Raw genomic sequence first — 127,053 nt, 5'->3', positions numbered from 1 at the left:
TGTGCGCACACGCACGTATGTGTGTGATTTTTAAATCTTATTTCCTTAGAATTTACTACTACATATAGAAGTTCTATTACACTGCTGGGAGAACAGCAGCAAGAAGCTGGCTAGCATCCTGGGCCTGGTTCCTGCCAACTCTGTTGTTAACTATACCAGGATGCCTGCATAATTTGAAAAAAAAAAAAAAAAAAGTTCTACCAGTAATCTTGTCTAATTGTTCATAACTGGTTTCTGGTAATTGATTCCTTTATTTGATTAATACATTAGAGCTTTATGAAAAAAATAGAAATATGCATGCCAACATTTTGCATACAATTTCTGAACCATCTAGAGCAGCCGTGGGCAAACTACTCCCGTTTGAAATGAATAAAACTAAAAAAAAAAAAAAAAAAGACCGTACCCTTTTATGTAATGATGTTTACTTTGAATTTATATTAGTTCACACAAACACTCCATCCATGCTTTTGTTCTGGCCCTCCGGTCCAGTTTAAGAACCCATTGTGTTGCCAAACCGGTTTGGCTCAGTGGATAGAGCGTCAGCCTGCGGACTGAAAGGTCCCAGGTTCGATTCCGGTCAAGGGCATGTACCTTGGTTGCGGGCACATCCCCAGTGGGAGGTGTGCAGGAGGCAGCTGGTCGATGTTTCTCTCTCATCGATGTTTCTAACTCTCTATCCCTCTCCCTCCCTGTAAAAAATCAATAAAATATATATATATATTTTTTTTTTAAAAAAAAGAACCCATTGTGGCCCTCGAGTCAAAAAGTTTGCCCACCCCTGATCTAGAGTCTGAAGTTCATCAATGACCAGCTACATGCCTGTTCCCTCACAAACTCTTTCATCTACATACATACAGGTTTCCCCATAAACACAGGTTCAGTCCAATAAAAAAATTGAGAAACTCAGAAAAGATAGGTTACTTCCTAAGGTCATGCTGCTGATTATTAATTACAGAACCTGTTTTATAATCTAGGTTTTGTCATATTTGGTAAGTACCATCTGCTTGCACAGAGCTTCTTGGTCAGCCAGAGGTGAGAGCTTGGGTCCTTCTCAAGTCTTTCCTAAGGATGTGTACTGTGTGCATGCCCTTCTAGGTGCTCAGGAATTTGTCAGAGCTTTCAAAGCCCCTATGAACATATTTCCTTTTAAGCTTTTTGATTAGCCCAACAGTTATCCACCATTTCAGGCAGCCACAAAATTACACAATTGCCTATAATTATCTGGACAGCCACTGGAAAAGGCCTCAGCCTAAGAGAGATGTGACTTTTCAGATAGGACTGCATTTCCAGTCGTGTAAACCAAATTCTTTCTAGAATCTGACTAAACCTGTCTAATAAAGACTGATTTGCACTTGGGGGTATTCTAGAAAACAACCAGATAAGTTAAATAATGACAATTCTCTGGAAATGGAAGTTTGGAGGAGCTCCCAGCCCTATGTGGCTCCCTCCAATGACTGCCAGGCTGCTTTTCAGGACTATCATGGAGCTGGAGATGGAATGGGGATTGGGCGAATTAAAACATCACGAAATACACACACTGCTCTGAGATTCAGCCATTTTAATTGCACAAACATGCCTCAGATTGCTACATGCCTTTGGTTAATTTTAGGAATTCTGAAAAAGTTGTTTTTGATAATTTTTGCTTGTTTCCCCATAGCTTAATGGAGAGAATTTTCAGAGGTGCTTCTGCATTGATGAAATGGTCCACATTGCAGTGACATATTTTTCTTTTTAGCACAAGAATTTAGTAACCAATTTTAATGGAATTTTAAAATTAGAAACTAACTGATTATATATTTATTTTGAAGTACTACTTTCTGAGTGACATCAAGATACAATAAATTCTAGGATCCTTCAAATAAGACTTATTTTTGCACAAAATCATCATCATTCCAGGGCTCCCAAATATTGACTTTATCCTTCAGGTTTTGATTTTTGTTTTTGTTTTTTTTTAACGTGGAAGAGTTTTGGATATACGCTTTAAGAAAGGTATGGTTCTGTAGGTGCAATTAGTGGCTGGGCCCTCCTGACAGGCTGGTCAGTGCAGCCTGAACATCTATGATGCAAAACAGTCTTGACTACTGCACAGCAGAGTTGGCTGTACCCTTCTAGGGCAATGTATTGTTTTAGTATCATATTGCCCCTGCTTTGGGGAGAGGATTTCAAAGAAGCATGTGTTTAAGCTCTGTCCTCTCAAGGTTCTGATGTGAAAAACCACAATTCCAATATCAAGGCCAGATGTCACTGTTTTCACTAGGTGACATCTAGTGACTTTTAAGATAGGACTGCATTTCTAGAATCTGATATGCCAGTCATATCCAAAATGTGAATAGAATGCATATTAACTGGAAATATATCATTTTCATTTTATGTAGGATTTTAAAAGTTATTAACATGTCTCAATGATTCTGTGTACCAAGGTACCTCAAAACTCATTGGTTTTAACAATAATCATTACTTTTCCTCATGAGTATAACTTGGCTGGAGTTTAAACTGGACTTAGCTTATATGGTTCCAAGCCTGTTATTAAAATGTATAATTTACAGGAAGAAGAGAAGATAGAGGGACTATTAAAAGATACCTTGGTAATGCAGTGGGCATAATGCAGCAAGTAAAAATGCTATAGAACAGACTACCCAACTCCAACAAAGAAAGGCAAGATGGAGAATCTGGAGATTTGATTTGGGGTGATGAATATACAGATTATGTATTACAGAAGTGTACACTTTATATAATTTTATTAGCCAATGTAACCCAATAAATTTAATTTTTAAAAATCTAAAAAAAAGGGGACATGCCAATCAAGCAATTAATCAAAGATGTAGACCTTATTTGGGTCCTTATTCAAACAAACTCAAAATGTCATAACATGAGAAAATTGGAAATGGGACCTGGTTTAATTTTTAATATATTAATAGTATTAATACAAAAATTATATATAAAATGTTTTTTTTAAACATATTTTATTGATTTTACAGAGAGGAAGGGAGAGGGATAGAGAGTTAGAAACATCGATGAGAGAGAAACATCGATCAGCTGCCTCCTGCACACTCCCCACTGGGATGTGCCCACAACCAAGGTACATGCCCTTGACCGGAATCGAACCTGGGACCCTTCAGTCCACAGGCTGACGCTCTATCCACTGAGCCAAACCGGTTTCGGCATAAAATGTTTTTTAAATGTGATATGGTTATGTGTCATATAGATATGAACAGAATATACAGAAGAATGGATGTCTTCAAATTTATATAGGAGCAAAGAAGTGGGTGGAAATTTAGATGAAATAAGATTTGCCATGAGTTGAATAAAAATTTATGGGGGTGAGTTTTCATAATACTTTTGTCTATTTAAACAGCATTATTGAGTTATAGTTGCCATATAATAAACTGCATACTTAAAGTATACAACTTATCTGTTTTATACACTGAATGGCCAGATTATCATGACCACCTGATGTTTGTAGGCAAATTAGCCGCACACTGCATCATATGGAATATGGAAGCCAAAGGCCTGTTCGAACACCTTTGCTGTCTGCAGTTACCAAGATAAAACGTCTCCAATTCACACAGGAACACAAGGATTGGACAGTCAAGCATTGGAAAAAAGTCATGTGGCCCGATGAATCACGTCCAGTTGCATCATGCAGATGGCAGAGTGAGAATTTGGCAGAAACAGCATGAAAGCATGCACCCCATATGCATGAGTACAACCCTTCAAGCTGGTGGGGGCAGTGGTATGGTTTGGGGCATGTTTTCCTGGCATGATTTGGGCCCTTTAATTCGTGTGGAACAACATCTGAATAGCACAACATACCTAAGTATCATTGCTGATCAAGTTCATCCTATCATGTTGATGGCGTATCCCAATGGAGATGGCTTCTTCCAACAAGACAATGCGCCATGCCATGGTGCTCGTATTGTGCAGGAGTGGTTTCAAGAACATGAGGGAGACTTTACCCTGCTTAGGTGGCCCCAAAATCACCAGATCTCAATCCAATTGAGCATTTGTGGGACGAAGTTAAAAGAGTCATCAGGCAGCTGGTTCCACAACCATCAAATCTCACAGAACTGGACAGTGCTATTATTCATCAGGCCTGGTCTCAGATTCCTTGCATCACCTTTCAACATCTCTTGGAGTCAATGCCAAGAAGAATTGCCGCAGTATTGAAGGCAAAAGGTGGCCCAATGAAGTACTGATGGGGTGGTCATAATAATCTGGCCACTCAGTGTATATTCACTAGAGGCCTGGCACACGAAATTCGTGTGCAGGTATGGTCCCTAGTCCTGGCCTGCAATCAGGGCCATCTTCCCCAGCTGCCTGCAGCGGGCCCTGCCCCCCCCCCCCCATCCCAGGTTCCCCATTCTCCATCAGGCGATTGGAGCCTGATGGCCAGGGGGAGAGGGGCCAAGAGGTCAGTCGTTCTGCCTGCTCCCTGGCCCCGTCCCCTGCCGCCACTCACCCCAGTTCCCCATTTGCCATTGGGTGATTGGAGCCTGCTGGCCAGGGAGAGGGACCGAGAGGTGATCAGTGCGCCTCATTGTGACTGTTCCAGGGCTCATTCTGGTTGTTCTGCCATTAGGGTCAAGTTGCATATTACCCTTTTGTTATATAGGATAGAGGCCCAGTGCATGGGTGGGGGCTGGCCAGCTTGCCCTGATGGGAGCCCCGGATCAGGGTGGGGGTCCCCACTGGGGGGTGGGACCAGCCGTGGTCGTTCTCGTCTCTGGTCGTTCTGGTTGTTCCGTCATTTCAGTCACTGGGCTTTTATTATATAGGATATTTTCCTATAATAAAAGTTTAAAGACAAAAATTCTATATAATTAATCAATCTCTCTTTACTAAAAGGGTAGACTTCTATCCCTTTAGAAAATAAGAAAATAAAGATGATCATCATATACCTTTGTCCTGGGAATGTGAACGATAACTATTTGAAAGTTTGAGACTTAGAGGGCAGGTCCCATTACTTTACTAGTAACTTTCTCACATTTCTCTATGTCGTGGGCTTAAAGAGGAGATTTGAAAGCAAATTTGCATATTTTATTGGATTTATTGGGATGACATTAATAAAATTCTATAGGTTTTAGATAATTCTACAATACACATCATTTGTATATTGTGTGTTCACCACCCACTCCAAGTCAGTTCTTCCATCATCATTTATCCCCCCTTAACCCTCATCTACCTTACCTCATCCCCCTTTCCCTCTGGTAATCTTGACACTGTTGCCTGTGTCTATTTCTTCCTTTTTTTTTTGTTTAATCCCTTCACTTTTTCAGCCAAGCTCCCCCACAACCCTCTCCTCTCTGACAGCTGTCAGTCTGTTCTCTATATAAATTTGTTTCTATTTTGTTTACTAGAGGCCCGATGCACGAAATTCATTCAAGAGTAGGCCTTTTTCCCCCGGCCCGGCTTCCTTCACAGCCCTGGCTTCGCCTGGAAGGTCATCCGGTCTAATTAGCATATTAGGCTTTTATTATTATAGACTAGAGGCCCGGTGCACAAAACTTTGTGCACTTGGTGGGAGGGGAGGTCCCTCAGCCCGGCCTGTGCCCTCTCGCAGTCTGGGACCCCTCGGGAGATAACAACCTGCTGGCTTAGGCCTGCTCCCGGGTGGCAGAGGGCAGGCCCAATCCCTAGGTGCAGTCCCTGGTCGGGTTCAGAGCAGGGCCGATTGGGGAGTTGGGGCGCCGCCCCCTGTCATGCACAGAGCAGGGCGGATTGGGAGGTTGCGATGCCACCCTCAGTCACACTCAGGGTAGGAACGATTGGGGGGTTGGGGAACTGCCCCCTGTCACACTCAAGGCAGGGTCGATGGGGAGGTTGTGGCGCCACCCCCTGTCACGCACAGAGCAGGGCCAATCAGGGGGTTGGGGCGCTGCCCCGTCACTCACAGAGCAGGGGCCATCAGGGGGGTTGGGGCTCCGTACCCTGTCACGCACAGAGCAGGGCCGATCAGGGGGTTGGGGAGCTCCCCCCGTCACGCACAGAGCAGGGCCGATCAGGTGGTTGAGGAGCTCCCCCCTGTCACAGAGTAGGGCCGATAGGGGAGTTGGGGCACCGCCCCCTGTCACACACAGAGCAGGGCGGATCAGGGGGTTGGGGCACCGCCCTCTATCACCCACAGAGCAGGGCGGATCAGGGGGTTGGGGCGCCGCCACTCTCACACTCAGGGCAGGGCCGATGGGGAGGTTATGGCTCTACCCCGTCACACACAGAGCAGGGCCTGTGGGGTGGGGGTTGGAGCGCCATCCTCTATCACCCACAGAGCAGGGCCGATCAGGGGGTTGGGGTGCCGCCACTCTCACACTCAGGGCAGGGCTGATGGGGAGGTTATGGCTCTACCCCGTCACACAGAGCAGGGCCGATCAGGGGGTTGGGGCGCCGCACCCTGTCACACACAGAGCCGCAGGGTGATCAGGGGGTTGGGGAGCTCCCCCCTATCAGGCACAGAGCAGGGCTGATCAGGGGGTTGGGGCGCCTTCCCCTGTCACAAACAGAGCAGGGCAAATAGGGAGGTTGTGGCCCCGCCCCATCACACTGATCCCAGTGCCGGGAGGCCTCTTGGCTCTGCTGACCCTGGTGCTGGGAGGCATATTACCCTTTTACTATATAGGATAGAGGCCTGGTGAACGGGTAGGGGCCTGCTGGTTTGCCCTGAAAGGTGTCCTGGATCAGGGTGGGGGTCCCCACTGGGGTGCCTGGCCAGCCTGGGTGAGGGGATGATGGCTGTTTGCAGCTGGTCAGATACCCTTCAGGGTGGGGGTCCCCACTGGGGTGCCTGGCCAGTCTGGGTGAGGGGTTGAGGGCTGTTTTCAGGCTGGCGGGTGACTGAAGCTCCCAACCGCTTTTTTTTTTTTCTTTTTTTATTCTGGGCCAGCTTTAGCTCTGAGGCTTGGTTCCAGGTCTTAGGCCTCCCCTGCTGAAAGCAGGCGTCTGGCCTTTGTTTACCTTCTGTATTTGAAACAATGTTGCGATCCTGCTGGCTAAAGCCTGGCAACTAAAGCAGGTTTCTGGGGTTTTGTTTAGCTTGTATATTTGTAACATATTGCTTAGAGTTGCAGCTCAGAGGCCGGCAGCGGCAGGCGGGGAACATTGGAGTCCTCTGTCACTGAAGCAAGTAAGCCTCATGTTCGCTTCCAGCTGCCTGCCTGCCGGACGCCATCTTGGGTGGCAGTTAATTTGCATATCGCCCTGATTAGACAATGGGAACGGTAGTGGTTGTACGCTAATTACCATGTTTCTCTTTTATTAGATAGGATTTTGTTCATTAGATCCCACAGATAAGTGAAATCATATGGTACTTCTCTTTCTCTGACTTATTTCACTTAGCATAATACTCTCCAGGTCCATCCATGCTCTCACACAGGGTAAGATTTCCTTTTTACCTCTGAGTAGTATTCCATTATGATAATGTACCACAGCTTTTTTGTCCACTCTACTGATAGGCACTTGGCTGTTTCTAAATCTTGGCTGTTGTAAATAATACTGCAATGAACATAAGTGTGACTATATTCTTTTGAATTAGTGTTTCAGTTTTTTTGGATAAATTTCCAGAATTGGAATTGCTGGATCAAAAGGCAGTTCTAATTTGAATTTTTTGAAGTGTCTCCATATTGATTTCCACAGTGGCTGCACCAATCTGCACGAGGGTTCCTTTTTCTCCACATCCTCCCCAATAATTGTTATTTATTGATAGCCATTCTGACAGGTGTGAGGTGCTACTTCATTGTGGTTTTAATTTGCATTTCTCAGATGATCAGTGAAATTTAGTCTCTCTTCATTTGTCTATTGGCCATTTGTATGTCCTCTTTGGAGAAGTGTCTATTCAGGTTCTTTGCCCATTTTTTTAATTTAAGTGTTGTTTTTGGTGTTGAGTTTTATAATTTTGCCCTGGCTGGTGTGGCTCAGTTAGTTGAACGTCATCCTGTGCACTGAAAGGTCGCTGGTTCAATTCCAAGTCAGGGCACATACCCAAGTTGTGGGCTTAATACCCAGTGGGAGGCTTGCAGGAGGCAACTGATCAATGTTTCCCTCTCACATTGATGTTTCTCTCTCCTTTCTCCCTTCCTCTCTCTACAAATCAGTAAAAACATAAAGATAATAAAATGTTAGAATAATCCCAATATCAAAGTTCCATAATTTAATGTTACCTGTATGTGACACTGAAAAATAGGAGAGAAGGAAATCAACCATTTTTTTTTTTTCTTACCTTCTGGGCATCTGAACTACCCTTTTCTGGAAGTGCAAACTTTTTCTGAAACCAAGTCAAATCTTTATGAGCACGATCTCAAAAATAACTCCTAGGAAAATTAAAATAAAGAAAATTGGCATCCAGTGATTTTGAGAAGTCCAGGACTCTAGGTCCTGTAAGTTCAAAATGTATTATCTTCCAATCCACTCATCACAGCGTTTAAAATTAAAAAAATTGCTGACATTTTTAAATATGTGAAATAAATTATCATTCTGAAGTCCTCCTCATCTCATAACCACATGCAGCACTCTGCCAGAAAAAAAATTTCTAGGGCTTCTCAGTATCTTATCAAGGGCAGCAATGATTAAATAAAGTTAGGTATGTGTCAGAGTGGGTGTTTAACTGAGTTCATAGCAATTTACTTTAGCAATAATGAGATGTGTGGTGCTATAGAATTTTTACTTAAAAAATTTTTGTTGTTGTTAATCCTCTCTCGAGGATATTTTTCCATTGATTTTTTAGAGAGAGTGGAAGAGAGAGGGAAAGACAGAAACAGCGATTGCCTCCGGCACATGCCCTGACCAGGGCAGGCCTAGGGAGGAGCCTGCAACCACGGTACATGGGCTTGCCTGCAATCGAACCTGGGACCTTTTGGTTGGCAGGCCAACGCTCTATCCACTGAGCAAAACCAACTAGGGCTAAAAATTTTAAAATAATCCTCTATTAGTTTCACAAAAAGAAACACAATTCTAAGGGTAGTATAGGTGAGTTATCACTGCCCCATAATTCAAATGTAGAACAAAATTGACTGGACACACAATTTCCTATTACCACCAGGAATAGTACATTTTATGCTTTTTTTCTAAACAAGAAAATAAAAATGTAAGGTTGCCAGATTTAGAAAAAAACAAAGCTAGATGACCTAGTTTAAATTTAAGATAAATGCCAAATAATTTTTTATTATTAGTACACCTCATTGTTATGTAGGACATGACAGCTTGTCTCTAATGGGTCTGAGGATTATTTTTTAACTTTAAAGCACCTACTTTTATATTTCTTTTTACTGGATGGGTCTGTTGTTCCTCTTCAACAATCTACCATTATGCTGAAAACCAAAGTTAGATTTTACCATGGTCTCCTGGCAAATTTCCTTTTCACCCTGGCCGGTGATTCCAAGAAGTAGCTACTACTTGTGATGCGTCCTGTTGTCAGAAATAGGGTGGGGCAGAGCCAGATTTAAGTCCTGCTCACTTTTTTCCCTCAAAGTTCAGTCACAAAGTAGTGACAGTATGGACTATTAATGAAAATGTTAACACTACCTTGGATTTAGAGTACCTTCCCTTTGAAGATATAATTCTTAGTTTTCACTTATTCAAGATGAGTTGAGGAAAGAAATATTACTCTTTATAGTGTTCAGGCCTTTTGGTCACATAAGTTTGAGTGCAAGGAAGATATTTGGGGCTCTTACTGTCCCAGAGTATGAAGGACAGTAAGATCAAAGGCACATTTTAAATGTCAGAGTTTACAGTCTTTCAGTCTACCGGACCATAGCCTCCAGGAGTTACATGCTTAATTTAGGTTTAACTGTTATCTTGGGGTTTATCTTTGCAAAGAATGTCTTTGTAGAATACATGGTGGCATTCATTACTTCTAGATAAAACTTCAGCAATTCCTCTGGATTTCAGGGTAAAGTACACCTTCCTCTCTGACTGTCCACCTACATAGAATGATTTTTAAAATTTTTTTCCTATGAAATAATAATGCAACTGGCAAACAATCTCTTGCCTAAGGCAGGCATTCTCTAATTCATTTAATTAAAGGGGATTCAATGTTTTAACACTTTACTCTCTAGTTCCTTAGATTTTTCAGAGCTTACGGCACTGAACCTTTATTAGTATACCAATGAATAGCTCTTATAAAAACTGAAAAAGAACTTCTGTGTAACTCTCATGCTGATGCTTAAGTTTGCAGAGGTAAAAGGTTTCCCCTCCAGGGCTCTGTCATTCATATTTGTTACTTAATTTCCTTGCCTACTAATAAAAGTACAATTACCTAGTTTTCAGCACAAACAAAACACTTCTGTCCTTTGCACTGGAGACCTCTCATGTCAGTCTCAAGTGAGAAGAAATAAAAGTAAATGCTAATCCTGGCTGGTGTGGTTCAGCTGGAGTATTATCCTGTACACCAAAAGATGGTGAATTCAATTCCAAGTCAGGGCACATACAAAGATTGTGGGTTCAATCCCTGGTTAGAGTATGAGCAGGAGGCAACTGATCGATGTTTCTCTCATCCTCTCTCTAAAATCAATAAAAAAATTTAGGTTATTAAAAAATAAATGTTAAGCTAAATTTATTTTAAAAAATCATAGACAATAAAAAATAATGAACACCAGAGAAATCACATTACTAACTAACAGTAATAGACACTACAGGAAAACACTCAGGAAAAAAATTGAAGTTTTAAAAAATCTATATTGATTAATGTCACATTCTTTGAGCTATTTAAACATTGTGAACTAGGTTTTTATTCTTTATGTACCAGGAAAAAAGTCCCAATTATAGGCTTGTGAATAACAATATAAAATCAGGATTGCTCATAACGGTTAGAAATTCTGTGAATATCATATAGGTCACTACAAATATTTACTGAATAATGAAAGCATAAGTCATTCAATAAGTAACTAAAACCTGCTTTATAGATACAAAGGTGAGTAAAAACTATTCCCTGACTTAAAGGAGTATGTAATTTAAGTGGTATGGATTAGATATGTTAATAACCTACTGAGAAGACAAAGTGTGATTAACATCAAAGAGCAAGCTATTATGTGGGTTCCAAGGAGAGATAATTGTGTAGTCCATGTTACCGAGTACTGTGTACAGCAAGCATGTCAAACTCACTGCTGACAGGCCGCACGCCTCATTTATTTCTAAACGAGGTGTAGGGGTTTAGAGAATGGGGAAAATAAGGCTAAAATGTTGATAAGCCCTATTTTGCAGGGCCTTAAATTAAGGACTTTAACCTTAATAATCACCTTTGAACATCTCCCAAGTTTCTGAGTTGGAGATATCAAGTGGCTTACTGAAGCAAGGAGACAATGAAATAGGAAAATCAATTAGGTTTCTGCAATTATACAGATGAGATTGTTGAGGGCCTGAATTAGTGACTGAATTACTATAGTAAAATGAGTGTTGCTTTCCTGTTTTAAAGATGACACTCCTCTGCAAAATTACTTTCTCAACTGCAAAGAAATGACAAAAGTTCCACTGTAACAAAATTCAAATGTTTAATTTTTTCAAACTTAACTATATTAATAAAAATAAATTATATTTAGACTGTCTTCAACATTTGTGCATCATCTTTATAGAACTATGCTTTCAAAACACATTTTGTAAAATACATCAATTTCACAATTAAAACATGTTTTATAAATGGGGGAACATTAAAGAACATTAAGTTAGTTGAAAATATACCTCATAATGCTGAGAGTTATGCTGTTCTTTATCAAATTAACTGTATTTGTATTCAAAATAACATGGCTTTTAACTAAAGACAATTATTTCTTGTCCCTTTCAGTGATTTCCTGAATCCAAAACAAAATTTGTGTATTTATTTCTTTGAAAACATCATTCGTTGACCGTCCTTTCACTGCCATGGAATGATTTGCCTTCTCAATCCAGTGGATTTTATTAGGAGCTTGCATTTTCTGTGCGACTTTCTCCAACAAGTTCTAAAGGAAAAAAGAAGAGGATACTAGACTAATGATCTACTTGTGTCTAATAAAAATTCTCTCTTCTGCCCCACCTATACTAGCATCCATTCACTAAATATTCATTAAATACCTACTCTACGAACAACGTTTAAGGCAAAGGAATGTGCAAGGAAATGTCTACTGAAGTGGCCAGAAGTCCCCCATCTCTCAGAAACAGCAATTCTACAGAACAGATCAAGCATTTAATGTTGATGATAAAAATTAAATTATAGAGCCAAAAAAATCTCCTAAAAATATTTTCCCCAAAGAAATTATATGCTCTAGGCTAGGAAATACACTGATATTTACTAATATGTACAAGTTACTATTTTTTTCTCAAGAATCAATTTTATAAAAAATTGGAGAATCTGCTTGAAAGTTGAAATGATAAACCAAATGTAGTCTAGTAATCCCCAACTCATAAGATTCAGATTAGTCATTTCCCAAGTAAAAAGTTAATACATTTACCAATTCTCATAGGGAGATAAATTTTGTCATTATGCTTATTTTAGGTTCTCCAAAGCAACAGGGCAACTAATGCACAAAACTTGAATTAGTCAAATCAGCATCTCTTTACCAGTAAAAAGACTGGCTGCTGCAGGTAATATATTGTTCCCAACATATCTGTCTTTCTTGCTCTCTCATGCACAAAAATATCAAGTTGTAATTCACCTTTTCACACATTTCATCTGCTGAGCCTGACACAAATAGTACAGGATCTTTTATACGAAAGAGATCTTCATCTCTAAGTTTATGCTGCTGTTTAGGATGGTGCAGTGGATAAGAAATACAAACGAGACCTCGAACAAAATCATTAGCATCAGCTGGCTCAATATGACACATTACAGAAGCAGCTGCTCTTGAGCCCATTGAGCGACCTAAAAAACAATTAAAATTAAGTTGTTTGAAGTATAAACATTCACAAAGTAGTGGGGATAATGTGGCAAATTAAATTTCATTTAGTTTATCCATTGTATTTGTAAATCAACAAATTAACTCTAAAAGGTGGCAAATAGCAAGTCATAATGGAAACTTATAAACTGTGAAGAGGTAAAAATTAATCCTAAATCAATTTAAAAGAAAGGAATTATTTTTCTGAAGGATTGTGAAAATCCTCATGAAGGAATCATACGAGAGGTGAACCAGATGTATAAATAAAAGGAGAAATCTTTGGGCTATAATACATATATATGAGGTTTAAATTTGCTATAAATATATAAAGTACTTTGATGTCATACAAGTGACTTTCCAGAACAAAACAAAAAATTCCTTAAATTAGCTTCCTGTAATCTATTTTAATTCTCAATGACCTAGTCCTATATTTAAAAACAAGTATTGTAACTTACCTCCAAGGAAAACACCTGCAAGTTTGTATTCTGAGGTCTTGAGGTAACTCTAAAAAAAAAAATTTTTTTTTCAACAAAAAATTATCAATACTTCTATAAAACATTCCATTGGGAAAATCAACATATATTTCTCATCATTACTGAAATGTATGAAAATCTTTGCAAAGACAACCACAAATTCTTAAGAGATTCTTCTTGAAAGAGGTAACTAATTCTTTGCTGTTCTGGTGATGCCTTCACTGTCAAATTATGTTGAGTAATACAGGCAAATATATAAAGCAAAAAAAACCATTTCACCAGTCTAAAGAAGTCCAACATTAAAATACCTTTACAGAACAAGATATATATATAGATGGAAAGATATACACAGATATGCCAGTAAAAGCTTCCAACTAATACAAAATTTGATAATAATACTAACATCTTAATTTAAAGCTCTGAAAAACGTAGCAAGCTTAGAGTAATTTGGATTAAAAGAAATTTCAGCCCTGGCAAAGTAGCACAGTTGGTTAGAGCATCGTCCCCATACACCAAGACTGCGGGTTTGATCCCTAGTAGGAGACATTTGAGAATCAACCAATGAATACATAAATAAGTGGGACACATATCTGTCAAAACCAATAAAAAATAAAATTTCAGATTTATGTTATACAGGGATTTTATTTTATTTATTTATTTATTTATTAATACATTTTTTATTGATTTTTTACAGAGAGGAAGGGAGAGAGATAGAGAGTTAGAAACATCGATGAGAGAGAAACATCGATCAGCTGCCTCCTGCACATCTCCTACTGGGGATATGCCCGCAACCCAGGTACATGCCCTTGACCGGAATTGAACCTGGGACCTTTCAGTCCGCAGGCCGACGCTCTATCCACTGAGCCAAACCGGTTTCGGCGATACAGGGATTTTATAGTTTCCAAATAACATATGTAGAAAACCATGCTAAATGTGTACATTCATATTATAGTGGGCAAAATATAACTGTATTCTAAAGTTATATAATTCCAGTAAGAAAATTACATCATAAGTAGCTTCACTGGCAGTATCACGGAGTGATGTGAGCACTAATCTCCATGGAAACTTCAGACACTGCTGAGTTTCTAAGAAAACTCATTTAAAGATATTTAAATTAAATCAAATGACTGCTAACAAAATTTGTCTTAAATTTATTAAGAATTTTAACAGAATTTTGTTATAAGTAAATATAAAGAAAATTTCTTACCAAAACTGATTTATATGCCTTAATTCTATGTACAATATTAAGGCCTTTACAGGTAAACCTCAGGCAAAAAAAACCATGAGATGCAAGATGGGACGCCAGTGACATCAAATGAGGAAGATTCATATCTCCTGAAGCTCCGTGTGTAAGAATTATTCCATATGTTAAGCTCTTGTTAGGTACCAAACAAACAGCATCTAGTAATTTATTCCCAAAAGGTATTTTCAATTTAACCTGGAATTCAAAAGAATAAAGAGATCAGAAATTACTTCCTTGCCTATTCAGACAACTGAATAACTAAATGTTCTTCAAGATCCATGATTCATGTAACAGTCTCTGATTTAAAAGCAATGCTATTAATAATAGCTAATAGTTAAATACTTATTGTGTGTCAGGTACTATTTTTAAGTTTTTCATAGTTATTAACACATTTAACCTTCCTAATAATACTATGAGGCAAATACTATTATTATCTCAATTTTACAGATGAGGAAACTGAGGCACAGTAGCTTAAGTAACATGCCCAAGATTATATACAGACACTAGTTGGATTCAAACTTAGGCAGTCTGCTCTAAAGTCCTTATTCTTAACCATTAGTGCTATACTGTTGCTCACAATACAAGCTGAAAATAAGAAAATTACTCGGGAACCGTATGACTACCAAACAACATCAAAGAATCTTGAAGATGCAGAACATATGAAAATATGTATTACCTCTGTATGACTCATTTTCACTGTTGAATAACAAATTTAAAGTGCATTACATCTGAGGAGCAACGGACATCTCCCTGAAAAGAAGATCCTATTGTGAAAGGTGGGTTGGCAAACATGGATATGATACAAGAACTCTAAATGAACACATTCAGTAGCTGAAATAAACACATTTAAAACTACTTCTCTAAAAACTGGTATCTTTATATATGCATTAATTATTTTCAATAATTAAGTTCCTATGGGCACTCAGAATAGGTTATAGGGCCAGGTGTGGGGCTGACAGATGTCATATAATACAAAGCCAATGTGTTACCTTAACATGGAAGCCCTGAGAAAATTCTTATCAAAAGAGGATGCTGTATATTGATATATATAGATATATTCTAAGCATATTTATTTTCAACTATCTTTAACTTAATTTCACAGCATATTTCTATTAACCCATTTCCTTCACCATTGTTCTCACCTCTCCCTCTCACCATGCAAAAGTATATACCCACACCATCTGTTATGTGACTTTGCAGAACTTCCCCATAGGAAGGGTGTATATCAACCCTACTGACTTTGGGATTGGCTATGGAGCTTGCTTTAACAGAATATATATATGTAAAGGGTTCAATGTGCCATTATGAGCAGGAGAAGGGCAAATTTCCAGAAACTCTCTTAACTCTCACCCTCAGCCATGAGAAAAGCATGCTCCAGGTATTTTTGTTTTTAAGCCTGGGCCCCTGAATGAAGACACATGGAGCAGATACGAACCCAAAGCTAAAGCCTGGAGTGCGGCCTAATCCAGACCTAAGCCACTGAGTCACCATGACATGCTGGAAGCCACTGCGAGTTTGGGGTGTCGCCCAGCACTCCTACTACTGTAAAACCTTTTACCGCTCCGGACAGTATCAACGTCAGGAACTCCGTTATTCACCTTTTCTTTCCATTAACATTTTTAATTCACTGGATATATTCAAAAGATGCCAAAAATATACAGTGGGTCCCCTCATTCTACTGTTGTCTTGCCACCAAGACCTCCTCTCCAAAGGCACCACAGTATTATCCATTTCTTACATATTTTTCTAGATACTTTATATGTACACATACCCCTCCTTTTTCTTTTTATAAACTGGTGATATTTTTCTCTGACCCCCACCACACACACTTTATAACTTGGTTATTCTTTTCTTTATATAAGCATCTTTCGTTGTATGTTATGGCTGCAGAATATTCCAAGGAAGGGTTAAACATAATTTATTTCACCATCTGTTAATGAATTTTGAGACTGTTTCTAATCTCTTGCTAAAACAGTATTGCAATGAGTAGCATTGTACTTTTATTTTCACGTGTGTAAATATGTCTATAATATAAATTATGACAGAGGAACTGCTGTGTCACAGCGTATATTCATTTGTGACTAATTTTGTAAAGAACGCATTTTATTTTCAAATGGGTAATACATGCACATGTACAAACTTTTAAAAGAACAATTATGTATACAGTTGTTTCCTCACATTCTTTCCCACCAGTCACCATGTTCTTTTCTCTTCCCATAAGCAACCACTGTGTCCAACTTACTATTTTCCCTTATGTGTGTAGGTGTGTGTAGAAAAATGTTCTTATTTGAGCCTGAAGGGCATTAGTCTGACTGCAAAAGTTCTGGGATTTGAGTGGGAGAAGGGTGAAGCAGTGTCCGTTTTCATAAATGTAACCCCATCATTAACTGTGCCAGAAGTCCTGTTTTATTCTCAAGATAATGGGAGAAAGGTGTGAATGGGAAAAGAAATCCAGATCTAACTCGTTTTCAAATAGATGTTACCCAAGTCTTTACCTAAGCCCTCTACATCCATCCTCAGCACCATTACTTTCACGGCCAGTTTCTGTGCAATCTTAAGATGGTTGTGCTTTATATACAACTAGAGGCCCAATGCACAAAATTCGTGCAAGGGGCTCGGCCCTCCAGCTGTCCGGTCCAATTAGCATGTTATGCTTTCATTGTTACAGAAGATTGCTCCACAGTATTCCCGCTGCTGGTTCAGAACTAAGCTAAGATGTGCTAAGACATTTCCTTTCTAGTGCCAGTATTTGATTGCTTTGTTTCCTTTCCCCTTCTCACCATCCTTGTGGATTTGTCTTTTTTAAAAAAATATATATATTTTATTGATTTTTTACAGAGAGGAACAGAGAGTCAGAAACATCCATCAGCCGCCTCCCGCACATGCCCCACCGGGGATGTGCCCGAAACCAAGGTACATGCCCTTGACCAGAATCGAACCCAGGGCCCCTCAGGCCGCAGGCTGACGCTCCATCCACTGAGCCAAACTGTTTAGGCTGGATTTGTCTTTTTTTAAAAAAATCCCTTTACTGTAACTCTGGTGAGATTTCAGGAGGGAGGAGAGTCAGATACGTGTACTCAACCCACTATGCTAACCCAGAACGCTCCGCCATTCCTCGACAACTTGGGCTTCCGCTTTCAGGAAAACTCTACTCCCTTCCAGCAGAGGGACGGTCGGCCTGTTGTCCAGAACTGGAGCACGGGTTCTGGAGCACGGGTTCTGGAGCACGCGTCCCGGAGCCCTCGGGAAACACTGCACGGTCCCAGACGGCCCCACCACACCCCGGTCTAGGCAGGCTGGGTGATGGTGTCCGGCCCTGGGTCCCCACGGGCGGGTGGAAACCCTCGCTCAGTTTCGGCCTCTTGGGCCGCGAGCGGAGCAAACACCGCCGACCGCGCCGAGGGCGGACCATCTCCGCACGCGCTGCCTGCAGCGTCCCCACGGCGTCCGCGTTCACGAGAGACTTTTCTGACTACCGCGCAGGACGCGGGAAGGGGTCACATCTCAGGCTAAAGCATCGAACACGCCACGACCACGGTCACGTCCCGCTGGGAAAACGGGCCCCGCGGGCCTCGGCCGGCAGGTGCCGCTCAGTGGTTGAACGCGGAGCCGGGCTGCAGGCCGACTCCCTGCGGGGGGCGGGCAGGAGGCAGCCCGCAGCCGATGTCTCTCTCATCCATGTTTCTCTCCCTCTCCCTCTCCCTCTCCCTCTCCCTTCCTCTCTGAAATCAGTAAAAATAAAACACGTTAAAAAAAAAAGAGAGAAAAAACGTGTGCTATTAAGTCGACAGCAGTGCGCTCGCTGGAAGTCATGGGTCAACGGCAACGTCGGGAGTTCAAGTCTCCGGGGCGGAGTGGGGGGCGGGGCGGGGCGGGGGCCGAGAGCCGGCGGCCGGGTCCGAGCGAAGCCCGCGACGCCGGAGGCGGCACTGGACGCGGGGTCTCGGGAGCTCAGGGGTCAAAGGCGCCTGAGCAACGGCTTCTCCTCCCAACCGCCGCGCGGGCGCCGGGCTGTGCGGCGGCCGCGACGAGGACCCGGGCGACCCCCAAAGCCCCGGGGGCAGCAGCTTCAAGTTCTTGGCCGGGGACCGCGCTGCCTCCGCCTGGCTCTGCCCGCCCGCACCGTCCCCCACACTCCGGCCTCCTCACCCGCCAGGCGGATGCAGCCCGGGCGGCCGGAGCCCGCGGGCGCCGAACTTAAACCGACCGCCTCACGGAGCCGACAAATAGCCCCCGAGAGGCGACAGCCGCGAGCCGAAGCGCTTCAGGCGAGGCGCCAGGCACTCTAGCTCTCCGGGGAGAGACCGTCCCCGGCCCAGGAGCGCCCGCCGCCGCCGCACTTACCGGGGCCGGGAGCGTGGCCGGGAGCACCTAACCGCCCTTACCCGCCTCCGAGAGCAACTCTCACGCCCGCAGGGACCGGCTCGCTGCAACCGCCAGCGCGTTCCGTCGCGGCGCATGCGCGCGCAGGCCCCGCCCCCGGGCGCGCGGGAGGGCGCGCGGGGCACGCTGGGAACGGGAGTTTTTCCCGCCGCCGCCGCCCGCCGGGACCGAGCCACGTGTGCACGCGAACGCGTAGGTGGCTGATGGGCAGCCTCGGGCCACTGCCCACCGCCACCTTGTCCCACCGCCACCTTGTCTCACCCTGCACCCTTCCCCCGCCCCGCTACGCCATTAGGAGTTACGCAGGTCAAAACAGCGCGGTGGCACCTCTCACTCCCCACCATTCCTGGGTCCAGTTGGCTCTATTTGCCAATATAGACAGAATCCAACCCCTTCTCACACTTCATGCCAGACCGGTCGGAGCCCCAGCCATCGTTTTAGCCTGGGTTATTGAAACAGCCGGATGACGGCTTGTTCCCACGCTCCCCCCACCTCGTCCCTAGGTTATCAGCTCAGAGGCCAACTAGACCCGGTTGAAATGTCAGCGCCTGGGCTCAAAACCTTCCGAAGGCTTCTCACCTGGCCCGTCATCAAAGGCCTCACAGTGAGCGCCAACGTCCCCTCACCGCTTATTCTTCTGCTTCCTACTAATTTTTTTAAAATATATTGACTTTTTACAGAGAGGAAGGGAGAGGGATAGAGAGTCAGAAACATCGACCAGCTGCCTCCAGCACACCTCCTACTGGGGATGTGCCCGCAACCAAGGTACATGCCCTTGACCGGAATCGAACCTGGCACCTTTCAGTCTGCAGCCCAACGCTCTACCCACTGAGCCAAACCGGTTAGGGCAAATCAATACTTCTTGAATGAATGAATCTTCCCCAAGCCCAGTGTGGTTGGTAATTGTCCTCTTTTCTGCCACAGAACATGTAAGGAAATAAAATCCAGAAAACCACTTGTCATTGATCTCAAGCATTTTCCTCAATTACAAATCTTTTTTTTAAAGTTACCTTTATTGTTGAAAGTATTACAGATGTCCCCCCACCCCCACCCCATTAAACCCCTCTACCCTAGTCTCTTCCACTCCCTGGGCCTTCCCTGCACTATTGTGTGCCCACGACTGTGCATATATGCATGTAAGTTCATTGGTTAATCGCTTCCTGTTCACACTCCCCCCGCCCCACCCCACCCCCAACTTTTCTCTGAAATAGTCTATTGCATGCTTCAATGTTTCTGGAGCTTTTTTTGTTCATCTGTTTATTTTGTTCATTAGATTCCACATGTAAGTGAGATCATGTGATACTTGTCTTTCTCTGGTTTATTTGGCTTAGCATAACACTCTCCAGGTCCCTCCATGCTGTCTCAGAGGGTAAGAGATCCTGCATTACTTACAATAGCTAAGTTCTAGAAACAGCCCAAGTGCTCATCAGTAAATGAGTGGATTAAACAACTGTGGTACTTTTACACAGTGGAATACTATGCAGCTGTAAAAAAGGATCTGAATTACAAATCTTAACATTTCTTGACTCCTAATTTTCTAGCTATGCTTTTAAAAACAAGTTTATTTACATGCCATAAAATCCACTCTAAGAGTTCAATTCAATGATTTTCAGTAAATTTAAGACCAAATGCACTAGAGGATGCAAGATTCTTGCTAAAAGGACTAACCAAGGTTCTTGCTGAAACTGGATTTTATAAGGAAGTGCACTTATGCACCTAGAACGTTCAGGAGTCTGACTAGTTTGTCAAGAAAAGAATCTTTTTAGTAGTTACATGGGTGTTTTCTTATAATTATTATTTAAAAAAATATATTTGTTTCAGAGAGGAGAGGAGAGGGAGAGAGAGAAACATCAGTGATGAGAGAGAATCATTGATTGGCTGACTCCTGCAAGCCCCACACTGGGAATCAAGCCTGCAACCCAGGCATGTGCCCTGACCATGACCTTCTGGTTTATAAGTCGATTCTCAACCACTGAGCCACGCCAGCTGGGCTTTTTATAATTATTTTTAAGCTGCAGACACACGTTATGTTTATGTACATAAGACACAACACAATTTCTCACAGACTATTTAACTGTAAGGTGGATGGAAGGGAACTATTAGATAAAGGAATCTGTAAAATATTATATTATGGCTCAGTGTTGGATTTCAAGTTCCTTTTTCATTCTCTTAATCACATTTCTAAGTGATTTTCATTGGTCAGTCGTCATTTATTTAATATTTATTGAGCCTTTCTAGTTGGAGGTACTTTATTAAATAGAAGAGCATGGTCCCTGTGGTCAAGCTGCTTACAATCTGGTAAGGGAAAGAGACAACCAACCAGATCACTACCACGTAGCATGGTAAATGCAGGTGGAAGATTCAGAGGGCTGATTCCCGAAATGAGCACTGAAGGCTATCTAAGCCAGAGGAAGAAGAGAGGGTCATGGCATTGCCGACCAAGGGGAAAGCATACACAAGCAAGGTAAGAAGCCATTGAAAGAAGGTAAGGGATTTATTTTTCTGGGTTACAGAGTACACCATTAGGAAGTCATGAGGGATTTGATTAAAGATGCAGGCAGAGACCAGATTATGAAAGGCCTTGTAAGATGTATTTATTAGGTTGGCTGTGAGTAACTTAAATCCAAAATAATAGTGTAAACAAGATAGAGGTTTATTGCTTTGTCATGCAAACCACATTTCTGGGTTGCTGGTGGCTGCTGTGATGTTCCACACTGAGTCCAGGACCCAGACTCCCCCTCTTTTCATTGACCCAAACACAGTTAATAACTAGCATATCACAGGCCTTTAAATTAAAAGTGGTTTTATTATAAAATTCTAAAAATGTGCTTTAAAAGACAGTCATGGGAATACTGCATAATAAGAAGAAATATATCTTCATGACCCAGACAATCACATAGCATATTTTATATTGTCCATAGAATTAATATTTTTAAAAAACATTCTTCTTTTCAGTTAAGAAGAGTCTTCAGAGCACCATTATTTGAAGGGAAGGTATTCTGCATATCAGAGTTCATCTTTGGTCTGAAATGAAGAAGCAAAATATTTAGAGCCATCAAGAAGTCATACATGAGTTTGGAAGACTTATATTAGTCTATTAATTGTTTTCCCTTAAAGATGAAAGAAGGGAAAAAAAGCCAAGTTACTAATACAGACTTAGAGGGTCTAGAACTGTTTTTGGAATCACCCACAGGTAGAGTTTCATAGGACTACTGATGCAGCACCCAAACATCTAAGGGTGAGTATAACTGTAAAGGGCCTTGCGTTATGAATGGTCAGTGACAGGGTATGGTACACAATGAAGAAGAAATAAACAAAGCTGTCATTCCAGGCCCCCTAACTTCTACAAATACGTAGAATCATTTGACAGCCCTTAATACACTTAGACAAATATAAAAAAATAAAAAAGGGAGTGGAGAGAGGAAGCTGCCCAGTTTCATTTGGAGTCCACAAAGTGTTCTGACACCAAATCACTAACTTTGTGAGAGGGTACCTTTCAATTCTGGCAATTGGTTTTGTCTCTGGCTTTAACTAATTTTATGGTTTTTCAGCATTGACAAGAGTTAACATTGGTAGATGATATACCACTTTCAAGGGCTATTAGGTAGCAAATAAGTTCTCAAAACAAAACCAATACAACAAAAACTCTATTATTATGATGTTGCTTAAAAATGTCAATATATATTATATTATAATATAAATCAGAATTTTATACAATATACATTCCTTCAAACAAACAAAAAACTATAATCAAAACAACCCTCCCCTACCACACTGTCTTTAAACACAAACATGCATACAATTTGAAGATGAGAGACTAGTTTTTTGGTCCTTGCTTTCCTGTGATTCAGCTAGCTAATTCTGAACTAACTTCTTCTTTGGGATCAGTTTGGTTAATCACTAAATGAAAGCATTTACTGAATGACCTCTGAGGTCCTTTTTAGCCTGACAAGTCCCTATGTCAGCCGTGGGCAAACTATGACCCGCGGGCCGGATCCGGCCCGTTTGAAATGAATAAAACTAAAAAAAAAAAAAAGACCATACCCTTTTATGTAATGATGTTTACTTTGAATTTATATTCACACAAACACTCCATCCATGCTTTTGTTCCGGCCCTCCGGTCCAGTTTAAGAACCCATTGTGGCCCTCGAGTCAAAAAGTTTGCCCACCCCTGGCCTATGTGAATCTGCCTTTTTTTTCCTTCCTGTATAAGCAACAATAAAAAAAAAATATTTTTTTATTGATTTCAGAGAGGAAGGGAGAGGGAGAGAGAGATAGAAACATCAATGATGAGAGAGAATCACTGATAGGCTGCCTGCTGCATGCCGCCCCCTACTAGGGATCGAGCCCGCAACCCTGGCATCTGCCCTTGACTGGAATCGAACTTGGGACCTTTCAATTCTTAGGCTGACGCCCTACCACTGAGCCAAACCAGCTAGGGCTGAATCTGCCTTTTATAAACAAAACCAGTATGTGATGGTACCAACAGTGATTGCTTTTCATGAATAATTTGCTTGCATGAATAATCATGGTTATATATTTTTTTCATCTCTAAATTCAAATGCCATACAATGTGAATTCTCACATTAAAAAAAACCAAAAAACCTCGTCCACTTTGCTGGGAGCTCCTACATCTTCTCACTCAACTGTATCTCAGCACCCTTTCTTTTGCCTTGTTATTATCTATTTTATCTATCTCTCTGGTAGAATAAATTGCTGGGAGGCTGCAGGAGAAACGCAAATTATTATTGCCTGACTGCATAAAGACTTGGATCAAAGTTAGCTGTTACTCTGACATTGGCTAGTTCTGGTTACCTTTTTCCTGTGGCATGTGCAAGGAAAGAGGTCATCCTCGGTCTGTGGTTCTACCCTCTTCATGCCCTCTCGGATTTGGGGCTCACTCACTTGTAAATTGGCATATTCCTGTATAAGCAACAACACAAAAGCATTCCTTACATGATGCTTAGAGTATATTTACCAAGTTAGATGTGCTAAAACTTGCTAGAATATGGTTCCATTAAACTCACACGTGTCAAGTGACAAAATGCAGGGTCCACCATACTCCCCTTAAACATTCCACAAGAGTTTTTGAGGCAGCCGTCCTTTGGACACTGGCTGCCTATTTCTAGGGGATCTCTTCTTATTCATCTTTTATTTATATGACTTGATTTTTAACTTATTTTGTACTGCCTTTGCATTGCAGCGGGAAAAAAACCTGCGCACATAATCTTCCTTAGACTGAGAATTTGAGGACAGAGACTATTTTTGTCTTACCTACCATGGCTTATACAGAATCAGTTACCATCTTCATTCATTATGTGCTCCTTCTGTGACAGGCTCTGGACTAGGTGCTTATGCACTAGTATATGTGAGTTGAGTGAATGAACACTACTGCCCTGTAGATCTTCAGGAATTTAGATAGTAAATCCCCCACTCCTTCAGTTTACACCTTCACCCTCTCCATCCCTTCCCCACCCTCTAGAAGTAATAAAGGGGAAGAGGCCAGTGCAGACCAGAAAAAGTCTGACTTTGTCTTGTAGCAGAGCCCGAGATATGGGGCTCAATATCTGCAATTCTGTGATTTTTTTTAAAAAAGCTTAATTTATGCCCTGACCGGTTTGGCTCAGTGGATAGAGCGTCGGCCTGCGGATTGAAAGGTCCCAGGTTTGATTCCGGCCAAGGGCATGTACCTCGGTTGCGGGCACATCTCCAGTAGGAGATGTGCAGGAGGCGACTGATAGATGTTTCTCTCTCATCGATGTTTCTAACTCTCTATCCCTCTCTCTTCCTCTCTGTGAAAAATCAATAAAATATATTAAAAAAAAAAAGCTTAATTTATATCTAGTATAATTGTTAGCAAATTACTTGCTTACTACTGCTTTTTTTAAAAAAAGAACCTTTCAAATTCAGATATGCTTTAATTATGATACCTAAATGCTAAGGTCCGTGAAAATGATTTCTCAGAGAAATCATGGCTCACATGGAGTCAGCACAACAGTTCTAAACATACCTTGCACTGTGTAGACAAAGAAATGGTAAGGCAGCAAGCAGTAATATTGTACAAAGAGAAAATATGAATCCATGCATAGTAATTTTGCAGAATCAGATGCCAATTTCCTAACCAAATACCACATAATTCTAACATTATTACCTTTCCTTTAATGTTGTAGCTTTATCCAATAGCTAATCTTTGGTTTTCTTCTTTTTTCAATATTATTTAATGTTTGTCCTTGATTTTCACCCACAGAGGTACATTTATCTCCTTATATAATATACTTTCAGACATTGTTAAGTGAAATGATTTTATAAATATTATTTATATAAATATTAATATATATACATATATTATATAAGTAATACACACAATATTATTTCACTTAACTACTAATATGATCAATTACAAGTTAGATGTCATTTTCTTAGAAAATACTGACCTGGAAAAGTTTAAAGTAATAACAGAATATGTCATCACCCATGAGATTATTTCTTGCAAATTCTTGTCCTGTTTTTGCTATCTTCTTTGCCTAGGGGACCAACAACAAAAAAATCCTTTCATGAAACATTTTTTCCCCATGCAGACATAGGAAAACTGATCTTCAGAGTACATTTAAGTGGGAAAAATATCTTTGGGGTTAGTCCTTCCTGGTACAGGGAACAGTTAACAGAGTATGTTTGTTTTAATTAAAAGGAGGTTTTTAAGACTTGAGAGTTTGAGAAGTCATATTAAACCTTCTAGCATTAAGTCTCTCTTGGAGAGAAAGGGTATACATTAAATGAAATAATAATGACTTTGTAAAGTAAATGCAGGATTAAGCTTAATGCATTGCCTTATAATTTTTCAGAAATGATTTCAAAGTTTATTTCATGCAATCCCTAATTTTTTAAGCTTGATTTTATTTAAAAAAATCTTTATTGTTGAAAGTATTACATATGTCTTCTTTTTCCTCCCATTGACCCCCTCCAGCCCACACCCAACCCCCCCTTCCTGCCCCAGGCCTTCCCACCCCACTAACTGCATCCATGGGTTATGCATACAAGGTCTTTGGTTGATTACCTTCCACCCACCCACACTCCCCTTCCTTCCCTCTGAGATTCTACACTCTGTTCTATGCTTTCATGTCTCTGGATCCACTCCATTCATCAGTTTATTTTGTTAATTAGATTCCATACATGAGTGAAATCATGTGATACTTGTCTTTCTCTGACTAACTTATTTCACTTAGCATGATACTCTCCAGGTTCCTCCATGCTGTCTCAAAGGGTAAGAGATTATGCTTTTCTACCAGTGCATAGTATTCCATGGTGTAAATGTACCACAGCTTTTTTATCCACTCATCTACTAATGAGCACTTGGGCTGTTTCCAGATCTTAGCTGTTGTAAATTGTGTTGCTATGAACATAGGGGTGCATACATTCTTTATGATTTGTTGTTTCGGGTTTCTTAGGATATATTTTTAGAAGTAGGTTCACTGGGTCAAATGGCAGTTCCATATTTAATTTTTTGAGGAAACTCCATACTGTTTTCCATAATGGCTGCACCAGTCTGCATTTCCACCAGCAGTGTACTAGGGTTCCTTTTTCTCGACATCCTCCAATCCCTCATTTTAATCCATAGCACAGTTAGTTTTCCCTCTATCAGGCTAGCTTTCTTATGTTCCTAGCAGAAGTGAGGGAGTGCTAGAGGCTCAGATCAACTTGACTAAAAGAAAAAGCATAGTCAAAGCCAAGGTTTAGCTTTTTGTTTCATGTGCAGACTAGACAGTTAAACCAAGCCACAATACCTGTGTTCATCCTGAATGGAACTGGGTTACCCATGGGGCTTCCTATTTATAGGTAAAGGTCTATTCCGAGCCGACTGAGCAGACATTTAAAATGAAGCCATGAGCCCGGCCAGCATGGCTCAGTGGTTGAGCATTGACCTATGAACCAGGAGGTCACAGTTCGATTTCCAGTCAGGGCACATGCCCGGGTTGCGGGCTCGATCCCCATTGTGGGGCTTGCAGGAGGCAGCCAATCCATGATTCTCTCTCATCACTGATGTTTCTATCTCTCTCTCCCTCTCTGAAATCAATAAAAATATATTTTAAAAATAAATAAAGGAGGCTATGATATTGGGGTAAAAGGAGAACTGACCTTACCTCTTCATCGTGATCTTTTGCCCAGTTAAGTTTTTCCAAAAGATCGCTCAGGTTGCTTTTAACAGGAATGTAATGTCTCCAGGGCTGCAGCTCATTGTAAAAGTGTTCATAGTAGATGGAGTCCTGCTTCAGCACAACACTGTCGCCGACTAGAAGATATGGCAGGCGATATGCTGCGACAGTGCCATCAACGTTTATTTGATACTTGTGCTGTGAAACAGCAGTAAAATGTAAGACCCTCTATTAAATTTCTTTTTTTTCTACTATCATTATTCTCCTCCCCTTTCACACAAAGAGCCTCACTGTCTTCAGATATAAACTGGCCAGATTTTGCCCACTGCTTTCCCCATGTAGTAACTGCTATTATATAACGTGCTGATCTAGAGTTGAAGGCTTATTTTGATGCTCTCCTAAGTTTCACAGACCACAAGTCTAATGTTGGAGCAGCCAATAAAATAATAAATAACTGTTGTCCTCAGGCTACAACCTAAAGAAAGATCGATTTATGGTGACTGTAATTTCCCTATTACTTAATTAATCACATGTGAGCACCTGCTGATGGCACATTCTATACCATGTTAACCATACCTTTTAAACATTAGGTGGCCACACACAAGTCTTAAGGAAATTAACAAGCTCTGAGGCAAGTACATCTCTGAATAAAAATATTCATAGCATTGTGCTAATCAATAGTTCTTAGCTCTAGCAAATTCAATAGCTAGGAATAAAGCAAAGGCATGACAGAATACCCTGAGGATGGATGGCTGGTATTAGCTCTCTTTGGTTTTAACCATATTTCAAAAATCTCTTATGATATGCGTATGGAAACAATGACAACTCAACTTAGGGAATTCTTTAGGTCTACCTGCTGCCATGTGACCCATCAACAACAAAAAACAAACTTGACCATATACAGCATAGACAGAGCTCACTAATCACTTGCCTTACCCACCTTTCTCACCACCACATGGGACTTCAAAAACAACTCATTGGTCTAGAGAACAGGGCAGTGTCCTACTGCGTGAAAAGTGGAGTTGCTGGAAAAAGGATCACTGCCTGGGAAACATGAGCAGTACACCTTCTAGCTACAGAATTCCCACGCAGACCATTTGGATGGATTTCAAGTCATTTCCCCACCAGAGGCCTATTAAGAGACACCTGGTTTACATCTTTTTTAGTCTGTTGTCAAGCTGTGGCTCTGGGAAGAAGTATTTGTAAAACCACTTACATGTATCTATTAATAAAAAAGATTTTTGAGCTGAAATGTATTATCTTGGGGGTCAACTGGGGTGAAAAATTATAGCTCTCCCCTGGCCCCAAGCTCCCTGATACATATTTAATGTCAGGGTTGGGTACTGAGTATAGACCCAGGCTGCCAAACCAGTCCCTGGGGTCCCATGCCCTGAGAGTCACTGAGTTTAATGCTCATCTCTCCCGTCCCTGTAAGTTATAGGCCTCAATTTCTCTCCCCGAAATGAAGATACAGTATTCCCTTGAACAACATGGGGTTTAGGGACACGGACTCCCCCCCCCCCGCCCGCCCCCCTGCCCCTCCATCTCCAGCACTGTCAAAATCATGCATATAACTTCTTCTTTTTCCTTCTTCTTTTTTTCTTTCTAACTTTTGATTTCCCCCAAACAGTTGTCCCTTTGTATCCATGGAGGATTGGTTCCAGGACCCCCACAGATACCAAAATCCAAGGTGATCAAGTTCCTTATATAAAATGACAAAGATCAATGCACATAGCTGGCCATCCGCATCCATAGATTCCCACCCTCACGTAAAAATACTGTTTTTGATCTGCAGTTGACTGAATCCATGGATTCAAAAGCTGGAGAAATAGAGGGCTGACTGTATATTGAGAAAAACCAGCCTGTACATGGGTCTGTGCCGTTCAATCCCATGTTGCTCAAGGGTCAACTGTATTTGGAAAAACAAAAAAGGATTGGTCACAGATGAGGCCATACCTTGAAGAAATCAAAAAAGGAAATGTGTTTCACAATGGGACCATAGAGGCTTTCATCGTGTTTAAAGAAGAAAAAGTTGGTGAAGGCAGCATCTATGAGCTCTGGGTGTTTTCTGCTGAGTTTAACCAGCTCAAGTCTCTCTTTTCGGCTGTCTCGGCCTCTCCAGACAGCTGTGGAGTTTTTGCTTTCCCAGGGAGGACCCGTGTTAGCTTGCACAGACATCATATCCAGACTTACTCTGGAAGACAGAAAGTACAACACATTTGCCCTCCAAACCATCACATCACAAAGGTTGTTGGGAAGGAACTCACCAAGGGGGAAAAAACCAAGGCTCTGGGTCATGTGTGACCCGTCTCTCACCGGCCCATGGTTTCTAGAACAGAGTCCGTCAGGTCGTAGGTGGGCATCACGATATCCTTGGAGTCTGTGGAGCCACACCAGGAAAAGATCGGATGAATGTGTGGACTGGATTTCTTTTTTTCCAAAGGCCAATCTCCCAAATTAACAAAAAACTCCACATCAGGCATCCTCACCTAGGACAAAGAAAAGAGCTTACTAACACGTCTGGCATTGTATAATGCCTTCTATTGATCAATGTGTGTCCTTGTGAAAAGAGGTGAGGGCATACAGGGACAATGGCTTGTGAGGACAGAGACTAGAGCGATTCAGCTGCAAACCAAGGAATGCCAAGCATTGCTGGGCACCACCAGAAGTCAGGAAGAGCCGAGAAGGGATCTCCTCTGTAGGTTTCAGAGGAAGCACAGCCCTGCTGGCACCTTGATTTGGGACGTCTAGTCTCCAGAACTGTGAAAGAATAAATTTCTGTTGTTTAAAGCCACCCAGTTTGGAGTAGTTTAGTACAGCAGCCCTAGGAAATTAACACAAGCACCCCACAAGACATAAAACTTCAGAACAGTATTATAATAAGGCCCATATAGGGCACCTCTGATATAATTATTAATTTTAGTTTGAAAAATTATATTTTAAAACCTGGGCTTAATTAGAGGGCTGACTGTATATTGAGAAAAAAAAATTTATATTTTATATAAAAGAAATACTTACTTTTCTAGTCAAAGAAAGTAGTATGGCATCCATGAAAATTCTAAAACCTACATGTTCACCATGAGTCTTGATATAAACCTGAAAGGTAATTGAATGTTTATCACATTAGTCTAAAAGTATTGGCAGGCTTCACTGAGATAAAGGTTATCAGAATGACCCTCAGAATGATTTTTAGTAAAGCTAGCTGTAGCCAAATGGTCAAAATAAAAAATCACTAAGACAGACAAGCAAACCTCACGCACAAATTGTACCTTGTTATCCTTCACGGTATAGTGACACAAGCTCTGCCTTTGTCCAAATCTCTTTGGGATTTCTTCTGCAATCTTTTCTGGATCAACAGTAGGGAAATGCACCAGATCTCTCTGAATCTGAGCGATGGTTTCTGGGCAGTTCATCTCCTGTAGCCAGGCTGCACTATCTTCCAAAGGACAGTCACAATTCTCGTGGTAAACCGGCCCTAATTACACACAAGCAACAAATTATACAGTAATAATTTCACTCAGCATTTGAAACACGTAACAAATATCCATTACATGACTTCACAGATTTTGCCGAGGTTATTAGGAAGGGTATTTTGTCTTCTGTTCTGACAGCTCTTCACAGTAAGGTCGTGATATTTTCACAGTCAGGCCTGTTTCGGACGAGTTCTAAAGAAAGCCAATAGTAACTAATTTTTGCTCACAGTGGCTATTATAGTCCATTATTTTTTATGTTTTGTGTACTTAAAAATAAGCAAACATTGATAAAAATATATCAAAGGAGTATGTCTTCTTTGATGAAAGACAAAAGTGATATAAAATTAATATTTCAATGATCTCTTATAAAAACAGTTTCTTAAAGTGTCTAAGGTATTTTCCTCAATGAGTAAATCATCATCAATAACAATATAAGTAAACAAAAAACCATTACTATGTTTGTTTGTTTTAAGAATTATACAAAAACAAGAGCAATCTTCAAAACAGTTCATTCAGCCCAGCTGGTGTGGTTAAGTGGTTGAGCATCTATGAATCAGGAGGTCATAGTTTGATTCCCATTCAGGCTCAGTTGCAGGCTCAGTGCCCAGTAGGGGGCGTGCTGGAGGCAGCATATCAATGATTCTCTCTCTCCTCTCTGAGAAAAAAAAATTCATTCATATTGTAATTAATTATATTTTTATAGAAATAATACTAACAAAATATAGCAGAATCTGAATTGAGATTTTACTGTCAATCCTTTCTATAATTTTCAGATTCCCACCTGACCCAGGCAGTAGTCAACAATGGAATATTTTTTAAGGTTTATATTGTACCATGTGGTCCTGGTGGAATGTGGGAAATATTTTTAAAACATTTGCCTTTATTGGAGGTGGGGAACAAGAAAAATTTGTGTCTCTGTATATACACTGCTTTCCACTGTGTTAGGGTACTATCTCCATTCTCCCCTTTGCTTCAAGCCCTTTCTCTTCCTGAAGTGGTCAAATTTCAATAGTGCTTATCAGTTACTGTCACATACCTCCAATTAAATAAGTGTAATCTATGACCATATTGTATATAGCTTGATTATTCTTGTTAATATGTGTCTTCAGGGAACAAATTCTCTGTTAGTATGTTCTTCCCTTTTTAGTGAATTATAATTTCCATTCAAATCTTGCATTTCCTCAGGACTTTCAATGAGAAAATATCTATTTTTTTCTTTCAGTGAAAAAATATCATGCTAAATTTTTTTAAAAAATTAAAGTACAGGCATCATTGTATTCAAATTGTTGTTTTAAAGTTATGTTCCAAATTACCTTTTAAAATATATGGGGATTTGGCTACATGTTGACCTTGGAATTTAACTTCAACCTTCAGATTCTTGTAGCTTGCATACATTCTGTATCTGACTATGAAGGACCCATCCTTGCGGTCTAAAACCTGGACTCCAACTCTAGTGAATTGCTCATCTGGTGCCGAGATTTTAATCTGGAATATCTTTTCACCTGGAGAAGATGTGAACCTGTGATGGGTAGAAGAATAATATAGAGAGATTATTTTAAGGAAAAAATGCACAAAGATTATGCTGTCCAGTCTGTGAATCTTACTCTTCTCCTTCATGTTCTCCCCCTAACATACACTGTCTTCTTTGTTATACTTTGAGTATCAGAATGAATCTGATAGATCAGAGATTTTAAAAAGAAGAGGATGCCAATAGCCAAGATAACATAAAACAGTTTCATTAGAAAATTGCAAGGTAATATGTTACTAAAACTAATCTATGTAAACATAGAATGTACTTACGCATTTCTTTTTTTTTTTTTAAATATATTTTATTGATTTTTTACAGAGAGGAAGGGAGAGAGAGATAGAGAGTTAGAAACATCGATGAGAGAGAAACATCGATCAGCCGCCTCCTGCACATCTCCTACTGGGGACGTGCCCGCAACCCAGGCACATGCCCTTGACCGGAATCGAACCTGGGACCCTTCAGTCCGCAGGCCGACGCTCTATCCACTGAGCCAAACCGGTTTCGGCCTTACGCATTTCATATATAAAAATATTCTTATCAGCCTACTATTTATTTTATGTCCATCACATATGGAAATTTGTGATCAAATAGTGCCTCTAAAAATATTTTGAAAAATCTCTCTCAATGATTCTTTTAAAAATTAGTATTATAGCCCAGGTCAGTGTTTGTCAGTGGTTAGTCAACCCATGAACAGAAAGGTTGCAGGTTAAATTCCCAGTCAAGGGCACTTACCTGGGTTGCAGATTCCAGCATTCAGGGGGCTCCCTTACATCTCTCTCCCCGTCCCTCCCTTTTATTCTCTCAAAAAAAAAAAAAAATCAATGGAAAAAATATCCTCAACTGAGGATTAACAACAAAAATTATAAATCATGCCCAGCATGGGCAAAAGCCAATAGGTAATGTATCATCTAAGTGACACCATATGAAAGGTTTTTTTTGAGTGAGTGCTCTTGCTCTTAAGATTATATTTAGTTTTCCCAATTATACTATTTAATATCTTTTATTTGCTTTGGAAAACGTATTCCCAAGGTTTTTTTTCTTCCCTACAAAATATACATGGTGAGCAATTAAAAAAAGACAATCATTTCAGAAGTATGTGAATTCTAGACATAAGTTTTGAGTATAATTTCAATTGTCGAGTTCAATGGAGTGAAACAAACGTTTGTTGCGAACACATATACTTTCCCTCTAAACTCTAAGGTTTCAAATAGTGCTTGATTATTCTTTTTGAGTTCCAAAGCACGTTAACCGGCAGATGTGCACCTGGAAACGGAGGGCAGCACCAAGGAAAAATGAAACCAAGTTTCTAACAACTGGATCCAAATTCCTTATTACAGGTTATGCAAAAGTAGCTGTCTCTCCAGTTACGTGGGAATCCCTGTGAAAATAGCTAGGAGAAGAGCTCATTCGGAATTATTTCGAAAGCTCTGAGAAAGGTTGGTCGGAACGGAGAAAGACAGTTACAACCAGATGTGGATAGCACCCAAATATCCTGAAATTTAAACTGCTGTGGAGAAAGGAGTTCGTGGGCGGATAAAACGGGAAAGAAGTAGCAGCAAGCTTTATCTGCATTCCAAAAATAGTTAGGCAGCTGTTTCTCAACTTACTTATTTCCGGATGCATCCACCGCCTGGATATAGAAATAGCGCGCAGGAAGAACAACAGCTGCTTTTAGTCCTGGTCCCCATACTTCACTCTTCTCTGGGCTCAGTCGCCTCTCTCCGCCGGTCTCAGCAAATGCTGGAACTGTCCCCAGAAAGAAGTAGTAAAGCAGCAAAATGCTAAACATTTACGAGACGGACTATCAAATAATCCACGAATAAATGAGGTATCGAAGACGGACAGAACGAGCTGTGGTTTGGGTAAGGGCACTTTGGCCGATCGCAGCAGCAAAAACGGCTCCAAGAGGTGTGGCTTGCTGTGCAGGGCAAGGCGCGCGGGTCTCCACGTTCCCCAGGAAAATCACAACCGGAGCGCGGGCTTGTGCAGCTGAAGGACAGTCGTTCTGCTGAAACGGGCAAGAACCGCACTGCTCCTCTTTCTCGGGACAATGATAAACTTGCTTTGCTCCTGCAACTGGAGCATCATTGGGGGCGAATCCGTCTCAGGTTCCAGTCCAAGGTGCCCGGCGAGGGGATTGGCCGCGCTCGTCGGGCCGCTGAGTAAGGCTTTCTCTAAGTGGATGGTGGATGGACTCGCGTCCCGGCGCCGTGGCTTCCTGGGACGTGTAGTTCGCGATGGGACCAGCGGAAATCCTGCCAGGTTTTCCCATCTCTCACTCATTTATTTGTTTTGCGATTAGGGCTTCCAGGGAACAGATAAATACTACATCTCCAATAGAAGGGCACGCGGGCCTGGAGGCACAGCTAAGATTTTTTTTCTTTGAATTGTCACCATATCCTCCGCACCTGCAGAGGTCAGGTGTAAAACACGATGAAAGGAAGGTTTGTCAGTGATATCTCAGGATATCATTGATATCTGATAGTGGTCTCCGGGCACAGCCATCCAGGGCGCTGTCCCCCAGCTGCCCGATGGGACGAGAGACGCCAGCCCCAGAGTAACCCGAGGAGCGTCGCAGGCCCCGCGCGGGAATCGGTGATTGGGATCCGTAGCGACCCAACCCCACCGGCCAGGCTGAAGGTACCCGGGGCTATGGGCAGAACCAAAGTGGCTGTCCGCGGCGGTGCGCCCTGCGCGCGGGGGTCTTGTGCCAGGAACCCGGGCGCCGCGGGCTGGGCCTGGCGCGGTTCGCCTGTTCTAGGTGCCGCCAACGCCGCGGGGCGGCCAAGGGCCGTGGGCTCTCCGGACCCCGGGAGCGGCCCAAGTGGAGGTCACTGCGTCGGTACTCGTTCTCCTGGGGAAAAGTGGAGTGACGAGCGGGGCCGCAGGATGGAGGGAAGCGCCACGTGTGCTCTCGGGAACAAAGCCTGATTTGGAGCGGCTCCCGGGTATACCGGTGGCTAATGCCAGGAGCCCGTCTGTCTCCCAGCCACGCTCTGTAGGGCCGGGTCGGGAGCGCGCGGTGGCCATCCCTTCGCCCCTGTGCGGGGCCGAGGTGGTCTCCAGGAGCCTCCTCCTCGTCCTCCCTCCCGCTATTGACCTGGCCAGCTGCCCCGATAACCCACACGGGCAGGCGGCTCCGACAAAGTGGGCCTGGGCGGGGGGTTCCTTTTCTGCTTTCGTTTTGGTGTTTGTCATTAGTAATGATCTAAACTCGTGCATTCCAAAGCTCGAATCCGGGGATCTCTTCGCCCGGGTACAACTGCTCGAGTTCCACCAGCCCAAGCACCTAGAGCTCCCGGAGCGTCCTGGGGCGGGTAGGAGACTCCCCCTGGCGGTGAACTCCGGCTTCCGGCCGAGGGAGCAGCGCGGGAGGAGGGCCCCGGAGGCCTGGCCCAGAGCGCGCGGGCCCGGGAGACAGGCGGAGGGGCGCGGACAGGGGGCGCAGCCACGCTTTTTCCTCTTGGCCGGCGCCGTGTCCGCCCAAACCCGCTCAGCGCTGTGGGCATCGGGCTGCGCGAATGTCTTCTCTGACCCGGAGGCCTCCAAGCCCCACTGCGCTGCTAGCTTTGCAGAGGAGGGCGGCCGGAACACCGCTCGCCTCCCGGGGAGCCTGAACTCGACCCTGGCCAGTACGCGGAGAACCCCCGGTATCCGTCAGAGGCCGGCCCTCTGTCGGGCGAGTGGTTCAGGTCTGATGGAGGAAGAGGGGTTTGGGGTCGTGGGGAAGGATGCGAGTGGGGAGGGGGCGGCAGGGGGATGGGGGAAGGAGACCAGAAGCACGGGGGCTTAGCGTGTGTGTGTGTGTGTGTGTGTGTGTGTGTCTGGTCGGGCCCTCCAGCATTCCACCCTTTGTAAGGCATTTACCTATGCCTGTGTCTCAGTGGCCTTCCTTAGAGAATATAGATCATTATAGTTGTCATATGTGGGAAGCTTTTCTGAAGACTTAAGATGTTAAGTTCTCTAAGCAAACTTGATCCTTAAAATACTGATTTAAAATATAACTGGAAAAGAATGCAACCTAGGCAGTGAGTATTCTTAGAAATGGAACGTTTAGTTTGCAAAACAGTTCAAATCGTTATTTTAGTGGTGCATTTATGGCTGGCCATTTTATGATAACATTTTGTTTGCATACAGTTAAACAGTAACTTTTGTTGCTTGTGCCATGATCTTATGAATAAATCATAACTTGATTTAAATCATTACATACTGCAGTCATTAGTAAATCTTAATATAGCATCGTCTCGCTTAGATCAGGGAACTTCAATTTCACATGTGAGAAGTAGGGAGAAGAAGAAGAGGCCCGTTAGCTAAAACTCCAGTTCTTAATTACTAAGGCCACTCCTGGTGAGCCCTCCTGGAATCTGGGCTCTTAAGCCTGGGTTTGCAATAATGCCTGACATGAGGTAGGCATTTAAGAATAAGTATTTGGAGAAGATACTTCTATAAATGCTGGACTTGGGAATTCAATAGTCAGGAAAACCAGACTTACAAGAGGCAAACATTCATCATATAAGCACACACATGTATAAAAGTAATGTCGCACCTGGTTAAAACCTGTGAAAGAAAGGTGCCTGAGCATATAGCATATACAGGGTGACAGGGACTATTTTGATGAGCAATGAAAGCATCTACCCTGCCCCTGAAAGTGACATTTGAAGGATATCTGAAGGATAAATGGAAAGTAATTATATAAAGAGGGTGAGTGGGAGTAAACAACATTCAGAGACTGGAAATATGGTCAGTGTGGAGGGAGTGCAGAGAGAGGAAGGGGACGAGGGAGGATGAGGCGGGTCTAGATTAGGAGTGGGCTTTCCTTTCTAACAGCAGAGGGTTTTAGGCAGAGGAGTTCTATGATGCATGCTTTTCTTTCTAGTATCTATGCACAGGTCAGGTTTGAAATGTCAGCTCAGGGGGAGGAGAGGGCTAGGAGTGGGAATGGAATTGGGAATGGTCTACGAAAGCTGACACAAGGTCTGAGAAAACCGAGAGCTGTGGGCTATGGAGTGGAGGGACAAACTACCGCTGTACCTCACTACTACTGAGGCTGTAATTACAGTAGAATACAATAATTTGCCTCTATAATGTCTGTTATCAGTAATAATTTGTGCTTACTTCACTTGTAAGAAAGCCCGAGGACACAATAATACTAGCACCCTTGGTCTCTTGGAGATCTCACTGAAGTGAAGGGGAAAGGCAGGAGCAGACAGATAAGGAAAGAAAGTAATATTATAGCAGTGTTTGGGTTGTGGGATTTGGATAATTTTTACTTACTCTGTAATATCTGTTGGTATTTTGTAATATTTTTCTGTAATTTGTTTTACTTATGTGGTAAAATTTATAAATATTACAGGTTTTCAAAGAAATTTCCATAAACAGTGGTTTAATAAGAAAGTTTGCAAACTGCTTTACATTTACTCTTGGCCTTTTTTGACAATATAAAATATGCTTTTATGGTGATAATCTTTTATTTTATTTTATTTTATTTTATTTTATTTTATTTTGGTAAAAGTATAACCAAAGGCATCATTTTGATCACTGACCACTATTTAAAAACAATCAAATCCAAAACACAAACCCATAACAATGGATTCAGACTGTTAAATGCTTTATTAATCAATTGTTATGTTCTTTCTTATTTTTAGCTTCCAGAAGCTCAGCCCCTTTTCTGTGCAAATGCAGTAATTTCCCTTTGCATATGTTTTTGATCAGAACATTCTCCTATATACGGTTCCAAATCAGCAACTTTCATAAAATCCCCACACTGCTACACAGGGAACTGGTCCCGCAGGTAAAATTCCATTCAGTCTGAGAAAGAAAGCTCTGGCAAAGTGGAAGCTAAGCTTGAAATGAAGAGATAACAAAGGCAGCACCAGGAATATTTCTGTCTTCCCACCAGACTAACTTCTATACCCTTTGCTAATTGCCCTTAACCATGACCATATTCTTGCCTCATTCTACTACAACCCACCCAAACAACCCCAATGCTACAAATAATGACCTCTATCCATACTATGGGTTTTAGAGAAAGGCGAGAGGATAACAGATAAACAGTAGAAAAATGTTCCTTTAAGACATCTGCTAAAAATCAGAAAAGCAGAGTTTGGTCTGCACACACTCAGGTACTCGGCTTCTCTTGCATCTTCCTCCACTGTCACCATCATGCCAGGACATGAGGAAGAAGGAGAAAGCATAACAGATTCCTATTTAGGGATCCACTATACCTACTCCTAGGATTTCTTGGCTATAAAAACAAACAAACAAACAAACAAACAAAGAATGTTTCAAAACCATCAGAGATTCCATCTTTGTTGGTGAAGCTCCTGCCAAACAGAACCTCCTGCAAAATAACTATAAACTCTGGACAAATCACATGAAGGTTTGAATAGAGGGCATTTAAACATTCCTTAAAAATAAAGAAAATGGAATCTTTTCTAGGATATGTGGAGTCCTCCTGGTATGGAAGTCTGTTTCCTTAAATTGCACGAAGGACATTCAGTACCTTCAGTAATTTCTCCTCGCAGACTCAGGGGAATCATCTGTTATTTCTTATCGTGTTAGTCATAGGTTTTGTCATTCAGTATTTTGATGATGGATTTTATATAATCATTTTCCTGTAATTGGTGAAAGTTATTGTCATTTCTAATTTTTTAAGTAAGCAAACGGGCCGAGATATTAACAGGTAAATGTCAAAATGGCCACCCAGAGTGGGTTGAATTTAAAATGCTGCTCCATCACTAAAGCCCTGCAAAGTGCTCTGCTCTGGCACCTGCATTTGATTGCCTCCTACACCACCTGTAATGGTTTTATTCACCCAGGTCTTCCTATTTGAAGAAGAAGGAGGAGGAGGAGAAGGAGGAGAAAAAAAGGAGAAACAGAGGAACAAAGAATAAAATAGCATTAAATACTTTCCTATCAATGATCAGTTTAAATGTAAATGGCTTAAATGCTCCAATAAAAAAACACAAGGTAGCTGAATGGATAAGAAAACAAGACCTATATATATGCTTTCTACAAGAGACCCACCTCAGAATGAAAAATACAGAGAGACTAAAGGAAAGGGATGGGCAAAGATATTTCATGAAAATGGAAAGAGGGGAAAAAGCTGGGTTAGCAATACTTATATCAGACAAAATAAACTTTAAAACAAAGGCTATAGTAGAAGACAAAGAAGGACACCACATACTGATACTAAAGGGAGCAATGCTACAGGAGGGTATAACTTTGTAAACATTATGGACCCAGCATAGGAGCACCTAAATATATAAAGCAAATCTTGATGGACAGAGGGAGAGTAGTACAGTCATAGTATTAACACTCTATTGACATCAATGGATAAATCTTCCAGACAGAAAATCAACAAGGAAACAGCAGCCTTAAATGACACACTAGATCAGCTAGATTTAATCTTTAGATATCCGAAAGCAACAAAATACACATTATTTTCATGTGCACATGAAACATTTTCTAGGATAGGCCATATTAGGCCACAAAACAAGTCTCAATAAATTAAAGAAGATTTAAATCATATCAAACATCTTCTCCAAACACAATGATGCTAGAAGTCAATCACAAGAAAAACAACTGAAAAACACACAAAGACCTGGAAGCTAAATAGCATGTTAGTAAACAATGAATGGGTTACCAATGAGATCAAGGAGGAAATCAAAAGATACCTTGAAACAAATGAAAATGACAGCATGACGATCCAAATTATACAGGACACAGCAAAAGTAGTCCTAAGGGAAATTCCTAGCTTTAGAGGCCTATGAAAAAAAAACAAGAAAAATCTGCCCTGGCTGGTTTGGCTCAGTGGATAGAGTGTCGGCCTGCGGACTGAAGGGTCCCAGGTTCGATTCCGGTCAAGGGCATGTACCTTGGTTGTGGGCACATCCTCACTAGGGGGTGTGTGGGAGGCAGCTGATCGATGTTTCTCTCTCATCGATGTTTCTAACTCTCTATCCCTCTCCCTTCCTCTCTGTAAAAAACCAATAAATATATTTAAAAAAACACACAAGAAAAATCTCAAATAATTAACATTACACTTAAAGGAGCTGCAAAAAGAACAACAAACAAAATCTAAAGCAAGTATAAGAAAGGACATAATAAAAATCAGCAGAAATAAACAAAATAGTCTTAAAAAACTACCCCAAAAAATCAATGAAACCTAGAGTTGACTTTTTTGAAAAGATAAACAAGATTGACAAACCTTTAACCAGACTCGTCATGAAAAAGTGAGAAAGGACCCAAATAAATAAAATCAGAAAGAGGAGAAGGAACAACTGATACCACAGAAATACAAAGGATTGTAAGAAAATATAATGAGTAACTGTATCCGAACAAACTGGACCAATCTGGACAAAATGAATAAATTCTTAGAAACATACAATCTTTCAAAATTAAATCAGGAAGAATCAGAAAATCTGAATAGACAGTTTAAAATTAATGAAATAAAAGCAGTAATGTAAAAACTACCAACAAACCAAAATCCTGTACCAGATTGCTTCACAGGTAAATTTTACCAAACCTTCAAAGATGAACTAACACCTATCCTTCTCAGACTATTCCAAATTATTTCAGAGGAGGGAAGACTCCCAAGCTATTTATGAGGTCAGCATTATCCTGATTCTAAAGCCATATAAAGACATCACAAGAAAGAATATTATAGGCCAATATCTCTGATGAACATAGATGTTAAAATCCTCAACAAAACATTAGCAAACCAGATCCAGCAATACATTAAGAAAGATCATGCACCATGATCAAGTGGAATTTATTCTGGGGATGCAAGTTTGGTACACTATCCATCAATCGTAAATGTGATGTACCACACAAACAAAATGAAGGATAAAAATTACATGATCATATCAATAGGTGCAGAAAAAGAATTTGATAAAATCCATCACCCATCTATATATATATAAAAGCCCAGTGACCATTCTGGCACAATGACCAGAACAACTGGTGGCTATGACTCGCACTGTGGCAGCCAACCAGCCTGATTGGCCCCTCACACATCCTCGGCCCGCCTGGCCCAATCGGCTCCCAACACCCCTAAATCACTGCCTGGCTCCTGGTGCATGTACATTTAGTGAAAACACAAGAAAATAATTATCAGTCCCTCCTGTCCCCGACCAGAGTCTCCAGAGGGCTCTGCTAATACTGCAGCCAAGGTGTGGATTCTCCCTCCACAGGCTGCAGCCCTTTGCTGAGGACTGTAGAGAGGCTGGGTGGGGATTTTGTGAAATTGCAGTGCCTCGCAGATTAGATGAGCTTTCAATCTCTCTTTAAAAGGGGCAGCGAAGAGGACCCACAGGCTGCCAGGAGCAACAACAAGGGGTAGGCACATTCAAAAACAAAAACTTTTAAAGAAACAGACATGAAGATCATATTGGGAAACTGAGGGCAGAATCCCCGGGAAGAACGCAAAAATCATTAAAGGGCCATCATTTATCTTGATATATGTTTGCAAACAGCACATAAACAACTTCATCTCATGGCACGTGAAATGCAAAACAGTTCTGTTGTGGGTTTTCTTTTGGCCATCCTTAAAATATAATTAGATCCAGCTGGGAGAAAGCTAAACCTTCCAGAATCCCAAAGCTGACCCCGCTTGATGGGCCCCCATCAGGGCGGGCCGGCTGGACCACACCCATGCACGAATTTGTGCACCGAGCTTCTAGTTTATGATAAAACCTCTCAGCAAAGTGGAAATAGAAGTAACATATCTGAACGTAATAAAGGCCATATATGGCAAACCCACAGCCAACATCATAGTCAATGGGAAAAAAACTACAAGTGTTTTCCTTAAGATCAGGAACAAGACAGGGATGTCCACTTTCACCACTCTTATTCAACATGGGACTGGAAGTCATAGCCAGAGCAATCGGACAAAAAGAAGATATGAAGGGTATTCAAATTTGAAAGGAAAAAGTAAAACTCCTTTGTAGATGACATGATACTGTGTATAGAGCACCCTAAAGATTCCACCAAAAAACTACTAGAACTGATAATGAATTTAGTAAAGTAGCAGGATATAACATAATTATCCAGAAATCAGTTGCATTTTTATACACCAATAGTGAACTATGAGAAAGGGAAACAAAGAAAACAATCCCATTTACAATTGCATAAAAATTATAAGACACTAGAGAAAGAAACTGAAGAAGATAGAAATAAGTGGAAGTATACCTGGTATACCATGTTCATGGATAAGAAGAATTACATTATTAAAATGTCCAAACTACCCAAAGCAATCTATAGAATCAAAGCAATTCCTATCAAGAATCATACACTATCTGATCCTTTGTGACTGGCTTTATTTACTTAGCATAACGCTTTCAAGGTTCATGTTGTAGCATAGTTCAGTACTTTATTTAGTTTTATTGCCTAATAATATTCCATAGTATGGATGATACCACATTTTTTTATTCATTCATTAATTGATGGATGTTTGAATTGTTTCCATTTTTTGTCTATTATGAATAATGCTGCTGTGAACATTTGTGTAGACATGTTCTCACTTTTCTTGGATATATAGGAGTGAAATTGCTGGATCACATGGTAACTCTATGTAAATGTTTCAGGAACTGTTTTCCAAAGTGACTGGACCATTTTGCACTTCCATTAGCAGTGTATGAGGGTTCCAATTTCTCCACATCCTTGACAATCCTTATTATTAACTGTTTTATTATTGTCATACTGGTGGGTGTTAGGTGGTACCGCATTATGGTTTTGATTTGCATTTCTGTGCTTAATGATTGTTCTTAATTTTCATGTGTTTATTGGCCATTTCTATTTCATCTTTGGAGAAATGAGTCATATATGTTGCCCTGTTTGTCTTTTTTATTCGAATGCATTATTTCAAAATAATTTTAATAGGACAGATGGTTAATGATCATTACTCTAGGCATATAGTAGTTGCAAAATAAATACTTATTGACTTAAGGCATAGTACATTTGGTACATTTTTTAGGGCTCTTTGCAGTGTCTGGTGGATTGTTGATCTCTCTTTCTCCTCTCTCTTTTCTTAGGAGCCCATTTTGCAGCTCTCCAGTTTCTGTAGAATGCTGTAAACAGTTGTCACAGTTTTTCAAGAAACAAAAAGAGTTGCAACTTCCTCCTCCTTAAAGAACTTTTACAGTTGCATTCAATGCCTAACGATGCAGAATCAGAAAGGGCAAATGATTCTGGAAATCATGAGCACACATCTGAGAGAAAGTCTCCTGAAGAGAACCTACAAGACGCTGTACAGTCCTTCTGCACACGTGCCACGGGAGCACCCTTGGCTGCCAAAGGAGATGGCCATTATCCGTGGAGCTGTCCAGTGACCCATACTCGGGAGAAAATTTATGCCATCTGTTCGGACTACGCCTTTCTCAACCAGGCAACCTCAATCTATAAAACTCCAAATCCATCCCGCACTTCTTGCCTCCCTGATAGTACCTCTTTATCTGCTGGAAATAATTCATCAAGATACATTGGCATCCCAGCTAGTACATCAGAAATCATCTACAATGATGAAAATAGCTTGGAAAACTTATCCAATAGCCTGGGCAAGCTACCTCTCGCATGGGAAATTGATAAATCTGAATTTGATGGGGTGACCACAAATTTGAAACACAAATCAGGTAAGGAAGGAGACATGAACTTCACATGTGAAAATAATAAGACACTATCTTGTTTAATCTTTCCATTAAACATGGTTTTCCTTTTTTAAAAAAATACTGAATAGGGAACATTGCAATCATCTTGTCTATCATTGTAGTTAAAAGATAACTTTGGCCATGGGACTTTTGGTTAATCAATATGTTGCCATTGGAAACTTGCATTTTGAGAGCTCCGAAAAATCTAGGATGCTCTAGAATACAGGTATTACAGATAAGTACATGGTGACCCAGAAGTAGTTAATAAGGTGGTTAAAATAACAGACAACTATTTTGTAGTTTTGCAGGGAAACGAATTCATCTTTCCCAATTAAATATCTAGATTTTTTCTGTCATATAACACTGAGACTTTTTTGTTACGATTTGTTGAGTACCCCACAAGGTCTCCAGGTACCCTTTAGTAGGTTGTGCACTGTCCAGTTTGGGTGCCCTTCACCTAGGGAGTTCACTAGGGTGCAGTGCACAACCTTCACAATTGCATTGTGGTGGACCTCTGGCAGATACTAATGCTTTCACCTCTTTCTTTTTGAACTCACAGTAACACAGGAATTTAATGAGGTAGGTACTATTATCCCCTTTTCAGCAGTGAAGAAATTGAGCCATAGACGGGATAAATTGCCTGCCCAAATTTGAGCAGCTAGTAAGAAGTAGTAGAGCTAGGGTTTGTATTTTACTTCTAGACTTCTCTGATTATTTTGTAAAAAACCACCATGTTTACTTGTTCATTTGCAAAATCAACTAGTTTCATAGAATGTTCTGTAAATTTGTAATTTTAAGGGTGTCAGGGATTTTAATTTGTGTCTCTATGAGTGATGGGCCTATAATTTTTTTATAATGTCTTTTTCAGGTGTTGGGATTAGGGCTATGCAGGACTCCTAAGTCAAGTCGGAAAGTGTTTCCTCCTGTTTTTTTTTTTTAATTATTGTTTAAAATATTACAAATAGTAATACATATGTCTTCTTTTTCCCCCATTGACCTCCCCCCAGCCTCCCCCACCCTCTTGCACATGCCCTCACCCCCTTAGAGTCTGTGTCCATTGGTTATGCTTATACACATGCATGTAAGTCCTTTGGCTGATTTCTTACCTCCCCCCCACAGGCCTCCCCTGCCTTCCTGCTGAAGTCTGACAGTCTGTTCGTTGCTTCTTTGTTTCTGTATCTATTTTTGTTCATCAGTTTATGATGTTCTTATATTCCACAAATGAGTGAGATCATGTGATATTTATCTTTCTCTGATTGGCTTATTTTGCTTAGCATAATGCTCTCCAGTTCCATCCATGCTATTGCAAATGGTAAGAATTCCTTCCTTTTTATTTTTTATACCAGTGTAGTATTCCATTGTGTAGATGGATGTACCAGTTTTCTAATCCACTCATCTGCTGATGGGCACTTAGGCTGTTTCCAAATCTTAGCTATGGTGAATTGTGCTGCTATGAACATAGAGGTGCATATATCCTTTCTGGATTGGTATTTCTGTTTTCTTGGGATATATTCCTAGAAGTAGGATTGCTGGGTCAAATGGCAGTCCCATTTTTAATTTTTTGAGGAAACGCCATACTCTTTTCCACAGTGGCTGCACCAGTCTGCATTCCCACCAGCAGTGCAGGAGGGTTCTTTTTTCTCTGCATCCTCTGCAGCACTTGTTTGTTGATAGCCATTCTGACAGGTGTGAGATGGTACCTCATTGTTGTTTTGATTTGCATCTCTCAGATGATTAGTGACTTTCAGCATGTTTTCATATGTCTCTCAGCCTTCTGTATGTCCTCTTTCAAAAAGTGTCTATTTAGATTCATTGCCCATTTTTTGATTGGATTGTTTATCTTCCTTTTGTTAAGTTGTATGAGTTCCCTGTGAATTTTGGAGATGAAACCCTTATCGGAGATAACATTGGCAAGTTTATTCTTCCAGGCAGTGGGCTTTCTTGTTTTTTGATGGTTTCTTTTGCTGTGCAGGAGCTTTTTATTTTGATATAGTCCCATTTATTTATTCTCTCTTTAGTTTCCATTGCCCCTGGAGTTATATCGGTAAGTATATTACTAAGACAGATCTCTGCTATTTTGCTACCTATGGCTTCTTCTAAGATTCTTATGGTTTTCTGTCTTATGTTTAAGTCCTATATCCATTCTGAGTTTATTTTTGTGAATGGTGTAAGTTGGTGGTCTAGTGTCATTTTTTTGCATGTATCTGTCCAATTTTCCCAACACCATTTATTGAAGAGACTGTCTTGACTCCATTGTATGTTCTTGCCTCCTTTGTCAAATATTAATTGAGCATAATGACTTGAGTCTACTTCAGGGTTCTCTGTTTTGTTCCATTGGTCTATATGTCTGTTCTTGTGCCAGTACCAGGCAGTTTTGAGAACAGTGGCTTTGTAGTATAGTTTGATATCTGGTATTGTGATCCCTCCAACTTTGTTCTTCTTTCTCAAGGTTGCTGCAGCTATTCAGGGTCTTTTTTTTATTTCAGATAAATTTTTGAAGAGTTTGTTCTAGGTCTTTGAAGTATGCTGTTGGTATTTTAATGGGGATTGCATTGAATCTATAGATTGCTTTGGGTAGTATGGATATTTTAATGATGTTGATTCTATCAATCCATGAACGTGGTATATTCTTCCATTTGTTTATGTCTTCCTCTATCTCTTTTTTCAGCGTCCTGTAATTTTCTGAGTACAGATCCTTTACCTACTTGGTTAAACTTATTCCTAGGTATCTTAATTTTTTTGTTGCAGTGGTAAATGGGATTGTTTTTTAGTTTCTCTTTCTGTGAGTTCATTATTGGTGTATAAAAAAAGCCATAGATTTCTGGGTGTTAATTTTGTATCCTGCTACTTTGGCGAATTTATTTAGTAAGTCTAGTAGTTTTTTGATGGAGTTTTTAGTGTTTTCAATGTACAATATCATGTCATCTGCGAATAATGACAATTATATTTCTTCTTTTCCAACTTGGATGTCTTTTATTTCTTCTTCTTGTCTGATCACCATGGCTAGTACTTCTAGTATTATGTTGAATAGGAGTGGTGAGAGTGGGCATCCCTGTCTTGTTTCTGTTTTTAGGGGAAATGCTTTTAGTTTTTGCCCATTGAGTATGATGTTGACTATAGGTTTGTCATAGATGGCTTTTATGATGTTGAGGCATGATCCTTCTATTCCACCTTGCTGAGAAATGCTTTGTCAAATGCTTTTTTTGCATCTATTTATATGATTATACGGTTTTTATCTCTCAAGTTGTTTATGTGGTATATCACCTTTATTGATTTGTGGATATTGTACCATCCTTGCGTGCCCAGAATAAATCCCACTTGGTCATGGTGTATGATCTTTCTGACGTAATGCTGGATCCGATATGCTAGAATTTCGTTGAGAATTTTGGCATCCATGTTCACAAGGGATATTGGCCTGTAATTCTCTTTCTTTGTATTGTCTTTATCTGTGGTTTTGGGATTAGAGCAATGCTGGCTTCGTAGAAAGAGCTTGTAAGTATTCCTTCCTCTTGAATTTTTTGGAATAGTCTGAGGAGGATAGGTTTTAGTTCTTTGAATGTTTGATAAAACTCCCCTGTGAAGTGGTCTGGTACAGGGCTTTTGTTTGTTGGAAGTTTTTTGATTACTGCTTCAATTTCCTCCATAGTTATCGGCCTATTCAGACTTTTTGATTCTTCCTGATTGAGTTTTGAAGGTCATATTTTTCTAGGACTATGCCCATTTCTTCTAGGTTAACCAGTTTGTTGGAATAGAGTTGCTCACAGTATTTTTTTACGATTCTGTGTATATCTGTGGGGTCTGTTGTTATTTTGCCTCTTTAATTTCTGATTTTGTTTATAAAGGTCCTCTCTCTTTGCTTCTTGGTGAGCCTGGCTAGAGGTTCATCAAACTTGTTTATCCTTTCAAAGAACCAGCTCTTGGTTTCATAGATCTTTTGTATTGTTTTTTTTTTTTTTGTCTCTATGTCATTTATTTCTGCTCTGATCTTTATTATTTCCTTCCTTCTGGTCACTCTAGGCTTTTCTTGTTGCTCTCTTTCTAATTCTTCAAGTTGCAGAGTTAGATGGTTTATTACCAGTTTTTAAAAAAATATATTTTATTGATTTTTTACAGAGAGGAAGGGAGAGGGATAGAAAGTTAGAAACATCAATCAGCTGCCTCCTGCACACCCCCTACTAGAGATGTGCCTGCAACCAAGGTACATGCCCTTGACTGGAATCGAACCTGGGACACTTCAGTCCGCAGTGGACACTCTATCCACTGAGCCAAACCGGTCAGGGCTGTTCAGTAATTTTGGATTGTATACTAAATATTGGAAATGTTATCTTATGGTGACTTATGATTATGGTATATCCTCAACAGTGTTTTTTTTAAAAAAAATTAATTAATTGATTAATTTACTTAGCAGCAGTTAATTTGGTTGGGCCCAATCAACTCTGTCTCTTGAGGACATCTCAAATCTTAATTCAATTCCTTTAACCTTAGTTTTGCTGTTTGAGGTCTGCTCTGTGCATGCATAGTTCAAGGGTCAGCCTAGGATTTAGGCCAAATTTATATACTTAATTAAATCTCCACTTATCTGGCTCTCTTCTTCCTGGGGTCCGCCTACCTCACTTTTTAGTTACTGTGATTGTTCAGAACTTTCTCCTGTGGTTCTTCAAATAACGATGGTGTGCATTCTATTTTTATCCACTATCCTTATCCGCTTATCTAAAAGCCAGTGTGGTGAATAGAGGTCTGTATATATGTATATTTGGTGTTGGGCTCTATGGATGTGTTGAAGCATGGAAGAAGGAATTTGGAAATGACAAGGGGCAATGGGCAAAGGTTACTGGAGTTGATGAGATGAGGGAGACAGTATTTTCAGGTGTCACTCTTATATGCTCCCCTCTCAAACTTAGGTTCGACTTTAACAGAGCTTTCTTCCTCAGATTGAATGGAGTTTTGTTTTAGGACCAATTCTCTGTGTGGCAGTGTAAGATCATATAAAGGATGCTCATTTGGAACATATATCCATATTTATCCCTAAGGGCCTTATGGGAGTAAGCTCAAGACAGAGAAGAACAGAGAGCAGGCTTAGATAAGCGTTAGAGGACAGTGTGTGGGTACGGACCATGGTTAATGTCACAGATTACCATGCTTCATTAGCCTCTAAAATTCTAAGTGGCTGGGTAAACTTCTTAGGGAATCAAGGCATTATTGGGCAGTGAAAGCATCTCAAGAAATGGTGGAAAGTAGATTTTCCATTTTCTGGATGTCTTAAGATTTAATTATTATTAAAGGAAATTTTGTCATAATGAGATTCTTTCTCATTTTTTTCAAGCTCATGTTTGCCAATGCTTATTTAGCTCTGTGAGAAATTTTGTGTTCTCTAAAGACTTAGAAAGAATAACTAGAGGGAAAGGGGAAAACTTGTTTCTGGATATTATAGCGTTTGTTATTATGACATTTTAGAAAAATTAGAGAAATTTCCTGTATACCAATAGTTTCTAAGTTCCAGCTGCTTTTGAGTATCAGGTGATTTCATTGTACAGCATCTTAAATGAATAAAATGAACCCTTTTCCATGTTTGTTCTCTGGCATTTGTTTATATAATGTACATATCATAATTGATGAATAACTATAAAAATAAAATACTAGCTTTTATTTAATTTTTATAACAGATTTATTTCATTTAAAATATAATATGTGTGACATTATTAAAGTATTTCAGCATAGCTATCTGAAATGTTAATGGCATTTTAGTGAAATGAGGCTCAGATGTTATTAATATTTTAATTGATGTAATTTTTTTACTGAATAATACATTAGCATGGCTCAGAAATGAAAAGCATAAAAATTAAACACTTAAAGTCTAACTCATTTTTTTCTTACTTTTGTCTAGCTCCCAATTCCCCTCCCCTCATAGGTAATCACTATTATTTATCTTATGTGTCTTTTGGAGAGAGAGAAACACGTATACACACACACACACACACACACACACACTCTCATACAGAAAAGAGACTGTTTTCCACTCTAGTTCCTGGTGCTAAAGTTGCATTTTAATAACACACATGGGTGCATCATTTTTAATCCATTTCGTGGGCTCTGTAGGCCTGGAGATATTTTTAAATATCACATCATTGCATTAGTGGATCTAATGTTTTTACTTCTTAACAGAATTACATTAATGTGGTTTTATTGTTTTATAGAAAGGATTCATTTTCTGGAAAGTGCTCTAGTTAAATATTTTATAGTTGGTAATTTGATTTTCTAAATTAAAAGATTTTGTGATTGATTCATGTACTAGCTAAGTGACCATCTTAGGAATTGGAATATACTAGTATAAATCTGATAGGAAATAACATTCATGGTTGTTTAAATCTGTTTTTATTTTCTCTCTGTAAGGTAGGAGAGAATTTATGAGGATACATTTATTTATTCAATATGTTTACATATATCATTTGCAAAATGATATTTTACAAATATCATTTTTAGAACTAGTGGCAGCTACTTTTTAATTTTGTTTAACAATTAGTATCATTGTCTTGGCAGTTTACTTCATATTAAGCATTTTGCTTATTTTATACTCGTATATTCTAGGCAATGTAAAGAAACAAATTTCCAAGAAAAAAACTTCAGATAAAAAAGGAAGACATCAAAGGGAGTGGCCTCAGCATTCTCCTCTTGAAGATATTAAACAGCGGAAAGTATTAGACCTCAGACGATGGTAAGCTCAAAAAATTGATTTTTTTTCTTCCTTAACCACAGTACCAGTGTTATACCTATTAACGTTAGCAATATTTCCTTAGTATCTATTTCCTAGGCTAAATTTAGATTTCTCAGATTGCTCTGAAAATGTCTTCACACCTGGTTGTTCAATGTGGGACCCAACTATGAACCATTCTTTGTGTTAGCTTGTGGTAGCTCATATGTCTCTCTTAAACTAGAATAGACTCTACCTCATTTTAATTCTGGGAGATTGACTTATTGAAGAGACTTGGCCAGATATCTTGTAGAATGTGCTACCTTCTGGATTTGTCTGATATTTTTCATATTAATTTTTCTAAATTATTTGTATATCCTCAATATTTCCTGAAAATTAGATGTTAGATATAAAGACTTAATGAGGTCCTGCTTGAACATTTTACACAAGAATACTGCCTTGCCGAAGCCAGTTTGGCTCAGTGGATGGAGCGTCGGCCTGCGGACTGAAGGGTCCCAGGTTTGATTCCGGTCAAGGGCATGTACCTGGGTTGCGGGCACATCTCCAGTAGGAGATGTGCAGGAGGCAGCTGATTGATGTTTCTCTCTCATCGATGTTTCTGGCTCTCTATCCCTCTCCCTTCCTCTCTGTAAAAAATCAATAAAATATAATAAAAAAAAATAAAACCTTTTTTAAAAAAAAAAGAATACTGCCTAAATGATCCTGTGTCCTTCATATTATATTACATCAGGAGGTTCATAGAACTTGGTGATCTAATATTAGAGATTCTAAAAGTGATTACAGGATTTAGGAGGTGACAACCTTAGTCTACATTCTCAAGTTATTTTCCCCCTTCTGCAGCCATGAAGTAATCAGTGGGGTGACAATGGCATTAGGCTAAGAGCCTGTTCCTATCAACTTTTCATCTAATGGTCTTAGTCAAATCTATTGACGATCCTTGCCTGAATCCTTGTTGTGAAATGGTGATATCTCAAAATTCTACCTTTTTTTTCTGCCTTTATTAGCTGGCATTCTTCTAATAAGAAGAGCTTTCCTTTATCAACTAGGGGGTCTCTGGTCACCTTAAAATAAAGTTCCTGTTCTCAAGAAAAAAAGGTTTAATTCAAGATAGCTATAAAATTGCTGATCTCTGATTTGAGGTTTTTAAAATTCTTTTGTTTGAGGTTTTAGAAATATTAAATATTTTCACTTATTTAATAAATATTGGATATGGCTGAGACTACAAAGATACATAAAACATAGTCTTTGTTCTTTTAAGGTTTGAAATCTACTTGAGAAGAGAGGACTAAGCAGGAAATGTAAAATATTTCAAGCAGTTTGTCAGATGATGGGTATGAATAAAGAAAAATATGAGAGGAAGAAATGAACATCAGAAGGCTTCCCTGAAGAGTTGGGTCTAAAGAGAGGAAATCTGAGGGGATGGAGGGTTTTAGGTCTTTGAATGGATGGTGAGAAAGTGTCTGGCATGTTGGTAATGAAGGGTAAACCAGCTTGTCTGGAGTGAGACTCAGAGAAGCTAAGAAAATTGCCCAACCTCGGCCAGTTTGCTTAGTGGTGCAGCCGTGGGCAAACTACGGCCCTCGGGCCGGATCTGGCCCGTTTGAAATGAATAAAACTAAAAAAAAAAAAAGACCGTACCCTTTTATGTAATGATGTTTACTTTGAATTTATATTAGTTCACACAAACACTCCATCCATGCTTTTGTTCCGGCCCTCCGGTCCAGTTTAAGACCCATTGTGGCCCTCGAGTCAAAAAGTTTGCCCACCCCTGGGTTAGAGCGTCAGCCTGTGGACTGAGGTTGCTGTTTCAATTCTGGTCAAGGACAGGTACTTGATTACCTGCCTGTGTGTGCGTGTGTGTGTGTGTGTGTGTGTGTGTGTGTGTGTGTGTGTGAACCAATTGGTATGTCTCTCTCACATCAATGTTTCTCTCTCTCTGTCTTTCCCCCTCTCTTCCATTCTAAAAATCAATGGGAAAAAACATATCCTCAGGTGAGGATTAACAAACAAAAAAATTGCCCAACATCACATGATGAGTAAGTAGATCATATATTGGAACTGAAAAAAGCCAGACTCCAAATTCTGTTTTATTTATTTTTTGTTATTCCTCATCCGAGGATATTTTTTCCATTGATTTTTTTAGAGATAATAGCAGGGAAGAGAGAGAGAGAGAGAGAGAGAGAGAGAGAGAGAGAGAGAGAGAGAGAGAAACATTGATGTGAGAGAGACACATCGATTGGTTGCCTCCCACACATGCCTGGACTGGGGTCAGGGATTGAACCTGCAACCCAGGTATATACCCTTGACTGGAATTGAACCCTTGACCCTTCCGTGCCCAGGTGACACTCTAACCACTGAGAAACACCAGCCAGGACAACTCTGTGATTTTTAAAAAAATATATATTTTATTTGCCAAAACCGGTTTGGCTCAGTAGATGGAGCGTCGGCCTGCGGACTGAAGGGTCCTAGGTTCGATTCCGGTCAGGGGCATGTACCTGGGTTGCGGGCACATCCCCAGTAGGAGATGTGCAGGAGGCAGCTGATCGATGTTTCTCTCTCATCGATGTTTCTAACTCTCTATCTCTCTCCCTTCCTCTCTGTAAAAAATCAATAAAATATATTTAAAAAAAAAAATATATATATTATTGATTTTTTACAGAGAAGAAGGGAGAGGGAATAGAGAGTTAGAAACATCGATGAGAGAGAAACATCGATCAGCTGCCTCCTGCACACCCCCTACTGGGGATGTGCCCGCAACCAAGGTACATGCCCTTGACTGGAATCGAATCTGGGACCCTTCAGTCTGCAGGCCGATGCTCTATCCACTGAGTCTAACTGGTTAGGGCAACTCTGTGATATTTTATAACACCTTTTATGATCTATTTCTTAGATATTGGGCTAAGGATTTAGATTTTTTTTTTTCCTGGAGCATAAATAAGCCATTGGTGATTTCTTAATATAAGGATATTTACAAAGATAAATTGGTAGTAGTTAGTATGAAAAGTGTACTGGGAAAGAAACATTAGAATAAAAAACATTAATGTTAGTTTCTTTGGAGCAAATCTTTACCCATTTTTGCTTCTAATTCCTAGGACTTAAGATTTGTTTTAACAACAAATATGAATAGTCATATGAATATGAATAATTTAATAGTATAGCATGTGAGGCCATAAAGACTTGGATGGGATAGGACAGATGGGAGAAATAACCTGAAGGGAAAAATTACTAGGACAACAACATTATTTCTCACTAAGAATGTTACAGAGAATTAGGGTTGTAATGGAAAGACCCTTAGAAGATAGAAGTAAAAGTGTTAAGCTGATCATGAACAAGACCAGTAAACAAGTTTGAATAGATGACGAAATACAAAAAAAATCTTAAGGATGCCTAGGCTAATCCTAAGGCTTTGTGAAGAATTGTTTAAAATAGAAGGGAGAGATTTAAATATGATAGAATATGTGTTTTGTTTTGCTTTTTTTTACTTCACTACTTTCCTCAAACCCATGAAATTAATAACAACAAGATGGAAAATTGTCTGTGTTGAAACAAGGAAATATCAAAGTCTCCAAACCATACTTGTCCAGTTCTGTGTATTAACTGCTGGCATAAAACAATGCAGATTTCCCTAAAGTTCACATGATGGTCTTAAAACCATCCAGTGACCCTTTGGTTAGATCTAGGTGTCTGAGAAGTCGCATCAGTGCTGAAGCATTGGAGTTCTTCGTGGAAATCTAGGTCAAGGCAACAGCATTGCAGGGAGGGTCGCAGAAGGAGACATCATGCTGATCGCCACTTGATTATCTTACTCCCCAACTTCCAGCTGAAGATACTGCCTCTGGATAACTGCTGGGGAGGTGGTGATTGCAAGAGTTGAATACAGGCCACATACTTCCTGATTTCAAAACATATAACAAATATACAATAATTAAAACAGTGTGCTACTGGAGTAGACAGACATATAGACCAATGGAATAGAATAGAGATTCCAGAAATAAACCTTCATGTAAATGACTAAAAATTTTGGCAAGGGTGCCACGACCATGGAATAGAGAAAGGATAGTCTCTTTAGAAAATGGTGCTGGGGAAAGTGGATATCCACATAAAAAAGAATGAAGTTGGACCCTTATTTCACAGCATACACAAAAATTAACCCCAAATGGATTAAAGACATAAATGTATGACCTAAAATGATAAAACTCATAGAAGAAAACATAGGGGACAAGTTTTATGACCTTGGATTTAGAAGTGATTTCTGGGATATGACACTAAAACCACAGGTAACAAAAGCAAAAATAGACAAAAGGGGACTACATCAAACTTAAAAACTTATCCGGGTCAAAGAAAACAATCAACAAAGTGAAAAGGCAGCATACAAAGTGGGAGAAAATATTTGTAGATCATGTATCTGATCTACAGCTCAACTAGTAATTTGCACTGAAATTTTTGTAGTTGGTGTCTACATTTGTATACCATTATTTTCCCCCATTGGTTTAGATAACATCTACTCTAACTAGTAGTAGTCATACTTAGCTATCTTTATTAAAATGAATGATTTATTGTTTATGCATTTATGATACATTTAATAAATGTAAAAATATTTTAAGTGAATAAAGATTTTATATTGGTTTAAGTGATCAAAATTTTCACTATGTTAAAACACTTTTAGTTGCCATGAGAGCTGCATATTTATATGCCTATTTTGTATTCATTCAAGTAAAGAAAAATCTTTTGTTTTCCCAGGTACTGCATAAGCCGACCACAATATAAGACTTCTTGTGGTATCTCTTCATTAGTTTCTTGTTGGAATTTCTTATATAGCACAGTGGGAGCTGGAAAGTGAGTATGTTAATTTGTTGGGATCTAAACTCCCATGCTATTTGGTGTTGCTTTTTCTTTTTTTTTTCTTGATCTTTCTTCAAAGTCTTTTGTCGAGGGCTGACTTTCAATAGATCGCAGCGAGGGAGCTGCTCTGCTGCGTAGGAAACCCCGACCCAGAAGCAGGTCGCCTACGAATGGTTCAGCACCAGGTTCCCCACGAACGTGCCTTGCGTGAAGGGCGAGGGGGCGCCCCCTTTCCAGCCGCACCCCGTTTCCCAGGGCTTTTTCTCTAATGGAAGGTTTTTAAGGATAGGTTTTTCATAAATTGAGGAAAAACTACTTCATTTTGTTTTAAGTCTTTTAGCTAAGATACGTGTATGCATTATTTTTGATAAAATAAAAATTAAAAATATTACCAAAATTCTTTGCAAATCAGACAGACATATTAACATTAACATGAGACAGGTTATAGTTGCATATGGTTGGAACTGTAAAATGAAAGGCAGTGTTTCTTTTGTAGTCTCCCACCGATTACCCAGGAAGAAGCATTACACATTTTGGGCTTTCAACCCCCGTTTGAAGATATTAGGTTTGGCCCTTTCACTGGAAACACAACACTCATGAGGTATGAAGCCCGTGCTTGGAGACATATTTTATTTCTAGTTCTATAAAATAATACTGCTGCAGATGCATGTTGGTAGTAAACCATGTGTGCAGCTGCCAGGCCCCAACCTGCAGTAGATACACCAAACTTGGGCTCTGCCTGAATTTCTCTAGAATTGGAATAGTGCCATCTTTATTATGGAACTGTTTCTATGAACAAATCTTCTTGTTATTTTCAGATGGTTTAGACAAATTAATGACCACTTCCATGTAAAAGGATGCTCGTATGTTCTATATAAGCCTCATGGGAAGAATAAAACAGCTGGAGAAACTGGTAGGTAAACATATAGAAGATTAATACACATGTACATGCATGTGTATTCATACATGTTTTAAACCACCTCAAAGATTAGCTGTTTTGATTATGTAAACACTAAACACAGTCTGTTACTTTTATGTCTTTTTATCTGAGGGAGAAATTATAATAGTAACCTGTAGGGCACTTTTCAATATACAGTTTAATATTTTTCTTTAAAAATGTTTTATTAATTTTTAAGGAGGGAGGAGGGTGCCGGGAGCCGGTCCATCCTTGCTGTTTCAAGGGACCTGGCATATATGGCATACTGTTCTTAATATGTTTGCTCACCTTCTTGGCACTATGTGTTTTAACCAAGGTCTCTGAGAAAGGTTGTTTCCCCAGGTAGGGATTTTCCCCTAAAGTTAGGGAGGGAATAAAACCTCTTAACTAAGTGCCAGGCGGGTAATTAATCACTTTAACTACGAACAATCATGCTTAAGCTACATAATCTTTACTCCCTGGAATGGAGATAAGAAACGCCCTAACCTTTGTAATAGAGATTGATAGGATTGAATCAACTGGTATAAATACAGATGTAACAAGACAGCAAAACACAGAACTTAGAACACAGAACTTAGAACACAGAATTTAGAAGACAGAACGAAGAAGACAGAACCTACACACAGAACCTACACACAGAACCTACACAGAACCTAGAGACAGAAGAACTTCACTGGAGAGAACATGGCAAAAGATCCTGGACTGAACCTGACTACAGAAATTGGCAAGAGAACCTGACTAGAACCTGGTGACTGAACCTGGCTGGAGATCCTAGACAGAACTTGGCTGGAGAACTGGCTACAGAACCTGGCTGGAGAACCTAGCAAGAGAACATGGACACAGAACCTGGCTGGAGATCCAAAGCAGAACCTCTCTGGAGATTGAGACCAGAACTTGGCTGGAGATCCTGGCTAGGCTGCTGATCAACTGAATGCTGTCTCCGTGTCATTCCTTCTTCGCCGACTCCGTCTACGCCTTTGGGAAACCCTGGACCTGCTGGGGTTGGACCCTGGCAGGAGGGGAGAGGGAGAAAGAGAGAGAAACATTGATGTGAGAGTGAGATATCAATTGGCTGCCTTCTGCACATCCCCTACCAGGGATTGAGCCTGCAACCAGGGCCTGTGCCCTCATCAGGAGTCCAACAGGCAATGTTTTGGTGCACGGGACAACATTCAACCACCTGGCCATACGGTTAGGGCTACAGTTTAATATGTTTAGCTCTTCTCATCTTTACATGTAGAGCTTTTAGACTTGTAAAGTATGCCATAAATACTGCTTTAATACATTATATTGTTTGGGTCCAGGGGGTGTGTGAGTGAATGTATGTGTGTGTGTATTTACGCCCTCATATGTGTTGGTAAAACTCAGAAAGCATCATGGAATTTGCAGTTCCTTTTCCTAAAAAGGAATGTAAGGATTTTAGAGTATTTGATATTATACCTGCATAACAACAGGAAAATGGACTGTGAAAATGACGAAGTTCCATTATGGAATAGTCTTGTACATAACAAAGTAATGGAGTTGATTTTAAGGATTGTTTTAGGTCAGTGAAGGCGAACCTTTTGAGCTCGGCATGTCAGCATTTTGAAAAGCCCTAACTTAACTCTGGTGCCGTGTCACATATAGAAATTTTTTGATATTTGCAACCATAGTAAAGCAAAGATTTATATTTTTGATATTTATTTTATATATTTAAATGTCATTTAACAAAGAAAAATCAACCAAAAAAATGTCATAGGTTCGCCCTCACTGTTTAAGGTGCTAATTAAATTTGCATTATTTTGCCATCTCACACCTGTCAGAATGGCTATCATCAACAAATCAACAAATGACACGTGCTGGAGAGGATGCGGAGAAAAATGAACCCTCGTGCACTGCTGGTGGGAATGCAGACTGGTGCAGCCACTGTGGAGAACAGTATGGAGTTTCCTCAAAAAACTAAAAATGGAACTCCCATTTGACTCAGTGATCCCACTTCTAGGAATATATCCCAAGAAACCAGAAACACCAATCAGAAAGGATATATGCACCCCTATGTTCATAGCAGCACAATTTACAATAGCTAAGATTTGGAAACAGCCTAAGTGCCCATCAGTAGATTTTAATGCTGTATTTTCCCAGTTTTATTCCTGTCGTCATTTTCCTATTGCAATATTTGACTCCTCACTGTTTCTTTCTCTATGTCTATTTTCTGAAGGATGATTGATTTCCCTCCCCCTTCTGGGAATGTTCTTATCTTCCTCTTCAATAATCGTTGGTCTTGTGCAAGCCCTGCTTTATCTCTGAAGCTTTTCCTGCCACTTTAGAAGCCGATTCCTCTTAATTCCAATAGTAATGATTGTTTGTGTCTGTCTTGTGGCATTTGGCACATTAGCCCTTATATCATGTTGCATCTTTTTAATGAGTCTGCCCAGCTCCTAGATCACAGACTGCCCCTAGTAACCCTATGATTCCTTATGTTGCCCTGTGACCTCACACAGGTTACCCTAGAACAGTGGTTCTCAACCTGTGGGTCGCGACCCCTCTGGCGGTTGAACGACCCTTTCACAGGGGTCGCCTAAGACCATCCTACATATCAGATACTTACATTACGATTCATAACAGTAGCAACATTACAGTTAGGCAGTAGCGACGAAAATAATTTTATGGTTGGGTCACAACATGAGGAACTGTATTTTAAGGGCCAAACGGTTGAGAACCACTGCCCTAGAACTTCTGATTGTATTCAGAGGAGGAGTGGTACGTGTGTCAAGCAAAAGTCTTTTCTGTTCTCTCATTATGGAAGAAAGAGTTGCAGAATTAGGCTTTTCTTATTTGTCTCTGGGATATGCATTAGCGAAAACCATGGTCAGTTGTTGCTGCTCATTTAAAAAGTACCTTGAGCCGAAACCGGTTTGGCTCAGTGGATAGAGCGTCGGCCTGCGGACTGAAAGGTCCCAGGTTCAATTCCGGTCAGGGGCATGTACCTGGGTTGCGGACACATCCCCAGTGGGAGATGTGCAGGAGGCAGCTGATCGATGTTTCTGGCTCTCTATCTCTCTCCCTTCCTCTCTGTAAAAAATCAATAAAATATTAAAAAAAAAAGGTACCTTGAAATGTATCTCTTCTTTTTGTTTCAGTTATTTTTTAAGGGCCATTAGGCCTGGTTTCCACAGTAGACTTTATGTTTTCTGGGGGACTATGTTTCTTTGATTTTATAACACCCCCATTCTTGCTGACATGTTCATTTCCTCAGCTCACTCATGGAATAAAAGTAAAATCCAGGGATTCTGACAAAATTAACAGATCTTGCTGTTAATATGCACTGAAGTATGTTTTCCAGAGATGCAATTACTTACAATAACAGTTTGTGTTAGAAGTTGTCAACATTAGTTTCAAATTATTGGCTCCCTTCTTATTTTTTACTTATTATTACTATTATTATTATTATTATTATTATTCACTTATTATTATTCAGGCAGCTTTAAACTGTTGGTTCACTTAGCTACCAACATTTGTGCCACAGAAGTCTAGATTCATTTTTAATCAGCTAGCTTAAAAATTATACTAACGTTTGTGCATTTTTATTCTTCCAGTAGGTATTGTAACTCATTGTTTTTGCTTCACAGAGAATAGCTACCTCTGCCCAACCCCCAAATAATTCATGCATATCCTCATAGGACCACTGCTGCCAGCTTACTGCAGTGCATTAGCGCATCTCGGGTGGACTTTGCATTAAGTTTTCATATTCCTCATCCACTGATTTTCCCCAATTCATAATAGACACAGGCCAGATAAATCTTTTTAATGTGCAGTGCTAATAGATCTCTTTCTCTTTAAAGAGCTCTCCAGTGCTTGCTTAAAGCATAAATACTTTAGCATCATTCAAAGCCAATATAGGTTGGCCTTCCACTGCTGTCCTACATTTCCCAGTTGTATTTAAAATATTTTCAAGGGAATAAGAGCCTTGCAGGAAATTATGTTGGTGGATTATAAAATCTGGTTCTTGTCTTTCAAGGTGTAAAAATATATTCTAATAAGTTGTTCTAGAGTTCTTTATAGTCCTTCTATAGATGATCAAGCTCTACAGAAGAAACTCATACTAAACTCAGTGAATATCAGAATGTTGGTATATTAACTTAGAGTGATAAACGTAATATCAGAGATACCAGAATTCTCTTATTGGCTGATTAGGACATATACTGCAGGCCAGCTAACTCTAGATGTGTTTTTCGCCTTTCTTTATACCATACAAATTAGGGCTGTACATTTTGTAGTGGCTGCTTTGTTGCTTAAATTTCAGATTTTTTAGATATACTCTGGTCTGGAGTGAACATTGTTCTGAATTTAGTTTACATATGTAACACATTTATATGTCTTGTCCTAAATGGAATTATTTTATTGGATGACCATTTGAATGCATTTAATACTGTATTTACTATCATTTATTTCAAAGGATGATCTTTTTATGACTTTGCCCTGAAATTCTGGGGGTGCCTCTCTATACTGTCATACCCTGTATTTTAAACTAGACTACTTGATGTTCTCTGGTTATATCCCTCCCCTCCAGTGATTTTGGTTTTCTCCTCATGCTCTTTCTTCTGCCTGGATTGTTGAAATCCTTCCACTTCAATCATTCCATCTTGGATGCCACCCCTTCTTGATTCCATAGACCTGATGTGCACTTTCATCTTTGAATTGCAAACCTTTATTGTGGCAGTGTTTTTATTCTGCCCTATATTAAAGTTACTTGTTTTATCCTTCCTATGAGGACAGCTTCACATATTGTGTTATTATTTGTTTTTTGTTTCCTGTAGTTCCTGATATAGTTAGTAGGTGCTCATAAATTGCGTACTGAATTAAGTTAAATAAGATTTCCTCTTAACTCTAGACTGGTGGCTCTCAAAATATGGCCCCTAGACCCACATCAGCATCACCTGGTACCTTACTGGACATGCAAATTCTTGGCCCCCGTCGCAGACTGACTAGGCCAAGCACGATTGATCCGTTGTTTAACAAGCCTTGCGAGCCCAAATTTGAAAACTGCTGTAGGCTTTCTAAAAGGTGTTATCTTTATCAAGAGCTTGGAAATCTGAAATACATTCCAAGACATTAAACTAATCGCTAATCCAGTGCCTACTGCAAGTACCTACTTCACAAGACTATGTGGGTCTTCAGAATGAGACAGTGTCTGTGAAAGATACAATATGGTTGTTGTTTACTTCTGGATTGTTCTGTCCCCTAGATTTCACTTCCCCCATATCCTTCTCATCTTTCATGTTTCAGCTTAAATGCCATCACCTCCAAGGAGCCATCACTGAATATTAAAGTCTGATGCCTGAGCCTTCTTTTAAGCCAGCACCCTATTTATTTCACTTCAATCACAAATTACCATCCATAATTATTTTATTGTTGGTGTCCTCCACTGGACAGTCAGCTCCATGAGGCCAGGAACCCAGCCTGTTCCCTCTTGTCTAACAGTGCCTCACATATGGGAGGACTCAATAAATATGTGTTAAAAAAAAATAACTGCTAACCATAGTCACAATAAAGAAGTGAGCTGTTTTGTATTCCATCTGACTTAAGGAAGGTGTGAAACACAGATTTCCATTGAAAAGTTATATACAAGTCCTTTCATTACAATTTTAGTCATTTGGGAAAATTTTTTATTTGGCATTTCCACAATTTTTAAAATATCTCGAGTTTTTCCTAAACTGGTTATGTGCATAAACATTTTTTGGATTTATTGAATTTATGCATAGTCTAAATCTATGTACTTAAATTTGCTCACTATCCTAGAACCTATCTGCAAATCAAGTTCAGCTATGGAAATGAAATATTGAGTATCTTCTGAATTTTAGTTATTATTTTTCATTTAGAGCTTCCCTTGGGTGTCAAGTTTTAAATTGCCAGGAGAACCCCAAAAGAAAGATGTGTTTATCATTATAAAATAGAGATTTTAAGCAGAAAAGACTACCTTGCCATGCATGTATGTTCTGATGGTAGGCCATGAGGCAAAAATCTATGGGAAAGATGGATGAAACCTTAGAGAAGAGTTTAAGACAGAAAAGTTATTGTGTCTGTGGAACTCATAACTTGTGTGCATTGACCTGCAGTTCTTAGAGTTCTTTAGCTACTTTACTGGCTAGAAAGTCAATCAGAGAAAAACCATTATTTGCAAGCTTTCATCTACTTCAACTATTTTTAGGATTTCCAGTTTCAATAGGCTATTTGTTAATGAATAATTTAGTTTCTTCTAGGAGATGCAGGATACTGAAATCTCAGTTAATGGCTTTAAATGTTCAGTGCTGGTAAAAAGTTGTTGCTTATGGTAATTCTTTTGAAATTAGCTCACAAATAATATAGCCATGGGATGTATACAAGGAGGAACAATTATAAGAGGACGCCCTGGTACTTACTACCTGTCTGCCTCTACTGGTATTCTTATCTTGTGAAAGCTGCTCCTCCAGTCCGTATAACTTTTGGAGAAAGAATAAACTGTATGTTAGTGAGAGGAAGTTTCCATATTTAGAACTTTATCATCTGGAATCTATATTCCTATATCTCAGTGGCCATCAAACTGGGATGTACACACTGTAGAGCTGACCATTGTGGTAAGGAAAGAACATACTAGAATGTCTATATTTTAATCTAATTTAAAATTCATACTTTTTGTATATCTTTAAAAAAACACGTAATAGTACAGTAGTATATGCACAGAGTTTATAAACAAAAATGCTTGTAATGGGCATGTTTATTCAGAAATGTCTAGTGACAGATGTACTCAACCAGAAAAGTTGAGACCATTACTATATGCACTAGGTATATACGATAATTAAATTTCATAGACAAGTATGTGTGTTATTAGAAGGTTTTGGTAAGCAAGGCATATTTCAGTTCTTTAGTTTGCTATTCTGTTTTCCTGTATTTCAGTTGAAGGGTGAAGCTGAAAATAAATTCATTAATATTTTTTTGGTATCATCAGTAGCTTCTCATTTCCCCCCAGCCATGTCAGTGTGTTCCCAGTAATGTCTTCGCTGTCTTTCAGTCGTTAACGCGTCCTTTGGATAAAGCATGGATAATGAGTGCTTCATGGTCCTTCTGTCTTTGTTTTTATTGCAGCTTCAGGGGCCTTGTCGAAGTTAACTCGTGGATTAAAAGATGAATCCATGGCTTATATTTATCATTGCCAGAATCATTACTTTTGTCCGATTGGCTTTGAAGCAACCCCTGTTAAAGCCAATAAAGCATTCAGGTAAGCATTTCTGTATGTTACATGGATACCTGGCCATAAAATGTGTTGTAGGAAGCATTTAAGACATATTTAGTGCTTAGAAGTTGGAAGACTTAGTGATTTGCTTTTCCTATATGAAATAATATTATTCTGTAAACATTTGCGCTTATTCTTTTGCAGAATTGCATTTGATTGAATTCTGTTTATTTGACAAAATTATTTATTTAAAAAATTAATTTATTAAGCCGACTGAATTTTAGTACTCTTTCCCCTCCTTAGCAAGTTTTCTTCATGCTTGGTTGACGTAATGCCAGGATAGTAAAAAGCAAAGGAAGAAGAGTCCTATTTGAGAATGGTGGAAACAGAGGCCGTGGATACTTTTAGTAAAAGCATTGCTAGGCATGGTCTTCTTCACCCAGCTAAGGTTCTGTTTTTGTTCTGTTTATTTTTGGCATTCTTGAAGAGGAAGAAGAGGTAGCACTCTCCTCTCAGAGAGGCCTGAAACTCAGGCTGGGAGAATGTGGCTTGGTCATCAGGGGATAGGATGGGTTCTTTGAGACTGGGCGCCATGTGAACTTTGTATCCCACTCAAGGCATTTGGAGTTGGGCAAGAGTGGAGGGTTGTGGGGGGATCCTGAGACAGGCAGGATCCAGCTGGGAGAAGCAGGATGTTGGACATAGAATTTGTGAATGTTGGGTAAGAGAAAAACTACTTGGTTTCTCCAGATCCTGAAATGTTTTATTCATCTCTCTGGAGGTGAGGTATGTTGTTTCTTATGTGGTTTCACCCTGCAGTGTCACCTTATTCCAGACATCTATCACATGCAAAACATGAAAAACTAGGTACTTCTACTTTGTACCCTATGGAGGAGCATTGTCCACCCCTACCTGTATCTAGGAATCACCTGAGATGCTCTTCAAATTGTGAAAATCCTTGCCTGTGCTCCACTCTTTTTTATTTTTTTAATATATTTTTATTGATTTCAGAGAGGAAGGGAGAGGGAGAGAGAGATAGAAACATCAATGATGAGGGAGTTTCATTGATCGGCTGCCTCCTGCACGCCCCCTACTGGTGATCGAGCCCCCAACCTGGGCATGTGCCCTTGAGCGGAATTGAACCCGGGATGCTTCAGTCCACAGGCTGACGCTCTATCCACTGAGCCAAACCAGCTAGGGCTGTGCTCCACTCTTGACCTATCTGAATTAGAATTTCCCAGGGAAGGATTAGGGCATCAGTATGTTTAAAAGTTCCACAGGCGAATCGCTGCTTTAGGGTTTTATTTTTAGGATGCCTTTTGAGACTTTTTAAATGCCTAGTAAAAGAAGAGTAGCTGAAGAATTCTCAGAGCATGCTAGGATTTTCCCCCCTGTTTAGATGCTGAGAGGTAGTATATGTCAGCTTTTTTAGCCCTAGATTTTATAGAAGTCAAGACCAACATTTAATTTATGCTTTCTCTTTGTGTTCAGACATTTGCTCAATCCCAAACTCCAATATCTATAAGCTTTAATATGTCTTTTATTAATATATAATTGAAGCACTATTTTCAAGTGAGTAAATGACCTTTATTAAACATACTGTGAATGTATTTTAAATCTAGCAGGGGTCCCCTCTCAGCACAAGAAGTAGAATATTGGATCTTAATTGGAGAATCAAGTAGAAAACATCCTGCTATTCACTGTAAAAAGTATGTTAACTTCCTTTTTTCAATTTCTGCTGAAAAGCCTGTTGGAATTTTGATTGAAATACAATCCATAGAATCCATGGTTTAGTTTGCAGAAAATTACATCGTAACAATATGGAGTCTTCTAATTTGTGAATATAGACCAGTGATGGCGAACCTTTTGAGCTCGGTGTGTCAGCATTTTGAAAAACCCTAACTTAACTCTGGTGCCGTGTCACATATAGAAATTTTTTGATATTTGCAACCATAGTAAAACAAAGGTTTATATTTTTGATATTTATTTTATATATTTAAATGCCATTGAACAAAGAAAAATCAACCAAAAAAATGAGTTCGCGTGTCACCTATGACACGCGTGTCATAGGTTCGCCATCACTGATATAGACTATACTTCCATGCAATTAGAGCTTTAACTTCTCTCCTGCAATATTTTGTATTTTTCAATATAGACTTTATGTATATTTTGTTAAAATTTTCTCCTAAGTGTATTTTCTGATGCTATTGTAAATTGATTTCCCCCCCTTTCTGTTATTTTCTGACTGTGTACAGAAATATAATTGGTTTTTCTATATAGGCCTTAAATCTTGCATCTTTGCCAAATTCACTTATTAGTTCTATTAATAGTTTTGCAATACAAAGCAGTTTGTAATTACTTTGGATTTTCCACACAGTCATATTGTTTGTAAATAAAGGCATGTCAATTTTAAGTGTTTTGGAAATGCATTTGACTCTAATTAAGAAGGAAATGTAGACTGTTTCTACTTTAGCCTGCAGAATATTGTCTAATAGGTTGATATATATTTATTTCATAGGGAGACTAACCATTTTTAAACTGAGAACCTTGGCAATAGTTGCATATACAGAATTGTCATAAAAACAAGAGTTTATTAGAACTTGAACAATCCTGGGATAAACAACTTATTGCCACAGTAATATTGTAGAATATTGCTCATGTGAAAAGTTTCATTACAGTGGTATTTTGTTACTAAAATTGTGCTTTGTATTCTTCCTTCTTAACTATAGGTGGGCAGATATTGTTACTGATCTGAATACTCAAAATCCAGAATTTCTAGATATCCGGCACTTGGAGAGGGGACTGCAGTATCGAAAAACCAAGAAGGTAAGAACACCATTGTATGTGAAGGCATTTCCCAACTGGCCAAAATGCAATATTTTACTCTAGATTATAAATAATAGAAACCCAGTTTAGAACATTTTCGACAGAAAAGTGAAAATTATTTTAAGAACACATGGGTATGTTAAAAACAAAAGGGCAAGGAGTGTAGCCTGGATTCATAAGGGCCTGGTACCAGGTAAAAGAATGTCAACAGAGACCAAGTAGATAGTCTGTAATTCTTTTGAAAGTTATATGTTGTTGGCTTTTTGTCTGATTACTTACTTCCTGATGATGATGATCATCATCTTTATGTCTCTCTTTGAGATGTGCAGCCTATACTGAGATTGGCCTGCCTCAGGCCTAGTTCTGTAGTCTTGGTGCAGCTTGGCCCTACACATGGCCAGGGAATTGCCAAATCTGAGGTGTTCACTCCTGAGCCCTATTAACTGTGGCCTTGGGGCAGAGCCATGTATATAAACAAGACTGCTGGGGGTATTTCTCAGACAAAGGTAGATTCTATGGATTATAGCCCATTGATATAATCCTACTAACAAAGGAAGAGTGTAAGAGGAAGAGGAATGATGGTGTTTAGGCAGAAGGGGAGGCTATAGTGTATGTGAGTGGCATATGAGGGCAAGGTGTTTTGGCTCCTTTGTTTCCTGATTAACTGTCCAAGGATTCTTAATAAAGAGGCAAAGAGAAAAGACTCAAGAAACTAATCCTTTCTGTTGGTGCAAATGGGTGACTTAATGCATTGATTCAGGATATTCTTGACTTTCTTGACTTAGTATGTTACTATCAAATATTGACAAGGGTGTGGGCATTGTAATAGTTTTGTAATGACAGCTGGTCAGGGAAAATGCAGGACAATGTGATCTGATAATGTCTGAAAGAATATGTACTGTTCTGAGGCAGATGAAGGGGGAACATATAAGGGAATTCATAGGAAATTCATTTCCCATCATTTTCTTCACCCAACTTTTTTTCCTTCTCAGGTTGGGGGAAATTTGCATTGTATTATAGCATTCCAGAGACTTAGCTGGCAAAGGTTTGGCCTTTGGAACTTTCCATTTGGAACCATTAGACAAGAGTCACAACCTCTAACACATGGCCAGGGAATTGCCAAATCTGAGAGTGAAGACAATATCTCCAAGAAGCATCATGGGCGCCTGGGCCGGTCTTTCAGTGCTAGTTTCCATCAGGACTCAGCGTGGAAAAAGATGTCCAGTATCCATGAGAGAAGGAACAGTGGCTACCAGGGTTACAGTGATTATGGTGGGAATGATTGACTATGCTTGGGTACTGAAAAACTCCTCATGTTACACAGTGGTCTGTACAGGACTGTATTAAGACAGTAGAAGATTTTATTAAGTCAACTTAAAATAGGAACAGATCTGGTGGTACAAAACATAACCTTGTAGTTCTCCAGTAAATAAGCTTGTATATGATTCTAATGGGTGATTTCAGCTATATAAGCAGATAAGCACAGACTATTGACTTTTTACATTTTAAGGGTATATAAACATGCTGGACAACTTAACAAACTCCAATACAATTATGTATACACAGATACAAATTTACTTAATAACATCACAATTTGAAATAGCTAAGCTTGACAGGATTTATTATGACTTGATCCCAAGACTTTTGTTGCAGATAGTTTTATTCCTAAGGTACCATCTGCCCTTAAAAAAAATGGGGCTATTGATTTCTAGTTTTCTGTCATGGTTAAAGCTCTTTTAAAATTATTCAGTGAATCTAGTCATTCTTTCCCTTATAGCAGTATCTTGCCTGCCTCATTTGTTTCCTGGTTAACTTTCTCAGGATTTTCAATAAAGAGGCGAAAGAGAAAAAGACTCAAGAAACTAATCCTCTCTATTGGTGCAAATGGGTGACCTAATACATTGTTTCAGGATATTCTTGACTTTCTTGACTTGCTATGTTACTATCAAATATTGACAAGAACTTTAGGTCTTGAAAGACTATTGAGGTCTACAATCTGCTTTAGGCATTCAGTAAAAGAACAAGTGGCATCCGTAGTTTCTATATCCATGGTAATCTGTGAAATGAGATCTGGTATTTGATTAGTCCTTCAATATGGAGTCATATATTGATAACAGCATTAAAAATGCATTCGGAGGGCAACTATCCATATTCCACACTCTGAACTGTTTTCTTTTTTAAAACATTAATTAGTTGTTTGAAGCGAGTGTTAAATAGCTCAGAAAGTGTGGATTTCATATATTTGAGCTCCTCTGTACTTACTGTCAATTTTTCTTGTGTAATCAACCCGTGACTCACAAAGGATTAGGATCTCTTGTTCTTTCATTTCAGAGGCTGTTCCAGAGCTCAAATCAGTAACTTGATTATTACAAGATGCTGAATATGTTGGTAACCATATTGCAATACATCTCAAGGAGAAGGCTCAGATTTTTATTTTTTAAATATTTTTATTTTCTCTTTTGAATTTTATATCCATTTGTCCACTCAGACATGTGTAAGCCTACAAAAGAGGATATATATTATGAAATGGTCATTTTTCTGAAGGGAATATTTTGCTTGAAACGCAGTGGACTGAAAGAGATTTGTAGGTTGTTGATTTTGTTACTTCATACTGGAACTTTTTCGAAGTTTTCATCAAATAAAGTTTTGTTTTCTACTTTTATTCATGTGAATGTTTTAACCTTTGTTTTAGGGTGTTTTCTAATTTTGTTTGAAGTACATAATTTGTCAATTCTGTCTAGTAGTGTGTTAAAAGAAACCATCTCGTATATGACTTTTTAATTAATGGAATAATATGCATTGACTATAATTTTAGATTTCTATAAGACTTTATGATAAGAAATTAGAAACTTAATTCTTATTAGCTTGAAACAAATGAAGTTGTCAATTTTGTAGGTCAAACGTGGTTGAATATCAGCAATTTAATTTAGTTTGAGTATTTCAGAGATGAGAAAGAGCCAAGAGGAAATGAGACAAATGCAACATAAAATAATGAATACAGTGACACTAATAAGTTTGAGTTATCAAGAGCACACTGAAGTTTACAGAGACATTTCCAGAAACAATCTGTACGTTACTCCACACTTCTCTTTCAGTATTAGTAACATTCCTGTCATATTTATTTTTTTGGTCAAGTCCTCTTAGGAGTGTCCATAGAAGCATTAAGGGTTCAAATACTGGCTCTGCATTTACTACCTGTATCATCTTGGGGAAAATTAAGATTATTTTTTATGTGCTTGTTTCCTCATTGGTAAAATTGGGATAATAGTATCTATTTTATAAATGGTTTTGAATAATTAAGTTAGTACATATAAGGTGTTCAGAACAGTGCTGTATAGGTAGGAATTGCTATTTAAGTGCTTGCTATTACTCTAGAAGATGTGTATTTTGCTGTTCGGAAACTTGAGAGCCCATTAAACAGCATCTCAAGGAGCTAATGGCTTATAAAACAGATAGACACCCCTTAGTTGCTAATCCTTCAAAATAATATTTTGTATTTTAAGAAATGTGCTCTGGTTTTAAAAAACAGTGATAGTATTCACATGCCCACAATAGCTTATTCCGCGCCCCCCCCCCCCCCCCAGCTCTCAGTAAAAAAAAAAAAACATGTTCATTTACATAAAATCCTGAAACTTTCTTTTCCCAGTACTAGTCCCCATCCTTAGGCCAAGCTGGTGCAGTAGCTATGACACTTTCCAACTTGCCTTCTGGACGCTGGCCGGGCTCAGGCAAGGTGCTCTAGGATGTGATGACATTCCGTATCTCAGTTTTACCCATAGCATTGTCTCCCTTAGCCATTCACTTAACAAACTGGGCCCTATTATCCACTGGTTGTTTCATGTTAAATCGCTGACCTCGGAACAACCCCGAGAAGATGGTGGCATCTCCATTTTATTCACAGACTCTCACTGGTGAAGAAACTTGCCTAAGATTATAGCAGTGGTCGGCAAACCGACTTCTGAGCATGGGCCACAAAGTTTCAATCGCACTGTACGTGCGCGCCCGCACGTGGTATTTTGTGGAAGAGCCACACTCAAGGGGCCAAAGAGCTGCATGTGGCTCGCAGCATGGTTTGCTGACCACGGTAGCAGGGGATCTCAGTTTGCTAGGGCTGCCACAACGAAACACCACAACCTGGGTGGCTTAAACAGCAGAGATTGGTTTTCTCACAGTCCTGGAAGCTGGAAGCCCAAGATCAAGGTGTTGACAGGTTTGCTTCCCCCTGAGCCTTTCTCCTTGGCACGCAGATGGCTGCCTTCTCGGGTGTCCTCACGTGGCGTTTTCTCTGTGGACGTTCCCCTGGAGTCTCTCTGCTTCAGACGCTGGTCAGATTGGGTCAGTCTCACCCAATGGGCCTTATTTTAACTTCATCCACTTTGGAAAGTCTCTATCTCCAAATCCAGTCACATTCTGAGTTCCTGCGGGTTAGGACTTCACCTTAACTTTGGAGGGGAACACAGTTCAGCCCATTATCGCAGGCTGTTACGTAGCTCGGGTGGGATCGGGACAGTGTCTTCCTGCCTTGGGAGGAAATTCATCCCGCTGGGTGCAAGGGGCGCTGCAGAGCTTCAGGGGAAGCTGAAGAGGGTTTTTTTAAGAAAATAAGATGGAATCCCTGATAAGTGTCAGGAGTGGGGGATATAACAGTCAACAAAACAGTGCTTGGCCTCAATAAGTTCACAGTCTACTGTAGAGGGAGACAAAAATCGAATAGGCAATTATATTAATCTCTGTAAAATACAACGAAGGCTGATTTCTAGGGATTATCTGCCGTTTGATTCTGAATCTGGTTGCAACAGTTCAATTCTGAACCAGTAGGGATAAGGTATGTTTATTTTTTTAAAATATATTTTATTGATTTTTTTTTTTTTTTTTTTTTTACAGAGAGGGAGAGGGATAGAGAGTTAGAAACATTGATGAGAGAGAAACATCGATCAGCTGCCTCCTGCACACTCCCCACTAGGGATGTACCTGCAATCGAGGTACATGCCCTTGACCGGAATCGAACCCGGGACCCTTCAGTCCACAGGTCAACGCTCTATCCACTGAGCCAAACCGGCCAGGGCAAGCGATCATTTATTGAGTATCTACTAATGTAAGCACTTGGCATACAGTCAGCTCTGGCCCTGCAGGCCTGGCGTTATCCCAGCTACAGGTGAAGAAACAGAATTTCTGAACTGTTCCCGGGACTATAATGGGGTGTGTGGTAGGCTCTGAATCCTGGCCTGAGGTCTTCAGAGGCATTGACTTCCCGGGAACTCACCTAGCAATTCATTTCTCCTCATTTCTGACTTACAAGCGGCGGAACACTAAATCTTAAATGCCAGAGAAAAATAAACTATATTTCCAGGGTTAAGGCTTTCAATCTTATTACCAGTTATCTAGTGACTACAAGGTTATCCAACAAATGTTAACTTAAAAACGCCAGCAAAGCATCCACCTTTCTGTTGTTGCTTCGAGTGAAACATTCTCAGCATTAAGCATGTTCACAAGTCCCTGGCTGGGTGGTTCAGTGGGCAGGGGCGTCCAGCCTATAGTCCAAGGTTGCGGCTGCATCGCCCTCAGGGCACAGACAAGCAGCAACCAAGGAATGCACCCATCAGCGGAGCAACAAATCCACGTTCCTCTGTCTCTCCCTCTCTCTAAAGTCAATTTAAAAAAAGTTTTCCAAAGTGGCGGAGACCTGATGCCGAGAAAGCACGTAGAAAGCAGTGGTCACCTTAGCAAGTAGACACTTGGTGCATTGTCTTAAGTTACCCTGTGGGTCGTGACCCCTGAAAATACATCCCGCATATCAGATATTTACATTACGATTCATCACAGTAGTAAAATGAGTTATGAAGTAGCAACGAAAACAATTTTATGGTTGGGGGTCACCACAACATGAGGAACTGTATTAAAGGGTCCGGGCATTAGGAAGGTTGAGAACCACTTAGGATTTCACTCCGACAGGACGCCAGCGAGAAGGAAGCAAAGCGCTGACTGGACCAACCAGGTGCCAACGGAGCCCTCACTTCCGGCGCGCGGGGCGCGTCAATTTAGTGTAAGCGTGGTGGAGCGCAACTTCCGGTTCTGCGCGCGCAGCCCATCCTATGGCGTCCGAGAAGCCCCATTTCGCAGGGGTTTCCGCACCAACTGGGGAGATCGGTGGCGTCCGAGGGGCGCCTTCAGGCTGATTGTCTCGCCTGCGCAGCCCCCTCCCCCGAGTCGTGCGTTGAGAGTGCAAACATAGGAGACAGAACGCTGGGGACCCTGCCTTCGGCCGTCCTTCTCTCTTCAGGGCGGCGGAGTCAGTCGCTGCGAACCGCGGATTATTTCCCATCTTTCCTGAGTCGCAGCAGGGCCGCTCATCCTGTGCTCTGGGCGGCGAGGCCGCCGGCCGTAGAAGACTTAGAATAAAAGGTCTCCCGCGACCCCACCGCCGCGCTGCGCCCCGAGCCGTGCCGGCCTCATGGGAGTCCAGGGCCTCTGGAAGCTGCTGGAGTGCTCGGGCCGGCAGGTCAGCCCGGAGACGCTGGAAGGGAAGATCCTGGCCGTGGGTATCCTTCACGAGGCGCCGGGGCGGGTGCAGATGGGCGTCGGGGTGGTGCCCCCTCCGGGACGTCTCCCCCCGGCCCCCCAGCTTGGGGATTGCACCCCCTCTGACTGGACTTCGGGGTCATCACAGAGGCGCAATGCTTTCCGCTTCCAGTGCTCTCGTTGTCTCCCCAGGAAGGCGGGGGGCCGGTATCCGCACCGAGGGTGGGGGCGAGGAGCACAGGGGCGATTTGAATGGGGAGCTCAGCTCCGTGTCTGGCGCTGCTAATACCCGGTGTTCCCCCGGCGGGGGAGTCGCCATGGAGAACGCGAGGTGGGCTTCCTGCCCCTAGTTTTGCCTGCTGTTTTGAGCCCTCAGTTTATGTTAGACTTAGAGGAAGGATAGTGTGATCAAGTGTTTGACGTTTTATTTTTATTTTATTTTTTTAGAATAAGAAATTTATATGGTACCACACTGCTCGAAAAAATAAAAAAGATATACGGTGAATTATGTTGCTCCCAAGACTTTTTCAGGACTGTTAAAAAGTCTTGGCTGTTTTTATTGTGTGTGTGTGTGTGTGTGTGTGTGTGTCTGTCTTTCTTTGGAATGAAATATGTTTTTCTTCATTACCAAAACATGTGAACTGCTCTTTCTGAAATTGCCATTTTTTTTTTTTACTTGCTAAGCATTTTTTTTTTTTTTAAAGAGTCTTTTATGTTCTCTAGAAGCTCGTGGTAACTTACACCAGTTCCCTAAATGGGAACCTGTCATTACTAGTAATGTAATTATTATTATACTACTTTTTTGCAGTGTGAATCTCGGAATACATCTGTAATGGATTTGCGCTTACAAGTTGTTACGCAGAGCACCTTGAGGGAAAGGGAAAGTTGTGGTGGTGGGTGTGTGTGTGTGTGTGTGTGTGTGTGTGTGTGTGTAAGCATAGGTCTTACTGCTGCCCTCTAATGGTTTCTCAAATCACTGCTTCCTAAAGATTTTCTTATAGACCTACATGAGAATGAAAGCAGTTTTGTCGCAGGAGCCCTTAATACTGCAGTAAAGATTTAGGCCATTTTACATTACAGCCCATATGAAGATTTCATTATTTGTAAATTCATCGCGATGACACACGAAGTTCAACATTCCAATTTTTTAGGAAGTTGTCCAATGTAAGGAAAGGCAAAGCATTTAATTTAGATTGTCTATTCTCAGAAGTTTTAGCTCTTTTCGGACATGAAATGGTTTTCATGGGGTTTTGGAGCTTTTTGTTTTTGAAAGAATGAATCATTTAAAAGGAATGTCACAAGTTGTTCTCCAAAAGAGTTGTGCAAATTTACTACAATTCCATAGAGATTATTAGATATTTTAAAGTAGCATTTTGTTTTGAAATTGGACTTCTTAAAAGGATACATATGTCTATGTAAGGTTTTAGAATTCAGTGTGTGAACAGTAGACATAAAGTTAATTGGTTTTAGGTGGATTTCTTCAGGGCTAGCCATTTTTCAGTTTTGAATGAATTGTGATGAGTCCTTAGTTTCATCTTTTGGATGGTATCAGTGATTAGGAATTTGTAATTGGGAGATTGAGGAAAAAGATTCCAAAATGTTTTCATTAACAGTTCTTTTAGATATTAGCATTTGGTTAAACCAAGCACTTAAAGGAGTCCGAGATCGCCATGGGAACGCAATAGCAAATGCTCATCTTCTCACTTTGTTTCATCGACTCTGCAAACTCTTATTTTTTCGAATTCGTCCTATTTTTGTATTTGATGGGGATGCTCCGCTACTGAAGAAACAGACTTTGGTAAGAATCATCGATTTTATTTTTCTTTCCACATTCTTAGAAAGAAAAGTTCAGATAAAATTTTAACTTTTGCTTTAGAATTTTGGAAACCAAGACTTATTTTGACATATGTACAATTTAATTTAAATTTTCTTGAACAAATAAACACTTTTTCTTTGAAAAAAAGAGTGCATATATGGGACTATATCATGGTTGCAATGATAAAATTTAACTTTTAATAAAAAGACTGAAATTGTTAAAATTGAGACCTTATCCTTTAGAGTGTTTTCTTTTTTAAAAAAATTTTTTAAAAAATATATTTCTTTATTGATTTCAGAGAGGAAGGAAGAGGGAGAGATAGAAACATCAATGATGAGAGAGAATCATTGATCGGCTCCTCCTGCACGCCCCCTACTGGGGATTGAGCCCGCAACCCAGGCATGTGCCCTTGGCCGGAATGGAACCTGGGACCATCCAGTCGGCAGGCTGACGCTCTATCCACTGAGCCAAACAGGCTAGGGCTAGAGTGTTTTCTTAAGTGTTCTGCATTTGTTCCAGTTATGTTGCTACTGCTCAAAGCATTATAGAAAAATCTATAGGGGAAGTGGCTCCCTGAGTCTGAGATTGAGGGTCATCCATGATGGTGAGCCTTCTATTAAAGGTGAATTGAATTTTAGGAGTGAGCGATGTTATGTGTTGCCAAGTTTGACTAAATGGATATAAAAGAATGAGAATAAGTTTCTTTATTCTGAAATTAGTTTAAAAAGTGTTTGAACAATGTTGTGAACTTTGAAGTAATTGGATATATGACCTTTATATGTTGAAAATGTCAGCTCATGACCTTGTAATCGAACCAGACAGATACTAAATGAGGGCATAGGGTAAAAGCAAGGATCTGTAAATGCTTGGGGACATTTGTTGCCTCAGTAAAGGACCTAGCCTTGAATGTTGCAGTTGTTAATTATACTCTATATCAGGTAGTCTTTGGAAGGATTAGAATGAAAGAGAACTCTAGAACTTATTTACCTACTGGTTGTAAGTTTGTATGAACCCATACACAGCGAATTTCTAATTCCCCCTCCTGATAGAGTAGTTAGCTCTACCTTAGCAATCATATTGCAATATGTGAATGTATCAAACCAGCACATTGTACACCTTCAACTATGTTATATGTCATATCTCGATTTCAAAAAAGGAAAAGGATGTTTTGGTATTTCTGCCTTATATTCAACCATAAGTATGGAGACTTTCATTTTTACCTACTTGGACATTCCTTACAAGGTATTCTAATACATTTAGGATTTCTTATGATATAATCATGAGTATTAAAGGACAGAGTTACATATAAGTAATGTATTTTTTATAAAAACCAATGTCAGAAATTGGTTTTGGCATTGCAGTGGCATTTCAAAGAAGAAGTTAATACAATCCCTTTTTGGGAAGCATTTACTTAATTATATGTCATTAAGTTTTAGGCTTCTTGAGGACTGTTAAAAGAAACTGAAAGTGAATGAAAATGTATAATATCCAGTCTATTAAGTAGTAGCTAAATGGAGACTAGGCTTTCTTTACATGTGAGGAACCTGAAGATAGCCACTGAGATGGCAATTACAGGACATACTAAAATCACTAGTGTCTGAAACAGCGGTTCTCAACCTGTGGGTCGCGACCCTTTTGGGGGTCGAACGACCCTTTCACAGGGGTCACCTAAGACCATCGGAAAAAACATATATAATTACATATTGTTTTTGTGATTAATCACTATGCTTTAATGATGTTCCATTTGTAACAATGAAATTGGGGGTCACCACAACATGAGGAACTGTATTAAAGGGTCGCGGCATTAGGAAGGTTGAGAACCACGGGTCTAAAAGCTCAGAAAACCAAATTCTATGGGGGAAAAAAATCACAGAAATGTTGTTAACATACTAATACTCTGAGGTAAAATCTTGTGTGCATTCTTTTCACAGGCTAAGAGAAGGCAGAAAAAAGACTTGGCCACCAGTGACTCCAAAAAAACTACAGAGAAGCTTTTGAAAACATTTTTGAAAAGACAAGCTATCAAAACTGCCTTAAGAAGCAAAAGGCAAGAGGGAAATCACATTAATTTCAAAGATTAATTTAAGCCTTTAAAATTTTTGCATTGGATTTCTGTGTCTTCCTTTTCCTAATTTTAACTCACAGCAGGAGAGAGAGTAAAATGAGAGGAATAAGTGGGATGTCCCTTTGACCTAATAATTTGAAGTTTTGGAAATTCTCTGTTCGTGTGAATTAGCTTTGATGAGAGAGAAAAGCTGTAGTGTTGCCCTGTGTGCACGTTTTACCTTTATAAGGTTCTTTTTCGTGCCTACGCTTCATGCTGTGACCCAGGCTCTGAGGCACGGCAGTAAGTTTCCTCTTTCTCTGGGCTGCACTTATTTTTCACAGCAGTGGCCGGGGCAGCCGTTGCCCCTGTGTTTCCCCTTTCGCGGCTCCTCAGCATGGTTTTTGTGATCAGTGGGCGAGTACATTGATTCAAAGTGATATTTCCTGTCATCTCTGTTTAAGCCTGTGTGTACTTTGCAGAGATGAAGCACTACCCAGTCTTACTCAAGTTAAAAGAGAAGATGACATCTATGCTTTGCCACCTTTACAAGAGGAAGAAAAAAATAGGTAAATGTTTATTTTAAAATATTTATTATCACTGTATTCAGACAGACTTAACCCTTTATGTTTAATCTACATGTTAAGGCATGAGGAAATTAATGCATCTAAAATATGCATTCTTGACATGGTTTAGAATATTTTTCAAAACTAAATTTTTTATTGGTAACTAGTCTTTGTGTTTGGGTGGTTTATGATGGTTTCTTTTTCTTTCTGTAGAGCCTGTACTAGGACTATTGTTTTATAATCCACGAAACATGGATTTTAGTTTTTCTTACATTTTGATTATACTTGCTGTCTCTCCCGGTTTCTCAGCCTCATGTCTTCTCTCTCACATCACCATGCAAAAGACCACATACAACAACGTTCTTGCTAAGTCCAGTAGATGCTTTGCAGGTCTCAGTGTAACATGGTGCCTGCTGAGAACCTCTCTGACCACTCTTTCTCAGGCTTCATTGTGGATTCTTTCTGGCTGGCTATGAATTGTCAGCGGCTTCTGTGGTTGAAGTGCAGGTAGAGGACCAGTTTGACTATGTCCTCCACCCGTCCTCATTTCTTTCTATAGGGGCGCCTAAGAGGCCAGGTAACTTCTGAATCGGCCCAGTTCTCTTCATCTTCATCACTGCCACTGTAATCTTGTCTCTAGGTTTCTATACTGGCTTCCAAATCTCTTTCTGTCTCTAGTCTTACTCCTTTGTAGCAACCCCTCCCTGCGAAGCCCAGTCTCTGCTTTGTAGTGTAGAATAGAACCTATTAAATCCCAAATCTGATATTGTCATTTCCTTGCTTAAAACACTTCCTAGCTTCTAATTTTGTTTTTTAAGGATAAAACTTCAACCCTTTAACCACATGCTTTTCTAAACAGTATAATTGCAGAAAGCTTTCATGGCATCCCAGATTGGGGTGAGGTGACTTTTATCATACTCTGGCCAACCTGCTCTTCCCTTGTGATGGAAGTTCTTAGGTCATATTGTGATTGTCCTCACCAGACTGTGAAACAGTGACGGGACATATCTTGCCATCTTATTCACCATTGTAGCCCCTACAGGTAGCAGTACCTTGAGCTCAAGAAATATTAATCACACATTAAATATTTCATTCAATCATTACATCGCACATATTGTAAATGTATGTTTGACTTTCAGTTCAGAAGAGGAAGATGAAAAAGAATGGCAAGAAAGAATGAATCAAAAACAAGCATTACAGGTATTTAAATAATTTTCGAATTCAGAATTTATGCTGTTATTTGAAATGAATGGCTTTAAAATGAATAATTTTAATGAGGTAGTATGAATTTTGAAAAGTATCTTAAAAATAATGAAGATAAATGCCTTTTTATTGTGTATGTATGTGTATACATGTGTATAAATGTATATATAAAATACATGCATACACATATATATGGAATTATGCATAACTAGATATCCAAAATAAGCTGTTTTTCTTTTACAACCTATCAACCAATAGATAAAATAGAAATAGTTATATATGCTCATGTAAAATACAGCCACATACCACCCACAAATAACTTCTAGTAATACTTCGGCATATACTAATCCATTCCCTATCCCTCGTATGGTTGAGTGTGTGTGTATTGATTATACGTATGCATATATATGTAAATGTATGTCTTTGTATTGTATGCTCCAGTTATCTATTGCTGTGTAACTTAGTGGCATGAAAACAGTCATTTATTATCATCTTTCACTGTTCAGCGGGTTGATGAACTCAGTGGGGCAGTTCCCTCTCAGTGCAGTCAGATCTTAGCTGGGGCTGGAGTCTCCTCAAAGGCCTCCTCCCTTGCACACTTAAATTCATAAGGTTCATCCCTGCCTTAGGGCCTTTGCACTTGTTATTCTCTCTGGCTGGAATGCTCTGTCCTTAAGCAGGCTTTTTGTTATTTTTCAGACCCCTGTTCAAGGTCATTTTTTGGTGGGCTCTTCTCTATTTTTCTCTTTTACTTTTTTTTAATCTTCACCCGAGGATATGTTTTTATTGATTTTAGAGAGAGAGGAAGGGAGAGTAAAACATTGATTGGTTGTCTCTGTTACGTGCCCTGAATGGGAATCAAACCCGCAACCTGAATGTGTGTGCTGATTGGGAATTGAACCCTACTACCTTTGGTATATGGTACAACACTCCAACTAACTGAGCCAGGGCACTCTCTTTCTATTCTTCTAATCAACTCCCTTAGTAGAATAGCCTGCTTTATTTTCTCATTGTATCTTGTTTATGTATTTGTTTATTATATATCTTCCTTCACTCCTAAGAGTATGGACCTTATCTGGCATGATCTCCATAGTACTCTAGCTCCTGGAACAGTGCTTGTCACATTAGAGGTGCCTGGTAAGTAATTTTTCTTTTGAATGAATGAATGAGTGAATTAATATATTCCCTATTGTGCCATTCACTTTTATGCCTATTGCAGATTATGTACAACTGTGTTTAGCCTATTGTAGATTATGTAGAACTCTGTTTATGATATAAGCACAAGATAAGTCTGTCATGGTGAATAGCATTAAGTGTATGAAATGTTAATTTTATGGTGTTATGTTTTATTCCTTACAGGAAGAGTTCTTTCAGAATCCTCATGCAGTAGATATTGAGTCTGAAGACTTCAGCAGCCTGCCCCCTGAAATAAAGCATGAAATCTTGACTGATATGAAAGAATTTACCAAGAGAAGAAGAACATTATTTGAAGCAATGCCAGAGGTAATATATATATAATAGCACATTAATGCATAGAATTGAGAACTGCAGAAACATTTTTCATTAGAAAAAAAAAAATTGATAAGCACTGTTTATACAATGTTTCCAGTAAACAGCATTTGTGAAGCATCATATACAGGGTGTCCCCCCAAAATGTATACACTTTAACAGCTGATAGCTCAATTGATGTTTCTTTCTTTTCAGATTTAACCCAATGGAATTAATAATTATTCAAAGTGTGTATACATTTTATTTTAATTCTCAACTTTTTTATTTCATAGGTATTATATATATGTAATCCACATACATATTAGATGGACATTTTGTTTTTTATGTATAAATACTCCACCCAGGTCAAGATATAGGGCATTTTCAGAACTTCAGCGAACATGGGATAAATACTTAAACAAATGCTCATAAGCAGAAGCCTACCTCTCTAGCCTCCACTGCCTTTTTTTTTTTTCTTTTTTTTTTTTTTCATTGTCTCCCCATTCACAATACAGACCAGGCAAAGAGCCTGAGCTGAGGTGTATATGGGGTAAGTTTACTCTGCCTCCTATTTCTGTACAGTCAGTGTAAGAACACAGCCTGTCCACTGCCTTTTCTATAAACAATACACCTGAGCATAGAATTCTTCTATTTCTCTCTCTCTCTATCTCCCTCTCCCTCTCTCCCTCCCCCCCCCGCCCCCCCCCTCCCCCCTCACACACACAGAGATACACACATGCAAGACAGAGCGCGCGAGCAGGGCTTGGACCGTACCACCAAGAACTGCTGCTTTGTGAGAAAGTCCCACCAGTGAGCAGCTGGATACAGAAACCAGGAAAAGGTTTCCAGTGACCCAGGACCTTGAAATCTCACCTACGTGAGTCATTCATTGAAAATAACTGCCATGTTAACTCAATGGCTGCAGTTACAAACTCCAGTATCTTTATTTAGACACTAAATCTAAGTGATCCAGGTTCCTGCGCGCACAGTCGCACAGTCCCTTACGGAATAGGTTAAAATGGCATGGGATTTCTCTATCCATGAAGTGCTAAGTCTTACACACAATCTCTTATACACAATTTCCAAGGGCCTGGCTCTTTCAGAAGGACCAGCCTTTCTTGGGAGCGCAGAATATGCTACAATGTAGTTGTGAGAAAAAATGACTATGAGAGATCCTACTGGGAAAACACACATACACTAACAAGCTGCTTGCATATTCATGTTTTCTCAGGAAGTAATGAAGTCCAACTCACTTCCTAAATACAAGTCCAAAAGTTATTCTGCACGTTTAGTTTGCACAGTAAGGACCTTTCCAGTGGGTATTTAAATAGAAGACAATAATGTCTTGAACAGGCCAACTTCATTTTTTTTTTTGTATACCTGATTCAACACATCAACTTCCATCATGGTAATGCTTTGTATAAATTTTCTGTGAAACAAAACAGCTGCTCTTGATGGAATAAAGTCACTACCAAAAAATTTTTAGAGAAAGATGTTTTTTGAGAGGAGAGGTTGATGATAAGATCCTATTCTTTAACTTGCTCATTTTTTTTAACTTTCAAACCCTGTATTTATAAGTTTGAATTTGCAGATACTTACTCAAAGAAAGGTTTCTTGATTTTCCACCCAAGATCAGATCTTGTCTCCTGTTTGTATTTTCATAGTATCCTGTAATTTCCTTTCATATTTTTTAGCACCCAGATATGCCTATCTTGCTCACTTCTGTATTTTCAACACCTAGCTTAGTATCTTTCACATAGTCAATGCCCATTATATGCTTAGTGGTTCATTTCTTAGGTTAGATCATAAAAGTTATTTTAACCCATAATATTCATTGTAGAATACGAATAGTAATATAGAACCTAATCACATTGGAAAGTTTGTTCTAACTGGAAATTCCACATACTTCTTCCTCTGTTACAAGGCTGGAAATGCAGTTGTATCTCCATGTTCCCTCTTCTTCTTTCAGAACATTGGTAATAGGGAATTTAGTGGTAAATTCGTTAAATTAAAGCATTTGATAGTGGCTCCACAGCCACAGAAACCCCCAGCAGGGTGGTGTATGGAGTTGGGTTTTATTGAGCATATCTCCTGATAATGCTACAACGTTAATTCTTACTATCTTTAGTTGTTGAGTTTTCTTTTCTTTTCTACTGCTACCACCTATTATTTCTAACATTGTTCTCCTTTAATTCACTGTAGGTCAGAATGTAAATTTTTGTAGCACTATTATTCCTAATGAATGGATTTGGTATTCTTTTTTCTGCAAACTTTTGACCATTTTTTAAATTGATAATAAAATATGAAAAAGGCAGGAGAGACTTCTTTTCCCTCACTCCTTTCTTTTTTTCCATGAAGAATGTGAACACAGGAAATAGCTAAGGTATACAGAAGTGGTATGCAAAGCACAGAAGTAAATTTATTTTTATTTCAGGGGAAAAATCCAGGCTCAGTCTACCAATCAAGCATTTTGTTTCTTGAGTGTGAAAGGATCTTTGAGGAAATAGAATTTGGGTTATGTAAACAACAATGGGAAAGGGAGAAAGAGACAGTCACTAATGACTTGCTCCACTTGCTTTTCTTTGCCACCACACAGCCTCTGGGATCTGTAGACTAGGGTCGTACAGTGCAACAGCTCATTGGATGTGTAATTCTCACAGCTAAGGGAAGTTGTAAGTGATCCAGGTTGGGTCGTTGTGTCATCTCTACAGTGGGCAAATACAATTCGTGCACCAGGCCTCTAGTATAGTATAAGGGTTAACCAAAAGATCTGCTTTTGATCCCAGATCTATCACTTACTAGCTATGTGCTTCTAGGAAGGGTACTTAACCTATTTAAGTCTTAGTTTTTTCACTTTTAGATAGATTGGACATAATGATATTTGTCTCATCGGTGGTTGAGAATAAAATGGGATAATATATATAAAAGTACTTAGAAGAATGCCTTACACAGGAAATGCTTTGCAAATGTTTGCTATTAATAACTGTGGTTGCTATGATTTATTGTTTCTCTTTTGTGGGCCAGAGACTATGCTGGGCACTTGACTTGCCTATTTATTGACATTCTAGAAAGTTGTCTCATCTGTTAAGCCATAATAAAAATGTCACAGTGCCTGGCATGCATCACATGCTCAAGCCATGTATTTTTAATGAGTGATTAAATCATAAACAGTAACCACGGTTTCTTTTGTTTTGCTCAATTCCTTTTGTTTTAAAGATTATGTTATTGTTTTGTTCTAAGTATTCAAATTTTACTTTTATAATATGAAAATACCACCAATGAAAAAAATTAATTGCTCTTTGTTAACCTTTTGGGAAAAGATGGATATGTGGTAATATCTGTATTTAATATAAATTCATTTTGCTTGTTTGCTTTAGGAGTCCAATGACTTTTCACAATACCAGCTCAGAGGCTTACTTAAAAAAAACTATCTCAACCAACACATAGAAAATGTCCAAAAGGAAATGAATCAGCAACATTCAGGACAAATCCAAAGGCAATATGAAGATGAAGGGGGCTTTTTGAAAGAGGTGGAGTCAAGAAGAGTGGTCTCTGAAGACACTTCACATTACATCTTGATAAAAGGTATTGGGCACCATCATTTACTTGATAGTTAAAAACCGAAAATGTGTTGTGTCTCTGAACTCTGTAAACTACCACCCCTGGATAATATTAATGAAACCTACTTATATAATAATAATTGTATAAGTTATTAATGGATTACCTATTTTAATAGGTTGTACCAACCCACTTTAATATTAACTAATGAGTTAACTTTTTAATTGCTGATTAAGTGAAAATGTATAACTCCGTATATGAGAATCAGTATACTCTTGTTCATGTTACAGAAGTATTATACTGTAAATCTACATAGTTTTACTTTTTCTTAAGGTATACAAGCTAAGAAAGTTGCAGATATGGATTCAGAGTCTTTTCCATCTTCCAGCAAAATGCACAACACGTCTTTTGACATAAAGTCATCTCCATGTGAAAAACTGAAGCCAGAGAAAGAGTCTGATGCCACCCCTCCTTCTCCAAGAACTGTACTGGCCATGCAAGCTGCCATGTTGGGAAGCAGCTCCGAAGAGGAGCTGGAGAGTGAGAACCAAAGGCAGCACAATAAGAGGAATGCATTTACTGCTGGAGATGAGGGCTCCGTATCACCACGGACTCTCTTGGCTATTCAGAAAGCTCTGGGTGATGATGACGACGTGAAAGTGCATGCTGGGAATGGTGTGCAGACTGGAGGGTCAGAAGCCAAAAAACTGGTTATGAGCAGTTCTGATGAGGAAACTGATGAAGGACTTCAAACAAGAGATAGAAAAGGAATGCTGTTGACAACAGTGCCTCATTCAACCAGTGTGAACTTTGTAGAGGAGCGAGTAACCTGCACTAATAATGAAAAAGAGGTAGCCGACTCACCTCTTTTGTCAAGTACTGTCTTTTGTGAAGGCAGTGAATCTAACATTCCAAAAGAACAAATGTCATTTAGTCACAGGGTTAACAAAGCCTTTCAGACAAGTGATGAGCCTACGGTTAATGATAGGAAAGATTCAGTTTCTTTAGAAGACACAGTGGCTATACACGTGAATGCACCTGGGCTCCCGAGTGGAGGAGAACTGACATCGGCACCTCCTGTAGATCTAAGGTCTGTATCAGAGAATGAAACATACACCAAAGTGCTTGAGATACAACAAGATCTTTGTCCATCTGAGGTTAAATTTGATTCTTCTGTTCTTTCAAGTAATGATGAATGTGAAAAAAATCCTGCTTCTAAAGTTACTCCTGTCAGTTTACAAGAAACAAGTAACGCACTAAGTGTCCCATCAGAGGCAATAAGTAACTTAGAAAATGCTAAAGAGCATGAGAATTTCCTGAAAACCATCCAAGAATGTGAGACAATGGAATCTTCAGGCCAGGATTTAATTTCAGCTCCAAAGTCTATGGAACCAATGGAAATCAACTCTGAGGAAAGTGAATCTGATGGTAGGTGCTTATTCTATTCTCCTTTAGAGATAAGAATGGTGGTACTTCACATTTGTGGGAACTGAGCGATCCTTTATTGTGGTCCAGTTGCCACTCTGTTCAGTTGATGACCTAGAGACCCCATTATTTATAGATTCCCTATTTGCAGAATTTATTTGTAACCCCAGAATCAATGCTCCCCACACTGTTTGTGGTCATTGTTGGACATGCATAGAGCAACTAAAAATGTGAGTTGCCACACTATTCCCAGCTGAGCTTGAGCAAGTTGACACTCTGCCTTTTTGTTTCAGCTCTCCTACACAGACCAGAGGGTGGAGATGGGAGGGCAATGCAGTGTAGATCAAGAAGCTTTGGCTGTAGGGCCAGTTGGACAGGTTTGACTCTCACCTCTGGCACCAGTTAGTAGGGTGGCCTCAGGCAAATCTTTTAACACCCTGAACTTAGTTTTCTTGTTTGTAAAATAAAGAAAACAGAATTTACCAAGATGGGTTGCTTTTAGGATTTAGAATTATAAATATATTTCCTCGAGGTACAAAGTTTCAGTATTCATGTATTTAGTGTTCTCAGTGACTTTGTTTACAGAACATAAATGCTGCAAATAAGAAGAAATGACTGTGCAGCTCCCTCAACCCCCCCCCCCCCCTCCCCTATACACACACCTGGTAATTTATTTTCCTAGTGTCTGCCAGGTTACTCTATTTGAAAGTTGGTATTTCCCCTTTGTAATGAGGAAGTATTTTATGGAAAGGAGTATTGGGGGCTACATAAATATGCTGTTACTAAACAAACCTTCACCCACTCTTTTTAGCATCCATTGATAATTTTTACCTGAATAAATCATGCTATCGTGGTTGCCAAATGGGGGTTTTAAACTCTGTTTCTTATATATTGTTGGCATCCTACGGTAAGGAAGATCTTTCCCTTCTCCCATTTATTATTTTTGGTATCAGTCTAAACTCATGGACTCCTATTTTATCTAGAAGTTATGGTACTACCATACTTTACTTTGTTGTTTGAATTGTCTCAGCTTTGGCCAGTAGTAGTTTGTCCCTTCAAGTTGGCTGCTGTGACTTTTGACAATTACCCATTATATTTTGAGCATTTCTTTATTTCCTGGCCAAGATATTCCAGGTTTATCTTGTACTTTCCCTGCCCTTCCCTGAAACCAGCCATTTTGCCAGAGAGCCCTGGTTCCTTGTAACGGCAGGTGTTTAGAAACCAAGATCTGTTATTGGAGTGTCATTGCTTTCGGCCCCCTTAGCAGCAGAGCCAGGACATATATTTGTACATACACACGTGCACGCACACATCTAATTTATCCCTATCTATATATTAAAATCCATAAAGTCACACTGATATCGGCACTTCCAGTCCAACATCCCAGATTTCATTCTAGTGTTAACCTTCTTTGAAATTTCCCTAACAGTGAGGACTCTTGCTCCCATTATCTTCAACATGGGTACTTATTTGCTTATTGTCTTTATAACCATTTCCTGATCCCAGTGCCTCCTCCTAGGCTTAGGCTGTCTCCTCACCCCAGGCCTCGGGCCCTGAGAGCCCTGCCCCCTCCATCCTGATTGTGCCCTCATACCCCAGCCCACTGTACATGAGGGATGGAAGGGAATCACCATGCTTTTTAAAGAAAAGACCAGAGGAGGAAAAGAAAGTAGAAAAGAAAGAGCTGTTTCTCTTGAGTACTTACCCAGGATTTTTTCCCCACTATGTCATAGCTTTATTCTTTGCTATTGAGTCGGGTTGTTTTCCAGAGCAGGATTCAAGGGTGATTTCTCTTCCTGGGTTCTTGTCCGGATGGATTCGAAGAATGAAGCCATGGACAAAAGGTTGTAGATGAAAAAGGTGGAAATTTACTGGAAGCAAGTATAGACTGCCACATAAGAAGGGGGTGCCAAGGGGGTAACCCACCAAGCTCGTTTTTGCTAAGGTTTATAAAGGTGCAGGTCTTTGTCTCTTCATACTCCCTTCTAAATGGTCACTCTTGCAGAATATCCACTTCAAAGCCCAAACCCACATATGTCTCCCTCCTTCTCTCCCTCTTCAGTGGTAGAATTCTCTATCTCTTGTGAAATCTGTTTTCCTCTTTCTCCCATATGTCCATTTCTCTATCCTCTGAAAGTTTCCTCTTTCTCCCCATACCCTGTGGCTTTTCCCTATCTTCTGTGAATGGATGTCTTCCTCTCTCCCCGTATCCTGTGGCACCTCTTTTTTTCTCTTCTCTGTGAATGTATGCCTTCTGGCAGCTCCAGGCTCCCACCTATGCCTTCCTCCCCCATGGATTTCTTTATTCCTAAAACTCCCTAATCTGCCTGTTTTATCCCTAAAACTCCTTTCACTGTGTTCATAGTGAAATTGCATAAAACTTTAACAACCTCTGTGATTGTTTATATATCCAGTAATTCTTCTTTTTGAATTTTAAAACAATAATAGTTAATTTAAAGAACATATTTGTATAAAGTTAATATGCAAATATTTGAAAGCCTGGTTCCTAATTAAAGATAGTGCCAGTTTGTTTCATTGAAAAGGCTTATTTTGAAGTTATAGGCATCTCTCATTAAATTTATTTAATAGTAATATGCTGCTGTCACCTGTTTTCTATTACATTTAGGTCTTTTCTTTTTAGGGTAAACAGTTTTTCAGAATACTTTGGAAAGCCATTGATGATTTCAGGATAATGTTAATGTTTCAGTTGTAGATAAAGTGACCTTATTATTTTGATACAGGAAGTTTCATTGAAGTACAGAGTGTAATTAGTGATGACGAACCTCAAACTGAGTTAGCAGAAGCTTCCAAACCTTCCTCTGGACAAGGTGAAGAGGAACTGATAGGAACTAAGAAAGAAGAAGTCACTGGTGACTCTGAGAGCCGCCTAAGAGACAACTCTGAAAGTGAGCCCTTGGGTATTGAGCCACATGAAGAAACTGAAAATGATGCAGATGATTCACTCAATGAGTGGCAAGATATTAATTTGGTAATAATGTTATGTCACGCTTTAACTTATTGTTAAGGAAGTCATGTTAAGTAGCTTTTGAGTTTTAAGGAGTTACTAGATGAATATTTATTAGCTATTTGCATGCAGCTTTTTGTTCCTCTTATATGTAGGTTACTGTCTGGGAAAGTCTCCACTTTCGCTGTGATTTAGTGACTTGTTCAGAAATCCAAGTCATCTTCATAAGGGGAGAACTTATTTGTAATTTCAGATTAAGTGCAGGTTTTTGTAACAAATGAATTGAATTGGATTATTAATATGATTATCTACAAATGAAATTATTTTGTAGGAGGAGCTGGAAACTCTGGAGAACAACCTTTTAACACAACAGAATTCTTTGAAAGCTCAAAAACAGCAGCAAGAACGGATCGCTGCTACTGTTACAGGACAGATGTTTTTGGAAAGCCAGGTAGGTTTACCAACTTGGCCCTCTTTTTTAAAAAAAATATTTTTCTTGCTTTTAGAGAGGGAGGGAGAGAGAGATAGAGAGATAGAAACATCAATGATGAGAGAGAATCATTGATTGGTTCCTGCATGCCCCACACTGAGGATCGAGCCTGCAAACTGGGTATGTGCCCTGACTGGGAATCGAACCATGACCTCCTGTTCATAGGTTGATGCTCAACCACTGAGCCACGCCGGCTGCGCTCCAACTTGGGCCTCTTTTAATAATATCTATTGATATTTGTACTCATTCAGATTCCCTGAGGTAATGCATTAAATAAAATGTGTAAGCACTCCTTCCATTTCTGGGCAAGAAAGGTACTGCATTTCAGTAGTGTCATTGTTTATCTGTGCCTCTTTAGGAACTTCTTCGCCTGTTTGGAATTCCATACATTGAGGCTCCCATGGAAGCAGAGGCTCAGTGTGCCATTCTGGACCTGACTGATCAAACTTCCGGAACAATCACTGATGATAGTGATATTTGGCTGTTTGGAGCACGGCATGTGTATAAAAACTTCTTTAATAAAAATAAGTTTGTAGAATATTACCAATATGTGGACTTTCACAATCAGTTAGGTAAGACTTCAGAGTATGATTACTTTTCTGAAATTTACCTTTAGAATTTGTATTGTACTTTTTTCTTTCTAAGGAACTAATTTGATGCATTAATAGAAATGATAGGTCTGTACAGTTTTCATATAAGTGATCTTTTGCTGATTAGAGGAATAGGATTTTTAAATTAGGTTTAAGAAATTAAAATCCTAGTATGATTCAGTGTTTTTGCAATGTAATCATCTGACCTGTTTAAACTTTGGTTACCTTAGATCTTGAGAGTGAACCAAAGGTGGTAGTGAGAGAAGGCAGGTGGGAGTCTCTCCTGCTGGATTCATGAACCTCATGGCCCTGTACTGGTGTTTCTGGAAGTCTTTCTCCCATTTATCCAACAAGTATATATTTTATATTTAGTGATTTGTATGTGCCAGTTGTTTTTGGCAATGAGGAAACAGCAAGAATAAAACCGTCTTGCCCTAACCGGTTTGGCTCAGTGGATAGAGCGTCAGCCTGAGGATTGAAGGGTCCCAGGTTCGATTCCGGTCAAGGGCATGTACCTTGGTTGCGGGCACATCCCCAGTAGGGGGTGTGCAGGACGCAGCTGATCAATGTTTCTAACTCTGTATCCCTCTCCCTTCCTCTCTGTAAAAAAATCAATAAAATATGTTTTTTAAAAAACCCGTCTAATAGAAACATGCTAAAAAGCAAAACATAATTGCACAGTTAGTGGTATGTGCCGTATAGAAAAATAAAGAAGTGAAAGAGAGGAGAGAGTCACAGGAAGTGCATGTACTCTTTTATGTACAGCTGTCGTTGGGAAAGGCTTTACTAATAAGTAACTTTTGGGCTGGGGCCTAAAGGAAAGCAAAAAACTAGAATTTTAGATATTTTGGAGATAAGCATGTCAGACAAGGGGACTAGCATGTGCAAAGGCCCTCAGGCACAAGGCTCAAGTTTGGTTGGTGTGTTCTGTAGAATCAAGAGGTTGTTATGTATTGAATTATGTTCCCTCAAAATTCATATGTTGTAGGCTTAACCCCCAGCACCTTAGAATGTGGCTGTATTTGGAGATAGTGTTTAAAGAGGTAATTATTAAATTAGGTCATTAGTGTGGGCCTACTCCAATCTGACTTGTGTCCTTATATGTAAAGGAGGTTGGAATATAGAGGAAAGAGGGAAGACCATGTGAAGACATATGGAGAAGACAGCCATCTATCTGTAAGTTAAGGAGGGAGGCCTTCCGGAGAAACTAATCCTGCCAACACCTTGATTTAAGACTTCTAACCTCCAAAACTGAGGAAATAAATTCCTGTTGTTAAGCCACTCTGTCTGGTCACTTGTTACAGCCTGAGCAAACTAAGAAAGAGAGGCCTGTGTGAGTGAATGAGGGGGAGAATGGCAAGAGTTAATATCAGAGAGGAAGGAGAAGATCAAAAACCAAGTACGGTCTGTCATGCTATAGAAAGGATTTGTGAGTGGATTGGTTATGAAATTTGAGAGAAGGAGAATAGTCAAGGATGGCTTCCCATCCTGAGCAGTTGGTAGAATGGATTCGCCATGAATGAGATGAAAACTGGGGAAAGAACAGTTGGAGCAAGAGAGAGAGGAAGATCCAGGTTTGGATCTGTCATATCTGAGATGCCCATTACATACCCAAATGGAGATGTTAAGGTGATAGTTAAATATGTGTCTGGGTGACAGGAGAAATCCAGGCTGGATAGCTAAATTTGTGAGTCAGAGTATAGGTGGTGTTTAATAGATGGTATTAAAAGCTGAGGATGGATGAAACTTTAAAATTCTTAATAGATGGCCATTAAAAAATAATCAATTTTCTAATAGTAAATAAGAAATATCTTTGGCTGTTGTTCATATAATGAAATGTCTATAAATATTATGTGTAATGTTTATAAAATAAAATTAAAAATATAAAAATATATAATAATTTTTACTCTTACAGGATTGGACCGGAACAAATTAATAAATTTGGCCTATTTGCTTGGAAGTGATTACACAGAAGGAATAGCAACTGTAGGTTGTGTTACAGCTATGGAAATTCTCAATGAATTCCCTGGACATGGCTTGGAACCTCTCCTAAAGTTTTCGTAAGTTCTTCCTTAATTTCTTTAATCCAGATGTTCATATAAATACCCAGATTAACAAACAGAACTATTATTTACACCATGAATGGTTATAAATCATTGTTCGTGAAGAAAATAGGAGTTACTGGTTGGAATTACTAACGTGTGTTTTCCCTATTCTAGAATTCCAATGAAATTAGAGACCCTGTTTTTTAGTGTTGCCCAGGCTTATCCTAATTCAGGGATACAAAGCCAGTCCTGTGGGGTTTCCTAGGTGTACAGAAATTGCTGCTTTATTCATTCAAATATTTATTTAGACACTGTGCTAGGCTGGGATAGAAAAGATGACTAAGTGATGGACCATTACAGACCATACCCTCAAGCAGTTGCCATGTTCTTGGGGATGACAGAGAAACAAACCATACTTGTACTGCTGTTTGTTGAGTGTTCTGAAAGAGGTTGGCCAGAGAGGAGAATGGAAATATAATGCCAGGAACTTTATGTTAGGCACTGCTGTCCTTTTTCTCACTGCATGTATACTGTGATGTATTTAGTGGTGAGGTGCATTCCACATAGAACCTAGAGTTGGCCTATACTTGAGGCACACTCAATTTTGGAGATTCTGAGATGGTAGTAGTTATGAGTATGTCTGTGAAAGTAGTTCTTTCATAAGGTTATCCCTTGATGACATCTTTAAAAAATTGAACTATAATTCACATACTGTAAATTTCATTTTTTTAAAGTGTACAATTCAGTGACTTTTAGGATATTCATGAGATTGTGATGGCATATTCTAACCATCATTTTGTCATGAAATACTATTTGGCAGCAGATGATTTAATGAATTTTTTTTCTTAGAGTTCTCTCTAGTTGTCTCTCCTGTGTTTGAAAAATTCTGGGTTGTTCTGGTCTGAAGAATCAGTGATGAGAATTAAAACTTAAATACAAAATTGTTTTAATGACTGCTGTCCACCAGCTTTAAAACACACACGAATGTATTTTTCTTTATGCTTTTTATCTCTTTTCATATTTTATTATTGTTGAGGAAATATATACTGGTAGGTAGCTTGTAGGTCATGGCATTTTAACACATTTCATACCGCTCAGGAGTTTTCTCGTGTTTTGCGCACCATCTATTAAGGACCGCTCACGAGTGTTCTCGTTTTTCACGCCCATGGAAAAAGGAGCGAATCTAGATACTTACGTAAATTTTGTTTGGTCCCTCTTCATAGAGGAAAATGTTTTACACAGTACCATACGTTAAAAAAGTACTAGGAACTTTAATTGTTTTTGTAAATAAAAATGTTATAATTATTGAAAAACAACACCTAAAGTGCATTATGATGATTTAAATAACGTGCAGTTTGCCCAAAAACGTGCGGTCCCTGGCATATGTCTTAGAGATTTCTATGCAGTACGCAATGTGTTAATAACTTGAAAAGCTACAAATCACTTTTTTATACAAATAATAAATACATAATAGGAAAACTATAAAACATGTATTAAAAAGGTTGCAGTTAACATTTTGGTTTATGTCATTTCAGACTTTACACAGTATACCTATACATTTAATATATATACATTTGACACTTGAACAACACAGATTTGACAGCATGGGTCTACTTATATGTGGACTTTTTCAATAACTATACAGTATTCCAGGCTTTGTATTTGGATTCAACCAACCATAGATTGAAAATAGCATTTTCAATCTGTGTTTGGGAGTTGGTAGATGCAGAGGGCCAACTGTATGCATTGGGTCTTGGGCATCCACAGATTTTGATATCCATGGAGGATCCTGGAACCAGTCCCTCTTGTATATTGAGTGACGACTATATTTAATTTTTGGGGAGTCAATGATCAACTGTATACTCACAAGTAAACACATATATATTCACGTAAGTGTGTTATTTTTTTTTACAAGAATCATATACTTTTTATGTTACCCATAACTCATTTGGTGATAGAACAAGGTATACATCAGTGTATAGATTTCTATCTTTGTTTTCAATGAGCCCATAATAGTCTTTTGAGGTGTAATGATTTATTTATTCAAATGCCTATTGTTATTTTTTGAAGTATACACAAATACTGATTTGAGTGTTCTTATCTTTGGGTTCTTATCTGATTAGTATTTTAGATAAGTGAAAATGATATGCACCTTTTCATTTTGGTGTCCTAATTATTAGTGAGAGTGATTTATTTTCATGTTTATTGACAATTTCCATCTCTGATTTAGTGCCTAGCCTGTTTGTGCCATTTTTCTTTTCTTTCAACAGTTTTTGCTTGTTTGTTGCCAGTTGAATGGTCTCCATTTTCAGTTAGCTTTAGCAGTTTATGCTTTTGGTCTTCCAGCTCGTCATTGACAAATAAGGGCAGCCTATGCAGTGCATGGGTCAGGAGGGTTAGGACGAATGAAGACGGAAAGAGCAAGAGAAGGGTGGAAGAGCAGTAGAACTGAGAATGCTGCTTTGATTTCTTCTCTGCTTTCCCCTTCTCCCAACCAGACTCTGGCGAGTCACTCCCCCATTACAGTAGTGCTTCTCTGGGCCTGCAGGCTGAATTCAGTCCAGGGGTTCTTGATTTGGCCTGTACTGTGTGCTCTTCTTTAATTTTGATTTGGCTATCGACATTTAAGTTTGGGGAGATTTCACCGAAAATTGTAACATTTTTAGGAGGGAAAGGAGATCTGAAAATACTGGCCCCAAGTCCCAAATGAGCACCCAAACAGCTGGGGTGGAGAATAGCTGTTCCACACTGACTTGGACAAGGCACAAATATTTCAATTTTATCACCGTTGCTACCACTCCCTATTGTGTTCCCCACACCTAAGCTGATTGGCAGTTGCCATCTTGCATCTTTTGTTAAATGCTTGGCTCTCTTGCTTGAAAGAGGGGTGACCCTTTGGTTTGAGGGGTTCACCGCATGTTGTGCTGATTCTTCTAGCTAACGATTATGATGACTGTTTCAGAGACGAATTTAAACAGAGTAGGGAGATGTATAGGTATCTTATTTCTCAGTGCACTCTTGGAAACAATATTGTAAAACTGATGAATAAAGATATTTTTCCTTTTGCCATTTTTTCCCCTTTTGCATTTTGATCCTACAATAAAAATCTGTAGTTACCCTTTTTAGCGTTAGATGGCACTCCTGCATCAGTGAAGTGAAACTGGCTGAGCCAATAAATCTGAGTTGCTAATAGGAATACATATGTGAAGCAGTGGAACGTGAGATATAGGGTTTTTTTTGTTTGTTTTTTTTTTTTAGGTTCTATTGAATATAAAGACTGGTGAAGGTTATATTTATGTTTTAACTTTTATACCATTTAAAAAAACTATAAATTCTTCTGGTTATCTGTTGCTGCATATAAACCACCTTCAAACAGCAACTGTCATTAGTTTTGGTCATGAATCCTCACTGGTCAGGCTATGTCTGTGTGTGTCATCTCTGTTCCATGTTAGGGGACTAGAGCATTCACTTGAGATGACTCACCTACATGGGTGGCAGTAGTGCTGTCACCTAGGAGCTCGGGCATAACTGGGCTGTAGCCTTGGACCCTCTCTACCTGGACCTCTTTACAAGCTGGGCCTTCCTTTGAGCATGTTGGCTGCTTCCAAGGCAAATTACCTAAGAGACAGGATGTGGAAAGTAGTCGCTGAGGGCTTGGGACTACTTTAGTCACAGAGCCCACCTGGCTCAAGGGGAGGGGATGTGGATTCCACCTCTTGAAGGAAGAGGAGTCAAAGAAGATGTGGCTATCTTTAACTTGCCATAATAATTGATGTTCAAAATGGAAAAATTGAAAAATGAATAAAATATAAAGAAGAAAATGGACTGCTGTATTCTTGCTTATAGCATTGCCTAGCATGTAGTGAAATAATATTGCTTAAATATTTCTGTTTACTTTTTCTCTCGTTCTCCACTTTATACATTTTTTTTTTCAAAATTGGGTTTATATAATATATGTAAAATTATGTCCTGCATTTTTAAAATGTCACATGTTCTTGGCATTTTTTAAATTTTATGAAATACTCTTGGGTCTATTGTAGTTAATGCAAGGTAAAAAATACAGGTAGGTATATTACTTCCATTTTACCTGAGACCCAAAAAAGTTGACTTTTTTATGAGTTTGGGCTCTGGAGGGAGATTGTCAGGGTCTGATTGTATCAACCCCAGCTGTGAAATCTTGAGTAAGTGACTTCTCTTTGAGTTCACTTTCCTTGTCTTTGAGTTGAGGACAATAATAGGTCTGTGCTTATGTGATAGTTGGGCGTGTAGAACAGTTAACACAGTGCCAAACAGAGTAATCTTTAATCAGTGTTTGCCATCATTGTATATTGTGGTTAATAGCACTAAAAATAATAACACTTGTATTCTGTAGGTCATAGGATTTGTTTTGAAGTTCAGAATTGAGTTTTTGTTTTCTAACTTAAAGTTGAGCTCTTCATCTCTAGTGCATCTACTATAATGTCTTACTGTTTTATAAAGACTTGTTCCTTTGCCTTACAGAGAATGGTGGCATGAAGCTCAAAAAAATAAGAAGATAAGACCTAACCCTTATGACACCAAAGTGAAAAAAAAGTTACGGAAGTTGCAACTCACACCTGGCTTTCCTAACCCAGCTGTTGCAGATGCTTACCTCAAACCTGTGGTGGATGACTCCAAGGGATCATTTCTGTGGGGGAAACCTGATCTTGAGAAAATTAGAGAATATCCTTTTACTTAAAACATAAAGGAACATTGAGCCAAATTTGTGCTTTGGTTTAAAACTCATGGAACATGAACTTGGATGTCTAAATATTTCATTTTTCTAAGACACTCCTTTTAGATCCTTTCTCTCTTTTTTTTCCATGGTAAAATGCATATAAAATTTATATTACCCATTTTAGGTGTATAGTTCAGTGGTATTAAAACATTCACATTGTTGTACAACCATCAGAGTCATCCATCTCAACTCTTTTCATCTTTTACAACTGAAACTCTATACCCGTTAAACAGTAATTCCCCACTCCCTCAGGCCTGTCCTTAACCGTTACCATTCTACATTCTGTCTATGATTTTGACTATTTCAAGTACTGCGTATAGGTGGAACATACAGGATTTGTCTTTTGTGACTGGCTTATTTCACTAAGCACAATGTCCTCAAGATTTACCCATTTGTAGCATGTATCAGAATCTCCTTTCTTTTAATTCTATTGTATGGATATACCACATTTGGACACTTGGGTAACTTCCACATTTTAGCTATTGTGAAAATATCGTTAGTGTTAAAGAGGATTTTATTTGAAATAAGTAGTGATAGAATTCACGGATTTAACAACATACTTAAGTATGCTGAAAGAATAGAAAGAGATTTAGTTTTTTTATTTTTATTACTGATGTTCCTTTCTGCATTTTGGATAATCATTTGATTAGATGTTTTAAAGTTTGCAATAGAATTAATCTAAGTACAGTTTTTTTCTTTCAAAGAAATTCGTATATCTGCAAATTGTTTTTGTTTTTTTAAAATATATTTTTATTAATTTCAGAGAGGAAGAGAGAGGGAGAGAGAGAAATAGAAGCATCAATGATGAGAGAGAATCATTGTTCGACTGCATCCTGCATGCCCCTTACTGGGGATTGAGCCCACAATCCGGGCATGTGCCCTGACAGAATCGAACCATGACCTCCTGGTTGATGCTCAACCATTTAGCCACACTGTCTGGGCGGCAACTTGTTTTTATTCTATGTTCACCTGTTTTCATAGTCACGAGTGTTTGATGTCCTAAAATGAGAATTGGTATGTTTTATCTTGGAGGAGATTGGAAGAACATAGTGCCAAATGATTATGGAGTAATTTGGCTTGTTACTCCTTTTTCTACTTTTAATCTTATATATGTGAACATCTTTGGAGATATGGAAAGTGGAATCAAGGATGGGTTTTTGGACCTTTTTATATATTACTTATTTAAGTATCTTTAGAAATGTGTATAAACCTTAACTGCCTGCATATTTTGTCAGCGGTATTTTGGCTGGAACAGGACAAAGACAGATGAGTCTTTGTTTCCGGTATTAAAACAACTGAGTGCCCAGCAGGTAATCATTGTGGCTCTTTTCCCAAGTTCAGGATAAAGAGTATTCTTTTATTTTAGGGCTGTAACATACATTTTTTAAATGATTGAGAACAGAGGAAACAAAAGAAATGAAGACTTTGTCTTCATTTTCTAGTGTCACCATTAGGGCTGGACTTTGTGCTTTCGATTCATTCTGACTTTACTTGTATACTGAGGTGTTTATAATAAAATACTTTATACTTTTAGAGCTATTTTTATTTTTATTTATTTTTATTTTTTTTTGAGCTATTTTTATTTTTAACAGGTCTAGTAAGTGTCCAGTCCAAAGCAATTCTTTTTAAAAAAATATATTTTATTGCTTTTTTACAGAGAAGAAGGGAGAGGGATAGAGAGTTAGAAACATCGATCAGCTGCCTCCAGTACACCTCCTACTTGGGATGTGCCTGCAACCAAGGTACATGCCCTTGACTGGAATCGAACGTGGGACCTTTTGGTCCACAGGCTGACGCTCTATTCTCTGAGCCAAACCTGTTAGGGCCAGTCCAAAGCAATTCTGACCATTAATGTCTTAATGCTCTTTAATTCTATGGAGGAATCATGAAAGGTAGAAGTTCAGTCATTATTATATATCAGCAGGAAAGATTTTTGAGGAGAAAAGGGGCCTTTGTATGGTCCCCAGTTGCCCTATGTAGGTAACTGCATCTTGTTTATACATGAGTATGTTCATACCCAGACAGAAACCTTCTCCCACCCCAGAGAAAACCCACAAAACATACATACCAGTAAACCATGCAGGTAGAAATGAGCCATATCCTGTAAGATACATGTTTAAATCCTTTTTCATTAGGATCAGTTAATTTTGAAAAAAACACCATAAAACTTAGACAGCATTTCCAAAAACCAATTCCTGTTGTTTGATTACTTTCTGTACAGCTTCATTGTTCACCAGCAAACAAAAAGGCTAGTTGTTTTAGTGACTGATTACTACTCCTAATTTAAGATAACTTTTCTTGTAATGTTTTTCTCTTTTCATTATAGAAGTTAATAAAAGTTTATAGCTCCAAATTTAAAAAGTAAAGAATTAAAATTATTTGTTATATACATTTTCTAATAGAGATGTTAACATTTAGTTTTTTTACATTTCCTCTTTTTCCTACATATATTTAATATACATATATCTAACCCCCCTCCTATTACTGTACTTTTTTTATGTCTTACACATTTAAAATTTTATAATTTTAAATGACCAGATTACATTTTATCAGAGATTTAACTTTATTGGTTCAGTTCACTTAGTGGACCTTTAATTGTCAGGTTTTTAGAATGATGTGATGCACACATTAGGCATAACTTTCCCAAATGTAACTATTTTTAAAGAATGTCTTCCTAAAAGTGACATTCTGATCACGTTGACATTTTGATCGTGCTGATCAAAAGGCATGAATATTTTTATGCCTTTTAATATATAATACTGTGAATTTGCCTCCTAAAAGTTTTGTGTGATAATAATATTTTTAAAAGAAGGAGATAGCAGAATTTAGATCCCATGAAATTTTGTTCCTGCATAAGAAGAGGATCTATTTGGCTATTGTAAAATATTTAACTTCCTTTGAGTGCCTAGGAGGGGATTTCTTATTTGATATGTGGACAGAGGAATTAGTTGATAGAGGTAATGCACATACTACATTAAGTATGATCTAGAAAGTAAAATTTATTATTAGTGATTCATTTGGGAGAAAACTGGCTTTTGAGAGATAATGAATTAATATTCTCTGAAGGGTCATTTAATGCTAGTGATCAAGGTGGAACTCTCAGATATGCATTAGAAACTTTACTTATTTGTCTGATTTATTTTTATATTGTATTTTTTAGACCCAGCTCCGAATTGATTCTTTCTTTAGAGTAGCTCAACAAGAGAAACAAGATGCTAAGGCTATTAAGAGCCAGAGACTTAACAGAGCTGTGACGTGTATGCTGAGAAAAGAAAGAGAAGAAGCAGTTTCTGTTGCCATGGAGAAAGAATTTGAGTTCCCTGATAAGGTAAAAGGTAAGACCCAGAAGAGAAGCATAGCAAATAAATGGAAAGAGTCGCCAAGTCTGAAAAGAACAAGGCTTTCGGATGCTAAACGAGAGAGTAAATGTGGTGGGTTTTTGGGGGAAGACTATATTTCGCAATCATCTGATGCATCCTCAAATGAGGATGCAGAGTGTTTATCTTTAATGAACATGCAGCAGGAAAAAGCAGCTGAAGAGGCAAACATCAGCTCTTCAGATTTGCAGAACACAGTGAAACCTGATTCTGTAAGGGACGAAGGTGCCACTACAAGCAGCTCTAGTGAAGATGATGGAGAGAAAACAAAACCAGTCCTGGTAACTGCCAGATCTGTGTTTGGGAAGAAAAAGAGGAAACTGGGAAGCACAAGAAGGAGAAAGAAAAACCTAGTTTAAACGTGTATTCTCTGTAATTGGATACAACTTAACATTCATTGTGAGGGAATAATAAAAGTAAATGTATCTGCACAGTCTTTGTATTTTAAAAATATGGATGCTTTCCCTTAGATGGTTTGGCTCAATGGATAGAGCATCCGCTCGGGGATTGAAGAGTACCGGGTTCAACTTCAGTCAGGGGCATATACCTTGGTTGCAGGCTCAATCCCTGGCCCCAGGTCGGGGTGCGTGTGGGAGGCAACCAATTGATGTGACAGCATTGTTTCTCTCAGTCTCTTTCCCTTCCTTCTACTACCTCTAAAAATAAACAATAAATTAAAAATAAATTTAAAAAATTGAAAATTAACTTGGCACATATTTATTTTTCAATGTGTTACATTTTTCTAGTGTTTTTTGTTTTTGTTTTTTAACTTCGTTGAATATTTCCTTGTACTCACAGGCTTTGTTCATATTTTTGTTATCATACAATGCCTGATGCTTTCTGACAACATTAAAAAAAAGGAAAAAGGATTTATATTGATCAATATTCACTCTTAATACACATCCCTCTGACTTTCCAACCTAGATGAGAAAAATATCCTTATTTCTCATTTCACAGCAGTGGCAGTTATATTCAACTACACCAGCGGTTCTCACCCTGTGGGTCGCGACCCCTTTGGTGGTCGAACGACCCTTTCACAGGGGTCACCTAAGACCATCCTGCATATCAGATATTTACATTATGATTCATAACAGTAGCAACATTACAGTTATGAAGTAGCAACGAAAGTAATTTTATGGTTGGGTCACAGCATGAAGAACTGTATTTAAAGGGCCAGAAGGTTGAGAACCACTGAACTACACAGTCTTGTCACCCACTGCTTCCCATTTCCCTCAGGGTCCACTTAAAAGGATAGCAAGACAGAACCGCACTGCTGCAGCATACTTGAAGAGTATATCTGCTGTGATTAGGAGATGTTAATGGGGTGGATGATTCCACCTGTGAGCATTACCTTTATGGTAACCTCTGTACTGTGATGTTCTCCTTTTAAAGTTCTTCAGTTGTTCTAAGCTGAAGAAGGTGGCCGGGGCGGGGGTTGGGGTTCAGGGCTGTAGTTGAACAGGTGTAGGTGGGTTAACTTTATGAGTGGCTTCTAGAGGTTGATTATTGTTAACCAAGTGGCCCAGCCAAGGTTAAGTTTGTGATTACTGTGCCTTTTCTGGCATTTTGGTATTTCCATCTTTATTTCCATCCCTAAGTCTTTAAATAGTTGAAAATCTTCAATAATGGAAGCTAAATACAAATAATACCTTTTAACAATCTTTGACCCCTGGATGCTTTCTGTAGGCTCTCACTTATATTTACTTTTCAGCCCAACTCCCCAAATACTTGGACTACAGCTGCTGTTTTTCTTTGCTTACTATTTATCCCTTTCTAATTTGAAATATGTCTTCTGTTTCTGTCAGTCTTCTCTAGCAGCCTTCTTCTAAAGTCAAAAATAACTTCCATACAAATAAACTTGTCTTAATGCTTCTTTTCTGTGGAGGTATTTGAAGCAGAACAGTTTTGGGCGTGAGGGGCAAATTGACTATGTTTTTCTCATTTCTCAAAACTACTTATAATGGGGAGTTTTCCACATATGTGTTTGTAGGTAGCATAATCATCCTGCTAAAGAAATTAATTTTGTTGCCTTTGATTAATTTACATTTGTTTTGCCCTGTAATAGCTGGCATGAAGGCTAAGCTGCTGTAACAGAGATGTTCATATACAATGGCCTGAACAAGCTGGAACATTATTTACCTCCTACTCAGCCCATCTGAGCTGGTTATGCAGTTGTGTGCCATGAGGTTTCAGGTTCAGCCATTACCTAGTCTTACTTGAGTGGTCAACTGGATCACACTACATCTGCATTTCTACCTGATGGAAGAGGAAAGAACCAAAGTCCAGGGCAAGCAGAATGTCTTATGTTAAAGGTGACTAGAAAAATCACTTTCACTTCCATTCTGTTGACCGGAATTGAGCATCATAGTGAGAATCTATTAGAAATACTCAAAAATGTCATGTACCCAAGAAGAGGGAGAAAATCGATATTCAGGACTGTTAGTAGCTTATGCCATAGGTATAGTATTTCTAGGACAGTTTGATATATCCTTTTTTCCTCAAAACTTGTGACCAAGGTATATCCTTTTATAAGGGAAGCACCTATTTATTTTTTAATATGTTTTGATTTCAGAGAGGAAGGGAGAAGGAAGAGAGCTAGGAACATCAATGATGAGAGAGAATCATTGATTGGCTGCCTCCTGCACCTCCACCCGTACCCCCCACTGGGGACTGAGCCCACAACCTGGACATGTGCCCTGACTGGGAATCGAACCGTGACCTCCTGGTTCCTAGGTCGATGCTCAACCACTGAGCCATGCCAGCCGAGTGGAAGAACCTCGTAGAGATGTTAACCAGTTTTACCAAATTCACCCATCTAGTATGAAAACGTAGCCTGAACTAAAATCTAATTTGAAATTCAAGGTGCTGTTTTACTTATAAAATAGCCTATTTAAAACAAACATCAGCAAAGCAGATTTATTGTTATTCAAAGCAAGTTGGTATACCTATAACTTATTTAGGATGATTACCATTGTATACAGTTTTTTCAAAATTATCTTTCAGCTCAATATTTTCATTAGCTTTCTCTGCATTGAGCATTATATTTCTTATATTTTTAGTTCTATTTGGCTCATTTTTATAGATTCCAGTTCTCTGGTGTAATTCTTGTCATCAATTTTTGAACATTTTAATCACCATTACGTTGAAGTCTTTATAAAACAACTATAGTATCTGGGTTACTTCTGGGTTTCTATTGTCTCTTTCTTGGTATGGCTAATAAATTTTGTCTGAATGCTGGACATTGTTCAGTAAAACTTGTAGTTGGCCTAGAGCAGTGATGGCGAACCTTTTGAGCTCGGCGTCAGCATTTTGAAAAACCCTAACTTAACTCTGGTGCCGTGTCACATATAGAAATTTTTTGATATTTGCAACCATAGTAAAATGAAGATTTATATTTTTGATATTTTATATATTTAAATGCCGCTTACAAAGGAAAATCAACCAAAAAAATGAGTTCGCGTGTCAGAGGTGTCATAGGTTTGCCATCACTGGCCTAGATCTTCCTCTAGAGAGGATTCCAGAAGGTGTTCTGGCAGGTAGCAGACGGTATGATCACCTCATTTGAATATGAACTGAGTGAATTCGTATTCTTTGTAAGACTACATCTTCTAGTCTCCCTCAACTCCCCATTTCCTAAAAAGTAATTTTTGAAAGGTACCACTGACAGCCAGGTGTTTCTCTTTTGAGCTTTGCTTTGCTTTTATCCACTTTATGCCTAGACAATTAGCCTCTTGCTCTAAGCATCTTACTGAGCAAAATATCTTGAGTGTCATGTTAGGCTTTCTTCTCTGTCCCTTTCTGGGGACTTGGACTCACAATTCCTGGTTACCTTGCCAGCTCAAACACTATTCTTTTGTCTTCCCAGTTTTGTGTGATTGCCTTTAACTCTTTTGGCATCCTTCCTTGACCTCTCTTTGACTTCTTAGCCTCTTTGCACCAATAATCAGCAAAAGTATGGAATTCTTATCTGTCTTAGCAGCTCTCTGATGTCTTCTAATTTATGTGTGTGTGTGTGTGTGTGTGTGTGTGTGTTTGAGAGAGATAGGGAGAGTTTAAAATCTGCTTTTCTAATTCTCAATATAAGCAGAGCCATAAGCTACATAGAGCTGGAGGCAGAAGTCTCTATGTCTTTTTTAGGGGGTAAGGGGGAGAGATCAACCAAAGGACTTATATGCAAGCATATAGGCCTAACCAATGGACATGGACAATGGGGGGGTGAGGGCATGAGCGGGGGCGGGGGTAGGGGATAACGTGGGGATAAGGACACATATGTAATATCTTAATCAATAAAAAATATATATTTTTAAAAAAGATAATCATTATCATGTCAATTTAGATCACAGATTTTCAACTGGTGTGCTGCAAGAATTTTTAAAACATTGATGCCTGACCTCTCTCTTCTTAGATTGTAAAAAAAAAAAAAAAAAAGACAATAGGCAACACAGTAACCATTCGGTGTGAATGAATTAAAATTATACCTATTTTGCCCGGCCGGTGTGGGTCAGTGGTTGAGTGTCAACCTATGATCCAGGAGGTCATGATTTGATTCCCGGTCAGGGCACATGCCCAGGTTGCGGGCTCGATCTCCAGTAGGGGCCATGCAAGAGGCAGCCAATCAATGATTCTATCTCATCATTGATGTTTCTATCTTGCCCTCTCTGAAATCAATAAAAAAAGATATTAAAAAAATTATACCTATGTTTTGTCAGACCAGTAAAAAAAAAAAAAAAATATATATATATATATATATATATATTTTTTTTTTTTTTTGGTGTGTTGCAGAATTTTAGTAATTAGCTTATGTGTGCCATACGATGAAAAATGAAAAGCACTGCTTTAGATGATTTAAGAATTCTGCTTCTTAGGAAATCCATCAATGAGGTTTCATAACCTTTAAAATAGATCCTTGAAAAAGGTGATGTTTATTCACTAAATGAGTCTCTATTCTTGTTTTTAAAAGAACCATAAAGAGAGAATGCCCTCTGCCTAGAATTAACTGCCTATGAATAAGTTTAAATTGTTTAGGAATTTGCAGTTTCCAGAATGTTTTTCAGCTATTACACTCATCCAACAAATATATTGTGTGTTATTTATAATCCTGTTTTATAGATGAGGAAGCCAAGAAACACATTACAATAATGCCTAAAAATCACAAGCTGATTATTGACAGGAATAACTAAAATTGGGGTCCTAGACCACCAGTCCTGTCCTATATATTAACTTGACCTCAATTCAACTTTGTATACATTATGGTACGTAAAGTACGTATTCCTTAGACCTGCATTCACACTCCTGAGTTTATTGAACTTTACAACATTGGTTTTGTTACCCATAATAACTTACTATTAAGGATATTTTCATTAAGAATCCTATCTAATAAAAGAGAAACATGGTGATTAGCGTACGACCGCTACCCTTCCCATTGGCTAATCAGGGTGATATGCAAATTAACTGCCAGCCAAGATGGCGGCCGGCAGCCAGGCAGCTTAAACTGAACATGAGGCTTGCTTGCTTCAGTGATGGAGGACTCCAAAGTTCCCCGCCAGCCTTGCCAGCCTCTGAGCCTGCAGTTTAAGAAACATTGTAACAAATATAGAAGCTAAACAAAACCCCAGAAACCAGCTTTCAGCCGGCTGGGATCTCAGAGCTGGAGTTGATACAGAGTTTCGATTATAGAACGGAAACAAACCAGATACCTGCTTTCAGGAGCGGAGGCCTAAGAGCTGGAGCCTCAGAGCTAAAGCTGGCCCAGAATAAAAAAAGAAAAAAGAAAGAAAGGAGCAGTTGGGAGCTTCAGTCCCAGCCTGTAAACAGCCCTCAGCCCCTCACCCAGACTGGCCAGGCACCCCAGTGGGGACCCCCACCCTGAAGGGTGTGTGACCAGCTGCAAACAGTCATCATCCCTTCATCCAGGTTGGCCAGGCACCCCAGTGGGGACCCCCACCCTGAAGGGTGTGTGACCAAATGCAAACAGCCATCATCCCCTCATCTAGGCGGGCCAGGCACCCCACTGGGGACCCCCACCCTGATCCAGGACACCCTTCAGGGCAAACCAACCAGCCCCCACCCATGCACCAGGCCTCTATCCTATATAGTAAAAGGGTAATATGCCTCCCAGCACCGGGATCAGCGGAGCCACGAGGCCTCCCGGCACTGGGATCAGCATGACAGGGGGCAGCGCCCAAACCCCCTGATCGCCCTTCGGCTCTGTGTGTGACAGGGGTGGGGCCACAACCTCCCTATCTGCCCTGCTCTGTTCGTGACAGGGGAAGGCGCCTCAACCCCTTGATTGGCCCTGCTCTGTGCCTGATAGGGGGGAGCTCCCCAACCCCCCGATCGGCCCTGCTCTATGTGTGACAGGGTGCGGTGCCCCAACCCCCCCACCCCACGGGCCCTGCTCTGTGTGTGACGGGCTAGAGCCATAACCTCCCCATCGGCCCTGCCCTGAGTGTGAGAGTGGCGGCGCCCCAACCCCCTGATCGGCCCTGCTCTGTGGGTGATAGAGGGTGTTGCCCCAACCCCCAGCCCCACACGGGCCCTGCTCTGTGTGTGATGGGGTAGAGCCATAACCTTCCCATCGGCCCTGCCCTGAGTGTGACAGTGGCGGCGCCCCAACTCCCCTATCGGCCCTACCTGTGAGTGACGGGGGGGGGAGCTCCTCAACCCCCTGATGGGCCCTGCTCTGTGCGTGACAGGGGGGAGCTCCGGTCCCACCCCCTGATGGGCCTTGCTCTGTGCGTGACAGGGGGAAGCGCCCCAACCCCCTGATTGGCCCTGCTCTGTGCGTGACAGGGGGGAGCTCCCCAACTCCCTGATGGGCCTTGCTCTGTGCGTGACAGGGGGCAGCGCCCCAACCCCCTGATTGGCCCTGCTCTGTGCGTGACAGTGGGTGGCGCCGCAACCTCCCCATAGACCCTGCCTTGAGTGTGACAGGGGGCAGTGCCCCAACCCCCCAACTGGCCCTACCCTGAGCGTGACTGAGGGTGGCATCACAACCTCCCAATCCGCCCTGCTCTGTGCATGACAGGGGGCGGCGCCCCAACTCCCCAATCGGCCCTGCTCTGAGCCCGAACAGCGGCTGCACCTAGGGATTGGGCCTGCCCTCTGCCACCCGGGAGCAGGCCTAAGCCAGCAGGTCGTTATCTTTCGAGGGGTCCCAGACTGCGAGAGGGCACAGGCCGGGCTGAGGGACCTTCCCTCCCCCCCCCCCAGTGCACAAATTTTTGTGCACTGAGCCTCTAGTAGAATATAATGATGAAACCCCTATGTTGAAAACTGCCGTATGATGAAATAAATTAGATGGAAGAGGACAAAAATGTATTTCACTTATGTGGAATATAAAACAAAAAGTAACAAATGAGCTTTAACCGGTTTGGCTCAGTGCATAGAGCATTGGCCTGCGGACTCAAGGGTTCCATCTTCGATTCCAGTCAAGGACAGGTACCTTGGTTGCGGGCACATACCCAGTAGGGAGTTTGCAGGAGGCAGCTGATCGATGTTTCTCTCTCATTGATGTTTCTAATTCTCTATCCCTCTATCTTTCTCTCTGTAAAAAATCAATAAAATATATTTTTAAAAAACAGTAACAAATGAACTAACAAACTCGTAGAGACAACAGAATGGTGGTTACCAGACAGAAAAGGGGGTTGGGTGGGCAGAGCGAAGTGAGTAAAGGGGTCAAATATATCGTAACAGCAGGAAACAACTTCAGGTAGTGAGCATGCAATAGAGTGCACAGATGTTCAATTATAATTTACACCTGAAAATTATTAACCAGTTATCCCAATTAATTTAATTTTAGAAATATGTTTTCAGTGAACAGGGATGTTTATATGTACTCTTAAATGCTACTCTGCATGCAAATGTGCAGGTGAACGGGTGGACACAACCCTTAGCCTTCCTATTCTGAGTAGGAAGGAATCCTGGTAATTTGATTCCTGCGTCCAGAGCACAACAGCACACATTCAAAAACATTCTGATGCTAAGAACGATGCTTGCACCCAGACAGGTGACATGAAAAATATGTAGCCTCGGTTTCTCAGAATGTCGTAACTGAAGAGTCTTAAATAACTCTTGGCATCAAATTAAAAGATGGATTGCTTCGCCCAAATAATCTTCAGTCACTTGCAAGAGTGATTTATATTCACCTATTTAACCTTAGCTGTATTCATGAGACACTTACATGGAATATTTCTACTGTTCTTCAAGCCCCTTATTCATGGGCGTTCCCCGACCTCATTGCTATATAACCAGAGGCTCTGAGCTGCAGCTGTCAGGATCCTAATCCCTTCTGCAAGGACTCGAGGAATTGCTGCCAGTGTGTACAGTAGCAAACTGCGTGCTCGCCTTTCAGGCACCATCAGAGGTCTCATCAGCAAAACAAAAGTTGTGGATGATTCTTTTTAACCTTCCAGAATTTCAGCTAACTCGTTTAGGTATGTCCAGACTTAACATTTAGTAAATGTTGACCTTCAGGCAGACATGTATAATAAAGAATGCTCTCTTTAATGGAAGAGAAACTAAAGTGGGAACAAGATGTGTGACCACTCTTGCTATAGTTTAGCCATGTAACCTCAGGCATGTGATTTAACCTTTGGTTTTTCCTTATTTGTAAACTGTAGGGGAAATAATTTGTCTTCTAACTTACTGTAAAGAAAATGTGATGGCTATGAAAAATGTTTTGGGATCCTTGGAAGAAAGGAGTGCTATATAAATTAATGATAGTATAGTGATTATTATATGACTTAAAAACAGATACAAGATCAAATCATTGCTTTCCAAAGTTGGAATAACAGTTCGTTTAAGCTAATGCACATGATATGCTCTATTTGAGAGGCATAAAATACTTTAATCTCTTCAGTTTTAAATATGTTTGCTGAGATGGTATGGATTCTTTAAATTAGAAGCTACTCAGAAGACCATTTGTCAGGAGGGCTATTTGACATTGGGTATGTGCTAATGACACATTGATGGGAACCATGTGAACTTTGAATTTATTACTATGTAGGAAGCTTTATTTTAGATGAATACTATGGTTTTTACTACACTGAATGAAACCAATTTTGTCCCAATGCTTTAATTACCTTTTAAGATTGCTATGTAACTAGTCAATATAAAGATGATGTCTTAACCAAAGGACTTGTATGCATACATATAAGCCAAACCAATGGACACAGACAACAGGGAGATGAGGGGATGGAGGAGATTGGGGGTTAATGGGGGGATGAAGACACATTTATAATACCTTAACCAATAAAGAAATTAAAGATAAAGATGATGTCTTTCTTGTGATAGCCGAGTTAGTCTCTGGTGAGGAATATTTTATTACTCCAGTTGCTTCTAAAATTTCTGACTCTGAAGCCTTTGTTTGAATTTTTTTATTTGTACTAGATAGATTGTGTTTCCATGGTATTCCTTAAAGCATGATGTATTAATATATGTGATTTTAATATGTTTCTGCTATATTTGAAGTTAAGCTTTATTTTGTAAATATAAAAGCATTCAACACATTTTGAATTAATTGCTACTATTTGACTTGTTAATGTATTATTTGCCTAGTTTTCAAGCAATGATCAGGAAAACATCAATATATGGTCATCCATTAGTTCATCGGTTAATGGATCCAGAAGCTCAAAAAGGTAAATTATTTTATGTTTCTTTATGTAATTTGACTAATTGGAAGATGGTAAACAACTAACAGAATACAAAACCTTACCTTTTCAGTGTTCATTAGTGTCTTAAATAGAGCCAGGACTTTTATCAATTACATATTATATCTTGGCTTGTGTTTGCTAACCTGTAAATATCTCTAATAGTGCTCAGTGTTTACTGATATCCCTACAGTCCTGATGATATGTTAAAGGTAATTTTTGAAGACAATAAATTAAATATATAGTCTTGCTAAATATCTGTTTTTTTTTTTAATCTGCAAAAATGGAATAATTCTTTTCCCAAGTGCTATACATATGATTGTGATCTCTGAGTTACTTTATTTCAGATAAGAAGATTGTAAGGGAGATAAGAAGTCTTATGTAAAACTACATGTTTTTAGTCATGCTTGGATGAAAGATGATTTTATTCTATGAAAACATTTCTCACCTTTGTTTATGGTCTCTCTGATGTATTAGTTAAAGGCAAATACATACAGAATGTAATTGACCTCTTGGTGAAAGGAGAATTTAAATTTGAATTCTACTACCAGTGTAGTTATTTGAAATGGACCCACCATTTTTACATCATCTTAAATAGCGTGGCTTTGCTGGATTATGTCATATAATTATCCCCATTATTTTGAGATAAAAAGTGCAGACATACACTCTTGCCATAGACTAGAAGAATTATTACCATGTTTTTGTAGTATACATTTTATTATTTTGGCTTCTTTCTCTATCTCCTTAATCTATACACTGTGGATGTTTTCTAAGAACTATAGTCCTATTTTTTCCTTTTTTTAGGCATACCAGGTGGCCTCTACCTCGGTGAGCATATTTCTAGGCCACAAGAGGAGGGTGTATGCCCAGTGTTGGCAGCCTGTGTGGCTTAAACACTAATAGTTTTCCTGTAATGGTTTTCCTGCAGTGGTTTTTGTAAATCTAAACATGTAAAGTTGTAATCACTTAGAGAATCCAGCCATTTAGGTGATTTGAATGAAGAAGCAATTTCTGTGCAGTTTATGAATACAATTACGTCATTATCAAAAATGCTTGGTATCATCTGTGTGTTCCATAATTTGGCACATTATGAAGGAAACGAAAGAAGTTCAAGGTAAGGTTGAGACAGAACTAGTATTAAAATATTTTACAACATGAATAATAAAAAAAATTCAAATCTTGCCACATTTGCCTTATTTTAAAATTATTCACTGCCTCTTTAATTTTTATAGGGTAAAATCAAGACTTAGCATGACATAAAGTGTTTTATTTCATGTTACTATCACGACTTACTATGGCCTCCTGGTTCATGGGTCAATGCTCAATCACTGAGCCACACCACAGGGCAATTATATTGCTATTTAAGAAACATATCAAACTATAATTGGAAGCAATATGTTCAATATACCAGTTAGAGTACCATTACACATATAATTACTAAAGATTCATTCATCAACACATTTTACGTGAAGTAAACTGAATAAATATATGCTAAATAAGACTAATAAATTTCCCACATATTGAATAAAAATAACTTAAATATAACAGTCTGTATCTTCCAAAGGAAGGTTTAAATGTCAAGTTTGAATGTCAATTGTTGCCCTCAGGGATGATCTGCTACTACTTCAAAAGCTCACAAATTCATACTTGACTCCAAGACCCAATGCTGCTCCTTAGTTCAGACTCTTTCCCATCTTTTGTCTAGATTATTGTATGTCTTCTAATGAGCTTCTAATTTAGCCTTCAGTTGCTGCTGCCAGAGGTAACTGTTTTTTTGTTTTATTTTGTTTTTTCTTATTTTAAAAATCTGCCCTTTATTTTTTAAAAAATTTATCTTTATTGTTGAAAGTATTACAGATGTTCCCCCTTTGACTCCCTCCTCCCTACTTCCTCAACCTCCCCAGGTCTTCACAGCACCGTTGTCTGTGTCCATGGGTTATGCATATATACATTGTAGAGGCCCGGTGAATGAATTTGTGCACAGTGGGGGTCTCTCAGTCTGGCCTGTGGGATCAGGCCAAAACGGGCTCTCTGACATCCCCCAAGGGGTCCCAGATTGTGAGAGGGTGCAGGCCAGGTCGAGGGACCCCACTGGTGCACAATCGGGGCCAGGGAGGGATGCAGGAGGTTGGTCAGCTGGGGAGGGACTGCAGGAGGGCTCTAGGGCATGTCCGGCTCGTCTTGCTCAGTCCTGATTATCTGGAGCCCAGCAGCAAGCAAACCTACTGATTGGAGGGTCTGCTGGTTAGTGAACGTCATAGTGACTGGTTGACCGGTCGACTGTCTGCCCCCTGGTGGTCAGTGCACGTCATAGCGAGTGGTTGAGTGGCTTTAGCATATCATTAGCATATTACACTTTGATTGGTTGAACAGCCGACCAGACATTTAGCATATTAGTCTTTTATTATATAGGACTAGAGGCCTGGTGCACAAAAATTTGTGCACTCGAGGGTGGGGGAGAGGAGGTCCCTCAGCCCGGCCTGTGCCCTCTTGCAGTCTGGGACCCCTCAGGAGATAACGACCTGCTGGCTTAGGCCTGCTCCCGGGTGGCAGAGGGCAGGACCAATCCCTAGGTGCAGCCGCTGTTCGGGCTCAGAGCAGGGCCGATTGGGGAGTTGGGGCGCCGCCCCCTGTCATGCACAGAGCAGGGTGGATCGGGAGGTTGCGATGCCTCCCCTAGTCACGCTCAGGGTAGGGCTGATTGGGAGGTTGGGGCACCGCCCCCTGTCACACCCAAGGCATGGTGGTGGGGAGTTTGCGGCGCCACCCCCTGTCACGCACAGAGCAGGGCCCATCAGGGGGGTTGGGGCTCCGTACCCTGTCACGCACAGAGCAAGGCCCATCAGTGGGTTGGGGAGCTCCCCCCTGTCACGCACAGAGCAGGGCCGATCAGGGGGTTGAGGAGCTCCCCCCTGTCACTCACAGAGTAGGGCTGATAGGGGAGTTGGGGCACCACCCCCTGTCACACACAGAGCAGGGCAGATCAGGGGGTTGGGGCACCACACCCTGTCACACTCAGGGCAGGGCTGATGGGGAGGTTATGGCTCTACCCCATCACACACAGAGCAGGGCCCGTGGTGGGGGGGGGGGGGGGTTGAGGCACCACACCCTGTCACACACAGAGCCGCAGGGCAATCAGTGGGTTGGGGTGCTCCCCCCTATCAGGCACAGAGCAGGGCTGATCAGGGGGTTGGGGCGCCTTCCCCTGTCACGAACAGAGCAGGGCAGATAGGGAGGTTGTGGCCCCGCCCCCTGTCACACACAGAGCCGAAGGGCGATCAGGGGGTTTGGGCGCTGCCCCCTGTCACGCTGATCCCGGTGCCAGGAGGCCTCGCGGCTCCGCTGATCCCGGTGCTGGGAGGCATATTACCCTTTTACTATATAGGATAGAGGACTGGTGCATGGGTGGGGGCCAGCTGGTTTGCCCTGAAGGGTGCCCTGGATCAGGGTGAGGGTCCCACTTGGGTGCCTGGCCTGCGTGGGTGAGGGGATGATGGCTGTTTGCAGCTGGTCACACACCCTTCAGGGTGGGTGTCCCCACTGGGGTGACTGGCCAGTCTGGGTGAGGGGCTGAGGGCTGTTTTCAGGCTGGTGTGTGACTGAAGCTCCCAACCACTCCTTTTTTTCTTTTTTCTTTTTTTAAATTCTGGGCCACCTTTAGCTCTGAGGATTGGCTCCAGCTCTGAGGCCTCGGCTGCTGAAAGCAGGTATCTGGTTTGTTTGGGTTCTATAATCGAAACACTGTTTCAGCTCCAGCTCTGAGATCCTGGCTGGCTGAAAGCAGGTTTCTGGGGTTTTGTTTAGCTTCTATATTTGTAACAATGTTTCAAACTGCAAGCTTAGAGGCCGGCAAGGCAGGCAGGGAACGTTAGCTTCCTCCATCACCGAAGCAAGCAAGCCTCATGTTTGCTTCAAACTGCCTGGCTGCCGGCTGCCATCTTGGCTGGCAGTTAATTTGCATATTGTCCTGATTAGCCAATAGGAAGGGTAGCGGAGGTACGGCTAATTACCATGTTTCTCTTTTATTAGATAGGGTAAGTTCTTTGGTTAATCTTTCCCACCCCTTTCCTCTGAGAATCCTCAGTCTGTTACATGCTTCCATGTCTCTGGATCTATTTTGTTTGTTCATTTCGTTTGTTCATTAGATTCCACATATAAGTGGGATCAGAGGTAAGCTTTTAAATATCAAATTTGATCATGTTATTTTTTGTTCTAATGATCTTTATTGACTCCACCTCACCATATAGAACAAAGGTCAGCATTACCCACAGATCTGATCTCACCTGCTTTTTCAGGCTTATTTTCTATAACACCCCAACCTGCATCCGCTCCCCAGATATATGATGACTCTCCAGGCCTGTTTCCAGCCTTGGTGGGTGTTTCCTCTTCCTTGACTTTACTTCCTTCCTTTTCTGCCTGGCAGCCTTCCCCATCCCTCCAACTTAGCTCAAATGTCTCCTTGAGAATGCTTCTCTAATCTGACCAACCAGTGATGTTTACCATAGCAATTTGGAAATATTTCTTTTATTGCACTTATTATACTTCACTGGCATTTGTTTATTTGTCTCTTCCCACTGTCATCCCAGCAGCAGACTTTGAGTCCAACTATTTTTTTCCCCCCAATGCATCCTGAGGAGTCTCAGTAAAAGATGAATTTTTTTCTTCTTAAATGTAGTATCACTTAATCCACTGGATTAAAGTTACAGCCTCTGTAAATTCTTGAAATTAAGTAGACATGTAGACAAAAAGTATGTTTGTGAAATCTCAGGAGTTAGTTTCAACATCAGGACCCAATATCTTGACATTACCTAGGCATTCAGAATTCTATCAGGCTAGCTTGTGACCATTTACTAATCTGAAAATATCTTTAACATCTTTCTTCTTTTTAATCTCTAGATATTTCTTAAGAAGAATGACATTCAAGTTTGAATAGAAGATTCAACTGAATGACAGTCTCTTTCATTTAGTTGAGGGTTTTTTACTTTAAAATTTCTGACAGGTTTTCATGACAGCCTGCTAATGGAAGCTTAAATTCACTTGTCATAGCTGTTAAGAACTTGTGTGTGTGTGTGTGTGTGTGTGTGTGTGTGTATTTCTGTGATCTGACCCTTCCATTTATTATTGTTGATACTGACCTTAAAAGTATAAAAAGAATACAGATGAGCCTTTATTTTTGAAGGCTTGCTGCAATTCAGCCTTGGAAGTCAAATCTCTGTAGGACTTTCCTCTTAAGAAAACCATCATCATAATGTGGCAAAATCTTTCTAATTTTCACTTCATAATTAATTCTCAGGAGAACAAGAGCACCTGGTAGATTTTATTCACTATCAGCAAAGATTTTGTAGCAGGAAATGGCGATAAGATTTTTTTATATCAAAAAACATTAAAATAGATAAGCTCAAGATAGCAACATAGTAATACTATCTTGATTATGTTTTATTTACAATCTGTTTTAATATTTATGTTTCAATATTAAATTCATTAATAAAATAATACACCAAGATTATAGAAGATAGCATTTATCTAGAGGCACAGATATGAAGAGTTTTCTGCTTTTCACAGAAGAAAACCAAGAGTCATCATTTTGTGTAATATTATCCAGTTTTAGTTATTTTTCCTGGGGCCTGAGTGCTAGGTAACAAGGAGAGAATATGGTTGTAAAAATTATTATTCAGAATTGTAAATTAAATTTTATTGCATGATAATGCTATTAATTTTTTTGAGACAATTCCTCTTCAAATCTACTCATTTATTAATCATCTCAAGATCCAATCCCATATTCAACAAATAACTACATATGCACTTTGAGAGACATGATTTTTGTGTATTACATTGGGAGCATAGATTTCTCCCTTTTACTACAACAAGGCTACTTTAGGGATATCCTCACAATGTGCAGCTCTTTTTATTAGATTCCAGTTCAGAGGTTCTTATCCTCAGCCTTAAATGGGTGATGATATTGTTAAAATTTAATATCAAGCATGTCTTTTGGTTTAAATAAATAACTAATATTAAAATTATTACCTCAAAATCTTTAAATAGAAGTTAATGCTTAAAAACAGCGGTCAAAGTTTTAAGGTGGAAATAATTGTATGTGTGTCTATATTTTCTTTTAAAATCCCAAATATCTAGACAAATTATGTTAAGTAGCCAAGTTTAGTATATTTTGGTTTCTTTGTATAAATTATGCTAATTTTTACCTGTTACTTCTTGTGGAATGACTGTAGTATTCAAATAGCATTTAAGTACAAAAGAGAATATTGATATAAAACATTGTCAATTTAATTTTATTCAACATGATAATGTTTTATATATTATATGTGGTCATTATAGGCATGTAACTAATTTTGAATTACCATTTCTAGTAGGTAGAATTGTGACCTTTTAGAATGGATATGCAATTATTAGTAGTTATTGTTGTTTAATGAAATCTCTTTGAAGATCCTTTATTTTGGGGTATAAGTAATTTTCGTTTATAATATACTCACATATATATTTCAAGTTTCACTTCCTTATAAAGATAAAGATGTGGTCATTCTTAAAAAGGAATAACTATTTTAGGAAGACAGTAAAAAAATAGGAATTATTTGTTGACACACTGTACTTTTTAGAACAAAAACACTAATCTGGTCAACTAACCTTTAAAAGAAAGTGCAAAGTCAGAGATGTCACTTCGTTGCAGTAAATATTCACTGGCAAAGTTTTTATATCAAAGATTGGAACTTTAGGAGATGCTCCTGGGATTTAGTGTACTCAAAAATCTATTAAACCCTGATACCTTAGGTGACTTGTCAAAGAAGTGCTGCATTTACAAGGAGGCCCAAGAGGGTATATTCAACTAAAGGCCAAGGAAGCAATTAATGTTCTCTGCTTTTCCCTAAAGAACTTCCACAGCAAACATTGCACTCCCCCCGCCCCCCCCCCCTTATCTTAGCAAGGCAAGTGAATATAGTGAAATGAAAGTTAAAAGTTAAAATAAAACATATTACTAATATTATTTGGTTCTTATAGCTCTTCCTGAATGTGAATGTGAATGTGAAATATATTAGAAGAGGGGCTCTTGCTGAAGAATATCAATTTTTCATCTCTCTGTTTTCTCTGCTCTCTGCCAAGAGTCCATCGATGTTTGTGGTCCTGGTGGAATGGGATGGTAGATTGGGCCCTTCCTGTGGCGTGTAGTGAAGTTGGAATTCTTTGGGGGAATATCTGATTTTGTATGGGTCCTAAGCAGGACTCTATTAAGGGGTTACATAATTTAGAACAGGAAATCATCTATGTCTTTCACAGGTTGACATGGTGTTCCTTCTTCTGTGTTTCATTGTGCTTTCCTTTCACCTCCATTTTAACAGTTGCCATATGACATTGCATTGTCCATTTGTCTGTCTCTGCACATCTGTCAGGTTCACCAGCACAAGGACTGTATCCTTGAATTTTTTCATTTTCAGTCACTAGACAGTGTGTAGGGTTTAGTGAATACTTGTTGAATGAATAAGTGAATGCATATCTTAGCCTGTCATTTGAAACACTTCTCTCCAGTCTACTGAGGAATCTTACTCCCTGTTCCTTCCCTTCTCTTCCAAAGTCTGATATTTCTCTCTCTCCACTACTGGCTTCCTTTTGACTACTTTTATTTACTTTCTCTCCTACATTTCCTTAGCACATTTTATCTCTATGATAGCACTTCTCCACATGATGTCATGTGGTTCTTTTATGGAGTCATAGAAATTTAGTTGTACAGTGGCCTAGTCCAACTAGACCAAACATCAACCTGGTCTATCCCTAATATCTAGAAAGAATAGTCTTCTGGTTTCTGTTCGATAGCTTCTGGGGACTAATTACTTACTACCTTTTTAGGCGAGCCCTTTTGTTTTAGAAAAGGTGTGATTGTTAGAAAAATGTTAAAAATCTGCTTTATTGTAATTATTTCCCTTGGCTTCATATTCTGCTCTCTGAGAACATCACACACACACACACACACACACACACACACACACACACACACTCCAATCTCTTCTATTTGCTGCGCCTTCAAATTTGTGATAACTCTTGTGTTCCCTCGATTGTTTCTTCTTTCTGATGAAAATGCTGATCTTCCAAAACTGCCTTCATAGGGCTGAGGGTCAACAGTCCTCACTTCCCAGTTGCTGCAGTTTTCAGTGCCCTCTAAACTGGGGCTTTCCAAACTGAATATGCGGCTACAAATATGACCTGAGCACTTTCAAGTAGAGTTCTATACATCCCTTGTTTTAAAATTATATTGTTAATAAGGTCTGGTTATTTAGCTTTGTTGATAGTTGTATTTTCATTTTTGTCTCATATTGAGCTTGTGGTCAATTAAATGTATATATCTTTTCCCCTCCACAAATAAGTCATCCTGAATGTGGACTTTATATTTGTCTTTATCAAATTTCATATGAAGTCCAATCCACTGCTATAGCCCATCAAGATATTTTGTTTCACATTCAGATTTCTACTATAATTCCTCATTATACATATCATTTGAATATTTGATCACACTGTTATCATCAGTCAAACCAGTAACAAAAATGTCAATCAGAGCAAAGCTGCAAACACCCATTTATTAGAAAGGTGGGAGCCAAAGCCAAGTACTTAAGGGGTATTGTGGAAAAACGAACTTACATCCAATTCTTCATGGGGTTGACATGAGGTACCTCATGTATTACTGAAGTTCAGACAGTTGTTTCTATGAATCTGTACTTTTTCCCGAGGGCAGAACCATGTCTGTCTGGCTAACAGCTGTCTTCCATCATCTAGCTCAGTGCCTGGCACATAGCAGACCTTCAATACATATGGTTTTGTTGAAAGAGTAAATTGAACAACCAAGGAACAAATGTTCTGGCTTAAAGTTTTGTTTGTTTGTTTGTTTGTTTTTTGAGGCTTAAGTTTTTAAAATGAATCTTTTCTGCCCATCTCTTTCTTTTTTAAAGAACTACAAACTTTTTCCTTTCCTTGGTTTCCTTAGTCTTTATTTGCCACTTTCTCTTCTGTGGAGAATTAAGCGTGGATTCATTAGTGTTGAGGTCGGGGAAGTGGTAAAGAACAAAGACAAGACTTGAAGGATCAGGAATTGGTGTAAGAAAGAAATAGTTTCTCTATTAATTCAAATCTTATGCTAGATAGGTTAAACCTAAGACACACTTCCTTTATGAAGCCATCCCTGAGTAACCTCCACCACAGTGATTTCCCCTTTTTTATTTAACTGTAGAATCCACCCCCAACCATTATGCGGTATAATTGTATGAATTTAAGATGTACAACTTGCTTTACACATTGTGAAATGAATACCATAATCAAACTAGCATATCCATCCCCTCACATAGTTAACATTTTCTTTTGTGTGTGTGTGTGTGTGTGTGTGTGTGTGTGTGTGTGTGTGTGGTGAGAATACTAAAGGTCTACTCTCAGTAAATTTTAAGTATGTAATACATTATTATTTTTTTATATATTTTATTGATTTTTTACAGAGAGGAAGGGAGGGGGATAGAGAGTTAGGAACATTGATGAGAGAGAAACATCGATCAGCCGCCCCCTACACACCTCCCACTGGGGATGTGCCCGCAACCAAGGTACATGCCCTTGACTGGAATCGAACCTGGGACCCTTCAGTCCGCAGGCCGATGCTCTATCCACTGAGCCAAACCGGTTAGGGCTGTAATACATTATTATTAACTATAGTTACCATGCTATACATTAGATATCCAGGACTTATTCATCTTGTGTAACCAAAATTTTGTACCCTTTGATCAGCATCTCTTCATTTCCCCCACCTCCCAGTCCCTGCCCATTCTACTCTCTGCTTCTATGAGTGACTGTAGAATTTTCAGTTGTACAATTCAATATTGCACAATCAATTATTTTTTATTATATGCTGATCTTATTTTATCATTTAGTTTTATAACCAAAATATCATAAAAGTTATAACAACAATAATAATAACAATAATATGTTGAGCCACATGTAATTGTAGACAAGGTGCTAAGTGCTTTGCATGCATCATCTTATTTCCAATCTCCCAACACTTTTTGATGTATGTTTTTCTATATTTCCCATTTTACAAATAAGAAATTGGAGGCTTAGAGAGGGATGTATATCTTGGTCCATAAATAGTTTGTAAATTCTTTGGGACTATTAAGTTCTTTTTAAATTACATCTTTTTAGTAGTTTAGTTTGGAACAACCAAAAAAGGAGCTCCTTTTTGGCTCCTTTATTTACAGGTTGTATGACTCTCTGAGTCCTAGTTTTTTATCTGTAAAAGTGCAAAGAATAATGCATATCTTATAAGGTTTGTTGCAAAAATTACATGAAATACAATATACAATGTATTTAACATGGGCTGACATGTGAAAAAAGTGCTCAGTAATTGGTAGTTAATGTTGCTAATTAACTTTATGTAATATTGATGTTATAGTACCATGAGTTATGCCCCCCAAAATAACATAAACATAAGTAATAATAAAATAGTACAAGAGTATATTGTTGGATGGTGTTAAATATTTTTTATCCTAATAAAGGCAAGTCATAAAGGATATGCATTACTGAAATAACTGAAACTGCATTATACAGCCAATGTGAATAGTTGGGTTCTTATATTCCATCACCAATATTTCTTTTGTCCTAGTTGAACATATTGAGTTGCCTTAAACTATATTGCTTTTAAAAACTATATTAACATTTGTTTCACATAGTTTTGCAGAAATGGACAGTGGTGATTTCAACTTCAGTGAAATCAGAAAGATGTTGTCATCCTGATGTACGGAATGTTAGCTTACATCATGAGTCATTTTCAAATAGTTTGTTTACCTTACTAGTACATTGCACCTAAAGTCAGTGAATATTCAAAAGTAACTTAGAATAAGTAGAAACATTGCATTTCCATCAGGCTTTCCTTTTTCATTATCTTACTAACACAACTGTAACAATTGCCTTTTTCTTTTCCTTTCAGGAGACAGAGAAGACAATGATGACAAGGAAGTGGTTGCAGAGATCATGGCAAGGTGTTTTTTTCCAGCTCTAGTAACAACTATCCCCTGGGAAGGATTTCATTTTGTTGGTCATGAGATTCGAATTACTGAAGCCATGGATTGTTATGGTGCTGTTGTTTGGCCATCGGTATAATTTCATACAAAATTTGTTACATTTCAATTATTTTCAGTCAGTTTTGTTCATTATTATGTACTATTTGGAAAAAGAAAATAGGTTTCATAGTTCTATTTTTTGACCTCAAACAACACTAAAATTTAGAAATCATGAAATTGGGAAAATGCTTCCACCAATTAATTCTACTTCTGACATGTAGGATTAATAAAATGTTGTTTGCATCTTGAGAGTTTTGTGACCCTAAGGGTTTAGAATTGTGAAAATTTTATTTCTCATTTAACTGGTGCATTTGAGTTAACCAATTATAATGAAATGTTTATCAATGTCAACATGGAGAATAGTCTAAAATATTCTCCTTAACTAATTGTCCCATGAAGGGTTCAGACCTCTCACTGATATTTGCTCCAATCTCACACATTCTTTGAAATGATTATTATTAGTAATTGCTTTCTTTAAAGATAATCAACCTAAGCAACTGAACTCCATATTTTTAGTTGTCTCTTTTCTCTTCAACAATTCCCAAAGACTCTTTCTAACCTACATGTTGAGTCTTTGGAGGATGTACTTCTGTTGATAATTTTCTGTAGTTCTATCTATGTAGATACACACACATACATACCAAAGCATTAGTGGGATATTTATTTAAGAGTGTTTAATTATACATCAGTTATTACTGGCCAAGTACTATGTATTTTTTCTTTTTAACTTTCATAGGCTCTTGTTCTATGCTATTTTCTGGAGACAAATGTAAAGCAGTATAATATGGTTGATAAAAATGTGATTGAAATTGGAGCTGGAACAGGGCTTATTTCCATTGTGGCAAGTTTATTAGGTAAGTAGGTATTATTTATTTATTTATTTATTTATTTATTTATTTATTTATTTTGCTGCAAAAAGCTTTATTGTTTCATTTGGTCCGATGCACGGGAGAGGGCTTCAGGGTGGTCAAAAGAATGGATAGTAATTTCATGGAGAGGCTCAGGTAAAAGCCAGACACTAGGGGAATGCAGACGGGCCCCTCAAAGGCCTCTGGGCTCCAAAGGCTCCTAGTCGTCCTTGAGGGTGAGCCTTTCTAAGGGATACTTGCCCAGCCCAGCCTTTGGGCCAGCTGTTAGTCAGGTGTCGCCCATCTTCTTGATGAATTTCACCTCCTCATCCAGGAAGTGGTTCTCCAGGAAGTCACAGAGCTGAGGGTCTGCATGGGTAGAACCCAAGGCATGCAGCTCTAAAATGGCCTGGTTCAGGTTCCTCTCCAAGGTCAGGGCAGCTTCCATGGCGTCCTGAGTTTTGCCCACTCATCTTGGGAAAGCTTCAGCACATCCTGGAAGAGAATGCGGCCGCCACGCTTGTTTTGCAACTTTAAAAAATGCTCAGTGCCCTTTCGCTTCTTCTCTGCCAACTCGCGCCCTCTGCCTCAAGAGCCACATCTTCCAGGTTGAAATAGAAGCCCAGAGAGAGGTAGGTGTAGGAGGCCCGCAGATACAGGTTGGCCAGACGGTTGACTGCAGCCTCCACCTCGGTGGAATAATTCTAATAAATTTGGCAGCTCACAGTTGTTCAGCAATAAGGAGTTAAGGTAGGGAAAAAAACCTGGTGTGTTGGCTGGTCCTGGAGGTGGTTCTGAGGGTGGTGACTGGATAAGATGCAGGAGAGTGGCCGGAGGCTGGAGAAGGGGCATCCCTGGTTCTGTTCTGTCCAAAAACCATTGAAGCAAGAGACAAATCCAGGACTGCCGAGGGCACTGCCTAGGACTAGGTATTTTTGATTGAATAGTGTTTAAAGAATTTAATGATCAAATATCATTATCTGCTTTAACTATTCAATGTACTATGACCTTGGCCTATTTTTAATTCCTTAATTGTTTGAATGAGCTTCATCAAGACACTACAAATTTTAAAGTCACCTTACTGGTTTCTTTTAGAATTTTCTGTGAAGTTGTATTAATTCTTCTCAGGGAATGCTAAGTCACAAATGTATTTTAATTTTGAGGTGCACTTAAGCATCTTGGCTGGCTGCTAGAGGAGATGTGTGAAATACTAAGTATAGGCAAAATCGACTCCTGCTGACTCTCATATTCTGTATCTAAATTTTAGCCCATTTTAACATTTCCATGTAGCCATATATTTCTTTTGGGTTTTGAAGTCCTCTGCTTTTATGAAAAAGCTCTGTTAGAATCGAGAAGGAATATTAGAAATCATGTCTGCTTTTAATTTTATGTATTTGCCCTTTATTTTCGCAGTCAGTTTCATTCTTCTTTTGCAACCTCTTGTTCTCTCACCAGAATCTTATTTTCCAGTTAAATGTGTGATGGTCTCTATGCATGCTTCAGCCTGCTCTAGTTAAATCTTTTTGTTGTTGTTGTTACAGATTGATTGTCTTGATTTAGCTGCCTTTTCTGATATGTGCTACACAAATCTTGATTTCCTTGATCTTCAGAAGTGCACACTCGCCACTCTAAAATCTTGAGAAGAACTCAAGATTTAGCAATTTACAACTTTCTAAAAACTGGGAAAATATAGGACCCTTGAAGTCCTCCTTAAATATATATAATTTCTCTGTCCTGATATTGCTTTCCAAAGTCATCATTCCATTTTGTATGGATAGAGTCTAAGGCACTATTGAAGGTTTCCCTATCTAGGAGCAGAATTTGTGTTTGGGCTGTCATTTGTTTCATTAAAAAGAATTATTCTTTCAGTATGCTTGTCTATCTAGACAAAAATATCAAAAGATTGAAGCTTTCTTTAGTCAGTATTCAAAAAATGGTGGTGTTCACTTCTCTAGACATAATGATATTAATAGTTAGATATTTTACACTCACTGTAAGTAAGGGTGAATTCCTTTTCTTGGGGTTTAAAAAATATTTGTAGAAAATGACAGAGCACCCACATTAGAGTTGAAGATTCATATTTCTGTGATTCTATCAATGATGTGCATATTTCCCTCCCATTTTAGTATTTTCCACAAAATACAATTAATGGCCAGAGGAACTTACCATTGGGACTAAGGAATGGATTCTAAACTGGTCTGGGCTGAACTAGACTTCTCTTCCAGTTCTGCTTTCCCATTGCTTACTGAGTCTGTTTTTGTCTGATGATGTGGAATTGACCAATCCTAGATTTATTTACACATTATTTTCAGGCTCTGCTGCTGCTCAAAGTTTACTTTAAGGGCCAAATTTTATCGATTATTGGACCTTCCAATTTCCTCCTGAAAATGACCACCAGTATTCACTTTTAACTAGGAAATGGTTTATGTTTTCTTCACCTGAGCATTCTGTTCTGCATCTGTGATCTTTGGCTGCATGAACACTATATGCAGCTTGACTTAAAATTAGGTCAAGCTGAAAATTTGGGCATAAACATGAATGTCATGATACTGTCAATGTAATGCCATTGAAAAGTCTTTCCTCCCCCCATTTCTCATATTTTACTACTTGCTATTCAATGATAGGATGCCCAATGTTGTATACACTTGTTCAGCCTCACAGGACTGGGGCTCAGAATTCTTTTAGGGAAGAAACTGGTCATCTTTTAACAATGACTTTTGATTGTTCCAGCAAGGATACCAAATCTTTTTAATTTCTTTTTCTCTTGATTAGTTTTTCCTAGCATTTAGTAGATAAATAGAAAATAACAGCAGCAACAACAAAACAAAGAAGAAAACATTGGAACAGAAAAGTGGAGTGCAATAGTACCATGGGAATCGAATTTTGTTAAGGGGAGGAATAAAACTGCCCTAGCATCATTTTTGAAAGGGATTTCTCTGCTGTGTGTACTGACCATTTTTTTCCTTGGGACTAGCAGTTGTGCAGAATTGCAATATGCATGTAGGTTTGAAGCTGGATTGTTTACTTTATCCCAAGAGGGTTACTTTTCTACTGCCCTTTGCTTCACAGGTGCACATGTGACTGCCACAGATTTACCTGAATTACTTGGAAACCTGCAATATAATATATCCCGAAACACCAAAAAGAAATGTAAGCATTTGCCTCAGGTTAAAGAACTCTCCTGGGGCATAGCTTTAGACAAGAACTTCCCCAGGTCTTCCAACAATTTTGATTATATCCTGGCGGCTGATGTTGTCTATGCTCATCCTTTCCTGGAAGAACTCCTCATTACCTTTGACCATCTGTGCAAAGATGCTACCATCATCCTCTGGGTCATGAAATTTAGGTTAGAGAAAGAAAATAAATTTGTAGATAGATTTAAGGAGTTGTTTGACCTAGAGGAGATTTCTAGTTTCCCTAGCTTGAATATTAAGCTGTATAAAGCTATGAAGAAAAATCGAAGGAGTGCATGATATCCTCAAAGGAGGACTTGGAAAGCAAAGGCAATTTCTAGTAGATGAAGACTTTAAAGAAGACCCTGGATAAGATGATGCAGCACTGACTTTCTCAAGGGGGAACACATGCGCGCGTGCGCGCACGCACATGCACACACACACACACTTACACACTTGCTATATCCAAGATGGCAATTTTCCAATTTATAGCACGTGGTTTTGGAGGATGGCAAAGCCATACTATGTGGTTAGGACATTGGTTAGGACAGTGTCTGCTTTTTTAAATTCCTACTTCCATAGAACGCTTTATTATTATGATCATTGTAATAAATAGTGCAATTATTGTTATTTTTAATGGATAACTGTAGAATGGTGGTTTTCAATAATGATATCTAAAAAAACCTTACATTATTCTCTCGTTAAAAGTAAAGAAATAAACTATAGTGGGATATGCAAATAAATCTGAATGGTAATGAATATACCATTACCATAATATAATGGTAAATGTTAGATTATTGTGGTTTTCGTTAGTGCCAGCCTATAGGCAGTCTATCATCTCTGGTTGGCAGGGTGGGCCTTCAGCACAACCTCTGAAATCAATCAAGCTTGTGGATTTGAGGTTATAGGCAAGGACATTTCACTCTGGTAAATGAAAAATGAATGGAAGCAAACATAAAACAGTTGGGATTTTGGAGGAGTTATTGCTTTATTTTTAAGCCAAGTACAGTTATTTTTCTTTATCACAAAAATAGAAATACATATAAAAACTTTGGATAGAAAATACACATAAAAAGATATAGGCTCTAATCTCAAATAACCAGACAAATGGCTGTTTAAAGTTTAAAGCTCTTCTGATGAACATATAGATCTAGATATTTGAAATCCTATGTGATTTTTTTTTTCACATGGGCCTTAAGAGATTAGAAGTCTGAAGTAATTAAAGTCAGTGAAAGGACAGCAAAAAATTAGAATTTTGTTCCATGTAACAAGAGTGCATTGGTTGGTAACTACTCTTCAGTGTCCCCAGGAATGTTTGCTAGGCTACCACAGTGTCCTTGGTAGCCTAGCAAGGCTTGCTCTCCTAAACCCAGCTCTTTTTGCTTTGCTGGAAGTTCTCAGTTCACTCAGGATGAGTAGAGCTAAAAGGATTATTTCCTAGGACCCTGATCTGTAAGCCAGATGCATGTATGTTGCCAGTGGATTCTTTGATATGTACAGTTCATAGGGCCATTTCTCACATAGTTTTCACAGCCTGTTGCGTACATAATCCTTTAATCCTCACAACCATTCTAAGAAGTGTAAGTAATGTCATTATCCATACCTCACAGGTAAAGAAACTGAGGCTGGGAGCTGTGAAGCCACTTGCCCCAGGCTATGCAGCTGCAGAGTAGCAGTGATGGGGCTCTCACGCCCTGGCTTGTTTGAGCACAGAGCCTGTGTTCTTCTTACTTCCTGCCTTTGTGTATAAAAACCAGTAATTTTTACTCTTTTTTAAAATGAGTAATTTCTTCAAAATGAAATACCCAGAAAGGTAAGCGAATACATTAAGGAGGACGAGAACTGTTCCTCCTTAAATCTTTATCTCTTTTCTTGCTTTAAGCGGATGGTCAGGGTAGTCCCATTTGGAAGGTGACATTTAAGCAAAGCTGGAAATTGGTGAGAAAAGTAGCAGTGTAGATATCTGTAGAAGTGTGTAGAGGGGGCTGGATTGTGTCAGTCTCTGCTGCAGTCTGGGTTCTCTGGAAGAAGACCCAGAGGTAGAATTTGATGTGCAGGTCATTTATTAGAGACTGCCTTTGGGATCAAGACCTGTGGGAAGGAGCAGAAGCATGTAGGACAAAAGTAGAGGTCAAGCTACACTGCTGGCCCAACTACAGCCACAGCTGACCTCCACATGGAATGCTGGACCCAGAGTGGCCTTTCAGAGGTGTTCCAGATTGGGTTGAAATGGCTGGGCCTTGATAGCCCCTTGTCATTCAGTCACTGCTGCTCTGAGAAGGCTCTGTGAACTTGGGTAAGGTGACTCTCTTCAGCAGACCTTGACAGCTGCAGACCATCTGCCATCAGCACTTCCAGCAGCAAGGTGATAAGTCATCCTGCAGGGTATCTGGGCAGTGTTCACCACAGCCTTTAAGGTCATTGAAAGAACTTTGGCTTTTCTTCTGGTGCCAAAGGAACACTGAATGCTTTGGAGTAGAGGAGTGAAAGCATATCATTGTATGTAAGGACCATTTCAAGGACATTTAGGAAGGGGCAAAGAGACCTGTTAGGAGGCTGTGGCAGCCATCCAGGCAAGAGGGGATGGCAATCTGCAGCAGGGAATGTGCCATGGAAGTGGTGAAAATGGTCAGGTTTATTACTTTTTAAAAAATATATTTTATTGATTTTTTACAGAGAGGAAGGGATAGGGATAGAGAGTTAGAAACATTGATCAGCTGCCTCCTGCACACCCCCTACTGGGGATGTACCGGCAACCAAGGTACATGCCCTTGACCAGAATCGAACCAGGGACCCTTCAATCCGCAGGCCGACGCTCTATCCACTGAGCCAAACCAGTTAGGGCTGAAAATGGTCAGGTTTAGATCTTTTTGGAAGCTAGAGCCAATAGAACTTCCCATCATATTGAATATGTGTGTGAGGAGAGAGAGGAGACAAGGCTGAATCTGAAGTGTTTGGTCCAAGCTACTGGGCATGAAATTGGAGGCATCAACTTAGAAATGGTGTGTAAAGCCCATTCAGGGAGCAAGAGTGAAGAAAGCAAGGACTGATTCCTGAGATTGAGCAACATTAAAAAATTAGACATAACTGTAGTCGAGATTTTTTTTCAAGATTCTGCTTGGACCCCAAAAAAGTTACATTAGTATCTGTTAACTCTGAGATATGTATTTTCTACCACGGTGATTTTGGACTGGTCCTTAGAGGTCCAAGATCCCT

General features: G+C 39.5%; 5 protein-coding genes across 6 annotated transcripts; 3 read left to right on the top strand and 2 right to left on the bottom strand.

Moving 5' to 3' along the window:
• Positions 1-7,853: 7,853 nt before the first annotated feature.
• TEX30 (testis expressed 30) lies at positions 7,854-19,033 on the bottom strand. 2 transcript variants are annotated; one of them, XR_013995485.1, is made up of 7 exons: positions 18,891-18,977; positions 15,223-15,296; positions 14,511-14,741; positions 13,286-13,334; positions 12,612-12,817; positions 11,662-11,918; positions 7,854-8,300 (listed from the first exon to the last, which is right to left on the bottom strand). XR_013995485.1 is itself a non-coding variant. In XM_081082489.1 (6 exons), the coding sequence occupies exons 2-6, from the start codon at positions 15,235-15,237 to the stop codon at positions 11,745-11,747; spliced, it is 675 nt and encodes a 224-aa protein (XP_080938615.1). In that variant the 5' UTR covers positions 15,238-15,296; positions 18,891-19,033; the 3' UTR covers positions 11,452-11,744. The 2 variants fall into 2 exon arrangements, 1 of the variants encoding a protein (XP_080938615.1); XM_081082489.1 differs by lacking the exon at positions 7,854-8,300 and having other exon boundaries at positions 11,452-11,918; positions 18,891-19,033.
• A 2,469-nt stretch (positions 19,034-21,502) lies between these two features.
• Positions 21,503-34,283, bottom strand: POGLUT2 (protein O-glucosyltransferase 2). The gene is made up of 10 exons (XM_081082488.1): positions 33,688-34,283; positions 31,866-32,071; positions 30,349-30,554; positions 30,098-30,175; positions 29,396-29,568; positions 29,036-29,273; positions 27,068-27,277; positions 25,364-25,453; positions 23,745-23,852; positions 21,503-21,953 (listed from the first exon to the last, which is right to left on the bottom strand). The coding sequence occupies exons 1-10, from the start codon at positions 33,867-33,869 to the stop codon at positions 21,936-21,938; spliced, it is 1,509 nt and encodes a 502-aa protein (XP_080938614.1). The 5' UTR covers positions 33,870-34,283; the 3' UTR covers positions 21,503-21,935.
• A 12-nt stretch (positions 34,284-34,295) lies between these two features.
• BIVM (basic, immunoglobulin-like variable motif containing) lies at positions 34,296-68,890 on the top strand. Its single transcript, XM_081082487.1, has 10 exons — positions 34,296-34,720; positions 43,114-43,710; positions 50,311-50,437; positions 55,175-55,270; positions 55,773-55,877; positions 56,095-56,189; positions 63,315-63,447; positions 65,025-65,111; positions 66,132-66,228; positions 67,221-68,890. The coding sequence occupies exons 2-10, from the start codon at positions 43,233-43,235 to the stop codon at positions 67,512-67,514; spliced, it is 1,512 nt and encodes a 503-aa protein (XP_080938613.1). The 5' UTR covers positions 34,296-34,720; positions 43,114-43,232; the 3' UTR covers positions 67,515-68,890.
• A 3,290-nt stretch (positions 68,891-72,180) lies between these two features.
• On the top strand, positions 72,181-99,921 carry LOC308512822 (DNA excision repair protein ERCC-5-like). Its single transcript, XM_081082486.1, has 16 exons — positions 72,181-72,767; positions 74,370-74,545; positions 76,495-76,610; positions 77,090-77,176; positions 78,313-78,373; positions 79,736-79,879; positions 83,242-83,449; positions 83,756-84,512; positions 84,609-84,850; positions 87,589-87,836; positions 88,144-88,263; positions 88,661-88,874; positions 90,808-90,952; positions 95,438-95,640; positions 96,921-97,003; positions 98,854-99,921. The coding sequence occupies exons 1-16, from the start codon at positions 72,680-72,682 to the stop codon at positions 99,427-99,429; spliced, it is 3,468 nt and encodes a 1,155-aa protein (XP_080938612.1). The 5' UTR covers positions 72,181-72,679; the 3' UTR covers positions 99,430-99,921.
• An 8,690-nt stretch (positions 99,922-108,611) lies between these two features.
• On the top strand, positions 108,612-125,630 carry METTL21C (methyltransferase 21C, AARS1 lysine; the record flags this gene model as incomplete). The annotated part of the gene is made up of 4 exons (XM_081082485.1): positions 108,612-108,708; positions 119,684-119,850; positions 120,553-120,670; positions 123,734-125,630. 4 exons carry the CDS (start codon positions 108,612-108,614, stop codon positions 124,135-124,137), a joined length of 786 nt encoding a protein of 261 aa, XP_080938611.1. The 3' UTR covers positions 124,138-125,630.
• Positions 125,631-127,053: the final 1,423 nt, after the last annotated feature.

The sequence above is a fragment of the Myotis nattereri genome (assembly GCF_964212035.1).
Source record: "Myotis nattereri genome assembly, chromosome: 2".
NCBI classification, from domain to species: domain Eukaryota; kingdom Metazoa; phylum Chordata; class Mammalia; order Chiroptera; family Vespertilionidae; genus Myotis; species Myotis nattereri.
Note: the sequence above shows the minus strand (reverse complement) of the source record. Positions and strands in the feature narration are given on the sequence as shown.

What these genes read in the sequence shown, in the direction of transcription:
- TEX30 (XM_081082489.1), bottom strand. An exon ending in TGCAGGTGTTTTCCTTGGAG is followed by an intron (nt 12,818 to 13,285) that starts GTAAGTTACAAT and finishes ATTGTTTTTTAG; the next exon opens with GTCGCTCAATGGGCTCAAGA. An exon ending in CAGATGAAATGTGTGAAAAG is followed by an intron (nt 11,919 to 12,611) that starts GTGAATTACAAC and finishes TTTTTCCTTTAG; the next exon opens with AACTTGTTGGAGAAAGTCGC.
- POGLUT2 (XM_081082488.1), bottom strand. Translation starts at nt 33,869, where the DNA reads ATGTTTAGCATTTTGCTGCTTTACTACTTCTTTCTGGGGACAGTTCCA. An exon ending in ATCCCCATATATTTTAAAAG is followed by an intron (nt 30,555 to 31,865) that starts GTAATTTGGAAC and finishes GTGTGTAATTAG; the next exon opens with GGCCGGTTTACCACGAGAAT. An exon ending in ATTACTTTAAACTTTTCCAG is followed by an intron (nt 23,853 to 25,363) that starts GTCAGTATTTTC and finishes TTGCTTATACAG; the next exon opens with GAATATGCCAATTTACAAGT.
- BIVM (XM_081082487.1), top strand. Translation starts at nt 43,233, where the DNA reads ATGCCTAACGATGCAGAATCAGAAAGGGCAAATGATTCTGGAAATCAT. An exon ending in CCTGCTATTCACTGTAAAAA is followed by an intron (nt 65,112 to 66,131) that starts GTATGTTAACTT and finishes TCTTAACTATAG; the next exon opens with GTGGGCAGATATTGTTACTG. An exon ending in AGTATCGAAAAACCAAGAAG is followed by an intron (nt 66,229 to 67,220) that starts GTAAGAACACCA and finishes TTTCCTTCTCAG; the next exon opens with GTTGGGGGAAATTTGCATTG.
- LOC308512822 (XM_081082486.1), top strand. Translation starts at nt 72,680, where the DNA reads ATGGGAGTCCAGGGCCTCTGGAAGCTGCTGGAGTGCTCGGGCCGGCAG. An exon ending in TACTGAAGAAACAGACTTTG is followed by an intron (nt 74,546 to 76,494) that starts GTAAGAATCATC and finishes TTCTTTTCACAG; the next exon opens with GCTAAGAGAAGGCAGAAAAA. An exon ending in GCACCTCCTGTAGATCTAAG is followed by an intron (nt 84,513 to 84,608) that starts GTCTGTATCAGA and finishes TGTTCTTTCAAG; the next exon opens with TAATGATGAATGTGAAAAAA.